Raw genomic sequence first — 112,268 nt, forward strand, 5'->3', positions numbered from 1 at the left:
GTACATATACTAAAGTTTTAACCACTAGACTAAGTTGTATTTAGTGTTATTATCATAAAGTATTATTAATAAATAAATTTTTTTCTTACCATAGCCCGGGCCTAATAACTAGTTTCAGTCTAATCCAAATCATTCTCAATTGGATCTCAACTTTCAAATGCAACTTAACTCACAAAATTTTTTCATGGATAATATTGGTTCCCTTAATCAAATCAACCAACGATATCTCCGACAAAATTTAAGTTTCTCAAATCCAAGTTCGTTCATCCAATTTCCTCCAAATTCAATTGAGAATTTCTAATATTCTCAAAGTGATACAATATTTTCTATGTCCCAACATTTTCAGTCGTTGGAAGGTGGAGAGTCACTTTCAAACTTCGACACTTCATTGCAATCTCGTGTTGCATCAGTAAAAGGTGATGATGACGAAGAAGACAACGGAGTTGATGATAAAGGTGGAGATCCACAAGCTGAAAAAACATCGAGCCATGTTTGGTCGCATGCTGAAGAACAAGTCCTCGTAAATTCATGGTTGCAGGTTAGTCAAGACAAATATGTTGGTTCGAACCACAAGGGAAACACATTTTGGAGTAAGGTTTTTTATACATATAACCAAGTTAGACGTTATAGAAACATATGTTGGGCAGAAAGGGTTCAAGGGATTAGGGAGTATGATTTATTCAATGAGAGAGAAATAGAGCTCCTTAGAAGTCGTTGGAAGAGGATAGATGCAAGTGTTTCAAAGTTTGTCGGAGCATATGCTCGTGCTGAGGTAAGAAGGACAAGTGGTCAATGTGATGATGATGTTATGAAAATCGCATATACCATATACGAGAGCGACTCAGAGAATCATATAGATTTTCGATACCAGCATTGTTGGGAAATTCTAAATGGGGGGGGGGGGGAGACCCATGGAAACCCATTGAGAGTATTGTCAATAATGTAAGAAGAAGGCGGCGACCCAAGAAGGTGGTGGCTCGATCTAAGAGGTCTCGAATTACGAAGATGGAAACTTCTCCACTTCACGTGACCCAAATACACCAACTAGTGATGCTATAAGTTGTTCCATCCAACCTCCTAGGAATGGGTCTATAAAAAATGAAGGTAAAGGAAAAGCTATGAACATGCCACTTAATGCGCTTTAACAATGGGTGGATTCGATATCTAGAATAAACTTATCGAGGACAAGTGAAACTAAAATTGAACTTGCTAGGCTAAAGTATTTTAGAGATGTTGAAAGCAAAAGGGTGCAATGAGAGAGAAGATATTAGTGAAACAAAGAAAGATCAATCTGGAATTATTTAAAGTCCTTTCATCAAAGGTGTACTTAACAGAAGAAGAAGAAGAATTGAAAAATAGTCTCATTAAGCTTTTATATCGAGAATAAGTACTTTGGTAATTATATTTGTACTTAAGTTATTTTAATTAGACGCTATGTGTTTGTGTAAGTTCTTATTAAACGCATTATTACCAGTCAATATTTATGTGTTGAAAAGAATTAAGTGATTATTCATTACTGTTTTTTTTTAATTTCTTAATAAATTCTAAATCTATAGGAAGTGACTACTCACTTGCATGGAGTGAAATATATTGTTTTGTTTAACGCGACATGACGTGCTACTCAATTTTGGTGCTCATATGTAATAGAGATATTCAAAAGTTGCAAGGAAACAAAAAATTGAAGGAATGACTACTCATTGTAATTTTCAGATGCATCACTATTCAAATTTAATGACGAAATCTAAAGAAGTGACTATTCAATATATCTGGAGCATCTTTGTTTTGATGGATTTAAAATATAAAAAAGATAGTTATATTTGATGACAATATTAATAGACATCGAGTCTATAAATTTAGTATGGATCCTAGATTTACTTCCACTCATCCTTATTCTCATCCTTTCACACAAAAACGCCAATACATACATACACAAAAAAAAATTATAATCCAGTTACAATAGCTATATTTCAACTTTCGACTCCTCCACTTTTGATGATGAATGTTGTCAATTCTAATCAAGCAAATTATAGATGATGTATGAAGGGTGTAGACAAGCAAATCGTCTGATGAATCAAATGATGGATGGCTTCATAATGGCCAATCAAACTGAAGTCTATGCTAAGATTGATCAAGTTCGTAGGGCTCAAATGACTCTAGTTTCAAGAGATCATGAAAGTGGACAAAACTGCTTATGGAGCGACTACTTTTCAAATAATGATATGTTCCCCCCCCCCCCAAATTAATTTCTGCTAGAGATTTCGCATGCAAAAACATACCTTCCTTCGTATAGTGGAAGTCTTAACTACTCGTAATGAATTTTTTTTCAAACAAAGGCCAAAAGCCACAATAAGTAGACTTGGTGCTTTTGTATTACAGAATTGCACAACGAATATGCAGATGTTATCTTTTTGAAGGTTGTGCACCTCTTGGTTAACCATGTATACGATATGAAATACTACCTTAGCGACGGTACACTAGTGGAAAAAAACATAATCTGATTCAGTTTAGATAAGTCCTGTTGTGGACTCATTATTTCTATGAGAACTATAAAAAATTAGTTTTTAGAGATCCTTAAAAAGACTAACGGTGATGTTGCTCTAGTTTTTGCCATAACTAAACGAAAATTATATCGTCTATTAATAGACCATATACCATCTTGAATTAATGAAAATCTCGTGACTTTCATACATAAATTAAAAAGAATGACAATTATTATAATGGTTAAATCTAGGACACGCGACATTGTTTATTTAAATGTGTAAATAAGCAATGCAAAATCTCTATGCAGGATTCAAAATATAGCTGATATACTTCTATAAATTAAGCCTATATAAATATAAAAAAGTGGATGTATAATATAAATATAATATTCGTAGATACTGAATCTACTTGTATGAAACTAAGTTGTCAATAAATCAAAGATCAGATGAATTAGGGATCCCACTTTATAATAGACAAGAAACGAACCTTCACCGTAAAGGTAGAAGGAGATCTCCAATCAATTAGACCAACCTCGATTCTTTTAATCAAGATTAGCATATGCAAACGCATCACTCCACAATTATGGGTTAAGGGGGATGAACAATGAAAGTAGGAGGCTAGGAGGTAGCAAGAGTTGAGACGCCACCTTTGGTTGGCCCTTGCTGAGTCCCTTAAGCTTGCCAATAACAAACCACACTCCACATTCCACAACGCACACACAATTCGCCTAATTGGTCCATTGGACACCATATTTAGTCACTCAAGTTGCGCAAAATTTCATTTTTATAAGTTTTCAGAGCAAGATCTGCACTATACCGCCAACCTAAAACTGTCCCTTGCAACTGCCCAAAGGCTCACTCACTTCCCTTGTTAAAGTCTCTCTCTTTCGTTTCTGGGTTCGATCATCTCTTTCTCTCTCTCTCTCTCCTCTTTTCTGAGTTCTATCATGGCTCATTCTGCCATCGCCAAGGTCAGTCACACAAAACCCTTTTAATTATGTTCTTGTATTTCATCAATTTTTGATAATTTATACAGAAATGCATGAAAATAATTAGTGGGTTCTCTAAAAATTGACCTTTCTGTTAATGGGTTGTTCTCATAAATCAGTATTTTTTGATGGGTATCTTTGAATTTGACAAAAAATATCATCTTTTTCAATCTTTAAGATCATTTTTTTTGGGGGGGGGGGGAGTCAGTCCCCAGAAAAGTCAAAAGATCTTTTGTTTTGTTTTTAGCTTTCCCTTTCAAATTTGTGACTCCTGCACTTTAATGACTGCATAATGCTGGAAATTTGTTCGCTTAAATAAAATTTGGTTATGGGTGTCTTTATAGAACTAAAACCCTCATTAGTAGCTTGATTATGATATGATTAACTTCTGTTGATCTCTGTTGTATAATTTGTTTTTGTTTTGTTTTTGTTTTGTTTTTAGGTTTCTGTTGCTATCCCAGTTACAAATGATTCATCTGTGAAAGGATCTGTGTTTAAGGTACTTAATCAGCTTATGCTATTTTAAATAGTAGATTGATCCTTGATTCAAAGCTTTGCTTATAGAGGGTTTTTGATGTATTTATCATTAATCTTTACGACTTTTCGTAAGTGTGTTTAAATATCTGGTACATAGAGTGTTACTGAACTCTGAACATATCTTTTATGTTGTATGCTACAAATTTATGATGCATGTTATTTGTTGCTCTTTGAAATTCTGACATTGTTTGAAGATGCTTGAATGCATGTACGGTGTATGGCTATTGAACTCTATAACTGAGGCCTATAGCTTGCATGATCTTGGAACTTTTAGTAGTTTGTTGTCATAGCCTATGAAGCACGGAAACTCTTGTGACACGAGGTTTCCCCGTCCTCAAAACGTTTATGTTCCTAGCATTTTAAGTATTTATTTGCTCATGAAGCCTAGAAATGAATAGAACTTGAGGTTTCCCTGTTTTAGAAAATTTTCCTCCGAAACCCAGTTGTTTCCATGCTACATCGGCTATAGATGTCCACCAGTCTTCTTCCCTAATGTTTGTTATGCTAATTCAATTCTTGATTTTAGACTTGGATCGAATGAGCGTTTTTATCTTTTATGGTCATTGTCATTTGGTCTTTTAAGTTTTATCCTCCTGTGAGTATGTGATGTAAATCTTGCATAAGATTGCTGATAATAATGATAAAGGAAAAGGCCGTCATTTATGTACATGGAGGCTGAACTGTGGTTTGGTATGAGTTGTGAATGGATGTGGGGATAGAGTCTAATAGAGAGTTGAGTTGTTGATCTGGTATCCTAATGATGTAGCATCTTTGATATGGTATGCTAATGATGGAGCACCTACCTCACGTATCACTCGATATGTGCAATTTCTTTTCCATCAGTATGTGCAGCAATTTGGATATAAATTCTTTTTCTAACAGCTTGTTTGGTTAATTTAATAGCTTGTTTCAATTGCTTTTCAAAGTAGTACCCCTCTTTCGTTGTCCAGCTATATATTTAGCAAGTATATTAGAGTGTCCATATGGTTTTGCAATTCTTGTAAAATAACGTCCAGACTATGCTTTGGACCTTATATCTTTATCATGTTGGTTTCTTCAGTTAATCTATTTCACTTATGACCAGAAAACGACATTACATGTTCTTAAGATATGGCTGCTTGAATTGTTAAGCTTTTGCTTTTGCATCTCACAAGCTCACAAATCACAACCTGTAAATATTGCCTCTTCTGCAGACATACAGTGTAAGCTTTGGCAATAAATCATGGGATCCTGTCTATACATTGAACTTGAAAGCAAAGAACTTAAGACTGAGAAAACATTCTGTATCATGCATGTCCGTGCAAGAAGCTATCACACCTAAAGTTGCGGTTTCACCTTTAGAGCTCGAAGATACGAAAGAGCCTCCTCTGCATCTATTCAAGAACAAGGAGCCTTACACAGGAACCATTGTTTCTGTTGAGAGACTTGTAGGTCCTAAGGCTCCAGGGGAAACATGCCATATTGTGATTGATCATGGAGGCAATGTACCCTACTGGGAAGGGCAGAGTTATGGTATTATTCCTCCGGTAGGTTTTCCAGATCTTGTTGCTTTGACTTTGCACTTGTTTGGTGAATTATTAGACTTTTGACTAGAAGCATCAATATCTAGAGTAAGTTCTCTATAGTCTATGTTTTGATTCTTTAGACATGCAATGATGGAACAATTATGTCTTTCCGTCATCCGTCTCATAAGCTTCTGCTTTGGTTTAAAGGTTTGTTCACTCCGTCGTGCAACACACTCTTGCTTGTCTGATGGCAAGGGTACATGCCTGATGCGAAATTGGGCTTGTGTGCACGACTTCACGTAGTGTGTGCAAGCAGGAAAGGCGCTCTTGCCTACTAATGACAAGAGTGTCAGTTTGGCAATGATCAGAACTTGGGTTCTCTGAGTGAAAGCTTGGTTGGCACAAGTGAGGCTGAGTCGAGAAAGCGGGTTTGAGAAGCACAATTTGAGAGAGAGGGGGGGGGGGGGGGGAGCTTTGAGACAAAAGACGACAATTTGGTCAAACAACACTTTTATACAAAGCGACGGGTGTGAAGTCTTGATTTGATTAACCATTACCTTGATAGTCGTCTTTCCCTTGGTAACACGAAAACAACATAAACATGATAATGACTCTAAGGTCACACCCAAGGGTCTACACACTCATAATTCTCAACAAGCATTCCTTAAAGGCCTAGCAAACATAGAAGTAATTCTAACAAAGAATAAAAAGAAAATATCGTACAAGTAAAGATAGGGTAGACTATTGAATCACTAGGAGTTGTTTTTTAAAAATTAAATAAACTCTCTAGTCTCTGGTCATTTACAACATTTCCAATCAATATTACCTTTATGGGCTGAAGCTTTGATCTGATTGAAGTCGCTATTGATTGAACAGGGTGAGAACCCCAAGAAACCAGGGAATCCTCACAATGTACGTCTCTATTCCATTGCTTCGACGAGGTATGGAGACAATTTTGATGGAAAGACTGGTACTTTATGTGTTCGTCGAGCTCTCTATTATGATCCTGAGACAGGAAAAGAGGACCCTGAGAAGATGGGTGTGTGCAGCAATTTTCTCTGCAATGCCAAGCCTGGAGACAAGGTCCAGATAACTGGTATGTTTTATCTAATACTATAGAAGGTTATGACTTAGCCTGTTGATCAAGTGGTCATACTTTTTAGTGTCTGAAAAAATTGTTTGCCTCTTTCGGAGGAAAACTTAGAATATGTGCTCAGATTTTTGAACATGCTACTTCCAATTTGTGTGGACTTCCAAATTCTAATGTCGGAGACCCTTTTTTTGTAGCATAGAGTAGAACATTTCTTTAGTAAATTTGATCTAGAGAAGGAAAACATGTAAGAGTAAGAAATCTTATCTGAACACTCAAGCTTAGAAGACTGAAATTCATAGCATCTCCGCTTATTCATGTGCTCCATTAATTTCACAATTTGTTGCATGCTCTTGCTCTTTATTGCGTATTAGGATCAAAATTAGGAGAATGGGCTAATATAAGCATATACTTGGTAAGTCGGTGTTATCATGACAATGCCAAAACGGAACATGCTTCTCATGAAATTATCTCGGCTTCACTTTCTTGCCCAAGCTGAATTCTTGATTAGATGACGTGACACTTTTCTATGAAAGTGTTCTCGCCTTTCCAGATTATAGTTCCACTTGAGAATAGTTGTGGCATGAATAACAACTTTGAGGTTCTCCTGGCATTTATTGTTTTTCTTTGGTTCAACCCTCTGTCATCTGTTAGACTTGGATTTGTCATTTCAGTTTCAGGTCTAGAATCATGTTCTTTCCCTTTCCTTTGTTCAAGTTTCTAAGTCAGGTCATAAAATCGTGTGTAAATAATTATAAAATTTTTGAGGTCCTCTCTTGGCTTGGGGTAAATTTTGGCCACACCTTTTATTTAGCTTACAGAAGCTGGTAAGTGGTGACCTTTGAAATGATAATTCTCAACTTACTGATATCCTTACTGCTGGAGAAGTGGGGTTGTTTATAGTTCATCAACTAGAGTTCTTGTTTCTGCTATTGACAACATCCATGCTGTATTGCAGGTCCTTCAGGCAAGGTTATGCTTTTACCTGAGGATCCAAACGCCACCCACATTATGATTGCTACAGGAACTGGTGTGGCTCCTTACAGAGGCTACCTTCGCCGCATGTTCATGGAGGATGTCCCCACCTACAAATTCAAAGGCCTCGCTTGGCTTTTCCTCGGGGTAGCCAATACCGATAGTCTTCTATATGATGATGAATTCACCAAATATCTAAAAGAGTACCCTGATAACTTCCGGTATGACACGGCTCTTAGCCGAGAACAGCAGAACAAGAAGGGTGGAAAGATGTATGTTCAGGATAAGATTGAAGAATACAGCGATGAAATCTTCAAGATGCTCGACAATGGAGCTCATATTTACTTCTGTGGGCTCAAAGGGATGATGCCTGGAATCCAGGATACCCTAAAGAGAGTCGCGGAAGAGAGGGGAGAGAAGTGGGATGAAAAACTTTCTCAGCTGAAGAAGAACAAGCAATGGCATGTAGAGGTATATTGATATATCATGTGTACCATTTTATTTTTTTTGGATGCTTCAATGTAGAAAGAAGATTGGTTCAGTTGTAGTAGCTTTTGGTCTTATTTGGCATTTAGCTTGAATGGCTTAGTTTTAAAGAAGTGGGGACTTTAATCCCCTTTTATGAATCTTAATAAAATTCTTGATTTGGTTACCAATTTTCCCTTGTTATTGCTTGCTAATAATTGAATGTGAGCTGACGAAATTGGCAAATTTATGATGAGTGTGTTAAAAAGGTTTTGACTTTGTTATGTTTTGCATCTTACTTCCTTTGATTGTATTAAGAACACCAAAACAAATTGATTCGAACCCTTTACACCCTTACCCTTTTTTTTTTGTTTCCCCAATTTTTTTAGATGTTCTTAAATATTTGCCATATCTAGTGGTTAAGATTGAGGTGCTGTGAACGATAGGTCACAAGTTCGATTCCCCCTTTCTTTCTTTGCACTGTCTTCGTGACTCATATGGATCAGAATTGTTACCCCTTTATAATGCATAAACCCACTCATATCAAACATCGATTGATGACTATCAGTTAAACAATAACATCCAAACAACAAACAAAAACCAATTATAAAGGAACACACCAAGTGAAAATCCAATGTTAAAAGCACAACACTAATACTTTAAAGGGATGTATGCTTGATAAACCCAAGGCTATCTATACGACTATATCGCCACGTGTCACCTCACATTATACATTAATGTGGCCTCAAATCGATGACCTCTTTATTTGTAATGTCACGATCTTACATTAAACTATATTTTGTGTTTGTGACAAAATGTCAACCCCAAACTATATCCCTTTTTATCACACTTATAAACAGTACATCATACCTAGAAAGTTATCCTCATTTAACATGCGACCATATCGTAAGATTAATTTTTTACCAACAATAATTTATTACAATGATGACATTTAAACTTATTCCAAATTCGTAGCTGTATATCCAGTTTGCTCATCATTATCATTTATCAATTATATCATTCCTTGCATTTTTGATAATTGGCAGAACGACAAATATATTTTTATCTTAAGAAAGACAAATATTCCAAAATTACAAAGACTCACACTAGAACGACAGGTTTATTCAAATATTCAATGAATGAAATTGTGGATAGTAATAGGCTAATAGCCTGATAGGAAGGTAGGTAGTTACTGTTGATTTCAGTCAATCCCGAAATATTAATAAAAAGACATGAAAATGGCTACAAAAGATATATACAACTATACAAAGTAAAAGCAGCCGGTAACTGTTGTGTTAACTTGAGTAGTACAATATATATAGTGTTTACAATATAGACTTATGACTAGTAAAAGACCATTCTACTCTTTACATATAATGTTACTCTAATAGTTGTGACTTGTAAGTTAGAGATAGAAATCTCAAGATTCATAAGTACTAAATACTTCCGTTGTTTTTTTAAGTGCAATATTTTGATGCTATTCACGTATTTCACTTTGACCATATTTTTTTCATTAATATATAAGAATAAAATTATTCATATAAATTGCTGTCAAATTCGTTTCAATTAATAATTTCATAATATCAACTTTTATAACTTTTACGGATACATAATTTAATATATCAATTGTCAAAGTTGTGTGTTGACAAATGTAAAAGTCAAACTATTATACCTACTTAAAAATGAAGGTTAGTATATAATTACTTCTATAAAAGTTAAAAATGTTGTAATTATAAAATTATAAAGGACGTACTTCCTCCGTTCCGTTTTAAATGAAACGTTTGCTTTTTCACGCAACCCAACGCACTTCTTTAGTCATTAATATCTTTAGTTCTGTACACGTAAAAAATATAAAAAAGTTATAATTTGATAGTATGCATCGAGACGAATCTAACAAGATCCCACTTGACTATGTTTTTCTTTATATAATAGCGATAAATTGGAGTTAAAATTGATCAATGAATAGTGTCATTTCATCCAATGTTTCATTTAAAACAGAACGGAGGAAGTATATAGTTTTCTTTTGGCCCCAATTATCATCAAATAATAAATAAATTGATAATTTCACGCTTTCCTCATTGATTTGTCATGTGTTATTGACCAATTGATTCTTCCCCATCTGATCTGGCCATGTTCCCCGTTGTTCCACACGTAGCTAATCATCGGCGAAAAAAAAGGTTAAAACTTGCAAATAAGTGTAGAAACAAATAAGAGGATTCAAACTTATGACCTATCGTTCACATTACTTTAATCTTAACCATTAAATCAAAACATCGTTTATAATTAATTTTGCCAATATAGTATTACTTGGTCCATGAAGCTTTTCATGAACTAGATCCAATTGTTTTGCTCCATCTCAGAACATATTTCCACGCCAATATTGTAATTAACTTCCATCTCTATTCTCGACCCCTTTGTTAACAAAATTTAATTAAATGGTCTCTTATATGATCATGTTAGGTTGTTATGTCTCTAAATTATGCTAGGTTGAATAATATATTGATGAATAACAATTAATATAATCCTTAAGTTTCTTCTTTAATTTATATGCATGGGCTAAAAAAAAAAAATGTTCATAAGACATGACTCCTTTCGTCCCATAATATAGTGTTTGTTTCTTTTTCACACAGTGTTTAAGACGAACCTTTGACCATCTATATCTTTGATTCCCTATTATAGTTATATAAAAATTGATATTATGGAACTATTGAGACGAATCTAACAAGATATCACATGCGTATATTTTCTTGTATATATTAATGAGAATATTTAGTCAAAAATTTTAAAGTTTGATCCACCTAAAACGAAGCAAGTACTATAGTATGAGACGAATGAAGTATTATTCTAACATATATTCACTTAGGCCAAATAAGTATATGAGATGTAGATCTTATATTATCTGAAAGTCTACTCCCAAGTCTTATAAAAATTTTAATATATCAAATCCAATTATATACTATTATGATGAGAATAATGAATTATAAAAGTATATACTTACTAAAACAAATCCAAGATCCAACCCCTCATCTTTTTGTTAGTTTGTTTTCTAATACGTGAGTACAAGTGGATCACCTGTAAAAATTACTCATTTCGGAGAATATAGTAAATGGAGTAATAAATCCATGTGGGTCTTATATAAAATATACACTTTTTACATATGTCAATGCAAAACTTTGAGGACATATATCTTTAACTAGTTTTTATATGCACGCGATGCGTGCGAAAATACGTAGAAAATTAATTTTTTTTAGGGTATGTAGAAAACTAAATTAATGGTTTATTATATCGAATAAATTAGGGATATTTGAATTGTTGATGGCTTGTTTTGTAATGTCTATTTTTATTTTTTAAATTAATTAGGTAGTTTTCTTTTTTTAAATTTTTTTATTTTTAATTAAAGTAAGTAGTTAGAATAGAGATGTAATGAGGGTAAAATGGGGTTTCTAATATTTTGGTGTCCTACTCCTCTTCCCATATAGAATAGAGATGTTTGTATTTGTAAAAATTATAAAAAATACATATTAATAAAATACATGTTATGATCCATAAACCGCCTGTAAAACTATAGCTGCCTAGGCTTGTAACTGTCAAAGTTTTGATCTATAATGAAAGGGTAACAATTATTAAAAAAAAAAAAATACATGTTATGATGAATCTAACAAAATCTAAATGACTATATTTTCATCCGCGTATAAATCACTTGGTCAAATGAAATTTGTAAATAGTGTAAAATATCAAAGTATAACAATTAAAATGAAACGGTGGGAATCTAAGATTTTTATTTAAAAGTATACGAGCGTAACAACTACTATGAAAGGACATATGAAAAGCCAATAAAATCCAAACTTTAACTTGTATTTCCTAGCAGCATTTAGCTAGCAAAACATCTTTCACCTCTTCAAGCTATTAAGGCAGCTTATACTATACACTATACATTTCTATTATTGCTAGCACATTTGCTTCTGTTTTTTTAGAGAAAGAGAAGCAAATATCAATGGCTGCAGATAATGAGAAGGTGGTATATCCAATAAAAACAGTGGTGTTGTTGGTTATGGAGAATCGATCCTTTGATCACATGTTGGGATGGATGAAGCCACTCAACCCGGAAATCGACGGTGTAACGGGTCAGGAGTCTAACCCTCTCAACACTACGGATCCTAACTCGGCTCGTATCAATTTCGGGGATGGATCCGTTTTTGTGGATCCGAACCCGGGTCATTCCTTCCAAGATATCTATGAACAGGTATGTGTATTATTGTTCTCTAACTTTCTTTGTTTTCTAACTTTAATTTGACCATTGGTCTAAATAAGCTCAGCCCTTATAAGTTAGGGGTAAAAAGGGGATCCCGACTCATAAAAAAGCTTCCAATACTGAAAATTGAAGATTTATACCTAAAAGCAAATATATACACAAACGTCCCAAATATGGGGTTGATGAGAGTCAAACTCCCGACCATGAGGTTGGGAGGTGGGAGCTCCAACTAGTGGGATTCTTAGATTTCTAAATTTCCTTGAGTTCTTGGATCTTCTATTTATTGAGAAGAGAAAACAAATTTCAAAAGAAAAATTATATATTATGATATTAATTTTCAATAATAACTAGATGGTGTAGTAATTAATTAGTAAATTAAAAGGATCATGTCCTTGTGGATGCTGTTTAATTATATTGCATGGGTGGTAGATGCACGTAAGTTACCTAGCTAGTTTACTTAATGAAAGGACATATAGCATCTTGGGTGTGTTTTAAAATTAGGATTATTCACCTTATTGTTCTTCAATTATTTTGCTATCATATAAATGTATAATTTCTAACATTATTCCAGCCAAACAATGCATTTATTATGCAATACCGCATTACATCATGGAAATAGTAGTAGTATATCGGAATATATAATAGAAAAGTGTATCCATCAATAAAATAGGTAACAAAAACATGTATGTTGTTGGTTAAAGTCTCCTAACTTTGACCACATCATCCATAAAAAGTTAAACCCATAATTTGGTTTTTTCTCTCAAAAGTAAAAGACTGAAATAATTATTGTTCACTGATTGGATTTCTCAACAACTACATTGACCAAGCTAGAGCATCCAATTTTATTACTTACTTCGTTTTATAATACTCGCTATATTTATTATTGTGGGAACTGGAAAATTTCACATTACTTACTCTATTTTTTTTTTGGGCAATAAACTCTTTCTATGTCTCTCCTCTCATATGGGTTCCTTTTCTTTTTACTCTCTACCTCTCTCTTCTCCAAAAATTACCTAGAAGTCCGTGAATTGAAAAGTGTAACGAGTAATATAAGACAGAGGAAGTATTTTTTTCGAGAGGAAAAGTTAGGCGATATTTTTTTTTTGATAATTTAGTTCATTTCAATAAAACTCAAAATAGAGTTAAAGGCATACAATGAAGTGTCAAGATTACAACATCTTGAAAGACAAATACATGAAAATGCCAATCAAAACGCTCCAAACACAACAAAGACCCCACAACAATATCACCACTACAACAAACAAGAAACAACACCCCAACCACATTGAAGAACCGAGAAACACACAAGCCTACTGACTGAAAAACAACAAAACTAAGACAACATCAAAGAACTCATGAACTCCATAAGACGATTTTGAATCAACGACACCAACTTAACCATTGGTATAACTCACACTACACCACCTCTTTGATATTTGAATCCCATTTTTCTTCTCCATGCTTCGATTGAAACCAAGATGATTAAGCAATGGACATTGGTTTTTCTTTGCTAGCCTCCGAACAAAAGACTTCGGCACAACGTTGCTCATAATTGAATTCGGTGATAAAATTGAAACCAAGGCGATGTATTACGAATTAAGTTTCGTCAAAGTTGAGATATTTCGGGTAATTGGATTCATACAAACTGCATTTAATTATATTTTGCTTATAACAATTTCCTTTGTTTATCACTTTTTCTTTTGAAAAAACAAGAAAAAAAATTTGATGATAATTTACGAAATACAAAATAAATCAAAGTAAAAGAGATATAATAGACTATTTCCTCAAAACCCTATTGCCTCCATAGTCCATGCCAGTTCCCATATTAACGGTCAAAAAAATATTTTTGACAGCACAAAGGTCTAAATTTGAATTTGCACATATGCTAATTTACCAAGCATTGATTCTTCAGGATTTTAAAACATATTATCTCGGTATTGTGGAACTCTTTTTGATTAATAGAGTAACATTTTGGGTGACCGACCAATTTTATTATAAAATGATTTCAAACTTAAGAAAATATTATTGAAATCCTTTATAATATAAGTTGTAATTATTGAAAATCCGAGTTGACTATATCACACAAAAATTGACTATACTAAACAGTAAACTAATATCATACCAAAAGATGATTATGGGGTTGTTTGACAATCGACCGTTGGCTTGTTGCCTTTTGGCGGTTTAGTTGGCTTATTTGACTGACGGGAAGCGTTGGCGGTATGTATTGGCTTTTTAAGTTGGCGGTTTAAGCCAACTGTTTGCAAAAGGATTTGACAAAATTAATTGTGGTTGTTGGCTGTTTATTAGAGAGTTTGTGAGCCGATAAGTCAAAAACCAATCCAAAAAGCCGCTCCAGGTAGCTTTTTTTTTTTTTTGTTGGCTTAAAAGCCAGCTTTTCAGCCAACCAAAAAACCAATAACTAAACACTTTTTTTGGCTGTTTGACCAAATTGAAAAGTCAAAAGCCAAAAGCCAATAAAAAAGCCATTTACCAAACATGGCCTATATCATTCAAAAACTGACTATATTAATTACAAATTGATTATATCATACGATACCTGGTGCATAACCATTTTTTTCATTTTTTCTGAAACACCAATGAGCAGTTATATGGAGAACCATGGAGCCCAGAATCAGCTGAAAAGACAAGGCCCCCAACAATGCAAGGATTTGCTCAGAATGCAAATCGGATACAAAGTGGTATGGATGCAACCGTGATGAATGGGTTCAAACCAGATTTGGTACCAGTTTACAAGGAGTTGGTCACCCAATTTGCAGTTTGTGATAGATGGTTTGCTTCAATGCCTGCATCTACACAACCAAATAGGTTGTACGTGCACTCAGCAACATCTCATGGCTTGATAGGCAATGATAGCAAGAAGCTTAATGCTGGGATGCCTCAAAAAACCATATTTGATTCCTTGGATGAGGCTAATCATAGTTTTGGTATCTACTATCAATCTGCACCATCCACCCTGTACTACAAGTAATGATCACCTTACCCTTTATTGTTGATATACTTAATTGCTAGTTTGGTTGGTATCGTTAACGTATATTGGGAGGTGGTACTCAAGACATGACGTGAACTAAATTCGTGTAGGGTGTTGGTTATGTTGTCGTTAGGCATGACCCACACCTTACAACCAAAGGGACCTTGGTTAAATCAACCTTCAACACCCTATTAGATTTAGGCACTTTTTTATTTTGGACGCAGTTTCAGTTCAGTGTAGTTCAGTTCAGTTTAGCTTGTTCCAATTCAGTACAGTACAACTACTTTCCCCTAGCAGTTTTACTTTAGTTTAGCAGTTTTACTTTAGTTTAGTGTAGTTTGTTTATTGCAAATATTTCTTTGTTCATTAGGTTGAGTGGTTGTTCATCAGATATTTACTCTTATGTTCATCTTTTTTTTCTTGTTGTTCATTGCTGATTTAGATGTTCATTGAGTCTCATGTGTTGTTCTTTTGCTTAGTTTGTTCATTGAAGATGTTGTTTTGTTCATTGTGTTAAATGGTACGCACCATTTAGATGGTAAACTCGTGCCTACTATTTAATTTGCGGGTCAAAAACTAATATGGGAGTGTAATTTAACCTGCAGGAACCTTAGGAAATTGAAACATGCAACAAAATTTCACCCATTTGATCTCACCTTCAAGAACCACTGCAAAAATGGAAAACTACCCAATTATGTGGTGATTGAACCAAGATATTTTGACTTGCTAGTCTTACCTGGGAATGATGATCATCCATCCCATGATGTATCAACAGGTCAAAAGTTTATCAAAGAAGTTTATGAAGCATTAAGATCAAGCCCTCAATGGAATGAGATGTTGTTTATGATTGTATATGATGAGCATGGTGGCTTCTATGATCATGTTCCTACCCCTACTCAAGGGGTGCCTAACCCAGATGATCTTATTGGTCCTGGTCCTTATAATTTCAAGTTCGATCGCCTTGGTGTTAGGGTTCCTGCCATGTTCATCTCTCCTTGGATTGAACCCGGAACAGGTACTTTAATACTACTATGTACCCCTTGCAACTACATGATAATAACATTGTGGAAATTAAATCTTACACTCTGGAGCATGATGCTCTCGTAGTACACCAAAAGTACTTAAAACGGCCCCAAAAAAGTTGAAATTAAATCTCTAATCTTTTCCTTCTTTTTCCACCACCACCACCACCCACCTCACTTCACCACCATCCACCTCCTGCCACCACCACCTGGAAGGAGTCAAAATTTTTTTAGGACGATGGGCGAATGTCTGGTCTGGACGTTCGTCCCATGGCCCGAACATCCAAGCCAGACGTTCGGGCCATGGAGCGAACGTATAGGCCAGACATTCGCCTACCGTCCTAAAAAAATTTTGCCTGCTTCCAGGTGGGTGGTATAGGAGGTGGCGGGTGGCAATGGGGAGGTAGGTGATGGCGGGTGGTTGCCGGGAGTGGCAAGTGGTGTGGGTGGTGTGGAAAAGAGGAAGGGTTAATGGTCTATAAAATGAATTTGGGGCGATTTTAAGTAATATTGGGGCGACGTTTAGCAAACCTCATAGTTCAAAGTAAAACAAATATACATTTTAGAATAAATGAACATATTATCTCATCATATATATTCATAAGAAAATATACAATTCATAATTGTAAAAACATACAATAGAAGAACAGAGTGTAGTATGATAAAGAACCAAGCGAGTAGCAACAAACGTACATATGACCAAGAGCATGTTGCACATTGTGCTCCCGAGTGTATGATCTAGGTGTTGAGTTAGTTGTTGTGGCATATAACATTAGTTGGTAAAGCTTTTGAAAGAGTGTAATTGTTGCTAATAAAACAATATTGCAATGAATGGAAAATGCAGTGCTACATACTCCTTCAGGACCACAACCAACATCTCAATACGAGCATTCTTCAATCCCGGCAACTGTCAAGAAGTTATTCAATTTGAAGGATTTTCTTACCAAAAGAGATGCATGGGCTGGCACATTTGAAGTTGTCTGCAACAGAACTTCTCCTAGAACTGACTGTCCAGGTGCTTCATTTTTGCAAATTACTCATTAACTATTATATAAACAGCATACATAGTATCTAAAATCTGTCATATGTAATTTGCCAGTAATTAGGGATGGAGAGTCTTTCTTACCATTGCATGATATAATTTAAACACAGTTACTTATAAACGACTCTCAATCAAATGTGGCCTATTATTTAAAACGCAGACAATGTCTGTCATATGCAAATTCTTATATCATACGATCTAGCACATACCATCTATTAGCTACACAAAATACATTATAGCTTAAGCAAAAATAATAGAGTTATTTTCCACATCTTTCTCAATATGTGTTCTTCTGTAACTAATTCTTGAATATTACTACTTTTAGGGTGCGTTCTCTTCACCTTAATAAATTAAGTTTCAGGTCCAATAAGTTCAGATAAGTTTCAATCATGTCCAATCAGAGCAATAAGTTCCAAGCAAGTCTAAACAGGTCTAATAAGTTACAATCAGGTGCAATAAGTTCCAATTAGGTACAATAAGTTCCAATCTGGTCTAATAAGGTCCAATAAGTTCCAATTGCTAAAAGTTAATATGGTCTAATAAGCTTCAATCAGGTCCAATAAGGTCTAATAAGTTTCAATGAGGTCAATAAGTTTCAATCAGGTCCAATAAGTTCCAATAAAGTTCAATCAGGTCCAATCAGTTCTAATAAGTTCAGTGCAGGTCCAATAAGTTTAGTTCAGATAAGTTCAGGTCAAATAAGGTGAAAAGAACGCATCCTCAATTGGACTGAGCAAATGCTTATCTTAGACGATTTTGACCAGATCCTGACTGTTTGTTCTATGAACTATAAATCATTCAAGTATTGGTAGATATATAGCCATGTAAATCAACAAGTTCTTAAGCATGTTTCATCATCATGTAGTTACACTGCCAGAGCCAACAAGACTGAGATCCTTCGACGCAAAGGAAGACAAGAAGCTATCAGATTTCCAAGAAGAATTGGTTCAATTGGCAGCAAGCTTAAAAGGTGACAATAACATCATAGACAAACCTTTGGATGAAATGACTGTTGCTCATGCTGCAGAATACAGCAATGAAGCCTTCAAGATTTTCATGGACGAATGCGCGAAAGCCAAGCAAAATGGTGCTGCTGAAGACTCTATAGTAGTTGTTCCAAGCACTGAACAGGACATTATCAACAAGGACAATCCCAAACCCAAATCTTTCATTGATAAGCTGTTTTCTTGCTCTGGTTGGTGACACTATATATAGTGATTGACATGCATTTTTATTATCACCCATTTATGTTATTTATTTGTGTAACAGATGTTATAATTTGATGTCTATTGCATTTGCATAATCGAACACATCATGTTTGTATATAGTGGTTGAATTGGTTTCTAGAAAATGTGTCTACCCATTAATCACTCTGGTTTGTGGTAAGTACTTATCATGGAAAAATTAGCTTAAATCTCTTGGTTATACTTTCACAAAATCTATAAAGTTGATGTGAATCAATGGGACCAAATTTTGTGCATGTCACTATTGTTGTGAGTTGTGACCCTATATACACCCTACAAAAAAAGTTTCTCGATTGTGTACGTATACAATTTGTTTCATTTTGTTAAGGTTGCGATGAATTGCTTGATTTGGTATATGGGAAGTCACAACAGGGTAATGTAAGTGAAATTTGATCTTAGATCATGAGTAATACCTTTAATTTTTGCTAAACAAACTAGTCGATAACCACTAGTATCGTGCATATGTGATTAGAAGTGTTCAATGCAACAATTGCAATTTCAGCAAACATAAAATATGGAGTAATATGAAAAGCAATTCATTTTTCTTCATTTTCCAAAACGCCCCTTAATCCGATCCATTAAACAGATTTTTTTGCGGTAGCATATAGCCACACAATATGAGAAATTCTTAGATGGCTAATATCTAGTTTTCTAGAGTAGTAATTAGCTACCAACAAGAGTTGGCTCGAGAGGTAAGCAGCTTGATGTCGATTAAGGGAGGTCTCGGGTTCGAGCCTTACTGTATGCAGAGACTCTTGCTGGGAGACTCACCTACCAAAGTTAGGTGTGCAATCGGGGTCAGACTCGGATGTAGGTGGAGCAAAGCTCCGGCAAACCGGGTGGACAACAAAAAAATAAGTAATTAGCTAAGTGAATTACTAAAATTGCCCACACGCTCATTTTCTCATAAAAGTAGGGAGTATTAGAAAGTCGAGCCATCTAGTCAAGATTTTCATCAACTTAGGTGTACGGTGAATATGGTACACTTAAAACTTTTTTTTTTTGGCTCATTATTCATTTCAAATCATCCAAAAAAAACAAAATATACTAAAAAAGAAAAGTTCCAAATGAACAAATATTAGTTTAGGATGTACCCATGCACATACAGGGCCGTTCCTGATAATTTTTGGGCCTTAGGCGGACCTAAAAATAAAGGCCCTTATATGAGTCGATCCTAATATTTTATAGGTCATATAATTAAAACCTTCGTACCCAAAACTATAATCTATATTTTGTTAATGATACCAATAAAAAATAAGCACATAATATTATTAAATATTGCACAAAAATAGCACAAATTTCACTAAATATTCAAAAAGTCTATCAATTTTTATTTAACTGGTCATAGTTAATTTCTTTTTTTGGGCCTGTGCACATAGTACACTCAAGTTGAGGGTATGCAATAAATGAACTCTAATCTAGCCTTTCGATCTGATATAATATGGTTATCAGTCTCAAATCAAAGGATTGCATATCTTAGAAATTCTCTAGCAAGAAAGTATACGTGGTACTCGTGGACGTGTTTTCTTGTCTTTGAACGTGAATGATAGCATCATCTCCCTTTCTTTTTAGTTTTTTCCACATCTAATTTTCTAGTTGAAGAATGGGAGAAAGCTTGGTTTATTGAGCAGCTGCACACGCATGGGATATGCCTTTCATATGATTAGCATAATGGCATATTCATGAGCAATAACGTGTAAATTTTTCTTTTTGTATATATAACCTGGCATATATAACATATAAGACAAAAGCAATAGAAAAATTGTTAAAATCCACCAAGTAAGATCTTATCTAATTTAATTGCGTCCCGCGCCCGCAGCCGATGCTCCCCATTCTCACGGACTTCCTGTCCGCCCGCAGGATCGATCCTGCGCCCGCGGGATTTCGGGCTGCTCCTCATCAACGAATTCCTCCGCCCGCGGGATCGAGCCTGCGCCCGCGGGTTTCCGAGCTTGGCTTGAATACAAGGCATCTTTTACAGATGGGTACATATTCAAGTGTTCGATTTGGCTATTTAATGAAGAAAATTCGTGATTTTTTGCCAAAATATATGCTAGAGTGTCCATATACCCATATCATCAGATTATTTGGGTCAAATCTATGAAACTTCTAATGTAACTTTTCATTCATAATTAGCTCTTACTAGATTGATTTTAGTGCATAATTAAATTAGAATAATAAAGTTTGATACTTTTACAAATATGTAACTAAGAGAACTTTTATTTCTTGATGGAGTATAAGTATATATCTGTATCATAAAATGTAAACTTTGTGTATCAAGTTTCCTTACCAACTATTGTGGAACTTCTTTATAACCGTGAGATCATAAAATGGCTCTGTTTGGCAATACTAGCTGAAAATAAACTGAAACTAATAAGTTAACTGAAACTGATAAGATAAAGCTGTTAAATATGACTTGAAATCTTGTGAATGGCATAAGGCTAACTTTGAATGCACATATCTCTCAATCTATAAATGATTTTGATGTGATTCAAATTGGAGGTGATAGCTTGTTCAAAGAGCTTTCCAACGATGGGTCATATGCCCAATTTCGATGAGAAACGAGAAAGTTATGACTGTTTTACGGAAAACTGACGAAGCTGTTTCGTCCCGGGCCCGATCAGGCGGATTTCGCCCGACCCAATCGGGCGGTGCGCGGTTTAGTTCGCTGAACGCGTTTTTTTCGATATTTTTCCGTTTTAAGTTATCTTTTAGGGTTTGTACGGGTTCCTTATGATTATAAAAGGGCTCTTAGTGTTCATTATTAACAACACAACTTATGAAACACTTTTAACCTCTAGATTTAGAATTCCTTGTATTATTCTCTCTGATTTTCTCCATTATAGTGAAGAAGCTCTAATCCCCCACCTGTGGATGTAGGTCAAATTTGACTGAACCACGTAAATCCTTGTGTTATTTGTTTGTTCATCTTTATAATTTTCTCACCTTCATTATTTCATTGATTTTCGGTTCCGCATTAATCAAACTACAACACCAATTTCCTAACAAAAGCTGAAATTGATAAGGTGCTAGAACTTATAAGGTAACTGATTAGTTTAACTGTTTGGCAAAATTAGTTGATTAAGTTGATAAATTATTTTAGCAAAATAAATTGTTGTCAAAATTTTGGAAAGATTTTCCAAAATTTCAGTCACCTGATTTTGAAAAGGTAATTTTTTTAACTTATCATTTAAGTCATTTTAGCCACCTAAAATTTTATTTTAGGTGCTTTCCAAACACTACTAATCATCTTAGCACCTAAAATATGTTAGCACCTTAAATATGTTAATAATGCTGGTGTCATTTTTATTTATGATTACTTCTCGTTTCCATTGTCAATTGCTTGCTGTATCGATATATTTCACATCGATCTGTATGCCATACAAAAGAATCAAAATTGGATTAATATTTTATCTCAAGGGAGATACAAAACTCAGAATAAAGTTTCAAGTACAACTCTTGACATAGGTTTAACTCCCAAAAATTACAACATTAGTTTTGGAAGCAATACCAAGAAAAGAAAATTTGACGTAACCTATGACTATGAGGAAGGACTGAATTGTCTTTTAGCACTTCCTTGCTAAACTAGTGTTTTTTTTTATCTTTACACAAAACACCTTAAGGGATAGTCCTAATTTTTTTTGCTTAGCTTGAATTGACGTATCAGAGTGAGACGTCAAAATGACATCTCACAAAATTTTTGATACCAAAACTAATTAAATTATTGGTAGTTTGGTACCAAAATAGAGTTATTGTAATACCAATATCAAAGTAACTCTCACTTGGTATCAAAGTGTAAGTTTGATACGAAATGACTCTATTTTGATATCACTTTAACTTACTTTAGGTATCAAAATTTTTATAAGATGTCATATGAGTTACCACTACTTTCTTTTTTTGTTGGCCTAGCTAGGTGATTCCATCACCTATGTAATTAATGATAAGAACTATATATCTTCTGTTTTCTAATTTTGTATCATGTTCACGGTAAAAGTCTTCAATTCACTCTCTCTCCAACAGAGAGTTTTTCCATCCAATTATTAGGTTATCTTTATTCATTGATAGTGTATATATCTACCCACATATATTAGGTTTATATCTCTTTGTGAGAGTATATGGTTTTGTTTTTAATATTAATTTACCCGAAATGTGATTCGTTGCTAAAGATTTTATGCGATATTGCGGCATATATCAGTTCTACTTCTAAAATCAATTGCATCATATATAGTTTAGAGTAAGGCAAGGATAACTTTATTTGGTCTAAAACAGTATTCTCGAATAACAACAAAAAAAATTGATTGATCATATCCAAATAAAAATATGTTTACCAACCAAGAACTAGCATATACTAAAGGAAAGGTATATCAAAGTTATATCATAACTAAATTCTTTTATTTTCCATTTCCAAAATTTTAAATATATATAATTCAAAGTAATTCAATTTTTATTAATATGTAATTAAATATGTTATTGATTTATGAGTTTTAAATATTGTACTAGTTTTTAGGTCCGAATTATGTCTCGGGTAATTTTAATTTTCGTCTATTAATAATTTAATTTTAAAATAATTACACCGTATATCACTTGGTGTACGGCAGTATATGTATCTTAATACTTATTAATAGGTCACATGGTCGATTTGAGATATCATTATATTTTTTCCGAAAAATATGATGATCAATTACCTGTTGGTTCATAGAACACGCGATAAAATTCTAGTGCAAGAAGAAAGGTTCCACATGGCACGTAAAAGCACAACTGAAATAAATTATATACGCAATTAAGGAATTCGTGCTATGATTAACAATTTCATTGACCTTATGAGAGTTACCCTCTGACCTTTAAACTTCATCTTCTGATTCGTATTCTTGAACACAACAAAAAGATTTGATTAGCATCCAGAATAATTTGTAGAACTACCCCATTAGTTACGAAGTAGAATATTCTCACATTCATGGTGAATTTCGAAAGGGGAGATGGAGCAAGGGGATAACTGCAAAAAAGAAATCAAATAAGAAAAATAAACTTGACGGAAATATGAATTACAACACATATCTAGAATTTTGTGGAAATATGAATCACTAAAAGATGTTAAATGATATGGTGAATCTTTGAAAATCCTTACCTAAGGTTACGGGTTCAAGCTCAAACTTTAGCATATATATTTTTTTGGAAAAATTGTTAGAAACTACTCCCTCTGTTTTTTTTTATCATTCCTACTTTGACTTTGCACGTTTGCCAATGCACGTTTTAAAACTTAAATATCTTTCATTATATATTAGTAAAAATTATAACGATTGAATTTTAATAAAGTACTAATTGAGACGAATCAAACAAGACTCCACATGACTATGTTTTTTCTTATAAATTGAGAACATTTGAGAAGATTTTCTCTATACATGAATAGTGTCAAGATTCTAAGTGAGAAAGATAAAAAAAAACAGAGGGAGTACCTATTAAAGACACTTTGTTTAAAAAAAAAAAAAACTACCTTATATTATGTTTATTTTACAAAACTACCTTATAAGTGGAAAAACTTTAAAAAGCACTACCAAATTCAGAATTTACTAACCATGGTTAACTATTTCCTCCAATTATCATTCTAATATAAGATTACTAAACTACCCCAACCCTTCTTTGCTAATTTCCCTCACAGGAGCGTTTAACTATTGAATACTCCGATCCCTTAAACGTTTGTGTAATTTCTTCTCCCAACCTTTTGCTTCACCAATTAATTCTTCATTATGAGTAACAAAAGCAGATAGAAATTAGGCTTTGGGTCATGAATTGATGTCGTTGATGATGATGAAGAATATGGTTTGATGATGGTGCAAAGCTTGCCCTACTAGACACTTTTACTGCTGGTTTGTTTTTGGGATTGACTTTTGGGGGGAGAGAAGGTGTGCTTGTGCTTGCCACATGTATATTTGAGAGATAGACCATCAAGTGATCAAGAAAGTGATGATATCGTAATTGTAACGTACTGAATTTAGGGGGTATTTTCATAATCTTATATTAGAAGGATAATTGGAGGGAGTAGTTAACCATAGTTAGAAAATTATGAATTTGGTAGTGCTTTTTAAAGTTTTTCCACTTATAAGGTAGTTTTGTAAAATAAACATGATATAAGGTAGTTTTTTTAAAAAAAGTGTTTTTAATAGGTAGTTTCTAACAATTTTTCCTATTTTTTTTTAAATAATGATCACCTGACTTATTGTTGATTAAAATTTAAAAGACACGATGACAAAATTTTAATGGCAGAAGGAGGATGCTACGTGGCGCATAGACACTATTATGCACACTTTTTGATATATCTCTATAGATAGATGTGTAACAAGTAAATGGACAATCTCTAGAAGATGATGAATGTGGTGTGTAGAATGTAGATTACAGGTAAAGTTAATGTAGCATAACACACTACTCCATTTTGATAAGTGTCTTTTGGCACGCAAGCTAATCAGTTCTACAAAAATGCAATGATTCAAATACACCAAAATAATCACGTCAAGTCCCATAAAGAATCAAATTTATGCACGTATGACGTACCTTCATCACCAAGCTAAGCTAGTTACTCCACTTTATAAACTCATCCCTACTTTTGCCAACAACATCAAGAATTAAGTGACCAAGAAAAGGGAGTGATTTTCATAGTAACATTTTTAAGGCATGGCTAGTGATGAAAGTAACACTAAGAGTAGCCCATATCCAATTAAAACAGTGGTGGTGTTGGTGCAAGAGAACAGGTCATTTGACCACATACTCGGGTGGATGAAGCCGCTCAACCCGAAAATCGATGGTGTCACGGGTCAGGAATCGAACCCCTTGGATACGTCGAACACAAACTCACCAAGGATCAATTTCGGGGATGGATCCGTGTACGTCGACCCTGACCCTGGTCACTCCATCCAAGCCATCTACGAGCAGGTATGTAGGACTTTTTTTTGTTAATCTCATGGACTCCGTGGAGATATTTAAATCTGCGGAAATTAGGCTAGAAACCTCCAATACGAGCAAATCTATCTCTATTATATAATTGAGTAGTTTGATATGCACTAGGAATATACTATTACTATTGTACGTCTTTTTATAACTTGAAACACGCATTTCGTGCATTTGTTTATAGTAGATTTTAAACAAACTCCAACACAAAAATTTGCAATAGCTAAAGAGAAATATATGTTGAGCAGGTATTTGGTGAACAATGGACTCAAGAATCAGCCCAAAAGAAGAAGGCTCCAACAATGCAAGGATTTGTCCAGAATGCAAACCGGATTCAAAGTGGGATGGATGAGACGGTGATGAATGGGTTCAAACCGGATCTTGTACCCGTTTTCAAGGAGTTAATGACCCAATTTGCAGTTTGTGATAGATGGTTTGCTTCAGTACCTGCATCCACACAACCAAATAGGTTGTATGTGCACTCAGCAACATCTCATGGTTTAACAAGTAATGATACTAAGAAACTCATTGGTGGGTTGCCTCAAAAAACCATATTTGAATCATTGGATGAGGCTGGTTTCTCTTTTGGTATCTATTATCAGTATCCTCCTTCCACTCTCTTCTACAGGTATTTGAATCATTGCCCTGTTCTCCCCAACTTATTCTCAGTTCAGTTCAATTCAGTTCAGCTCTGGATAATACTTTTACTCTCACATATCACTATTCATTTCAGTTCAGTTCAGTTCAGCTCAGTTTAATTCAGTTCAGCTGTTTTATGCTGAAGAGAACATACCCTTAAATTATTCGTGCTTATTTGATCTTTGTTTGAACTTGCCTTAACTTATTTGAACTTATGTAACGTTATTCAAGTAGAACGCTACTAAAAACTCATACTTCATCAAATCAGTGAAGTTTTGACATGATGTGCTTATTTGATCTTTATTTGAACTTGCCTTAACTTATTTGAACTTATGAAACGTTAGTTAAGTAGAACACTACTAAAAACTCATTACTTCATAAAATCAGTGAAGTTTTGACATGCTTTTGCTTACTACTTTGTCTTGCTATTCTAGTGAAGTTTTGGGTCCAAATGAGATGAATATTATTATGAAGATAAGGTACAATTAATTAGTAATAGACCTTTTTCTTTCTAATTTTGGCAGGAACCTTAGGAGGCTGAAATACATAACAAAATTCCACCAATTTGACCTAAGTTTCAAGAAGCATTGCAAGGAAGGGAAGCTACCAAATTATGTGGTGATTGAACAAAGATATTTTGACTTGCTAACATTGCCAGGAAATGATGATCATCCATCTCATGATGTATCAATTGGTCAAAAATTCATTAAAGAAGTTTATGAAGCATTAAGATCAAGTGCTCAATGGAATGAAATGTTGTTTATAATCACATATGATGAGCATGGTGGTTTCTTTGATCATGTTCCCACACCCGTGGAAGGGGTTCCTAGCCCTGATGACATTACTGGTTCTGAACCATACAACTTTAAATTTGATCGACTTGGTGTTAGAGTTCCAACTTTCATGATTTCTCCATGGATTGAACCTGGAACAGGTACTTTTACTTTAAAGATTCGCAAATTCTTGTATGAGACAGTTGATCTAGTCCGACCACTATTAGTTAAATAACGCAAAAATAACATATTAAGTTAATCTCTATTATATAAGGCAATACATGGGGGACACCAAAAAGTAGAAAAGGGAAAAAAAATAGAGAATAACTAACTGTTTCATTTGAATGGAAAAAGGAGGGGAAAGTAGGATATTTAAAGTTTTAAACTGAACATCAGTCTTTTGAGAAAATAAAATGTAAAGATAGTTTTTCTACCCAATTAATTTTATTTTCTATTTCATTTGTTATCACACGTTATCGCACGCATTGCGTGCATGTAAGACTAGTATTGTAAAGTCGGGCAATTTGACAGAATACCAACTATTGAAGATCTAAATTATATTTCGAATTTGAGCTTTGCTAATTTTATGGAAATTATTGACTGTGATAAGTTGGGGAATGCAGTGTTACATGAACCTACGGGGCCATATTCTACATCACAATATGAACATTCTTCAATTCCAGCAACTGTCAAGAAGATATTCAACCTCAAAGACTTTTTAACTAAGCGTGATGCATGGGCGGGAACTTTTGAAGGTGTGGCTAATAGGAAGAGTCCAAGAACTGACTGTCCAGGTAAAAATTGACCCTCCACTCATATCAAATTCTACTTAATTTTAGAAGTGATCAAGTAAGTTCATGTCTTTGATTAAATTACACTCACAAATTCAGATAAGTTCAAATAAATCGAGAAAATATCATGCAAAGAGAATTGCGCCTAAATATAACGCCGTTGTGGATTCCATCTCAGTAAAGATGCTTGTAGCCTTAGTTGAGTTTATCTTATAAACTTTTTCCTAACTTATGCATACATATGCAGTTACTTTGCCAGAGCCAGTTAAACTGAGGGAAGATCTACCGCTGGAAAACAGGCTATTGTCTGATTTCCAGGCAGAGTTGGTGCAAATGGCAGCTTGCTTAAATGGCGACCACAAGAAGAAAACTTACCCAGATACACTAGTAGAGAAGATGACAGTTAAAGAAGCTGCTGAATATGTGCACGAAGCCTGGAAGATTTTCTTGCATGAGTGTGAAGAAGCCCGGAAGCGAGGAGAAGACGACTCTGCAATTGTTGTTGTGGATGGCAAACATTCAAAGAATACTAGCAGATCATTAGCAACCAAGTTTTTTTCTTGCATAGCTTGTAACAACTCATGAACTCTTCTGGTCTCAGCCAGGACTTTCAGTCTTGAGCTTATTATCGAAAATAGGCCGTAAAGACATAACATTATATTAATTTTAGAAAAAGAATTATAGATAATAATCATATTCACATTCATTCCTACAAAATAGAGCATTCTATAATAAGCAGGTTAGAACAATGGACTCCATATTTTTGGGTCCTCGCTTTAAGACGAGGAGCCAGTATATACAATAGTTTATAGGTCACTTCGCATAGCCTCTTAGGTAGGCATGATCTCATTGTTCATCCTTCTGCATCCTAGACGAATTCGGAGTAGATCACTGGATTCATAGAATTGATCTCTCTGTTATGTAAAGTATTATATGTATATATATTTCAGTTTTCTGTTCCCATGAATGATAGGTTGGAAATGTCGAAATTTGTAAATGTATTGGGAGTTGTACAGTAGAACAATCGTCTAACTATTCTTCACATCATAAGCATTTTACACAAGCAAGATCAATGATACAAACATATTTAGGCTCTTTGTTCTTGTGAAAACCACCCTTATGGTACGAAAAACAAAAGCAACTGTTGTGTCGCGAGCAACTGCAGTAAGGTTTGCACAATTTTACTGCAGCAAGTGAGAGTGGAGTATATGACTATACGAGAGAAATTTTTCTTCGGTTCGTAGATAGAAAGAGTTCAAAAGAAAGAAGGAACAAAGGACAATCATCAAAATGATATGATAATCAAAAAAAATATTACTATTATTACATGATTATGAAAAATCCCAAATCAAGGATTAATGACAGCTGAAAGCTTGTAAGTTCTACAGAGATTCCTGGATCAAGTACGAAACAGCTGTATTTATAAGTTACAACCCTACTCATCTCCAGAAAAGTATAACACAATTAAGAGTAAATCTTGTTGATTGACAAATTAAGATGACTAAGTGCCAACATACAGACTATGACAAGAAAGTATCCCACCGACACTGAAAGGGTGGGAACAAAGGATCTAACTATAGAATTAAAAACTGGACTTTTGAAACAAAATCAACAAATCAATAACTCAATTTCCACTTCCAAGTAACCTATGATCTGATCCGTATATTAAATCACAAAAAGAAATTTAAAATTTTGAAGAATCAAATGGTAGTATCATAGCTCACTTACTCAAGGTTGTTGCTGAGCATCCATGTAACCAGCATCAACAAGTACCTTTTCCCTCTTAGCCAACTCGACGTCTTCATCAACCATCATTTTCACCAGTTGTTGAAACCCGACCTTAGGCTTCCAACCGAGCACTTTCTTTGCTTTGCTCGCATCACCTTGTAGATTGTCGACCTCAGATGGCCTAAAATACCTCTTGTCAATCACCACATGATCCCGCCAGTTCAATCCCACGTACCCAAAAGCAGCTTCCAAGAACTCCTCAACACTGTGAGACTCCTCGGTGGCTACCACATAGTCATCAGGCTTCTCTTGTTGAAGCATCAACCACATTGCCTCTACATAGTCCCCCGCAAATCCCCAATCCCTCGATGCTGACAAATTACCAAGGAAAAGCTTGCTCTGAAGCCCGATCTTGATCCGGCCAACCGCACGAGTGATCTTACGCGTCACAAAGTTCTCTCCCCTGCGTGGTGATTCGTGGTTGAACAAAATACCATTGCAAGCATATATGCCTATCAAAAGAAACCAGTTCAGATACTTACACAACATTATTCTAACAGCATTTCTACAGCAATCACTTAATCGTCTACTCGAGTACTAACAATTTGGCAGAGTGAGTGATATAGGCCATTCAACCTTATGATTTAAACCCACAACATGATCTAACAATCGAAATACTACGAAATTTCTTAATTATTTTTGGTGATCAATACACTCAGCAAAACTCTAACTTGATTTTCTTCCCCAAATGAAATCATATAAACACTCCCATCAATCCAACAAAGGATCCAACTGAAACAAGTCCGAGATCTTAATTAAACAACATAAGAAAATACTTAAAAATAATAAGCAATTACTACCTCTGTTTCTAAAAGATTGTTACACTCCCACTCTTCACACATATATGTAGCATTAATAAGTATCTAGTAATGCACTATTTGTTAAAAATTACAAAAATAAACGAATCTAACAAGATCTCACATAACTATATTATTCCGTACTTATAAATCACAAACAATGATCAAACACCGAAATTTGTAATAAAGGGGAGTAGTACATTAAAACAAACAATGCAATTGATTTATCATTCTCTTCAACAATTCCAACCTAATCCGATCTCACGTGACTATATTATTCCTTACATATAAATCACAAACAATGATCAAACACCAAAATATGTAATAAAGGGGAGTAGTACATTAAAACAAACAATGCAATTGATCTATCATTCTCTTCAACAATTCCAACCTAATCCGATCTCACATGACTATATTATTCCTTATATATAAATCACAAACAATGATCAAACTGAAATTTGTAATTAACAAACAATGCAATTGATCCTCATTCATTTCACCATTTCCACTTATCATTTTATAAATCCCATGTTCATCAATCAATCAAACAAACAAATAAAAAAACAAAAATTATACCATAGGCCTCGCGATAATTGACAGTGTACCAATGAGCAGCAACCTTAGCAACAGCATAAGGCGACCTAGGATGAAACGGCGTCGTTTCAAGCTGAGGAGGTGGAGTAGATCCAAACATTTCCGACGATCCAGCTTGATAATACTTAATATGATTCCTACCAGTTTCAGCAATATGAGATCTAACAGCCTCAAGTAAACGAAGTGCACCAGTAGCAACAACATCAGCAGTATAATCAGGAATTTCAAAAGAAACAGCAACATGAGATTGTGCAGCCAAATTATATACTTCGTCAGGAGATATTGTATCGATCCAACGACGAAGAGAAGATGCGTCGGTCAGATCAGCGTAGTGAAGTTTCATTTTGGCTTTTAAAGCGTTGTGTGGGTCGATGTAGATGTGGTTGATGCGTTGTGTGTTGAAGTTTGAAGATCGACGGATTAAGCCGTGAACTTGGTAGTTTTTTTGGAGGAGGAATTCGGTTAAGTATGATCCGTCTTGACCTGTTATGCCGGTGATTAGGGCTACTTTTGTTGGAGGTGATGGTGAACCGTTTTGTTCATCTGAGGACGCCATTGTTGAGTTTAGGGAGGAAGGAGGAGAGAGAAAATGGGGGTGTTGTGTGTGTATGGATTTGGGAGGGAAATGGTGGGGGGTTATGTAGATGATTGTTGCGGACTATTGCTGGGTAGATCCACCGTCGGAACAAGCAAAGAAGTTACTTCATGTAGATTGGATTCATAGCACAAATAGCACAAGTTTATAACTAGTCTTTTGCTGGATCCATGCTTGCTGTTAAACTGGTTTTCGATGCCCGCGATGGGTTCGTCGATTGTTTGGGTTTATTCTTAATAAATTTCATCAAAATGGAAGTGTGATTTAAAATTAGAGTTTGTCTTGTAAGAGACCGCCTACTTTTATATTAAAATTAGGTAATGGTAAATCGTAAACTCAATATTAAAAAGAGAATTAGCCTAATAGTGACTATTCGTGACTAGTTTAATCCATTTAGTGATTAGGTTTACTTTTATATTAAAATTAGACGGTATCTTTTAATAATTTGTGTTATAATTATTGTTATACAAACTACTATAATCTATAAAGTTTTTAGAAATTGAGATAAACATTTAGATGTAAAGTTTTGTTGTCAAAATAAATTTGTAATTTTTTTTATTGAGTAACCATTTTTCTCATTATGTTAACTTTATTAGAATTTTTAACCCATATTTAAATTAGGAAAGGATATAATTGTATATAATCTAAACATCCAATAAGTATATATATTTAGGTAATGATAAAAAAAAAACATTTCATTGGGGACATCATGCTCCCCCTTGGCTTATATAATAGAGATGAGAAAGGTTAATGATTACCTTCTCTGTTTCAAAATGAATGATACATTTTAACATTTGTAGTATTCACACCGTCTAAAAAAAATGATATGATAGGAGTTGGTGCGCCCAAAAAAAAGTGTTAGAAGACTAACATAATAATGGTGGAACCATGCCAAAAATAAAAGTGTTCAAACTAGTTTGCAACAAACATAAAAGGAAAGTATTAAGACTATTTTGAAACAAGTGGAGTATAAAAATAGATAATATGATAAAAAATTTACTTGAGTACGCCCTCCATCTAGTTTTACTTGCTACATTTTTCTTAAATGAGTGTCTCTGGTTCTCTTTTTACTTGCTCCATTTTCTTCATTGGCTACTATGAACCACCAAAAAGCAAAAATGTTCCCCTTTATTTCTATAATCTTCCTACCTTTTTAATCCCAAATATTTCTCATTTTCTCATAAAGTGATGATCTCCACCACACCTTTTCCCCCTCTTGAATATTCGTGCACACAATAATGTAGCAAGAAGACGAAGGGAGTATAATGTAATAGATAATCTATAGTCAAGGATGTCGTGGATGTTCTCATCCATGGTAATTAAGCCCATTTTCCTCTCTGATTTTCAGCTTTTAGTTTACATACTAGTTATTAGGCCCGGGCTATGCCCCGATTAAGAAAAAATTTCATTTATTAATATAATATTATATGATAATAACACTAAATACAACTTAGCCTAGTGGTTAAAACTTTAGTATATGTACTTGAGGTCTCGGGATCAAACCCTATACTATGCAATTTCTTAATTTTTTTTATTGTACATGGATTACATGAACTAAAACTCCCTAGGGAGAGCGCCACGTGGCACAGTTTCTTGTTTTCGCACGCTTTTTAATATATTTGTATAGATTATTTTGTTGAATAAGTTATTCTTTATTTGTGAGAGTTTCTCGAGCCCTACTATAGAGATTTTTGTCTTATCTATCTGTTGTGGAGGTATCCTTCTCCCCTATGAGAGTTGTGAGTCTTGTTTATTTATTCATGGGTATGGAAATGTTCTCATTTGTTGAAGTTCAAAACTATCAACATGAAGGTATTGGAAGTTCGAATTCGGTCAACATTGTTAATCAATAATGTTTTGTCTCCAAATTATGTCAAAATGATAGACGAATTAATGGCTGCAAGATTCAGCAAATACAAGGGGTCTAATACGCTACTTTGGTCGATTTGGTTCATTATGGTTTCATTATCGAAAACGAATTTGATTTAATCTTGTTCAATTGTATCTCAATTTTTTAATACTTATTATAGATGTCATCTGACCTTTAATTAATGAAATTTCTCTTTAAAAAATCTCATAGGATTATGTTCAAGTTCAACCCACCTCAATTTTTGCTTAATTTTACTTAACATATTACAAATTTTCCTCACATACGAACATTTATGCCACCGTCTTACTGAGTAGCTGGTATGTTTAAGTTTTTTTTTTTTTTTTGTGACGACATGTTTAAGTTGTTTTAATTGATATATATGTTTAGGTTTGTTAGTCTATTTCTTAAACCTTTTTTTTTAATATGTAAGAAAAGCCCTCTAAGTTGCCCTTGTAGAGAGCTCCTGCCTAGAGGCCCATTACAACTAGATACACCTAATCTTACCAATCTGGCAATCTCCTTTGAATTTCAAGTCAACGCTTGAAGTAGGAACTGAACCCTAAACTTCAATAGGAAGAAGAAAGAACTAAACATTTGAGTTAACCCGACTCAACCCCCAATTACTAGTCTATTTCTTAAATGGCGTTCCACTAATTAATCATTTTCATGTTTTGACATTGATTGTATTCTGCCATTGTCTTTGTAAGATGATATTGTGGAGTAAGTGTTAACAAGTGCTCGGACACATTTTTCTGAAAGAGATATCAAATGGTTCTGTATACATTATGGAAGTATGGAGTCATGTTCCTGTTACAACTAGTTTTCAAAGCACTCTTAAATAACGAAGGAAATATCCTTGTGACATACTGTAGCATGTTACCTGAGGTGGTGAAAATAAATTACTACTAGTACCGATAACGAAAATGATGTAATAAGGTAAAGTAATCTTGATAAAATCTATAAAGTAGTGTATTATGCTCACAACGGTGTACAAACGTAGACAAATAACCAGTCAATTGAGTTGGATTCCCACCAAAGAATCATTTGTAAATGTAAAAATAAAGAACTACTCTAGATAGTTGCATCTAATACTATGATTTGATCAAGAAACTACTCTGTAAAGGAAATTTATAAGTAAAAAGTTTTTGCGTGTTTTCGAACCAATATTGGATCATTAGTAAAAGGATTACTAATTAATTCATTGATGACTCTTATTATTGGAACCTCTGTTACGGTAGGAGACAATAATAAAATATTTTCAAGTTCATAGAAGCTTGAAATTAGATTTATACAATTTGGGACATTACACGAATCGAATAATAGTTTCCTTCCTTACCACGAGTCTGAATAGACACCTCATCGTGAAAGGTCAAAATAACATCTCATAGGGACATTTTTGACATTTCGTGCAAAAAGACAAAAAACTGACCTGAATTTTGGTACCAACTTATACCGAAGTTTCGTAAAATTGGTACCAATACCAAAATAACTCTTACTTTGATACTCAAGTGTAAGTGAACTTTTGTATTAACTTTGAGTTTTAGTACCAATTATACTAGCAACAGAGGGAGGAGTGGTGGTGCTAGGGTGGAAGAAGGGTAAGAGCACCTCCAATGGCAAAAAAAACCCTCCCCATATGGACTCTCTCTCCTCAAATGGGGCTCCCCATGAGTGGGGTTGGTTCCCCATTTAATGAGGATGCTCAAGTTTTAGGGGAGGTGCCCAAATGAAGAAAAGGTGGTGGGGTATATAATAAATAGATAAAATATTGGTGGAGTATGGGAAAGTAGGAGAGAGAAAAGGTGGTGGGGTATAGGAAATAAGAGAGAGAAGATAAATGGGGAGGTAGATGAGTGGAGGTATGTGTTTCAAATTTGAGTAAGGTAAAATGGGGAGGTAGTGGAAAATGAGGTGGACAAATAAGGTGAGGAGAGAGAAAAAATGGGGTGCCCCATGAATGGAGGTGCTCTAAGAGGAGGAAGCAAGAGAATTGACATTGTCTTAGGCTATGTTCAGTTCACCTGAAATTTTCTGATCTGAACTTATCTGATCTGATCTGATCTGATCTGAACTTATTTTTTCTGATCTGATCTGATCTGAACTTATTTTTTTCTGTCTTCGATCTGATCTGATCTGATCTGATCTGATCTGATCTGATCTGATCTGATCTGATCTGAACTGATCTGAACTTATTTTTTCAACAAGATCTTATCTTTTATAAAATATATTATTACTATATATTTATTACTTTGTAAATCATTATTATGCATACATTATAAATCTTCTTTATAGTGTTACTATTTATATCATTTTATTTCTATTACAACTTTTATACAACTTTTATTATTAATAATAATTATTATTATTATCATTATTATTAGAGACAACAATCATAATTATTATTATTACTAAAAATAATTATATAACTCAAGTCATTATTTATAAGAGACCTTATACAATGTTTCACACTTTCCCTTAAAAAAAAGTTTCACACTTGAGAAGTCGGCAAACTGAACTCTTTTTTTTTCCATATAAAATAGAACAAGATATACAAACAACTATGATTGAGCAAAAAATAAATAAATATCGTGCAACTTCAAATAGCTAGAGAGATTTGGAATTCGGTAAGAAGAGGTATACCGAATCTAAATTTTAATTTGTATGTCACACTTAGCTTATTTTGAAATGTAATCCGAAATTAGTAGTTTCGTTGTCATGAATTTGAGATATCATATTTTATATATTTCTTATTTTTGCGTCAATCTTATGTTCTTAACATGTGGCTTTTAATTTTCTATTATTTAATAACAACAAAATAACTTAATATAATAATAGCAATGACATTTATAATGGTAACAACAACATTAATAATAATTACCAATATTAATAATTAAGTACAACAACAACAACAATAATAATTCTTTTGAACAAATGTACTAGTAAATAATAATACCCCTTTGTATTTTTTTATCTTTGTCACTTAGAATCTTGACACTATTCACAATTGAGATAATCTTTTAGATTTTTCTTAATATATAAGAAAAAAAATATAGTCATGTGGGGTCTTGTTTGATTCGTCTCAATGAGTACTTTATTAATATTCAATTATTATAATTTTTATTAATATGTAGTGAAAGATATTTAATAATAATAAGTTTTTAAATATAAGCATGATATGATCTGAACTGAACTGATCTGATCTGATCTGATCTGTGTCTGATCTGATCTGATCTGATCTGATCTGAACTTATTTTTTCTGATCTGATCTGATCTGAACTTATTTTTTCTGATCTGATCTGATCTGATCTGATCTGATCTGATTAGATCTGAAATAAGCAAAAATAAGGTGAACTGAACATAGCCTTAACCAAACACCACTCTAAATCTAAGGGTTTTCTTTTCCTTTCCCCTTCTCCCCCTTTCTTGATTCCATTTCCTTTACCCCGTAGCAACCAAACACCCCTTAATCTGAGCTTTGATACCAGTAACACCAAAATAACTCTTATTTAATAACAAAATGTTAGCCTCTCGAGTTTTGATACTTTAATACTTTCTATTTTAAGTTTTAACCTCTCACAATGAGATGTCATTTTAACCTCTCACGTTGAGACGCCAACACTTCCTCCTTTACCACTGGCCCCACACCCTAACTTCTCTTCCATACATGACCCAAACTCCCAAAGTATAGTAGATTATTGACAAAAGAAAACCCCAAAGAACAAAAAAAAAAAAAAAAAAAAAGAGTGGGGAGCAAGTTTGATCAAATGATGAGTTGATCAGTGGCAGTCTGGCACTCTGTATATTTCGTTGTTTTGAGTTTTGAGTTTTTGACGTGATCACTACCATTGTCGTCAAACACCCCAAAACTTCCCACTATCAACTTCATTCCTTCATACACTCCAATCTCTAATCTTAATCCTTAAGATTCAATCTAATCATCTTCTCATTTGATCACCTTCAAGCTTCAACCATCAACAATGGCGGAATTTCTCGACCTAGAAACACAAGACGGAGTTCGTATGCCATGGAATGTAATCCCAGGTACAAAACAAGAATCAAGCAACTCCGTAATCCCAGTCTCTCTCCTCTACACTCCAATCAAATCTTTCCCTAATCTCCCAATTCTTCCTTACTCTCCTCTTCGTTGTCGTTCATGTCGTTCAATTTTAAACCCTTTTTCCGTCATCGATTTCGCCGGAAAAGTATGGATCTGCCCCTTTTGTTTCAATCGCAATCATTTCCCCCAACATTACGCTTCAATTTCCGACGATAATCTTCCCGCTGAACTTTTCCCGCAATACACAACAATTGAATATGAACCTCCCCCAGAATTGCACGCCCAAAATCATACTCCTCAAGTTTACTTATTTGTCGTTGATAATTGTTTGATTGAGGAGGAAATTGGGTACTTGAAATCAGGGTTGTCTTTAGCGTTGGAATTGGTGCCTGATGATGCCCTTGTTGGGTTGATTACATTTGGGAGTTTTGTGCAAGTTCATGAATTAGGGTTTTCAGGTGGGGGTAGTGGGATTCCTAAGTGTTATGTGTTTAAAGGGTCTAAGGAAGTTAGTAAAGATCAGGTGATGGAGCAACTTAATTTTTTTTCGAATAAGCCGAAACCGGTTTCTGGGGTTGTTGCTGGTGTTAGGGATGGTTTGTCTTCTGAGAGTATTTCTCGGTTCTTGTTGCCGGCTTCTGAGTGCGAATTTACGTTGAATTCGGTATGTCATTTGATCATGTTGGTTTGGAAGTTTGGAGTTTCTTTTGATTTAATAGGAGTAGTTTACTTTATCAATTTTAGTTAGCATTATGATTTTATGATATTGATGATATTGTTGTTGATTGTGATTCTACTTTGGAGTTGGTGGTTTGATCCATAATAATGTCTGTAGTGTAATTTAGCTTATGATTCTGCTGACTTGTATAACTTAATTGGTCTTAGAATTCTTTTGTGGCTTGTGCTGTTTTTGTTGTTGTCGAATATTGTGTTATGGTTTATTAGCAGGAGATATTGGTTGCTGATTGCTGCTTCTTACTTTGTTGCTATGAATTCTTTGATGATGGAAATGTGGTTGGGTGAGTGTAGTTGTTAGAGGAGCTTCAGAAGGATCCTTGGGGAGTGCCTACAGATCAAAGGGCAACTCGGTGTACAGGAACAGCACTCAGTATTGCAGCCCATGTATTAGGAGCTTGCATACCTGGATCAGGAGCTAGGATTATGGCTTTTGTCGGTGGTCCATCAACAGAAGGGCCCGGTGCTGTAAGTTTTCTGCTTTCAAGGCTCTCTTCCAACCTTGAGTTTTCAGTTGGCTTGTATCTCAGTTGCTTATTGTCAGGTCTCTTTAAAGAAATCTTACGAAGTTGATTATTACCATATTATATTATTATAATATTCTATACTTTGATAGTTTTGCTCACGAGACATGCATGGTCCATATAGCGACGTAATGAAATAATTGCCAAATAGCAGCTAAAAAATGATCTGTAAAGAAAGCCTCAGCATTTAGCTATTTCTAATATTTAAGAGAAGGTTCTAGCTCTACGACTTGATCTCAATAGGCCATAGGACTAGGCTTAGAAATTGCAGAACTGCATTATTTTGAGGAGTTCAATGGTGCATACAGTCTCGATCATCTTCCCGAGATAATGTGATTCAAACATTTGCAGTCATGTTTTTAAAACCGTAATTCCTTATGTTTGGAGATGAAATAGTTAGAATGATACGGCTCAACAAATTCTTCCTGTATGTTTCCTGATTATTGTACTGCGAACTACTTTTGATGAGTTCACTTGTGCGAGCTCAAATCATAAAATCTTCTGCAAATGCAACCCATTATGCGTCTGACATTCCTCATTTCTTGTGGGTGTCTGTGTTTCTTGTTGTCAATTCAAGGTCTTACATTTTAAAACTGGGTTCAGCCGTGTTCTGATTCTTATTTGCAGATTGTTTCGAAAAACCTATCTGAGCCAATCCGTTCTCACAAAGATCTGGATAAAGATTCTGCTCCTTATTATCATAAAGCTGTTAAATTCTTTGAAGGAATTTCGAAGCAGCTTGTCCACCAAGGACATGTTCTTGACCTTTTTGCATGTGCTCTCGATCAGGTATATCTAACTTTTTTGATATTTAGAGTAGACTGCATGCGTGAATTCTTTAGTGCCACAATGTCTCTCTCTTCTCGTATAATTGTGTAATATAACGTTCTAGAACCATATCATTTGAAGGGAAAACTATGTTTATAGGTCACATTGCTGTAAAATTGTACTTTCAGTACGCGTATTTGGTGATTAAATAAGAGTAAAGGAAGTACTCAACCATCAGGGAGTTACTTATATTACTGGCTTTAAGGAAGATGAAATAGAGTAACATTATATGGCCTGTTGATAAGTTGGGAAGTATGAAATCGTGTGCCTAACACCATCACATATTCTGTGTCATCCAGGATTCTGGGGGTATATGCTGTAGTATTGTCTGATTAACACGACTTATATACAGTTAAATAGGGTGAGTTGGGGTAGAGCGGCAGAAGATGATGTTGGATATGACAGATGCTTAAATGGTGGTAAATGATGGCAATAAGTCTTCATCAAACCAGCTAGCTGAATAAAGTTGAGAGGAACTAAAGAATCCTGATAATTGTTTTTTTTCTCTTAAGTTTCTCTTCCACTCTTGATCTATCTATTTTATCCTGTGTGTTGGTTTACCTCTCAACTAAGATCATTGATTGACTTCTTGACATTTTTATTGGGTGCCAATCTAGTTGATGATTGCCAACTTGTATCAATGTCTTCCTAATTTGACTTTATTATCACAGCAGTTAAGCCAGTTATATACTTATATTCAGTTGTGAATCTAGCAGTTGTCAATGACTCGATGCGGGATCCTCTTTTTCATGATTAACTTCAATAGTTTAATGTTACGTATTTGATGGTTCCATATTTTGTTAGATTTGTGGCCTGATATTGATGATCATTTTTCACATACCAGGTTGGAGTTGCTGAACTTAAAGTTGTTGTTGAGAAGACTGGTGGTCTTGTTGTTCTTGCTGAAAGTTTTGGCCATTCAGTTTTTAAGGATTCTCTTAAGCGTGTTTTCCAGGCTGGGGAATACGATCTTGGACCAGCATCAAAGTAAGGTTTAGCTTAAATATAGATTTTCCTGTTTTAGAACTTAATAGGTGAAATATTGTTGATCATTGTACTTTTCAACTAATTAACTGCTAAGTGTCAATAATTTGGTTGGAGAATTTGTTGGTGTATATTCTTGTTCACCATGCTACACTCTCAAAATCATCCGGACCTGTCAATCATACATCTGCTATCTGTTAATTGGGAGTATTAGTCTTGGTGGTAGTCTCCTTATCCTTTGGGACAGGAAAAAGACCCTTAAGAAGTTGGTCCCATAATCAATTCCAGTTGAAGTTTGTATGGAAAGGGTAGCAGATATGGAAGGAAACCAAGGATATGGTCGCAACTGGCCGATGCGGAAGCGGTTTGTAGTGGATGAATGGAATGACTTGCGGCTAACGTAGTGTAAATCTTTGAATAATTTGCCTTAATGGATTATAACCTCAAATTTGCATTTTTCTAGTATAAGTAATATGCTTTCAACATAATATGACCAAGACCTATCATATGGATATGATACCAAATAAAATCAATATTTGGTGAATGAATATTTACTTGAAACATGAATTCTCCGTTCTATTATTAAAATAAATAGACACAACTCATGCAATACCTAACTTAAAATATCAATGCCCCATACTTAGATGTACAAGATTTAGACATCTGGCACTAGTATTGTAGCTTTCATCTCTAGGATTTTACTGTAGACGATATTTGCAATTGGCCTAACCAAATTACCTCATGCAGTGGTATATTTGAGGTCAGCTGCTCAAAGGATATGAAGATTCAGGGAATACTTGGTCCTTGTGCATCACTTGAAAAGGTAAATTTGTGTCAAGAATTTGTTTATGCTCACATTTGTGTTTGTCGGATATTTGACGTTTATGCTCTATCCTTGGTGCAGAAAGGTCTCCTTTGTTCTGAAACTGTTATTGGCCAGGGCAACACAAGCGCATGGAAGTTGTGTGGCCTTGATAAAGCTACGACGTTATGCATATTTTTTGACATTGCAAAGAAAGAGAGTTCTGATGCCATCGGTCAAGCCACTAGCAATCAGTTTTTCCTGCAGTTTTTGACTTAGTATGAACAAAACGTGACATTTTCATGGTTGTTCCCTTTTTTTTATTGCGCCTGCTCGATGTTGGAGCTATTCTGACTTGTGTCAGAATTTTCTCAGCTATCAACATAGAAGTGGTCGTATGAGGCTTCGCATTACAACTCTCTCCAGGCGATGGATTGCTGGTCCAGGAAGCACACAGGTATTTTCTCCACTTCTGTGTCCTTTGTATAATGCCTCTGTTTATTGTGGGATCAGGAACCAAATGTTAGTTGATTGTCGTATTACTAGGCTGGTTTTATCTATATGCATAGCTCCGATTAGGGGTGTAAGTGGATTGGATTGAATTGGACTTTGCCGAATCCAAATTCAGTCCAAAGTATTTTGGACTTAAAAAATTGAGTACAAATCCGATCCAAAACTTTTTCCGAGTCCAGTCTGGTCCGAAAAAAAATTCTAGAGTTCGAATCCAGTCCGGTTCGATTATTATATATCAATTTTTTTCCTGATTTAGGTGTACAATGTTGTCTGATGATTGAATCATTGAAACTTGAAAAATTGGATTCATTACATCATTTCATAAAGTTACATGCATCCTTAAATTTTAATAAAATGCAACTTGCAAAATACAAAAGGCGCCAAAAGGGTTAAAGTAGTTTTTGCCTTTTCACTTTGGAGTTTTGGAGGGTAAGTGAAAAGTCTGAAGCTAGGTAAAAAATTTAGAGCAAATGTAAAAAGTCTAAATTTCAAGAAAAAAATCATACAAATATATATATATATATATATATATATATTATATTATATATATATATATATATATATATATAGAAGTGAGTTCATATGAGAATGCATACTTACACGAGAAATGAGAATGAATTTTACGCGCTTTAACTCTTATGAATAAGAGAAATAACTCTAACAAGTGATGTAACTCCAAAAAATAGAATATTAGAAGAAAAAAAATTCAAGTGAATTTTTTTAGGGGGATATAACTGTCTTAGTGTTGTAACTCTAATCCAATCGTGTGGTTGAGATTCATTCTCAATTCTCATATAAGGAGCATTCTCATGTGATATTGCTCCTATATATATATATATATACATCCTCTGTTTTTTTTAGATGTTACACTTTCGAAAAGTTTGGTTAATGAGGGATTAAGAGAAAGTAAGGGTGGGGAACACCAGTGAGCCACCACCACTGGTGGGCCACACCAGCGCGCCACCGTTGCGACTATCACAAGACCAAATCGACCACCGACGCCACCAAATCGACCACCGACACCACCAAATCGACCACCGACACCCTCTCCCTTCCCTTTCCCTTTCCCCTTCCCCTTCCCCTTCCCCTTCTCCTTCTCCTTTTCCTTCCAAACACGCAACCCCTGTCCCCTTATCCTTCCCTTCTAGTCGTGCGACTGGGTTTTCGGCGGGTGGGGTTTTCGACAGGTGGGTGGGGTTTTCAGTGGTGGGGTGGGGTTTTCAGTGGGTGGGTGGGGTTTTCGACGGGTGTAGTGGGGTTTCCGGCGGATGGGGTGGGGGTTTCGGCGGGTGTGGTGGTGTTTCGACAGGTTGGGTGGGGTGCGGTGCGGTGGTGGGGAAGGGGTTGGACTGCTAGGGTGGGTGGAAGAGGGATGTTGGTTAATTGTTAATTTAGGTTAAATTAAATAGGTTTAATTTTGATTAATTGTTATAAGAAAGGGTAAGTTGGTCATTTTACAGTGCAAAACTTACTAATTTATGAAAGAAAAAAAAGTGTAACATCTATTTTGAGCCATTCCGTTTTAGGAAAGTGTAACATCTAAAAAAACGGAGGAAGAATATATATTGGACTGGATTGGACTCGAAAATTTGAGTCCGAGTCCAATCCAATTATTTTTCAGTCCAGTCTAGTCCGATAAGTTTGGACTAGACTGGATTGGACTCTGACTTTTCGTAGTCCACTTATCAGCTTTCAGAAACATATATAAGAAACACAAACTCATTGAAATGCGTTTGGAAACGCTGAAATTTTTTAACAATTGTAAATTCTCGTCTTATCCCAAATTAGGGGCAACTGAGCCTTTTCTTCTCAAGTAGTTGTGATAGGCATTGATTGACTCGCAAGTGCTCATTTGCACCCCCTTTTTTAAATTTCCGTGCATGATTTTTGGCATAAAAGAGGATTAGAGCCCAAAATATAGGATATCAAAAGATAGGAAGGATATTGCATCCTGTTATACGCTGGGACGCAATATGATTGCAATAGTTTGAAACTTTCCATGATTCAAAACCTTTAGGGGGCGTTTGGTTGGGGGTTTTTAGGAAAGGGTAAGAGAATCAAATAGGTCGATTCCCTTACTTGTTGTTTGTTAACACATTTTAATCATTCCCTTTACGCTCCTCATTACCCCAAAGTCCTCTACTTCCATTACCCATCCCCCACTAAGGTTTCACTTACCCTTTCCCTTCTCTACTCCATGGTCACCTTGACCAATGGTTGACCACCACCACAACCACCACAACAACCACCCCAGACATTGTACCACCACCCATACCAACCACCGTCACCGCCACACCAAACCACTGGAAAAAAATCCACCACATGCACCCATAAACCCATCACCACTTCCTCCCAAACAGCACAACCACCCAAAAATCCACCAACACCACTTGAAAACCCATAAGCCTAAAAACTTGAAAAAAAAAAAATTCAAGAGTAAGAATGGGTGAATACTTCTTCTTATCAATAATTATGGCTTTAAGGGTCAAATTCGGCCATGAAAACTTCAGATCTGAAGTTTTTATGGTCGAATTTGACCTTTAAATCTCAAATTTCTCCTTCAATGGTGGTAGAAAAGAAAAGAAAGAAGAGGAGCGATGGTTACTTGGCGGTGGTGATGGGTGGTGGTAATTTCGCGGTGGTGGTGGACGGTGGTTATTAACAGCAGTGAGGTGGCAGAGGCGAGGGAAGGGGGTAACGTGAGGTGGAGGTGGTTCTTGGAGAGAGAGGGAAGGGGAACATGGTGGAGGAATGGTGAGAAGTTGAAGATGAGTTTTTTTATCCCAAACAACCTTTTTAATCAAAGGGTTTTCCTTTCCATTCTCCTTGTTTCTCTTTCTTATACCCTTACCTTTTCCCCTATCTAAACCAAACACCCCCTTAGAGTTTAGACTAGCCATTCACGGTCCATCGTGTCAAACCTTCTCCAGTCTGCGCAATTGTTAGCAGCTTTTAATGGCCATTGAAGGTGGAATGTGACCTTCAGCTATCTTCTTCCTTGATTGAAGAGTGTTAAATCTTTTCAGTTCCGTTTCTCTTTTCTTGGGATCGGGAGAGTGGGGTGTATGACCAGAAAAAAATGATGAAATTTGAGTTATGTGCTATTATACTCCTACTATTGTGATCCTTGTTCACTAGCAAAATAGAAAAGGAGTTATTAGTATTTAATCTTCTTGCCTGGCCTGTTTTTCCATATTTATCTCTTATTATTAATGTCACGGTATTTGCCGCCCGTATTACCACACACCGCCCGTACTTATACTATATTAATTTTCTTCTTTCTCCTCTACTTCTTCCTCTTTTCTAACCTACGATAACCACCACTGCCACCACTACTCCGAAGCCACCACTGCCACCACCACCACCCTCAGCCTCCCCCTCCCCCTCCCCCTCTGCGCAGTCACCTTCTTCTTCCTCTTCCTCCTTTCTTCTCCTTCATATTCTCCTGCCAGTTCCAATTCTTCAGTACCCAAATTCACTTTGGCATTAAAAACACAAATTCCATATAAAAAACCAACCCAGAGAATTAAATGAAAGAAACTCATAACATCTTCAGCACCTTTCGCGGTTAAACAAGAAGAAACCGGGATAATACCACGCTGTTTAGAGATCCAGTTGATATTGATTTCTTGAACCAGAAGAGTTTACCTTGCTTTGATATGAACCATTGATTACGCCATGTGTTGATGTACCCCCCCCCCCCCCCCCCCCCCCGAAAAAAAAATCAGATCTATATTAAAACCAGAAAATTCCGATCTTCTTCTTCCTCCTTTCTCTTCTTCTTCGACAGTTTTCACAGCTTTTTTTTTTTCACTGTTTGTGAAACCGAACCAAAATTTTGGTTCCACTATGTGGAGCCGAAATTTTTGTTCGGTCCATGCTAAAAAGAATCTTAATTTTTTTTTTTTGAGTTAAGATAAGTAAAAGAAAAAAATACAGGCAGTAATATTTATTTTTATCCATTAAATGAAAGCTTAAAAAAATCTGAAAAAATAATTTTATGATTTATCACTTACGAACTGTGGTTCCCTAAAGAATATTATTCAAGTAGGAAATTATGAAATATTATAGTTATATTATTAGTCTTTTCCCTCACCTTTCTTCAGTTTCCTGTTTCGGCTTGCATGCGATGTTGATCCATACATCGACATGATTTAAAGCCTCGAACAGAGGCCTAAGTGACTGGTGGTACTTCTAGCTTTAAATAGATTAAAGTTGTACCTAGATGATCTCCATACTTAAGAACCATCTGTCAAAGTTTTGCTTCAAGATTATAGTAGGAATCCAAAATATGGTTTTACTTTATATGTTAGTGGTGGTTTGGTGTTCCTTTTCTCATATAGCTGTCATATTGCCTCGTAGAACTATGTTCAGTGACAATATTCGTTGAGAAACTGATATGCAACAATATCAAGCTATTGGAATACCATGATTTTAAGTAAGAAAGTTGTTATTCACTTATTCTCCTGGATTTCCAGGAGAGCGACTGTCCAAACAAATTTTGATCCAGATTCCTAAGTCTTTTCCTTTATCTGTTTGTGGGTTTATCATTAACTTTTGTCATGTGGCAGTGGCTTGTTAGATGTCTTCAAAATGTAGTCAGTTTGTTACCTCTTGTAAAACTTCCTTTGTTTTTATGCTTTCTCACCATCAATATTGTATAGGAGTTGATTGCAGGATTTGATCAAGAAGCAGCAGCTGTCACCATGGCACGCTTAGTCTCATTCAAGATGGAGAATGAGGTGAGTACCAAGGGGGATACCACTTTGTATTCTGTTAGTTGTGGTAATCTATGCCACTTTGGATTCTGTTAGTTGTGGTCATCTATGCCAAATAACTTATGTGGATTTCCGGTTTTTCATAGTAGATGATTATGTATTGATGGAAAGATTGTAATTTGTTGGTAGTAGGAATAATGCCGGCAAGTGCTTCTTATGAGTCTCGGTGCTAAGCCCATTAATTTTGAAACCATTCGACATGGATATGGCATAGATATGGCATGTTTCTCTCTTGTTTTTCCTATATTCCCGCAATAATCCCGCTGCTACATCATTTTCTTGTATGTTGTCTTGATAAGTTCTGCTGCAACTTTCTCTTATCATGATGATTCTCTTGTTACTTCCTTCCAATACAAGTAGATATATAGCTGCTTTCTGTTGTACTGTTGGTCATCATCTTCCAGCTTTCTCTCTCGTTATTATGTAATTTTATATTTATGTTTACCTTTCTAAAGGTCGGCAGGTTTAGTACAAAGTGGTAGCAAAAGCATAGGCCCCAAGTCTTGTGGCACAACTACCTGCTTCTTTAACATGATACTTAAGCCCTGGACCTTTAGCTTAGAAAGTGTTTTTGCTGGAATATTGCATCCATGATACTTCTATCTGACGATCTTTCAGTTTAATTTTCTAGTTAATTACCCAGCTTGTCATAACCATCTTATCCTCTCTTTAATATTTTATGATAATTTCTCTATCCATCAATTGTTGGCTTGCAGGCTGAGTTTGACCCAATAAGATGGCTTGACAGATCACTGATACGTCTTTGTTCAAGATTCGGTGATTACCAAAAGGATAACCCATCTTCTTTCAGCCTATCTCCACGTTTTTCAATATTTCCTCAATTTATGTTTCATCTACGACGATCTCAGTTTGTACAGGTATTCATTTTTCCTTCTGTCGGTATTCTACGATTGTGACATCATGAAAGCAGCTAACTTGGTCTATTTTGCAATAGGTGTTCAACAACAGCCCTGACGAGACTGCATATTTTAGAATGATTCTTAACCGGGAGAACGTAGCCAACTCAGTAGTTATGATTCAGCCTTCATTGATTTCTTATTCCTTCCAATCATCTCCTGAACCCGCTCTTCTCGATGTTGCATCTGTTGCTGCGGACAGGATATTGTTACTGGATTCATACTTTACGATTGTCATTTTCCACGGTGCAACTGTTGCTCAGTGGCGCAAGGCTGGATACCAAGATATGCCTGAACACAAGGTCAGTATGCTGCTTGTTGGACGTGTGATGTACACAGATTCACTTTTGAGTGCTCAATTATCGCCAACTATTTGCTTGTTTTCTTTTCCCCCTTTTTTTTTTTTTTTTTTTTTGACTGGGCTTCTTCTTTCTTCTTATTGTTAGGCATTTGCCGAGTTGTTGCAAGCTCCTAAAGACGATGTCGATGCTTTGATCAAAGAGAGGTTTCCAGCTCCACGCTTGGTCATCTGTGATCAGTATGGCTCTCAGGTATATTCTTATATTGTGAAGTTGAAGAAGATATGAATGAACATAATACTACCTTTACTATTCTTATCCCCTATGTCTTGACCTTCAGTAAGCTTGTCTTAAATCATGTGCGCATGTTGTATGCTCCTTAGTCCATATATCTACTCAAGTATGGAATGAGATCCTTACCATTTCCTTTGCATTCCTAAATAGATCAATGGTTGGGAATGCATGAAGAGGGAAAGGGGGGGGGGGGGAATGGAATTTTTATCAGTCCAATAGCTTAGTCGTCATAACCTGAACATAGGATTTTAAGAGAAAGAATTGGAGAGGATCTTAATTCACCAAGTATAGCCATTGACTTTGTATTATGTTTGAGCTGAGTCTTTGAGCACTTTCTGTTAGTATATATGAAAGGCACTAATACTGCTTTTTTGAATTTGGGCTGAAATGGGGTGACTTTTTTGGCCGCTTCCTGGCCTCGAATCAACTCTAGGCTAGAGTTGATTTTTGAGTTTTGATCCTTGGCTTAACGCTGAATATTTCTTACAAAGGTTCTTTTTAAGGGTGCACTGGTCAAATCAATGCTGGGTTGCTGAGTGGTGTTATATGTATGACCTTTGGTTTATCAATTCAATATGCAATTTCAAAATATTATTCTTCTACCTGTTGCCTGGTTTTGTTCGAAATATTCTTCCCGATATGATTGTAGATTTTAGAACTAGCTTCTAGCCGCCTTCAGTATACAGTATTTCCTTTTCGATGTAAAAATTAAAATAAAGAGCAGAGAGCTCTTACATTAATATTTCAAAATTTTAACCTCCGTTTCTTTTTAACTGTACCATATATATTTTTTTGGGATGTTTTGAATTAGCTGTACCATTTGCCTTTTGAGAAGGTCTTCTTCCCACGTGACTTTTTCTAGTATTCTTCATCATTCCCTCGCACAACTATCCTTAAATATGTTTGCCATTTCCTTTGAGTACAACTAAAAAACCGAGGAAGTTATACATCATCATGTCATCTAATAAAATTATATAAAAAGTACTCCCTCCGTCCCATAATATATATAGTGCTTGCATTCCTCTTTGGGTGTCCCAAAATGTTGTGCCTATTTCTTTTTTTATCAATTTGTTTGGACTAAATTATCCTTCATTTCTACATAAAACTTTCCAAAATACTCCTACTTTCTTTTAAAATATGTGCCCCTATTTATTGTTTTACACCATTCCAAGGAATATTTATTGCTCTTTCATTTTATTTTAAAGGAAAAAGAAGAAAAAAACTAGTTCCAAGACAAAAATACCCAATAAACATTTACTTAAATATATATATTTTTGTGAAATCTTAAAACTCCTTCCATTTTCCTTAATTCTTGTGAAAAATGAGAAGTGAGCACTATATTATGGGACGGAGGGAGTATTATAGAAGCATGTTAGAAGTTTTGATGGATACCAGTGATTGGCTTGGCTTTGGAAGGTCTGGTGCCATGTAGCCTTTCTTCTATCTGTTAGAAACATACTTAGACTAGAGGTGTCAAAAACTGGGCCGACCCACGGGTGAACCCGCATGCGACCCAGACCCAACCTGTTCCGAGCCGAGAGTGGTCGGTTGGAAAGCCGACCCATTCCGACCCAGTGTTCACCCGTGCCCAGTTTAACCCGTGGAATTAGTAACCCAACCTGAGTTGGGCCGACCCAGTTGTACCCGTACCCAGTTGCACCCGTGAATAACGATCCAGACCCAACCTGTTTCCGACCCAAAATGACCCGCACCCAACTTCACCCGCCAATGACCCAGTTAAACCCACCCGTTATCACCCAACCCAGTTATCACCCAACCCAGTTACCACCCAACCCAGTTGTGACCCAACCCAGTTATCACCGACCCAGTTGTGACCCAACCCAGCTATCACCGACCCAGTTGTGACCCAACCCAGCTATCACCGACCCAGTTTCGACCCAACCTTGTTACCACCCGACCCAACTAAACCCGACCCAATGCCATTCCGACCCAAGTAAACCCGACCCAACACCATTTATTTGTTTTTGGGGTGCAGGATCGAAGACGTATAAGATTACCATTTATTTCAAGTTTCATCTTTCTTTTATTTTTTAAAAAAATCGATGGAACACATTTTTTCTGACAAGTACATTAATATTTGGAGTAGTTCTCGATTAGGCGGAGATGAAACACATAGTTTCTGTTGTTAGACATGCATTTAAGCCATGACTTCCATACACCATAGGGCATAAGCCATAAGGTATCTTAATTCTTAACCTCCAACTTTTTTTTAATTTATGTAAATAGTTGAATTGAATTAATCATTATGTACATTTTCAGCCCATTTATATTTGGTTCTGTTTAGAAATTAGGCAAATTACAATATTTTTAGAGTTTAAATGTAAATTATAACATGCTGTTTTAGAAATAAATAAAATCAGACTTACTTAATGTTTGAAGGGTGTTCGGTCCTTGTTACTTAATGTTTTAATGTCTAATAAAGAAATAGTGAAGACGTCTCTCTCTAACGATCAAACATTTGTTTTACTTAGTATTTAATAAATATTAGAAATAAAATAAATAAAATCAGACTTAAAGTATTAGACAAAAAAAAATATATATAAAATTAAAATTGAACAAAAACTGCCATTAATCATTCCAAGCTTCCAACAACATTACAAAATCAGCAACTAATACGCCCTAATATAAAAGGTGGCACTTTTCTCCATCTGTAGTCAAAATGAGCCAAACAAGAACAAACAGATTTATGACTTTACAAGGTAAAGGATTGAAGAAGGGACTGCTTGATACTAAATTACTTTATGTAAAAAAAAGAAATTTAAAATAGGAACATATTGAAACTTGCCAATGAATAAACAGAAACAAAAAAAAAACGAAGTGAGTACATTCCTAAGATGTATATACATCAAAATATCTAAATTCTTCCAAAAGAAAATCATAATCTCTCTGTTTTTATTAAATTGTTCAATCACTTTCACACTTCTCCATGCACAACTTTGACAATTAGAATCTTAATTTATCACTTAGTAATAGTTAACAAAAGTTATTATTATGAAATTATACATTTAACCACATTTTACATATAACATTTGTTTTTATATACTAATTAGAAAATTAAAAGCAATAGTGCAAAGGTCAAAATCAAACAATTGAATAGGAAAAAAAAAAAAATCAAAGCAATAACTTTTCTATCTGCCAATAACGATAGAATCAGACTATTTAATCCCCAACGAAGGGCTCAAAAACAATAGCAGCGTTAGATAAATTGATCAATAGGACGGAATGAGTAAACAAAAAAAAAAGACCTTGGTGTTGAATGGTATAAGGGTGATTAATAGTAGGATGACCCACAGAAGTCACAAACCTATATATTCTATACACTGTAGGCTGGTTAATGCTAGTATAACAACAATTAACAATATGACAAGTCAATTTAATATGAAGTAGAAGATACATGAACCCATACCCCAAAAAACAGTGGAATGCTCTTTGTATCCTATACCACCAAGAGGGTCTCTTACCTTAAAACTGCTTTATATGTTTAGCTACTTCGTTATAAATAACATTGATGTTCTTTTCCGCATTGGAAGGATCTTAGAGAGAATCAAAGCAAAACAACTCCCACTCCATAACAAGACATGGGGCTTTTTCACTTGATATACAATCGGATCTCCAAACCCTCGAAATGATGGAGAATGGTGGTAATGAGCGCTTGTTTGCCACCTCGTTACCAAAATCTTAGGGCTAACGACTCAAGTCAGCACTAAATCTTGGTATTCTTTTTATAGCTCCATACTCCTCCTATAGACCACAATTAGGTATGTCAAACTCGAACATAATTTCAATTCAGAATCTCAACATTTAGAGAAAAAAACAGACCTAGAAATCATTTCCTCTTCTTATTTAGGCCATCTTGTTCAGCTTTCTCTCTGATCTGCTGCAGTGCGAAGAAAACACCTTTGATCTCGCTAAACTTAAGCCGAATTTCTGCAAACCAAAAGAAACGGTAACAATACAATAAATCAACCAGCAAATTTGAAACAGAAAAATCTAAAGAATTACGATGAATAAGTGAGAGAAAGAGAGAGAAAATAAATTAAAAGACCTAGAAAGTTTGTTGTCGAAAATATCATGATCTACCGGAAACTTTCGCTTTCGCTAACTGGACCAGAGTGTCATCTTCTGGATTCTTCTTGCCGTTATTTTTCGTCGTCTTCTACTTCACCAAGCTCATCGAAATGTGAATAGATAATGTGATTCCTCATTTGAATCTTTGGTAGTTTTGGTTCGAAGAAGAATAATGGTTAGGGTTTTTGTGAGAGATGGTGTAGATCCGCAAATAGGAACGTGCACTAGAGACCATGTAGCTCTATGTGCACCTGTTTTGAAACGACAATTATTTCATTACTAAACGACACAATTTATTTCCTATGCAAATTCTGTAATTTAGTAATTTTTACTTTTCAAATAAAAAAAGAAAATCCCTCCCTAAACTCACGTAAAATTGGTTTAGATTTGGTAACAGTTACCTTATCTACTGCCGTGTTAGGATTTGGTAACAGTTACCAAATAATGAAAGTCAATCACAATTGAATAGTTTTCTTTTTACATTCTTTGAACATGATATCTATGTTAATATTTTTTTTTGTTTTTATATATGTTTTTTTTTGGGTAAATGATTAGACCTATTTTTTTCATTTGCATCGTATGTTCTTCTTATCTAGAAAATATGTTCTTTTAATTATATTTGTATCTTGTTCTAATACATGTTCTTTTTTCCATGACCCGTGTTCTTTTAAAGATGGAGAATGTATAAGTTTTTTATTTGGTTTGAAGGTATAAAAAAAGAACATCATATGAATTACAAAAGAACATGTGTAATGTGTATAATAGCTTGAGAAACAATAACTTATTAAAAATCATAAAAATCAATAACATAAAAACAACTGTGAAAAATACTATACGAATTATAAACAACATATACATATAATACTTGAGAAAAAAAATACATAAAATCACAAAAATGGAAATAAACGTGAAAATAGCATAAAAGGTGTAAAACAAAGAACACCATCTAATTATAAAATAAATATGTTTTTGTCTAAGGGTTTGTCCCCCAGCTTATTTTCAATTCAGTTCAACTCTTGACAATACTTTTACTCTCACATATCACTATTCATTTCAGTTCAATTCAATTCAATTTGGTTTAATTTTAGTTTAGTTCAATTGTTTTATGCCGAAGAGAACATACCCTAAGTTGCTTCGTTTCTTTTTGTCCAAGTTGCGTTTAACACAAAAATTAAAATAAATATGAAAAGAACATAAAGGTATTAAAATACATAATATCATCTTGATTAAAAAAGAACATATGCATATATGACTTGAGAAAAAAAAAATTATAATAAGAACCATAACAATGAATAAAAGCATAAAAGAACATGAAGATATAAAATAACAATCCGACTTGCGTGAACCGGTTCACACTAAAAATAGTGTGGATCAGACCCAGGCACGTGACCATAACACACTCTATATCACTTTAACATACACTATATCACTTTAACATACACTATATCATTGTAACATACACTATATCACTTTAACATACACTATATCATTTTGACATACATTATATCATTATAACATACATATATCACTTTAACATACACTGTAACATACACTATATCATTTTAATATACACTACATCATTTTAACATACACTATATCATTTTAACATATACACTATATCATTTTAATATACACTATATCATTTTAACATACGCTATATCATTTTAACATACACTATCATAAACTCACGTGATATGGATCGGGTGCACACTAATTAGTGTGCACCGGGTTCATATTAGTTTTTTTAATAAAATAAAGAACATCATACTAATTATAAAAGAACGTGTGCATATAAGACTTAAGAAAAAAAATTATAAAAAAAGATAATAAGAACATGAAGATATAAAACAAAGTACATCAGTATAATTATAATAGGACATGTAGATTAAAAACTCGAGAAACAATCAAAATCCATCTTAAGCTTCCCTGAGAATATAGTATTATTCCTCAAAAAGTTCATTTTGTCTAATTTATTACTATTTTATCTCAACCTAATAATAACCATTTCAAAAATATCATCTTTTAAACATACTAGCTAATTAATTACTATCATCTCTATAGTGTACACGTGGTAGTATTTGGGTCCATACTCTATACCATCAAAATATCAAATCACTTATATCAAGTACATTACATATAATTCATTATATAACAAACAACACCACTAAGAACAAGAGGTGAAACTTATGAACTGGTATGTCTCTCTTCTTTTTTTCTTTCCTTCTTCTCCCTCTACTAATTCCTCTTTTTTTTTTTTTTTTCTTGTTTCCATTTTAAATCTTCACTAATATATTTTCAAATCAAAATTATTATGAAAATCCCTCCTTTCTTAAGTTTCATAATTGAAGTTCCAAAAAAAAATTTCAAAGTTAAACAAAAATGAGTTTTACTGATTTTTTGAGAAACATCATAGAATTCAATATCTCAATAAAAAAAAATTAAATGAAGTTTTTTGGGTTTTAATGAGATTTGAGGGAAATAAAGTGTTGTAATTACTTAAAACTTTATTAGATTTTTTTAGTTAAAAATTAAGCGATAATTCTGAATTTTGAAATTAATATCTTGAAATTAAAAAGACAAGTTCTATTCAATGTGATTTTGAAACAAAACTTGCGTTTCAAATCAAAAAACACGCGTTTTGGAACAAGTGCACGGTGCACATGATGGTCTCGAGACCACTATCCATGCTTTGGTGTAGATCTGAATTGCAAATAGAGAAATTGAGATTAGGGTTTAGAAAGTGGCGAAATGGGGGAGGAAATGAAAAAAGGGGTTAATATAGTATGGACTGTAGGCTTAGATTTTAGGGTTAATCACTTAATCTCAATCGTTGGATTTTAGAGTGAAGGGCTGAGATTTTAGAGTAAAAAGTCCTTAGAGTTATAAGGTTAGAGAGTAAAGAAATGAAGGGCTTAGATTTGATATTGGCTAATCAATGGTCTCAATTCATGATCCTTGATTTATCTTTTTGACCAATAAGCATTAAGAGTGACCAAGCACATGGATTTCAAAATATCAATGGTTTGGATTTTTATCATTCTCAAAATCAATGGTTAAGGTTAAATATTCTATTTTCTAATTTTAAATTTATAATTCTATACTTCTAGTATTGATTTGATAAGCAATTAGTTAATCTACTTAAATTCCTAAACTATTATTAATAATAAAAATTATAAACTTTAGAAGTTTAATTATTATTTTTAATTTCAACAAGTTTGATTCATGTAAATATGATTATGAATGACGTGAAATTTAAGGCAAAGTTGTAGTTTAGTAACTTTAAAATTAGTAGTGTTATTATAACTTAATAGAAATTATAAACTTTTCAAAAATTAAATTAGTATTATTGATTTTTAAGAAATTATTATTCTAAATTTATAAATTAGAAATATGTGAACATGTTACATGCGGTGATTAGGGATTAATTTAATGCTAACATGTAAGACGTGACACAATAACAATTACTACTGCTACTACTTGTATAGGTCTTACATTAATACTTAAGTTATTGGTTATAAACTTATATTAATATATGGTTATTTCTTCTATTAAGGTAGATTTCTTATAACCTTACTTATACAATTATTTTACTCAGCTATAATTTGATTGTATTCAGCTAAGTGAACTTGTATAAGTTATAACAAGCCTTAATCAGTACTAGACCGTAGCTTATAGTATACTACATATACGAATTTTCGCTTTTCATATCAGTATCTTACTGATAAGCAATAAGGTTTACTACGACATAGTAACAATAATTAACTACTTATTTCAATTCAATTAGATGATTTGGGTTTCGAAATGAATTTAACTTAAAGACAATTAACTTAAATGAAACATTGTTATATTGAACCAATCTACTAAGTTATACGATTAACTTAGAGACGATTAACTTAAAAAAACATAGTCACATTTACATGAAATTCGATCATGTTCATCCTCTACTAACATAGTGTTTGATTATGTATCATTTTCATATGATATATTGACATATTCGATTAAGTGATAAGTGATTAACGTTGATCATTGTTAATTGTTAGTTGTTACTTGTTACTTGTTAGATGTTAGTTGTTACTTGAGTACTTATGCAATCATCAATAAGAATAACTAAATAAGTGAATAACTAATAGTAACTGTACTGATTCAGACTTGAGAGTGAGTAAGTCACTAACTAACAAAATGTTTAAGTTTAATAGTCTATTAACCCTAACACTATAAGTCTATAATCAATAATCCTTATGGTTGTTAGTTGTTAGTTGTTAGTTGTTACTCACTTACTTGTTAGATGTTAGTTGTTACTTGTTACTTGAATACATATGCAATCATGAATGAGAATAACTAAATAAGTAAATAACTAATGAGTGATACTTAGTAACTTAGGCAATAGGCCAATTACCAATAGCCAATAATGGTGAATGGCCCAATAATATAAGATTATAAGTATAACTTATAAGTTATAAGTCTTACTTTAGTAACATTTCAAATTAGTAATATAAGTATCAAAGTATTAATGATTCAATGTATTATTAAAAAATTCACAATAATGACTCAATCACAATTCACAATATCAGTATAATTACAGATTACTATAATATACCACTATAAGTATAAAGTATAATGACTATAATCTATACCACAATATCACAATACTCAATACCACATCCACATGTTATAAGTTTATAACAATCTCGACCCAAATCAATACGCCACGGAGCCGCCGGTTCGATATTTAGTCGTTGCAAGTAATTCCGACCCAAGTTATTCCGATATCGATTTCTTTCGACCTAAGTAGCCCGAAAGCCGATTTATTCCGACCCAAGTAATTCCGAAAGCCGTATTATTCCAACCCAAGTTATTCCGATATCGGTTTTTTCCGACTCAAGTAACCCGAAAGCCGATTTCTTCCGACCCAAGTAATTTCGAAACCCGATTTCTTTCCACCCAAGTTATTCCGATTTCGATTTCTTCCGACCCACGTAACCCGAAAACCGATTTCTTCCGACCCAAGTAATTCCGAAAGCCGAATTATTCCGACCCAAGTTATTCCGATATCGATTTCTTCCGACCCAAGTAACCCGAAAGACGGTTTCTTCCGACCCAAGTAATTCCGAAACCCGATTTCTTCCGACCCAAGTCATTCCGAAAGCCGATTTCTTCCGACCCAAGTTATTCCGAAAGCCGATTTCTTCCGACCCAAGTCATTCCGAAAGCCGATTTGGACCGACTTCACCTTATTCCATTCCGACCCAAATTCACCCAACCCAGATACCGGCCGACCCAGTCTCACCCGACCCATTTCCGACCCAGTTCCGAGCTCCTCTCACCCAGTTTCACCCGACCCAAGTTCACCCGACCCACCCAGTTCCGACCCATGACACGGTGTCACCCAGATTATTCCGACCCAAATCATTCCGACCCAGCTTGGGTCAACCCAAACCCAGCCAGTGACCCAGATTGACACCTCTAACTTAGACTCTAAATAAAGTTTGACTATTCATATTTGATGGTTAATTTAAAATTTATCTGTATTTCTGACTTTGTAATGGCAATGAGATGGAATAGTATCTGAGCTTGTAGAGTCACCCTAGCAGTTTATGCCTTTATGGTGTTGCTTTATCTGTAATCACATATTTCCAGCTGACCTTTATTGCATGTTGTCTTGAGGCCGTTGACCAAGGTGGTTACAGCTACAGCCTAAAGCCATAAGAGTGTCTCTTTAGTATGCTATAAATGCATAATAGAACTAAGAAAATCGCACTTATGTATTGCACTATCACCCGTATAAGTAACAGGTGAATGGGATTGTTTGAGGTCCAAATTAGATTTTTTCTGAACTGCAGCTACAACCAATACTTTGGTTGGCTGATAATTATATATTCATGCATAGCATTCCGTTAAAGCTAATGTCGCTAATCTTTCTTTTAACTTGATGCTTTTTAGGCCCGTTTTCTTCTGGCAAAGTTGAATCCTTCAGCAACATACAACTCTGGTTCCGCTTTGCAACCGGGAGGAGATCTCATATTCACTGATGATGTCAGTTTTGAGGTTTTCTTAGATCACCTCCAGAGGCTTACTGTTCAATAGATTACGATAGGACTCACTCACAGTTTTGTACAAATCTTATTTGAGTTTGCTGTACAGTAATTTCTACATTTGATGTTCTAATAGTGTGAACTCCCCTATTATTTTGAGCTCTGCATATTATTTATTAGTTCTAATAATTGTAGTTGAGCCAATCAGATTCTTTTTTTCGAGGGAAATCACATATCTTTTCATTAATAGTAATTTCGTGATGCAGATTTTACAATTAGAGCCAGATTGGATTTTGCTGCAGTAATCCAAGGATGGCTTTGCTATGTAAAGTGTATCTTTTTGTTTCCAAATTAATCTTTGTGCGAGTGCAGGGGTCAGTCCATTACCTGAAAGAAAAGGAATTCTCGTTTTTTAGATAATGCTTGAGCTCGAAAAACAATTGATGATCGGATATGTCCTAGAAAACCAGAGTATCTTGTAATATTTGTTGGCATCCTTTGACAAGGGGTAACAATGACTTTCACTGGGTATCTATGACCTATGACCTATGACCAACATAATATTCTTACATTCTTATAAAATACATGTTTTAGTTTGTCCGTTCCGAATGTGTGCATCTGCCAATACATTTCTTTGACTCAAATATCTTCTAATTAGCAAAAATTATAATAATTAAATATTAACAAAGTACTCATTGAGATGAATCAAACAGGATGCTACATGATTATGGTTTTTCTTATATATAAAGAAGAATTTTGAAAATTCTTTCTAATTGCGAATAATGTTAAGATTCCAAGTGAACAAACTAACATATACGGGAGCACATGATAGTAACTACGTTAATTTTTTTTAGTGACTAGTTTAATTCATTTAGTTACTATATCTACTTTTATATTAAAATTAGACAGTCTCTTTTAATAATTTTTTACAACTTAAAACCCTCCTTATCACAAGAATAAGATACTTTTTGACGATTAATCCTTAATAATATTCAGAGTCCCTCTTATTTTCTGGGGCTGAGGAAGAATTGCAGTGCCACATCGCTTAAATGTCTGGGTTAGACCTTTGGTTTTTTTTTTTTGAGGGGAAATGTCTAGGTTAGACCTACATTACATATATTACTGGCTTAAGTGAGGCTACTGGCTTAAGTTCGATGGCAAATGCTTAAGAAAGATAAATTCTATACCAAAAACACATTTCACTTTTGCACCAAACAATATGCAAGCAGATGAATTTTGAAACTCGCGAAAGAATGATATAATTGATGGCAGCATCTCAGCTTCAATGAAGTGATAAAGAATTTGGGGTAACTGATTGAAACTACATTCAGAACGGTCAGGTGTATATCTCAAAACCCCCAAAAGTATCTATCTACCTGAAATATACAATAACAAAACTGATACGACACCATAAACTGTTACAAAAGTGAATTTCTTTGGTCATAAAGAGTGAAAAAATTGAAACATACATCCTTCATATCATTTGTAGATGAAGATCTGCGGCCTGTTGAGCCAACTCGACAACCATGGCCTCATCAAAGAATTTATTGATGCTCACGTCCTCACTCATACCCTGCAGATATAATCATCATCAACAAATCACACCTGGGGTCTTCTAGTTTGCTTAAAGCGAATTTCATAATGTTTTAAGGAAGAACATCAATGTCTTACGTAATACCTCAACAGTAAAGTTAATTAAGAAAAGAACCGTACCTTTCTACGCCTTGTTTTCACCATAAACTCCCGTGCCAGGTGCTGTATTGGGGCAGGTTCAAGAGGCCGTAGGACTATGCTCTTGTCCAGTGGATCTCCTGGGACGATAGCCCAATGATCAAATACAGAGAGGCAGAAGGCCTGCCCTTGAGTGTGATACCTTAAATCTGTCTCAAATCCAAACGACTCTATCACAGGTAAAAATGCCTAGAAAACAAGAGATGAGCCAAGTGTTAAACTTAAATAGTAGATGAAATTTACATGCATATGCAGATAAAAAGGGGAAGCATTCAGCTGTTCAGACACGCTAAGGATACGGGAAGCTTAAACCATGACAGCAGCATTAGCAAACAAAACTGCAAAAGCAATTGCATCAAGTATAACCAACCTTCACTATATACGCCGGGGTCCCTGGTTGTGGAACATCAGCAGTCACATGGCCACGTCTCCGAGATAAAACCGTGTAGATGGCGGAAACACAATCAATTGGTGTTTGTATCTGGAGAAGGCACATAATTGTACAATTATGGACGGAGAAGGCAATCACACTATAATACAATTAATACAAGAGCAGGAACAAATCGTCACCTCCACATAATAGACTGGCTCCATAAGACGAGGGGTAGCCATAAGGAAAGCTGAATAAGCCACACGTCGGGCAGTGGGGATGATTTGTCCAGTTCCCCGATGTAGTGGCTCAGGAGCAATCCTAGCATCAACTATCTTAAACTTCACGTTTCTGATTGGTTCATCACAGAGGGGACCTTCCCGAGCACCCCATTGAAAGCTTCACAGAAGAATGCAATAGTTCAAAAAGACAGAAGGTGGATAACCTGCCAGAAGGGCAGGAGGTTGAGGGAATTATGTAAGCAATTGACTTACCCTTGAACAATAGAATCTTTCACAGCATTCAGTAAGTTCTTGTCAACTTCACTGGGAAGTGTGTCATCTAACAGTATATTAGGTCCCTACAAGTGGTGTTTGCATAAGTGGATTACATATGGACTCCAAATAACAGAAGATAGCAAAAATATCTCTGGAGTATTAAAAAGATCAGGTAACATTCCAAAAAAAACTAACCTGCTTATCAGGACCAAAAGCCCATATAGAACGTGCAGCAAGCAAATCCCAATCATACTTTGTTTGGAAGAAATCTCCCAGTTTCTTTCGAGGCCAATCAATGCTCACAACACCATTCTCGATGTCCTCTGCAAGACCTCTCTCCAATGGCTCTGCAATCTTCAGATGCAGAAACCACGTTTACTAAGTCAGATCAGGATAAAGATGACTACAACTTCAAACTGCAAAAACATGAATGAAAGCCAAATTGATCGCATACCATAGTTATCTTATTCTTCTTGTTTGGAGTTTCAGCGAAACACTTCATTGATGAAGATTCTACCACCGTTTCACAAAATGAGACAACTGGATCTGCTACCTATCACCGATTTAAACCCATGACTTGATCAGTCAGCACAATAAGTACATAACATATCCCATAACATGTAAAGCAAATTAAACAAAAAAACAAGGTTGAATCAAGAAGTTGATCAGTCACCAGAGTGCGCAGAACAAGGTTCAACAGCATCAGCTAAGACTGGGACTAAGTTGGATTTTGATAAATCAAACTATACTTGTTACTTTATCATCAACTCCCTTCCACAGTTCCACCCCCACCCACACCCTCCAACACTCCCGAGGAAAGGAAAGAAAGAAACTGATATGACAGATAAGAAAGCAGGAAAACGTACCTTCACTTCTACTTCGGAATAAAGCTCTCTCAGGTCCTTCATGATAGAATCAAGGTATAATTCCCCAGTGCCCAAGATTGTGTGCTCCCCAGATTCTTCAACTTTGGTGATAGCAAGAGGATAGCTCTTGCTGATTTTTCTAAGCCCCTCAACCATTTTTGGTAATTCACTAGGATTAAGAGGCTCAGTAGCAGTTTTCACCACTGAAAGTGTATTGAACTGGAGAGGACGCAATATATAGACATCCTCATCAAAATCAGCATTACAAAGTGTAGCAGTCTTCATGATAGAGGCATCGACACCTTCAATGAGAACCCATGAACCTGGTGGAGCTTTGCTTATAGGTATCCTATAACGAGCTTGATAGACCCACAACTTCGTGACCTCTTTCACTGTCATATCTTCCTCGTCTTCAGGTGAGTATCCTTCTCCCAACACACGAACAGTTTGTCCCGTTTGGAGCACACCACTGTAAACTCTACCAAAAGCATCAAAAACACTGCAATCTGCTTTTGGATAGAGTTTGGTGATATTAACCATAACTGGCCCCGATGAATCACAAATTTCCATGGACTTGTAGATCTCCGAGTCTTTTGGACCAGTATATATGTGATCAACCTTCCTTGATGCAGCTTCTTTGCCACAAGGAACGTGATGAACTAGCATATCAGTGAAGCCTGTTGCTGTACCAAAAACTGAGCTGCAAGCAAGTCTTAACAGGGGCCGAACATTTAACCTGTAAGCTGCATTCGGAAGTGTAACCCCAAGTTCTGCCAGTGTGCCCTCGACACTCTTTCTGTGCTCACCAATGACTTGACTGTATATCTTATACAGAGGTTCTAAGATAAATTGAACAAAAGATCTTTCCCCACCAGACACAGGAGGTTTCCTCTTAAAAGTTCTGCTGTCTGGATGGTAATACATGTCCCCCCAAAGACGAGAAGCAAACTTATTTGCATCAAATGCTACCCCATGCAGTTTAACATAGAGTTTTGCAAATGATTGCAAAGTGAATGACCATCCAGCTGTTGCACTGGCAAAACAAACGTTACCAGCTGCCGGATCAATACTCTGAACATTGCCAGCAGTTGAAGAGGCAGCACTTACAAGGTTGTTGATGATTTCTAAGGTGTGGCGCAACTTATGATAAGCATCTTTAGGAGGCAGTTTTAGTTCTGTAATCAGTCTATCCACCTTCAAGAAAACAAGGACAAAGAATGAATTCATTGTAATATGGAGAAGTAAGGGATTAGAAAGTTCGGTCAAGAATTTATTAAATACCTTATTAATAACAACAACAATAGGAAGGCGTTCTTGAATTGCATGTCGAATGGCCCTTTCAGTGTTAACCTGAAGGATGGCAAAGCACAAACAAGTCCACATTGGTAAGCAAATGACTTAATGCGTTAAGATGGAGTTAGAATCCTTACAAATGAAAAAGTGCAAGATAAAACTCAAAAGAAACAGGCCATTCAGAATTCAAAATTTCATACACAGAATAATCCTGACATTTTCCCCAAATTCTAGTATCTATCCTGATATTGAACAAGAAAGTATTCTAATTTGCCAAAAGGTTTGTGAATTATGGAGATCGTCAGCTATTCTAGATGGTAATGGTAAGGAAAAGGAAGAGAGGACACTTACCATGACACCTTCAGCCGCATCAACAACCAGGACAGCCCCATCAGCAAGCCGAAGAGCAGCACTCATCTCATCCGAGAAATTTACGTGACCCGGTGAATCCATAATATTAATCAAATATGATTTGGAGTTACTGTCCTCAAGAACAAGTGACATTGGCACTGATTTGATAGAAATTCTCCTCTCCTGCTCATCAACTCTTGTATCCGTGTACCTAAGAAATTAAGCAGTATCCCATATGTCAAACTTTAAGCGGCTTGAAAAATGACATTGTACCCAAAAAAATGGCAACTTGTTCTAGAAAAAAGATAAATATACAACTACCTTGCACACACAAAATCTGGAAACAACTACCTTTTAGAAAAACCTTTGCAAACAACTACCTTTTAAGGCAATGTTGTCAAGCATGGAACTACTCTTAAGCTAGAGAGTGTATTAAATTTTGATCACCGTGATGACTCCATATCTGAGGATAGTATCCATTGCCATTTTACCCTTAATTGAAAAAATGATGATGAAGTGAGGGTCAAATTAGGTCATCAAAAATTTATAGAGGTATATTATAAAGCATTGACAATTGAGTATATGCGTCACGTGACACTCTTCCTTGAAGTATCACCCCCTCTCTATGACAGACCCATACAAAACTATTAGTGCCATCATTAACAACAGATTTTTGAAACCACAACCGTGATTTGAAAAGATGGAAATCCTGCCAAAGACACTCAAAGGACAATCTATGGTGCCGTCATATATATGGTATTTGTTTAAGCTATGAAAATCTTGGATGATTCCTTTCAAGCCCTTAAAGCCAAGAGAGAATAAAACAGCAGACTCATGTGAATACACACTCAAAGGACAATCTCAATATGTAGCAAAATGCTATACTGTAACCTACTGCTTTTTACAAACTATTGGATAGACTTTTTAAAATTTAAAAAACACAAGGAAGCCTTTTAATTTGGACAAATCTTATGTCCGAACCTGCCATTAAGTTGTTCATTGAATACTTCCGTCCTTCAATCTCCTCCCAATTAACCCATCATGGTAAGGTACTCCCTTTTCTTCATGGAAACCACTAGCACCCCTTTTGCCTATGTCTTCATATCATTAAACTCTTTTCAAACATAGTAATAGGGACTCGCCCAAACTGTACATTCAAAGAAACCCCAACTTGACTATAAGTGAGGAAATAAGCAGTGCTTTCCCTGGTGAAAATGAATGGCTATCACAGTGTTAGGTGAGAAAACCATGCTACAAATTTCTCGGAAGTTCATGGTGTAAAATTGCTCGATACTATAACAATAATATCATCTACCAAATAGAATTGTCAAAAGAGAGTACCATGTAGAATTCCCCAGGAGAAAGGAATCATCCTAGCTATCCCTCATTGCCACAGCCTTCAAACTACACGCAACTACCTAATATTATTAGCTTATATTCGGTGTTAAATTTCACAAATCAAGAATTCGATGCTCCCACAAAACTTCGCCTATGTTCTCATATTTACAATGTGGCAAATTCAATAATCATACATAAACAGCAGCAAATATTCAGCTTCAGTTAACCCTACACTAAATCAAATGTCTCACTAACTGGACAAGACGAATACACGAAACGCAATCAAAACAAGCAGTACAATTATAATTACAAAAAAGAAAAAGTACCTCATATGCCTCTCGTTCTTAGGATCAAAAGTAGAAATATGATGAGTCTGTTCAACAAGCATATCCATAAAAAGCGTCTTCCCATGATGAAGATTCCCAACAAGTGCAACATTCCTTACTAAATTAGGGTTAGACATAAGACCAAGCATAAACTGAGTAGAAACATAAGTAGACGAATCTTTAACACCAACTTCAAATTTTAGGGTTTTAACAGGCTTAATAATAGCTTGTTCAAGATGAAGTTCATCTTCATCTTCAACTAGGGTTTCAACATCTTCACCGTACACTTCATCAGCAGTAGGATAGTACTTCTTGTCTTCGGCGAGAACAACCTGGTTGTCGAACATTTCGATGTCGTCATCGTTGTTGTCGTTTAAGGTTGTCATCCAACCGTTGGTGGGACCGGCGGCGGCGGAAGGAGTGTTGTCGTCGTCGGAAGGACGTTTGTCGGCGTCATCGTCGGAAGGAATGTCGGTGTCTGAATTATTGTCTTGGTCGGAGTCGATCTCGGGACCTATGTAGTTGCCGAACTCGTCATATAAGCTATCATCCATGGCGGAAAGAGGAGAGAAAGATGAAATGGAGGAGAGAGAATTTTGGGAGTAAAGTGAAATGGGGTTATTTGGGGTTTTAGATGGACTCAACACTCAAGTTAAGCTGTTAAGGTTAAGGTGGTACAAATATTTGTTTTTGGTGGAGAGTTTTTTTTTTTTTTTTTTTGCCTTTTCTCTTCAATATTGTTTTATTTAATTATTTTATGGAAAAAAAAAAATCATTTGTCTCAATTTTACATTTTTTTCAATTCAAAAATTTTGCTGAAAATATTTAATAAGGGTGGAGATTGGAAGAAATAAGTTCATGTCATGACTAGCAAAATTTTGCTTTTAACTTCATTTGTTATATCACATTTTTTTAGATAGCTTCATTTCTTGAATTTTTTTTTTTTTCTAATTTAACAATGTTTCTGGTACCAAATTCAGGCCTTTTCAAAATTAAGAGTTGTTCGATAATAGAGTTTCCAATATGAATTGAACTACGTACTACCATGAAGAAAAATCATATCAAAGCTTCAATTTCGCTTAATGACTACGCACATGTCCATATAAGGTTTCATCCTAAGCTAATTAGTACTAGGCGGATTAACCCACCAATCTTGTATGTTAGTCATTCTTTCCCTATTTCTTTAACGTGGGACAACTGATCTTAAATCACATGTAGGTTATACTCTTAACATCCCTACTTATATGTGAATTACCTATAATCTTGCCATCTGAATATGTTATAACAACAATTATTTAATTATGCTAATTTTCGTGATCAATTACAAGTCCTATTTTCACGAAGATCCACATTGAACAATATCCCCAAATTCTTATAAAACTTAATTCACACAATTAAAATAACAATATTACCTTACTTGGTTGAAAGGGATGATTAGTTCCCCATAAAGTGAACAAAAATGTACAACAAACTCCCAATTCAGTTTTTTTAAGATTGTTTGACGAGAATTGAAATGAAATTTGAGGGAAATGATGTTTCAAGAAGGAAGAATAACTTATATGTAAAATTGTGAGAAGAGATATTCAAGAAAATGTGAAAAGGTCATAATTGGACCCAACGTAATGGCCTAATAGACGGAATCCGTTAGGGTGTGAATATCCCTAGTCTTAGGGTGAGTTTATCCCTCAAACACAAACCCAACCTTTAGACTATGTCACATAAGCTTTCCACTAATTTTTACCTATTTTTTATTCTTCATACTCACTCCAGACTCATTCCAGTTTTACACTTTATCCCTCAGACTCACTCCAGACTCTCTACCAAAAGTTGAATATATTATTTTATATAACATTTATTTTATGTTTGCAATGAAGGAAGACAAAAAAACAAAGAAAAATCAGTTGTGGGACCCAAAAGCAAGTCTGAGATTGAGTTTGGGAAACCAAAACTCAATCCCAGACTCACCTTTCCATTGCAACAGATTAGCGGCAGTCTGAAGCTAAACTCTCCAAAGTCTGCGCTTAGACTTGTTCCTCCAGACCTGCGCTATTCTTACTCTTAGGGGAAGTCTTGAGAGAGTCTTGAAACAAGATTCATGGGTCTTAGGGATAAACTAATGCAAGACTAGGGAGAGTCTTGAGTTGAGTTTTGTTTTCCAAGACTCAACTTAAGACTCACCCTTGCCAAATGTCAAATATTGATAGAATGAGTTTTTTTTTAAAATATCAAACCAATTATATATATGAAAAAATCAAATTATGTTTTGATGAATAAGTGAGTCTTGATTAGAGTCTGGGGATAAAGTATAAAAGTATAAAGAGTCTGAAGTGAGTCTGAGTTAGTGGAAAACTGATGTGGCAGAGTCTGAAGTGTAATGTTGAGTCTGAGGGATAAACTTACCCTTAACAAGTAACAAAACCAATAATTTTTGAACTTGGAAGGTAGTTAAATTAATTTCTTTTAGAAAAGATAGTTCTTTGAAAATGGAACATAAGAAAGGTAGTAAAAACCAAAAAGTCGCCATATTTACTTCTTTTGTGATTATTCATGTAATCTTGTTTTTTTAAAAAATGATCCAAATAACCAAAGTCACTAGGATTTGGTTTGGAAAGGTTTTTCAAAACATTGGTGTAAGATTGATTGCATCACCTTCAATAAAATAATCTAAGGTGTAAAAGTAAGTTGTAGTTAATTTGAGAATAAGTAGTCGATTTTTTATTAACCACTTATTAATTGTTTTTTCGGGTTTTTTTTTTTTTTTTGGAATTGAAGTAATAAAGACATACCAAATTCTATAGTCTAAGCATGCTGATGGGAGAAGTTGGATTTCGATTTTAGGGTGCATTTTTTCCTCTTAAAACACAAACTTCTGAGTTTGTAGGTCCTATTCTTTTGGATTGAGTGATAAGCATGCTGATGGTAGAAGCTGGATTTCGACTTTAGGGTGCATTTCCCCCCTTAAAACACGTACTTCAGAGTTTGTAGGTCCCTTTTTTTGGATTGAGTGATAAGCATGTTTATGGTAGAAACCGGATTCCGACTTCAGGGTGCATTTTTTCCCCTTAAAACACGAACTTTTGAGTTTGTAGTTCTCGTGACAATAAACTGAATTGAAACGAACTAAATTGAAAGAAAAAAATTAACTAAGGGCCTGTTCTCTTCGGCATAAAACAACTGAACTGAACTGAATTGAACTGAACTGAATTGAATTGAACTGAACTGAACTAAACTAAACTGAACTGAACTGAAATGAATAGTGACAATAAAAGTATTGTCAAGAGCTGAACTGAACTGAACTGAAAATAAGTTGGGGGGAGAACATACCCTAAATTGAACCAAAAATAAGCCGAAAAGAACACTAATAAATTCAATTACATCAAATAAGTTCCAGGTAGTCAAATACATCTATTTGTTTTTGCAAGTTTATATGTAATACTCCAATAGAGAAATTGGGAATTACTACTAGAAAGTAGAAACTTAATCGGATTTTCAACCCTTTTGCCTTCAGCTGAATTCATTATTTTCCGACGCCTGAGAAAGCTTACTAATTTGAGCAATTGAGGTTAGTTACATCCAAACCCAGATCAATCATTACATTAATTTTGTATTTTATTATGTCAATTGTTTTTGTAAATTCATCAATTCCATATTCAGTCGGAATTTCGCTCATCTTAATTTCAGTACTGGGCTCTGATTTGAATATTGCAATTTACTCTAATCAATTGATGCTCTTTGTTGAAGTAACAATCTAGTGGAAATCTTATATATATATCCTCTCATTATGCAATTATGATCGAAATTTACTTTCTTTTTGCCAATTTGCTGTGATATTTTAACTGGGTTCTCTTGTTGTTTGTTAAATTTCTTAGCAAATCGAAGATTTTTCCTGGTTTTTTTTTTATTGTTTGGTATTTGTAATTTGTTCATCTTGTAGCTAATTTGACCTCTATTAATCATACAGAGAAAGTATATAAATCATCAACTTCCTTTCTTTGGGCTGTTATTTTTTCAATTTTTCTTGGTGAATACACTGAAAATTTGAGTGCAAAATAAGTAGGAATCTGGGAAAGAGTTGCTGTGAATTTGACAACACTAAAAGAGAATGACTTGGAAGCCTCAAGGCCATGCTTACTTGCTCCTGTGGCTTATGCTTTCTTTGCACATCTTATATTTTACGACTGCGGCCTATGCCAAGTCCGGCCGTCCTATTAGTGTAAGCCCTCTCAATCTCTTTCATATCAATAGTGTATGCATCTCAACTGAAGTTTTTCTTTGATATTTCTATTCTACTCGATCGTTTGCTATTAGTTGTTCCACTTCCACACTTATCACATTCGCCAATGCATAGCTCTAAGTCTCTAACCATTGATATTTCAGTATGTCTATGTTATAATATTATAGAAAAATTGATATTCTAGAAATTTACTTCGAGACAAATCAAATAATGTATGCTATAGTAACATGTGTTTTTATATATCAGTAAAAAAGGACGTTCAAAGTGGGGCATGTGAATAGTTATAGAAGTTAAAGTGGAACAACTAATAACAAACAGAGGGAGTTTCTTCTATGAGGTTATAGGAGTGAATGTTGGTTCACTGATTGCAATTTGCAAGGAGAAATTCATACGTTTATTTGTTAGCATTGCTTGTTTCTCATCAGCCCTTCCTAAATTACAGGATTCTGAAATAAGAATGAAAAAAGATGAGTGTTATGCTGATATCGAGAGGTATGCTTACTTGGATATCCATTTCTTTTGTTGTAATTTAACATATCACAGTGTGGGAATTAGTTTTTGTTTTCCTGTTTGATTCAATTACTCTTTCTTATTGATGGTAAAATGAACCGCCTCCTGAAACCGGTCATAGTGGTCTCTGGGGTTTTGATTGCAAATCTTCGATGATTGCTAAGGAGAATTGTGCTTTACGATGTCTGTCACCACGGTGTTACGAAATTGTTTATGAGAGTGATCCGGTAAGGGTAATTTTGTTATTACTGCTAGCAATAAATCACTCGGTGATCTGGTTTTGAATTTTCAAGTTGTCGTGTATTAATTTTGCAGCTGGAAGAAGGAGAGAAGGATCTAATCAGAAATCAAGAATACAAGTACTGTATGTATAGGTAAGTGACCCACCAAAAACTACAAGTAATCTTTTGATACTGAAAGTTAACGATGCTTTTAATTGTTACAAACACAATTCCTATGCCTCTTGTGACTTTGGATGATTGCCTGTCAAGACTTACATGTGATGAAAGGATTTGAGTTATTTTAGGATGTTAACAAATATAAAGTTGTCAAATCAATTATCTATGGTTCCTCACTGATATTGTGAGGCTCAGCTTGCAAACCCCAGTTGCATGTATTTATTTTGATCATATATTTGGTACTTTACCTATTGTACTCTGCATGTGTGCTGTATACCATCTAGACTCACAACTTGCGAAATTTAGTGTGCACACTTTTCTCTAGAGATTTTAGTCGCTACCATCTCATGCTAGTCATATGATTTGTATTTTATTGCTGGTTTCTTTAACCTCAAGGCTTTTACTGTACTGTAGCTCCCTTGAGGATTGGAGATCGAAGTCTGATGCTTTTTAGCGCATCACTCTTTATGCTAATGGATGAAGTATACCTTAAGCTGGTTCTGATCATGCAAATTACTTTTGCTATAGTCGTGTTAAGTTCGAACATCTGAGTCTGATACTTTTACTAACTAAGACCTACCTGTTAGTTGTTCTATGTAGCGATAAGATGTTGTTGAGATATCTCAGAATGTGCACTCTTATAAAACCGAGAATAAAATTATTACTGAAACTTGAATATTCAACTATTTTTGGTGTTGAGAAATGCTAAGTTGGGAATTTTTCAAGACTAACTGAGGAGCCTTTTTCTATTTCCCTTATGGGATATGCTATGCTCAGTCTTTTATATTTCAAAAGACAAAAAAGCTTTTGGAATAGGAAGTAAAGAAGGTAAAAGTGAGATAAGAGTGCAATTACACTCTCAAGTGAGGGTGCAAACAGCCAAAAATGCATATACAGAGACATTTAGTGTAGGAAAGCTCATAAAATGCCAACTGCTACACAAACATTCATATATCTGCAGTATCTTCCAGCAAAACTGTCAAAAATGCGACCGCATGCAACATAGTACTTAGTTCTTGGTTGGAAAATGATTATTTACATTCATGATACAGGAAGAAACGATGGTTATAGTCAGAGCTGGTTCATGGTGCGCAAGTCTTTTGATTTGCCGGATTTGCTTTTATGCTTATTTCCTTGTGTTGAAAAAAGTGGCATTTAGATTGAGCATGCTAAAATAGTGTTCTATCAGTTGACACTTGATGACTTGAACTGCACATGATTGTTGCTATGATGCTGAATTAATGTAGTTGCTGTGATATATTTACTTTCCTATTGCTTGCTCATTCTATGTCATAAGGTATAATTTCTATTTGTAAGTGGGCCAATGCTGTTTGTAATTGTCAATATTGCTGTTAAAAAGTTAACAATTCAACTACTACATGCATCACCTCAATCACATAATTGGGGGTAAAAAGTATTGCTTAGCCATCAGCAGATTTGAGCATGATAATTCCACAGCAGCTGTACATGTGATCTTTGCTTGAGCTCCACATTTTTGCATCTCATATTAGGAGTCTTGTTATCCAGCTTTGTACTAAGGCACTGATGTCGCAGACTCATTTAAATACTACCTACGTCTTTTTTTACTTGACTGCCTTTGCTTTTCAATTGTCAATATGAGTGAATATATGATGAAAAAGAGACATGTTAGATTTATCTCAGTGTACATTTTCATAATATCATCTTTGTAGTAATCTTTAGTAATAAGTAATTAAACTATTAAAGTTTATAATGGTCAAATATGTGTCATGGAGACCATGAAATAATGAAATATATCAAAGTACACAAAAGCAGAGGGAGTATAGCAATGCTCCTTATTACCTTATGTGTATGTTTATGTGTCTGTGTTTCAGTAAAATTATAAAATTGGGTGCTCCTGAAACATGAACGTCCTGTGCAGGTTATCAGCTGGAGAGAGCGTTGACGGCATTAAGGGATCTTTTTGAGTAATACTCATGCACCAATGAACTAATATGGCACGTCTATGCTTCCGAACTCCAGTTGAACTTTACAAAGGAACTTCTCATACTCCAAAAGTTATTTCTCTGGAGCAGTTCTTTTCATCAGTTGATGTGTTGGGAGTGTCAGAAATGTTGTTGAGTTCTTATTTGATCAAGCATAGGAAGCACTGGAACAGACACCTTATGAAACGAGATTTGTGGTTTGATCTTGGCTTGTAAGCTTCTTGCTGTTGAAAGTAAATATGCTTTATAATGTATCTAATTATCAGGAAGCTGCTGTTTTTCTTAAAATTTCAGAAACTTTTTGGGGTAAGATAATCAGGAAATCAATAACAAGAAGGGATCACCTAATTTTAGATGTTTATAACCACAATATATAACTCTTTTCGTAGCAGTGTGGTTTGATCATGGGCTTGCCAAGTTGCATGTACCTGAAAGAGGTGGGCTGGTCCAAACCCAAGCTTACCAGTTAAAACTTATAAAGTAGATTACTCTTTTCCCCCACTTATCTAGTAGTTAGGCTCCGTTTTTTTGGACTAAGAGAATCTGAACTGAATTGAGAGAAATTGGACTGCACAGAAAAATTGAATGAAACGGAACTGAACTGAAATAAGTCCAAAAGAATATGGCGTTACTACCACCTTCAGAGGAGTAATGCAATTATTATTTATTCTTAACAACTTGGCTCGCTTGCGCTGAACTTTGGATGTATTAAAATGCACTTAGTGGACAATTGGTTAGTATCCGAATGATTGAGCTATCAGCCTGCGTAGTGCTCACTGAAGTAACAGAACTCCAAATGACCCAAAACTTTCATACTTTCTATTCTCAGATAATTAAAACACTTAATTTAACGATCTTTAACGCATAATTTGGTCATAAATAAATTGGATTACACATTATTATTCCCTTTGTTTCTAAATGTTTTTTCTATCTTTCTTATTATGGTGTTTTAGAACATTATTCCTAGAGAAATATTACTTTATTTGGACAATAAGGAGTAAGACAAAACTATCACAAAGTTAGAGAGAAGTACCAAAAAGTAAGAGAGAGATTCCAAAAGTGAGATAGAAGTTCCCAAAAAGTAAGAGAAATTGCGAAAAATAATGGGTTTTTCTTGAAATATTCTTGCATTCCTTATAATAACTTTTAGAAATGAAGAGAGTATTAAGAGAAAACGATATTTTAAAACAAACATAATAAGATTTCACATGGTGATGTTTTCTTTCAACACATTAACAAAGACGAAAAAAAAAACTTCAAAATACAAGTATTGCACTAATTCGAAGTAGCTTATAGTGTACCAAAAGTGACGACAGTGATTCGACACTATCCAAATTCCAAAACATCTATTTCACCCCTATAATTTAAGAATCAATATTAGTTGATAAGATCAAAGTACACTAATACATGATTGTAACTTTGAACCAATAAATTACCAATTTGATATCTAAACTTCAAAAAAATATTGTGTATTGTTGGACTGGATTCAATATTATGTTCATCTGACTATCTATAATGGGTAAACTACCCAATAGAGTACCACATAACATATTATTTTTTGTTTGTTTTTTTCCCCTTTACTGTCATTTTTTCAAAATACAAACTTTGTTATCATCTTAAATAATGCAATTTTCATATACAAATCTGAAAATGGAGAGAGAGAGAGAGAGACAGAGCGTGGGCGCATATATGCTAAGAAACTGTCAACTGGACCAATGTATATATGTAGCATCTAACACAACTAATCAAATGCTAATTAGTAGCATAATTATGTCAACAAGGCAACAATAAACTTGGTTAGAATTTCCTAATTAACTTTGAAATGGGTAGACTACACTTAACTATTGTTCTTGATTACAAATTAGCTAGCTAAAAACTAGTAAAAAGTGCATTAGTGAAACCAGACAATTTTCATAGAGAGGCAGATAATTAGTAATTTCCATACACCCATTATTGCCAACTTTCATACTTCATAGCTTCGCTTGCACTGCAACAGAAGTAGCAGCATATTGTCTCTCCACAACTTCAATCAGCTTATTTGCAATTGCACTTGCATACACTGATGACCCTTCACATATCTACCACCAAAACAAACAACCAAGAAATAAGATTAACTTACATGATAAAATTTCATTACCATGGTCTATGGGTACTTATATTTTCTTTTTTGGTGTAAATGAGCGACCAAGTGCACATATATAGACAAGATTTGATCCCAAGTCTTGTATACCACCTCTAGAAGATATTTCATGGGTACTTATATTTTTTTTGGGTCTAAATGAGCGACTAAGCACAATGATATAGGCTTGGTGGGTACTTATATTTCGTTACCATGGTCTATGGGTACTCATATTTTCTTTTTTGGTGAAAATGAGCGACCAAGTGCACAAATATAGACAAGATTTGATCTCAAGTCTTGTGTACCACCCCTAGAGGATATATCGTGGGCACTTATACTCTTTTTGGATCTAAATGAGCGTCTAAACGCAATGATATAGACATGATTCAATCCCAATTCCAAGTCTCGCGTACCACCCTTAGAGAAAACCATGGGTACCGTACTTATATTAGAATTACAAATTTACACCTAATTACAATCACCCTTACCACCATTTAATTATTTATGACCACTAATCAAAGGGGTTGTAAGTTGGTGTGTACGATTACTCATTACCAGAAGAAAATAGTAATGTAAATAGAAAGTTGATTACCTTAGAATTGAAAAGATAACTGTAATAATCCCCAACATGTCCTCCTGCAACATGGCGTAAGTCCAAGTGAAGATCATCAAGATTTCTAGAAACAGTCAATAAACAGTTGATCTTCTTGCGCTGCACAAGCTTAATGGTAACATCATCATCCACAATCCGAACATCAACTTCTGTGTCCTTACACTTCCTCTGGATCCATGAACTTCGTAGTTGGATGGCGGTTGAACCCTTAAACTCCTCATCTGGGTCAGGTTTCACCACAGCTGCCGCCCCGTCGACGCCATTACTAAGGTTGTCCACACCACCATTGGTGCTAGTACCACCAGTGGTGTCTTGATGATTATCAGGCTTATGTCTTTTTATTCTTTCCTTTGACATCCTCTTCTCCTCAAGTAGGAGTTTTAGTTCTCCTACTGTTGTTCTTAGCTCTTTTATGTAGCTTATTGCATCATGAACTATTGATGCTCTATCCCCCTTCATCATTTTTAACAAACATTATCATTCTATGTGCATATTGATCACCCAAACCAGGATATTGACATAAATAATCTCGACTTTTTATCAATCTTCTAAAAAATTTCTTTTATAGTTAATTGAAAGCGACCTCAAAATAATTTGAAGTGCTTTCAACACGACTCAACAAACACGCACAAGAAAAATAACACTTTAAGGCCTGTTCTCAAAACTTGAGATTAATCCTATATATGAACAATAAAAAATTAGGATTATTTTGAGAAGACGGAAGAAGTTTTACACTATTCATATCAAAATCTTATAAATTAAAGTAAGATAGTGGGAAAGATAATGCAAATTATACCTTGGTTTGGTTGGGAACTAGGCCTCTAAGAGTCTGATACTTGTCATTGAAGTTTTGCCTTCTTTGTCTCTCAGTAACAAAATTTTTAGGGCATTTACCTCCTTTACCATCCCCTTTACCAAACTCAAAAACCCCATTACCATGAATATGATGATCTCCATCTTGGTATATCCCAGCAATCCCATTGATAGTATTACCTTCAACATCATCCATCCCACCAAACAAAGAAGAAGTATTCCCATTCCCATTCCCATTCCCATTCCCTAGATTCCCATTCCCTCTTCCACTACTATACCCATGTGCATTTGTATGTGGTAATACAGTCTGATGAAACATAAGGTCCCTCAATAGAGGGGAAGGTTGAGGGGGTAAGTTTAAATGGAACAAAGGGTCATATGACAATGCGGCCGCCGCGGCGGCCGCAGTTGGATCATAAGATATGGTAGAAGAGCCAGACCCTGATGGATTATCCACCATCATATTAGGGTTATTAAGCTCCCCTACAAAGCTTAAAGCTGGTGGTGGTGGCGGCGGCGATTGCGGCTTTCCAAAGGAAAGAGATTGAGTAGGGGGAAGTAAAGAGCTTGAGGAGGAGGTAAAAGAACATCTAGGTAAATGAAGAAGTGTCAGAAGATCAGTTGTAGGTTGCATGTTTTCATCAAAATGAGTAAAACCCATTTCATGATTATTATTATTATTATTGTTATGGTGGTTAACATTATTTGTGGGACCCCATGTATTAAGATCATGATCAGTTGTAGAATTGCAGTTGGGTAACAAATGGGTACTAAAATTGTTACCCATATTAGGGTTTTGGAATTCCATAGAGGAATCAGATTCCTGAATATGTATATGATTGTTGTTGTTGTTGTGGTTGTTGTTAATCATATTCATAGTGTTTGTTTCATGAGAAGAAAAGCCATGATCTTGAATTGCAGAAGAATTTCCATTAATAGTAAGATTAGCAGTTGCAGCAGCTACTTCAGGGATGTTGTTGGGGTCAAAGCAAGAAGCTGCCTCTGTATCATCATACATTTTATCTCTCCTCTTTTTGATACCTTTTTTTGTGGGCCTATGTCTCTGCACAAGATCAGTTCTTTGTTTTTAGTAAATACTATCAAGTATCAAACAACATAAATTCAATGAATAAAAACAAGAAAATTATTGTTGTTCTAACATCAAATTTATTGCATAAAAGGTAATACTGTTTCTTTCACCAAAAGAGAATATCATGATTTTTTTTTGGGGGATTTGGGAAGTTTGGGAAAGAATGTAGAAAATTTAAGTATAAACAAGATGTTTTTGAGCACATATTGAGATAAAATTGTAGTGGAGCATAATTACCTTATATGGGATGTTTAAAATGATCAAATTTTATGAATGTATGAATGAATGAGAAATGGAGGATTGCAATTTAGGAAGAGAGAGAAAGAATGGAGGTTTTGTCTTGGTGTTAGGAAGATGGAATATAAAGGGGAAGGTAGGGTAGGTTTATTTATACTTGGTAAAATGGGGGTATTGAGTTTTTTTTTTTTGTTATTTTTGGGTGTGTGGTTAGTTGGAATTTTATTGGAAATAAACTTTTTATAAGTTTTTGAATGGTTAGTGATAAAATTGTACATATTTTGACTCCTTCATCAATGGTAATTAAAATTATATATTTTTTTGAAATAAACTGAAATGATTGGAGTTTTCCTATCTGAAATGAGTTTCCTTTTTTTCAGGTTAAATTTTGAGATGAACCAATTTCATACACAAATGTTATCTAATGATAAATCTGTTATTTTTTTATGTCGTCTGTGCAAGTAACCAACTCCTCCGTGTCTGTTTAAATATCCTTAATATGCTACTTTCTTGATATCTAACTTAGTAACCGGTAGATGTTTTTATTTCACCCGTATCAATAAAGAAGATTATTGTTATCAAATCTTAACATTAATTATAATTTTTTTAGATTTGACACATTATTTATATGTAAGTAATATCTTTTATTTTTTCAAAAGTAAGGGTTAACTAAATCATGTAAAGCACAATAATAGCTAAGCTAGTGAGGAAATTCACGAGATCAAACAATAAACAAAGTTGTTGTTAGGTGTGATCAATGAGAGAACCGGATATATCACTCCAAGGAACGGAATCTACGCTTTCCTATTAGTTTAATTTCGCCCCACTAGGATCACCGGGTTACCACGAAATAACTAATGAGATACAATGGAGTTGTAATTCACTTATATGATCAATCAAAGTGAATTCTAAAGGACTTTGTGTTTTGGATTGTGATTTACACTCTATGAAAATTAGCTAGAAATTCAAAGAGCAAGCAAGTGTTTAGAGGAGAGAACACTTAACACCTTTTTCTATCTCTTTCACAAGTGAACTACAATGGCCTATTTATAGCCATCAACCTAGGATGCCATTAGTCACAAAGGAGTGATGAAACACCATTGAAGAACTCATTAAAATCTTAATTCATTAGCATGTTAATGAGTATTAAACCTCATGTAACATACTACACTTAACCATCAAGATTAATGCTAAATCAATGACTAGTAACATCCCTCATAATCAACTAAGAGCATCCAAGAACACAAGGTATCCAATGTTGTTTCATTGCCTTGTACACTTAAGTCCATTTATGTATAAATGTTCCAACAATCCTCCTCCCATTTATAATATAAATGGCTAACGACTTGCACAAAATTATTCACAAAACAACATACTTGTGCATAAATAGAAATGTCATAAAGATTGAATTCCTACTTTGTATATGTATACTTTACGATAACTCCAATTGTTATGATAGACTAAGCTTTGAATCAAACAATCACTACGAATTATCAAAGATACAACACACACAAGTACTAACAAAAATTCCTTTAACCCTCTACACCTTTGACGCCATGGTGTCCATATCCATTCATGAGTTTTCCAAGTTAAGCCCCTAACTTGGTGAAGCGGCCAAACTTCTTACTCATATAGGTAGACTTTATGTAATAATCACTCTTGCAATATGAGCATCCTCCAAAAGTCTATTAAGAAATAAATTTTCAACCTCCTTCATTGCAATATTGAGCACTAACCTCGGGATGATTTGCTAATTTAGTGCTCCAAATTACTAAGTAAAGTTGGATCCTCATTGAATTCAAGATTTAGCGTCGTACTAAACGTTGAATCGAGTTTTCTTTGCTAGTAATTTAAGTTGGGCTTTCCACCCCTTTACAATTTTTTATACTATTTTAACTTGACAACACTTTGGCCAAAGACTTTTCCAAGTTAAAATGAACCGTATAAAAATTCAAGATTGCGACTCCATGTTATATAAAATCAAGCATATAATAGTGTCGCATTTCCATATGCTATGATTTACAATATAAACATGATAGTGTACCCCTTTAATAAAATAGAAGTATATCACAATAACTAGTGATATGATACATGGACTAGCCACACAATCACTTCACATATCAAATGAATATCACTCCATCTATTTAATTTACATGACAATTATTATAGTACTTGAAAATGCTCCACAAACTAATTCTTGGATTTCCAAGGAATTACACATCCAAGAAGAAACACCTCCTTTATGAAGAATAAACCTCCTCCACAAAGAAACAACATTTTCATAAAGAATAAACCTCCATGAAAATATCATCTTCTAGTAAAAAATACCAATTCCTAAATCCATGACTTAATTTGTATCAAAATATATAATCCTTCTTATACCAAAAGCCATATATTTTCATTTTCAATCAAGACATGTCACTTAAATAAATTGAGTCAAAGATAATAAATTAAATAATTATCTTTCTTTATACTTATCCCAAGTATAAAGGCTTAATTTATATGCATAAAAATACATTTCATAAATCAATATCCAAGTATAAGATTTCTCCTCCCATATATATACAAATTTTACCATATGACCATATGTTACCAAATTTGATATATAAACACTTATACTTTTGATTTATCATGAGACCATATCTCAAAAATTATTGTGAAAGTAAACATCACAATAAACATACTATCTTTACCAAGAAAAGTACTCCTAATAATCTTTGATTATTATCATTCTTGATTAAAACCATATATCATAGAACATTGTTAATAAATGCACATAGTTCTATTAAACCATAAAACCACATCAATAATTAAATTGATCATCATACATATGACATCAATACGTAGGACAAAAACAATTATAAATAGACATGCATTTTACCTTTAACAAATACTAACCATAGTTCGTAGAAGAAACCATATCCAACTCTTGGAAATTCAAGACCCATATCCTTGAGAGGTGAAAACATATCCAAAAGAAAATTAAACTAATAGATTGTTAGGTGTGATCAATGAGAGAACCGGATATATCACTCCAAGGAACGGAATCTACGCTTTCCTATTAGTTTAATTTCGCCCCACTAGGATCACCGGGTTACCACGAAATAACTAATGAGATACAATGGAGTTGTAATTCACTTATATGATCAATCAAAGTGAATTCTAAAGGACTTTGTGTTTTGGATTGTGATTTACACTCTATGAAAATTAGCTAGAAATTCAAAGAGCAAGCAAGTGTTTAGAGGAGAGAACACTTAACACCTTTTTCTATCTCTTTCACAAGTGAACTACAATGGCCTATTTATAGCCATCAACCTAGGATGCCATTAGTCACAAAGGAGTGATGAAACACCATTGAAGAACTCATTAAAATCTTAATTCATTAGCATGTTAATGAGTATTAAACCTCATGTAACATACTACACTTAACCATCAAGATTAATGCTAAATCAATGACTAGTAACATCCCTCATAATCAACTAAGAGCATCCAAGAACACAAGGTATCCAATGTTGTTTCATTGCCTTGTACACTTAAGTCCATTTATGTATAAATGTTCCAACAGTTGTAAAATAAAAGGGATGCCATTTTCAGAGATTATCAAACAATATTTTCTATTGCTCGATCATAAGTTGAATTACGTTGTATATTAATGTCTATCTTTAGTAAGCGGATTATCTTCTTATAAGTTTATATTTCACTAACTAAATTTTTGGTTATTGGGCACAACAGTAAGCCGGCAAGAGATTCCTTCTCTCTCTCCTCCTATGCCGATGGGACCCACATATGATCTTCCTGATTTTGGTACCCTCTCTTCTCCATTGTTGCAGAGCTGACAGTAGACACTTCATTTTTTTTTTTTTTTTAAGCTTATCTCACTCTTGTGCATATTCACTTTTATGCCCCTGTTGAACTACCACTAGCAAACCAAAACTGAAGCTGGAACAAGGGTAAATGAGGAAAACTAGGTGAAGTTGTGTATAAAGTTGCAGTGATCAATTTTAAGGACTTTTTGTCATTAGTAGTAAGAGTTTTGTGTATAAAGTTTTATCATTTTAAGGACCCTAAATTAGTCATTAACTCATTATAACCAAGTAATACTGGGTCTACTCTCCTCTCTACTTTCAAAAACCCTAACCTCCATTTTTTATTTTTAAAGGGGCTTCCATCGGTTTTACCGTTGGAAAACCCCCACCTTTGCTTTTTTTATTTGTTTTTTAGGTTTCCAATAACGATTTCTCCTTCGAAAGACAGGGTTTTCGATCTCCTTCGTAAGAAAAGGTTTTTCGATCTCCTTCGAAAGACAAGGTTTTTCGACCTCTTTCGAAAGATAGGGTTTTTCTCCTCTTTTAGAGGGGGAATTTCTACAGGTTACAATCCGGGATACTAAATCTAATGGATTGCCGTGAAATTATTTTGTTGGTGAAGAATTATGCGGGATCATAAAGGTTATCAATTTTTCGAATACGGTCAGATGAATCCGACGGAAATCATCCTCACGACTACAAGGGATCGTTAGATTGTCTCTCCAACAAGGCTGTATTTTCCAGCGATATAAGCGGGAGATGTTCCACATTGCAAGATTTGTTTGACGATCGTAATTTTTATGAAGGAAATTTTGTTTGATTCAACTTATGTATTTGTTTGATTCGATTGCTTATGTAGATGTCGTATGACTTTTTATTAATGAATTAATTTTACTATTCAAAAAAAAAAAAAGTAATACTGGGTCTAATATATTAAAAGACGTGTGTGTACCTAAGTCATGTTAATTAACAAAAGTAAAATTAGCTTGCAACAAGATTTGAAACCGTGACCTATTGCTATTATACATAACACAATTACCATCTCAACCAACTTTTAATCATGCTTTTAGTATCCACATTATTGCATTTGTACCTTTAAATATTGAGTTTCCTTAATATATTTTAGTAGGGATGGAAAAAAATGCATACCAAGTTCGAAAACAGAATACCCATCCAAAACAACACGTAGACCTAAATACTAATTAACTCATTATAACCAAGTAATACTGAATCTAATGGTGAGGTTTGTATTCCACTAGAGATACATTATGGTGGAATTTCCTTACCATCCTCTTACTTCCGGAAGGTTTTGCCTGTGTAGTTGAATTTGTCATATTAACTTGTACGAAGTTCTTAGGACAGTTTACCTTACCAATTAAAAAAAGTCATTATCTCATCATACAAATATATGTGACACTAAAAAACTCAAGAAGGTGAATAAGTCATAAACACATGGCCGGTCGTTATAGCTTTATTACCTGGACTTTTGCCAAAAGTTAAATCGTAAAATATTAAAGATTCACCTTTGAAAATAAAACTAACTAAAATCCAACGTTTTGGTTGCTTAAACACTATTAGATCAGTTGACTGTTCGCAATAAAAATAGAATTGCTACTAGTATCAAAATCTAAGGTATCTTCCATCATTCAAAAACCGCTACAAAAGCTACCTCTACCATAAAAGCAACTTTTTGTAATTTTTACACAATTTCAAGTTCTCAATTACTAAAACCTTCCTTAAACCACTTCTTTACCAAACGTCACTCATTATCTAGTAGAGTATTGACTTAGTCATACCTCTTACGGTTCGTTTGGTAGTCGTTAATAAATGATGGTAATGGGAGCAAATTTTAATTATAATGTTGCAACTAGGGCTGGTAATGATGCGAGTCAAGCTCGAGTTTGACTAAACTTGACTTGAACTCGAAAACTCATACTCAAACTCGACTCGACCTGAAAACTCGCGAGTTTCAAATTGTCAAGCTCGAACTCGAACTCGAAACCTAAACTCGAACTCGTCTCAAGCTCGAACTCGAACTCGTTTCAAGCTTTTTGGTCATTTGATAAGTTTCTATTTTTCATAGAAGAAATTCTTTACTTTGCTTTTTGGTCATTCTATACACTTTTTTTTTCATTTTTAAAAAAAAAGAAAAGTACAAGTATTTTTATAGAAAAAATATAAAGTTAAAATTTCTTAAAAAATTAAAAGTATATATATATAAAATTTTATCGAGTATCTCACGAGTTTCTCGAGTCGAGTATTGAGTGGCTCGACTCGACTCGTTAACCTGTCGAGTCAAGTCCGAGCTCGAGTTTGACCGAGCTTTGACCGAGCCGAGTTCGAGTAGCTCACGAGCTGTCTCAACTCATTGCCAGCCCTAGTTGCAACGCAAGCACCCTTATAATCTCCATGGGGAAGCAGTTTCAGCCCCAAGTTTGTGTTTTTCTTTCCAAGGGGAAGCAATCTCACCCTAAGTTTGTGTTTTTTCTCCAAGGGGAAACAAGTTTCATTAGCACTCATTAGCACTCATTACCACCTGCAAGGTGGTATTGGATGGGAACGAAAATTAAAGAAAAAAAAAAGACACTTTAGGATAAATTAGCATTACCATGAGAATGAATAATAATTTTCTTTACAAATTTACATACAGATTCATTTTCATTACCACTATTTATAACCAACTACCAAACGTGTCGTTAAAGCTACTTGAAATACTACTTATCGTCAAACACGCGCATACTTAGTAGCATGATTTTAATTCCTTACATATTAAAGGGAATTTTCATCAGGTGCCCATAAAATTTTGCAATCATCAAGTATCCTTGCAAACATTAAAATTAACAAGATATGCTATTAAGGTATATGACCTCCATTTTAAATTAATTGACACATGTTTCTTCTTCAGTGTACCAATTTATTTGTCACATGTATACACTTTTTGACAATTTTTTCTTTACGCTTCACTTCTTTCTCGTTACTTTTCCACTTTTTTAATAGATCGTGCCAAAATGGTTTTGATAATTAATTTGGATGCAGAAGCATTAAAATTTTATTTTGAGACAAATCACAACAGAATGCAACTTCATCTCTGATGATAAAAGCTAATATAACTAAGGGTCTGTTCTCTTCGACATAAAACAGCTGAATTGAACTGAACTGAACTGAATTGAACAGAATTGAACTGAACTGAATTGAACTGAATTGAACAGAATTGAACTGAACTGAATTGAACTGAATAGTGATATGTGAGAGTAAAAGTATTGTCAAGAGCTGAACTGAACTGAAAATAAGCTGGGAAAAACAGGCCCTAACCCTACTTCATGAGGTCGTTCTAATATCTTGCAAAAAGTATATATACAAGAGTTCTATAAACCTACATACACACCTTCCCAACTAGCATCTCTGTAGCGGTTCTCTTTTCTTTGCAAATAGGGAGACCCTATAATATAAGGAATGTACTAAGCTTAGAGTGATAGTAATACTAAAAAGGAAACATTATTCTAAATTAGAGCCTTCATAAAAATATACTTAAGAAGTTTTGATGTTAATAGGATAATAATTAATATAATTTTTGATATATCTCAACAGTACCTTTTATATTTCAAAATTTTCGAAACCAAGGTACCTAAATAAATTTTGCTAAACACTAGGTGAAATTTCCTTTTTTTTAAAAGAAAATAAGCATACTTAAAGTTGCAATCATTAGCAAGAAGATAACATAATACGTCCAAAGGGTTCTCTCCTTTCCCCATTCTCTCTCTAAATTACCCCCAAAATCTAGAAACCCTAAACTTTCCACGCCGTCCCGAGCCGGCTTTGCTGGTGGCTGGTTGAGTGCACGCCGATCACCGAATTGTCGGCGACCTGCTCCCATCTTTACCGCTTATTTTTTTTTACTAGTTTTTAGGTTGTTTTAGTTTATTGTCTCCTTCCCCTTCGCCGTTTTTCCCTTCCCATTTACCTATTTCCCGCCCCCGTCGTCCATTTAGTCGGCCCCTGTTGCGTTCGCCGTACCTCCCTTTCCCTTCCCCTGTTACGTTTGTCGGACCTCTTTTTCCCCTCCCCTGTTATGTTAGTTGGTCTCCCCCTTCCTTCCCCATTATCGCGGTGCCTCAGGCTAGTGTATCTCGTCGAGTCGCTGATTTTGTTATCCCTGTTTGGCGTCTTAGGGCATTTCCCCTTCTCCATCCTCTGTTCGTGCGTCTCCCACTCCCCATCCCCCATTCGTGCATCTCCCTTTTCCCTTGGTTTTCAGGCTTCCCTTTCCTCTCCCCTGGTTTTCGGACTTCCCCTCCCCCTGATTGTTGGTATCCCCTCCCTAGTTATATTAGATATAAGCGTGCTGGTTTTTTTCCTAGTATGCGTGGTAAATCTCCAAATAGTTGAAGTTGTTTCTCTCGAGTTGTAGAAGCTGTTATTTGTAGTTGGTTGTGGAAATCACAAAGTGTCTGTCAGTTGGACAAGGATGGTACTACCTTAGACCTTAGAAAAATGCAAGCAAGTTGAGAGTGTAGATCCAATAGTTAGGGATCCCTCCGTTGGTCATTCTAAAGATTGTGAGCATGGACGAGGCGATGAAAAGATTTCATGGTTCGTGTGTTTTTCGGTTTCTCGAATCGGAGAAGTGTTCAAGAGCTCAAAATATTTAGCTCTCTTCTTAGCTTGGCATTGATCTTAATGATCTTTACCTTGAAAAAATCAAATCTGAAGGCGGCACCCCAGTTGCATCTGGTGGTTTTTAGGATGCCAACTCAAATGCATTTCTCCTACCAAAAGGAGAAACCTGCAATACTCTCTCAAGAGAGTAATGAGTCACCTAGTAACATGACTCTTCAAAAAATAATGAGCCAATAATTCCAAGCGACAGAAGGATGTTGGGATTGCTCATCTGGTGAGATACGAAGCTCGTCGTTGGTTGATAATTGTCCGGATCATGAACGAGATTCACTTCTTCCACTTCCATCGGTTTTGCCTCAATCATCACAATCATTGAATAACACGACCTCTATAAAATACGATATTTTATCGGTTTTACTTGTTTTCGTTTTATATGGTTTGTAAGAGCTAATAAAACTCCTTTAGTTTTGTTTGCTTTGTTTTATTTGGTTGTAATAACATCAGGTTGTACTTCCTTTTTTTTTTTTAATTAATGCACGTTTTCTTGTTGTAAAAAAAAATCTTTAGCAAGATTATACATATTTCCAGTTCTTGTAAGTGGAATTAGGGGTGAGCAGAAATTCTGTGTACCCAAATCCAGACCCGGGCCCGGTATGGACCCGGTCCAACTGGGTCCGGGTCCAAAAAATGGACCCGGTTACTTCCGGTTCCAATTCTGGGTAGAATTTTGTTGGACCTGGTACCTGGTGGGTACCCGGTTTTGTCCAATTCCGGCTCTAGGTACCCGATTGGAGCGAGTCTGGGTTCGGGTACCCGATTGGAGCGAGTCTGGGTTCGGGTACCCGATACTTAGAATTGGTTTTTTTCATATACTCATGTAGAATTGGTAATAGGATAATAGTTGTTAAGTAAAAAGTAAGTTAGTATTTAGTAGGCCTTTTAGCCCATTTAATTTTTTTTAAAATTTTATAGCTCAATTTGCCCATCTTAGTATGTTGTTAAACTTACAACTGGGTACCCAATTTTGGACCTGGTACCCACCGGTTCCGAGTCTAGGTCCGCAAATTTAAGACCCGGTTGGACCAGTTCCAATTCCAATTTCAGATTTTTAATACCCACTGGGTCCGATTCTGGACCCGGGTCTATGAAATTATACCGGGTACCTAGTTGTGTTCACCCCTAAGTGGAATAATGTCGGGAGTACATACATAAGATATAACACAAGGGGATAGAACGAAAGCCGCATAAAATGATGCATGTAGATAAAACAGGCTTAATCAACTATAATTTCGTAATTTTGGATGCCATTTATCTTAATTCGTAAGTCTTGTGGGTGGTATTTAGGACTTAAAATCGAATTTCGTCTATATCACTACGCTTAGTCGCTCTCTAACACCCAATTAAATTATAACTGACTTAACTTAAAATAATACTTCCTCTGTCCCATAATATAGTGCTTGCATTCCATTTTGAATGTTTCAGAATATTATTTTTGTTTCTATTTTTTAATTCCACAATTTGATGAGCCAAATACACTCGATGAGTCACTCTCCTTTAATTTATTCAATAAGTCTAACTTAGCGTCATCCCTTATGTAATAGAGATAACAAACAATATAATTACAAGCCTATAACCCATAATAGCAAAATCGAACATTCGCTATTACCTATTGACCCAAAAGTCATCTAATTGCATGTCCTAAACTCAGGAAGTATAAAATCTCTTCATGATTTCATTTTGCGCTTAAATTATTCATACAACAACTCGAGGTATCTCTGAAATCCAAAAACTGTTCTTTTTATTGAAAGATAGAAAAAGATGAAGAGCAATTGCCAAATACAAATGGTCTCACTTGAGGAAGAATAGAAAATTATTCTAACTCTAAATTTGTTTGTCTTTAATAATTACTGCAAATTATTGTATGCAAATGTCAAATCAGATGTTAGTTAAATAAAATGCAATAGTAATCACATAAGTAATTAAAAGGACTCAATGTTCTATGGTATTCTATTAAGGGTTACGTACAAGTTATGATTCACTTGTATCACCTAAGATAAGATAGATAACTATCTTAAATTATATTTATATAAGTATCATCTTTTAACCAACTAACATAATTGAAGGATTATCAAAGTTTTACATGAGCCCTCACCCCTTAGCTTTTGTTTTCAGCAGTTTATTTCACATTATGTAAACTCAAACTCTGAAATACTATGTTACTTTGTTCACCAAAAAAAACAGAAACAAACTTATGATCATGTCTAGGGTTGCTTACCAGTCGAGTCGAGTCCAAACTGTGGTCTGCTCGACTTGTGTTCATTTAAGTTTATCCGAGCTTGAGCCGAACTTGAAGCTTAACGAGCCGAACTTTGACCAAATTTAAACAAGCCGAGTTCGAACTGTTCACGAACAAGCTTAATTCTTTATCACCCCTAGTTTCTACATGTTTTCTTTATTTTTTTTAACATTTGAGATTTATAGGTTTTTTTATTAGACGAAACTATTAACTTATTATTTTGTGATATCTAGGTTCATATATTTAGGTATATATATATATATATATATATATATATATATATATAAATATACTATTTTTCTAAATAAATGTATATATAATCGAGCTTGTTCACGAGCTTTCGGACCGAGCTTTACCTAAATCATCAGCTCGGGTCGTTAAAGTCTTGAGTCGTGTTCGAATACCAGTCGAGCCACCACGAGCCGAGCTTTGGCCGAGTGATCCTGAACTGTTCGCGAATAGGCCAGGCTCATTATCACCTAATCATGATAAATAATCTATACAAATATATTAAAAGGCGTTCCTATCAAAGGAACGGTGCCACATGACACTCTTCTGAAACTTCTAATACACATGTTTATAATCTCCTTTAAAAAATGTTAACAATATGTAGGTACTAGGAATCGAACATAATGCTTAATGTGAAATGAAATGAAATGAAACGTGAGAGTTTGACCACTAATCCACCATAATTTCAATGCTTAATGTTTCGAAGTAAAATATAATAAAGTCTTATAATTATATGTAATTATATAATAATACTTCATCCGTTCTGCTTTAAATGAAAAGTTGGGTGAAGTGACACTATTCATTATGGATAAAAAAAAATGACACTATTCATTGATCAATATTGACTCCAATTTATCGCCAATATATAAAGAAAAACATAGTCAAGTGAGATCTTGTTAGATCTTTCTCGATACTTACTATCAAATTATAACTTTTTTTATATTTTTTACGTCTGCACAACTAAAAATATTAATGATTAAAGAAGCGCGTTGGGTTGCGTGAAAAAAACAAATGTTTCATTTAAAACAGGACGGAGGAAATACGTAATTATGAAGACACATACAAACTTTTTTGATCTCTAACACTTTTATTAAGTAATACTAACATTCCCTTACCCTAATTGCATTGAAATTGTTATTTTTATCCCCAATTCCTTAATAAGTTTTTTTTAAAGACAATTTATCATGCCATAACGTCTATTTTCCAATTTGTATTAGACAAAATATTACGAAAAAATAATAAAATAAAGTATGAAATTTATGAATAATAATATATTTGATAATTAACCGAACAGAGACATCACCCGAGCTAAATTACTACTAGTTCTTTATTACAACCCGTTTAATTTTCCATTGGACACCAAATTGTAGCAAGAAAGTAGCATAACCAATGCGAAAGCGGCTAATTCACGCAATATTAGGGGATTTATCTGCCATAACTTAAGTTAGTTTAGGTTGTCTGAGTAAAACAGAATTGAACATAGTAAAGTAAAATAAAAATAAAAAAGTGGGCCCACTAATTAGCAAGAAATCCACGCAAAATGGCAGCCTGAACTAACTCTCCCTTTTTATTAACCGTTTTAAGGGTTCTTCAAAGAATGAGATAATTATTCTTTTTCTCTCTCTTCAAGTAATAAGTAGGTGAAAGCGAAAGTCTAGTACTTAAAGAAATTTAAACCCACCAAGTTGGTTAGTTTGGGATTTCATTATACAAATTATATCATCAACATTGCATGATTCTCTTTTTGTTGCCTGAATTGGTGGCATATCTTTTCTTTTTCTTTGGACTTTGGAGGCCTTTAGGCACCTTAATATTACTTCTTCTCCTTCCTTTAGGGTCTGTTCTCTTCGGCATAAAACAACTGAATTGAACTGAACTGAAATGAGCTAAAATGAATAGTGATATGTGAGAGTAAAAGTATTGTCCAGAGCTGAGTTGAGTTGAACTGAATAAGACTGAACTGAATTGAACTGAAAATAAGTTGGGAGAACAGACCCTTATTATTGATTTTATTTGACTTTTTAAGGTCAAAATTTTTAAAAAATTTGTATAAAACAAATATTATATGCAACCTCATTGATTTTTTTTTTTTTTTATGTTTTGCACTTTATAATTAGTTAAATAATTTTTAAGATATGGTTATAGATTTTTATAAGTCAAAAGATGATATTTACAAATCATTAAAGTCAAATATATGATCTTGTGATAGTCTTTATAATACGGTATTTGTTCTACTAGTAGCCTTTAACAGACGATGATATATTTGAGACATTTTATACTGATTTTCAAGGCATCATACTCTTTCGGATAATGTAATTGTATTACAAGGAGCACAACATGGCAATAGATTAGATTGAGAAGATTTTCTAAATTGATATCCAATATATGAAAATAGTACATATATTGGTGTCTTATTTTTTTTTGTAAGTTTGGAGAAATTGATTAGTGTTTTAATTTCCCGATAAATATAGCGTGTTTAGGAAAATTATTTTCACAAATTTACCAAATATACAACTAAGTTTGTAGTGTTAATTTTACTTCGTCCGTCTTAACAATTTAAATATGTATACTAAAATGTCACATATATTCATGTAGGGTAACATGTAACACAATTCATGAGTGTTTAAATGCTTAATATTTTGAAAGCCTTCCACAGAGAGAATCAACTCACTATAGTTCCAATTGGAATTATAACAAAATTTATGATATTCATGTTATAACATTGTAAATTATAAATTTTAATAACAGAACATAATTGTACATCAACTGGAATTGTACATAGAGTTCTCGGGCATTCAATATATATTGCACATCTAATGTTGAAGACAAAAATAATAACCCTTCCAAAATTTTGAAGTGGTATTATCTTCTTAAAATAAGTTCATAATTAGAAATATCCTTCCGTTTCATTTTAATCTACATACTTACACTTTTCACACATGATATATCTTTAGTTTTGTATCTGTAAAAATTATAAAAAGTACATATTAATAATATACATGTTGTGATGAATTTAACAAGATCCCACATCACTATTTTTATCCGCATATAAATCACAAATGATGGTCAAAGTGAAATTTATGAATAGTATAAAAAATCACAGTATAACAATTAAAATAAAATAGAAGGGAGTATACACCAATAAAACCTATACTATGAAATATTGTTTGGGCACGATTTAAAATGCACTTAGGCTTATTTACATGACATACTTTAGGGTTTATAGCTATAAGATGTCAAATATAATTATCGTGTAATCTAATGTTTCACTCATTACCCCTTTTAGTGCTTTCATCCCATATCTACTCAGTTCCTGGTTGGTATACAAGCCTACAAGGAACTCTGAGATTTGTCTTTCGAGCAAGCTTGACTGCTATGCACAGTGAGAATATAAGAAACCTTAGCTTAGCAGGAAAACCTGAAACTTTTTGCAGAGCTCAAACTAGTTGTACATGCATTATGTCACCAGATGATGAATCAAATCGAATCCAAAGTGGACACATGACAATGAAAGAATCCGAATTCCACAAAGAATAGGTTCCTGTTGAATGGAAGTAGTTAAAAAGATTAGCATATGATATGACAATTCAATCTGTGTCATGATCTAACTTTGGTTTGTAGAACTATAGAGAATTGAGACTGCAGCATCCCAACTGATGCACCCAAATGCAATTCAATGTACATGCATTTAGGACACTGTACTGCAATATCTGCATGCACATAAAGGAGCTTGATAGTTGATAGTCTCAAAGGAGGATTAGCTACACCCTCACCAGCCACGTTACTGGGAATTGTACGGCATTAAGAGCTTGAAGGATGGTGAACTAGACACTAGAGGTTACACAGGGTTTCTCCATATCCGTGTTTCTTTATACGGCAGCCTCCCAAGCTCAGTGGAAGATATCCACATACAAGTTCAGGAGAATAGAGGACCGACGAGACCCGTCTACGAAGGATTGTTAAAAGTGAAGGCAGCTGAGAGAAGCTTCCAACGCTCTCCATTGCTGACAACAAGACCTTGGCCTCTGTTTGATTGGACGGAAAACGTGTAATGAAATATGATTTTCCTTGAATAACAGATTCCAAGGCAAAATACAATTGCAAATTGATGTTCCTTTGTTTGGTTCTTCACAAGAAAAGTAAGAGAGAAGATAATATGAAAAAAAATGGAGGGGATAGGATGGATGGGATAAGAGAAAGAGAAAAGTAAGCAATGGGAACGTAAATTTGACATTCTTTCATTTAGGGTCTGTTTGGTTTGATGGAAACATTTTCTATGGAAAATAAGTTTCCAGTGGAAAACGCAAATGGATTTAGTTTTCCTTTCTTTGGTTTGATGAAGAACTACTAGGCTAAGAAGGGGAGGGAAAATGAAGATGTTGGGGATGAGAGGACTGGAGGAAAATGGTTTTCCTTCAAATTTTTGGAGGAACATGTTTACAAAGGGATTGAAAACAACGGAAAATGAGAAAAATCATTTCCTTCAAAACATACGGAGCCTTGAAGGAAAATGTTTTCCATCGTCTGGAAGACTATTTTCCACCCTTGGAAAAGCATTTTCCATCCTTCACAAATCAAACAAAGGAAAATAGGGAAATCTCTTTTTCGAAAAAAGTTATTTTTTCCCTCCCAAGAAAACACCTTCTTAGTGTCTGATGAACTTCCAGATCTCCTGCAGTAAATCAACCCCAGGGTCCTCAAAGCCATCTTGCTCTAAGTCTTACCCATGATCCCTCAACCTAAGCAAGTCAAGCCACTGGTCCATACTTTGCCTATTGCGGAATCTAATGCCTACTATTTCCACGTCAAAGAGTTTAAAAAGTACATATTATAGGGGTTTCTTATATAGCATTTTGCTCTTCAACATCCAGCATATGTTCCTTTTTTTTTCCATTGTTTCCTCTTACCTTTAAAGAATAATTTTTTTAGATTTTCTAATTTTTATATTATTAATTTTGCAAAAAGAAGATTCAAAGGTGGTTAAAATGCCAAACAGAACTTTATTTTGAGAGTTTTTCCTGTCTTCATTGTCAGCGCAACCTTTCATGGGATTGATAGATGCAGAGTGATCCTTTGCATATTGATTCACAATCTTAGTTTGAGGTTGCATAGCTGTATTCCATGATTTCGGTTTAGGTTCCTTTGATTACCAGAAATATAATAAAAGAATATAACAATTAAGTAACACCTAATTCCACTACTCCCTACTCCAGCACAGATGGGAGAAGAATACAGGTGCACACACACAAAAGACACAGAAGCGCGCACACACACACACAGTGAGAGAGAGAGAGAGAGAGAGAGAGAGAGGAACCTGAAATCATGCCACAGTATGCAAGAGAGGAATCTCAAGTCTTAACAACTTGGTGAACTGTACATAAAAACAAGAAACTGAATAAGTAAACCAATCAGTTATAACTATTTTTAAGTTTTAACATTAATAACCTTTGGTAATCAACTACTCCCTCCGTCCTCTATTAGTTTACCCCTTTTGACTTTTGACACTATTCACATACATGACTTTGACTATCTTTTGAAATTTGTATTTAAGAAAAAATATAGTCATGTGAGATCTTGTTGGATTCGTCTCAATGTATATTATCCAAATATCAACTTTTTGTAATTTTTGCTTATCGAAAATTAGAGATATTAAGGTTCAAATTAGTATCTCGGCAAATGTGCCCCAAAGAAAGGGGTAAACTAATAGAGGACGGAGGGAGTATGTTATATTGGAAGCTTCAAATTATCACAAAATGAAGCAAACCATTATCAGAGGTCCTCTAGTAAGAGAGGTCCTAAGGAAAGTGAGAAGGGAGTAATGCAACAATTTCTTAAGCATAGGTATGTTGGGTAAATGAGCAAATGCATGTGAACACAAGCTAAGAAGTCATGTGGATCTCATCGGCTGCCAGCAGCCAAGGGGAAAGATTGTAGGAACAATAGGGTCAAGCAGCAAAATCAAGATAAAGAGGGGGGAAAACCTGCATAATCTTCAGCTCCAATTCTTCCCATTCTAAGGAAGCATCACTACCATCAACTATTCCAGTTCCAGCATAGACAAAAGCACCAAGACCCTGTAGAAAGAATCACCAATTGTTGGTCCTTTGTTGATCTTAATTAAACTCAGAAATATTATTTTGCAACAGTTTCAAGCCAACAGTAGAGCTCAAACCAAATGAGTCAACAAGGAAATCAATTCAACTAATGGAAAGACGCCCCCAAGTTCTAGTCTCAGAAATTCATACTTATCAATCAGAAGAGCTTATAAGACAAAGTATCACAGTATACCTTCTCTACTAAAGCAGACCTAATCCCTACAGCAAATTCAGCTTCTTCACCTCCAAACCAACCGATAGGGCCAGCATACATTCCTCGATCAAACTTTTCTGCCAATAGAATGAAGAAACACATAAGGAGATAGTCAGTATCATGAGAACAATTGCAAACGAAACAGTACATCAATAGGTGACCTCCCAGGAAGATTAGGATGTAATGAATTTGTTAGCAAAAAAGAAGGAAAAAATAGAAGTCCAAATTATTTCTAATAAACCAACATGCCGCTTGCTGTTTCTCTGATATGATGTACAGAAAAGCAGAAATTCCACTTTAAGTAAATAAAACTTCAAAAATACAAATAAAATAAATAATAGGTATTAAGTACAACAAAAGTGTCCAAGCTTACGAAAATACCAGTTTCTGCAATCAGGCAACGGGAATCTTCAGTGGGAAATCCACATACAGCTGGACTTGGATGAAGAGAAGATAAAATCTCAAACTGAAAATCAGTAAGAAAGCAATTAACATAATCAGTATACTTAATTATTCATTATATGCATGCATACACTTACGCTCACACACAAGTAAGGAACATTGTATCAAAACAAGGCCGCATCGTATCGTATCGTATCGCCCGTGTCGTAAAGGTTTTCACATCTACTGAACCGATATTACCCACATTGTCAAGGTGTTAAAAAAACTGTGCTTAGGCGAATTTTAGGGATATCTTATTGTTTAAGTTGATATTTGGCGGTACAACAACCGCATCATCCCCGTTCCCGTATCACCGTGAACGTTACTACGATCGTGACCGAAACTGCATTTTCGAACTATGGTAAGAACTGTACTTAATTACTTACAAATAAGTAAGAAATGTACTTAACTACTTACAAAACTTTCCTCGGTAAAATATAATTATATGTTGTAGCTGACAAACATAATTGCAACCCATCAATTCTTGTTTCATTTAAAGCTGCTTTGGACATTGGCACTGTCGCCTTATGCCCAAATTTCATCAAATAGATTAAGGGCACCCAACATGGGACAAGCTAAAACAGAAACAAGGACAATAATGTTGGGATGAAGAAAGTTATTTGTGGGGACTTATTTCCCAAAGACCCACAAGCTCAAAGCCCAGCACAAAATCTAAAAGAACAGGCAGACAAAAGCCGCTAAAAAATGCATTCACTTGTTGCGTACTGCTTGTTAGCTAAAATAAAATCAGAAAGTGTTCTCTCAGTCCGCTGAATTCTAAGATAATCAAGTTGCAACAGATGAGACATCATTTACCAGCCTAGCTCTCGCTTCTGAGTTGTGAGATTACTCATTTACTCTAATCTGCAGATTGCTGATAATATTTGCAGAATGGGTTTCAAGAGTAATATTAGAAAGAAGCGACCTCCCTGACTTCCTGTTGGTGAACAAGCCTTCTTTGGCGGTGAATTCAAACTTAACTGCATGATATTGCTGCCTGCTGACTAAATCAGGCAAAAGGTATGACGTAGTAAAGCATATTTCAGCACCAGAACATCACAAGAACCAATGGATAAATGTTCCAGCAAATCGGCAATTCCTCCCACAGATGAAACAAAATGACACCATCATCATTACATAAAAAACTCCACTATTCGCTACAAAAATAAACATAAACTCCACTTTTTCAGAATTTCCTGAGATTAGATTGGGATGAAAACCTTGAATTTCTACAAAAGCATTTAATCTCCAGGATATGACTACAGAACCCTCACTTTAACTTGCTGTGCATATAATTTCAACAAGGAGACACATATATAGTAAACCTCCAATTGATTAACAATTTCCATTTAGCTTGAAATTGCAGCAGAATGCAGCCATCCTCAAATTCAGTCACAAAAAACTGAAGCAAATTTCTTTCCAATCCTCTCAAGTCTTAAAGGCCTGAAAGAAAGTATGTTCCAGGACCAAGACTCATCAACCAGACTAGCAACGTTGCATTTTACTTTCTTTTCAAGCATTGATCTAGCAGAATTTCTTGTAGCCAGATTTAATGCATGCACCACATTTTCTCCAAAGAGAGTTAAAAGTCTACTTCCAGCCAAGCATCTGAATTTATAAAAGCAGCAAAAGCTGCCAAGCACGGCTAGCTTGAATATTGTGCATGTACATGACTGTCAAGAACGACAGGATTTCTTCCAAAAGCCAGAACCCTTTAAATAAATCGCTTCAACAACTACATTCATCACTGAGATCTTGCTTCTAAGTTGCTTCCTCTGCATCTCTAAAGCTGTTTTACCATTTTAAAAGCAAAAGCTATACGCTCTATGTCTGCAATTAGATTCCTCTATTTCCTTTTGGAAAAAAATATTTTCTTTTTTCCTTTTCGGGCGGGGGGGGGGGGGGGATTACACTTCAAGTCCGAGCAACCCAAAGTTTTAATCCTCATACTCTCTATGAAATCTTCATTAAATGGTCCCAATTTTATATAGAGCTGCTGAATTAACTTTTAAGAGAGGAATAACAGTATAATATAATGAACAGGATAAACATAATTCAGAACATCGAACTACACCCTTTACCACTAATTGTTTGCTCTGTTTGCTTTTTCACAGTTTCCAAGACACATATTCCACCATTTATATCATAAATTATTTACAAGTAAAAATTATTAGGTTATATTTTGAAAATATAAGTTAATGTTAATAACAAGATCCAGCATGATAACGTTATCTTCCTATATATTAATGGGATCTCAGTATTTCACAATCAAAATTTACTTTGACCCCAAAAAAGGAAATAGAGCAAACATTTGGGGACACAGGGGCAGTTCAGTGACAACAAGAGTATACCGATAAGGTTTGATGGGAATCGTACGATGGGAATCATTCAGATTGTAAAAAGGACAATTATTCCAAACTACTGACAGCTCGTATATATACCTCGTCATCTTCATTTCTCAATCTCCCTTTTAATTTCGCATATAGATGTTGAACTCTTGGAAGCTTCCGAATTTCTTTTTGGGGATCCACTAGCACTGAGTCACACACATCCTGTAAAGAAAATTAAATGGAATGCGCGCATAAAATATCATTAATTCAGATTTGAACCAACTAGTATGGAGACACTTGAAAGCATCTAAATTATAGACCAATACATACATTTTTACTGCAACATAGGGGATTTTCTTTATAAACACATGCTTATCCATTAATAAAAGAGATTACTCACCTCAAGTTTCTTCCTTATACACTCCCTTACAATTGTAAACTCTAAATCGTCTTTAGGGCTGGCAAACAACATGACAAAAACAAAATTTGTTGGCCCAATCAAGATGGGAGCAAGAATTTATAGCAGATCTGACTCATCTGAGAAAAGTGATAAACACACTTATTGTTATAGGATTATTGCGGGTTTCAGTAGAATACCTGGAAAGAAGATCCAATCCAGTCGCATGATCTAAAGCAATTGATCCACATGTAGCTCGGGTTCCAGCCAATGCTTCACTCGAGATGCTAAGCTTCTTTCTGTGAAACAGCTGCTCTGGCTACACATAAATTTGCCATGATTACTAACAGCACAAACGAACAAATCACAAACATCTTTTTGAGATGATGGCTGAAGCTTAACCATCAACAATATTCAGTCCCACTCATGAAATTGTAACAACATTATTGTGAAAGAACGATGCAGGACATCCCTCTTTATGGTTGATTTCGGTTGAACAAGAATAACAATACAAACAAGAATAACTGATTTTAGTTCATGTAAATCAAAGTAGGAATGTGAGAGACTTCACAGAGAATAAGAGAATTATGAAGCTAATGCTCATGAAATTGCAAGGATGCTTCATAGAGAATTTATAGACATAGAACTTTGCTGTTGAGAGCTTAGCTACGTACTACTTGTTGCCTGATCTTATCTATACGAAAATCTGTCTTTTAGTAAGTTATCAGACCTCTATGAGTGCCATAAAAAGTGAACAATAGCAACTTTATCCCAGAACAATTTCCAGAGGCCACAAGAAAACGTAAATGAGCATGGCAATTGATGTCTTTGAGGATCAAACAGCACCAACTCAGCAGCCTAAGCTATTTGCAGAGGGAATAACAGGCAAGGATGCTTTCTCAAGAAAACAAAACAAGACATGAATTAGGTTGAGTAATAATTAAGTGAAGTAGATTTTCAGAAAAGGAGCGAAGCTCATCCTCAAAGAAAGAAGACAGATAGCCCAACCTTAGAAAGAAAAGGAGGTAAATCATATAGGGCTAAGGCCATAGTGAAAGCCATAGAGTTCATCTGAAGAATGGGCACTCAGCCTAATAGTAGGTTGTTCGGTTGTTCCAAAGAGATTAAAATAGGAATTTTTGTCAAGAGCTCCGTAAATCTGCTGAGACATCTTTCCATTATTGTGAAAGAACAGTAAAGCAAAAGCACTATATCAGTCATCAAATTCAGAATGTTACGCTATCCCTCTGTTGTCTATGTGAAGTATTCATTGGGTTGCTCATCTTGTTATTAAGGAATTAAAACAAGTCAGCTTACTAGAATATAAAGATGTATATGATCTTTCTTCGTGGAATCTTATTATAGAAGAAAGTTGTGCTTGTTAAAAGCTCAAAATCGACTAACTACCACCAACGCCTAAATATAGATCGGAAAAGAGGATACATACAGTGTTTCCAATGAATGCTGGTGCATTGGGTGGTTGAAGCAAGAACTGGTAAGCATTATCACCCTCCCCCTACAACAAATAGTTCAAGTAACTAGGTTATAAAACTCAAACCATTAGATCCACTACTATAGCACCTTTATATGAAAAGTAGATTACCTGTAAACAAGCTAACCATGCTAGTGGGTCAATATCAGAAGCAGTATATATTCGGCTACTACGTGCAAGTACAGCCTAGTACCATGAAATTACAAGGTAAAACCGTTAAAGTCATTAAGACATAGAGAATAAACACTACCATGTAAAAGGGCTTGAGTTGTTAGCAATGGACATCAAACTACAATATGATAGAGTTCCCCAAATTTGAGACCTTTGTGAGAGCTGAGCTACTTCTAATCATCTTTAATGCTTTATTGACAGCAATGACCCAATTGTTCTTGTTGGGAACGTGCAATATTTCAACCCCAATTGATGTTTTCCGGACTTCTTTATCCGACTTGGAGATAACAAAATTGACCTGTCACATCAAATGAAACTTGCTCTAAAGAAGCTCAGAGTTTGAAACAAAACATGCCTTACTCAAAAGGTTTACCTGGTCCAAGGTTGCTTGAAGGGAATCAATAGCTGATTCCCAAGGACACAAAAGGCTATTATCCCATGCAACATTAACAGCCAGCAAGGACCTTCCTTCAAACTCATCGAACTCAACCTGTCATTTCATATCTAACAATGGGTTGCTAATATATTAAAATAATACCTGATAACAATGCTTCCACTAACACGCACCAAGTAAATTTTACTATGACATCCAGAGAGAGATAGAGAGAGTCTACCTGAGGCACCATGAAGTAGAAGGAGCCAAACGGCTCCCATTCTCTTGAAATATCAACTTTTGCATCAAAACGAATGGCCCCATATGCACGAATTAGAGGACAATTTTTTGACAAGAACCTTCAAATCACCCATGTTTTCCAGTATACAATTAGCAATCATGAATAAAGTTCCACTCAAAGTTAATAAACAGACTGGTACTACATATATGAATACAGGGTGCAACGCAATTATGGCATTTCATTTTACACAGTTGATTATATCACATGGTCTGTGTTACTTGCGATTAAGCATGCATTTCGGAGGTCAAAATAATATTTAGTCAAGAAATTAGTTACCAATCACAATTTCAAACTAATAATCAGCAAAAATCCAGCATAATTCTTATCAAGCAAATATAAACATCATTATTCGATTAGATAATCACTAATCAACTACTGATACGCATCATAAAAAATAAACTCCACCATTTAATAGGAACTCTTAAAATTCATTGAGTTTCGTCAAATAATGTCAGTTTCGACTACAAATTCAATGCTACATATATCAATATATCATAATACTAAACTTAAAAAACTAATATGTAAACAGAATTTTCAGAAAATAACAACAAAAATATAACAACTAGAATAAATTTGAAAGAAATCGAAAATTAGGGTTAGCGATTATTGTCTTACCTCTTAATAGATCTCCAATCGTCGAAGGCAAAAGGGTGAATATGGCGGAAATAGACAGCAGCACCGACACCTGCGACGCTGATGAGATCATGAACGTTGGAGTTGCCATTGAGAAAGAAATGAGAGCCGTTGATTTGACGTCTACCGGAGAAGAAAACGCGGGGGAGTTGGTGGTGGTGAGGTTGTGCATTAAGCCAATCTATGGCTTCTATAGGTTGCTCAATTGGTACCTTCCAAAATTAATCACCCTCATTCAAATAACATTGCTTTTATATGAGCAACGTGTGATAACTTAGTGGTATTGGGCTTGCTGGCATCACATTCGATATTAAAGATTATATGATCGAGTCTCGTCCCTTACAAAGAAGAATCCCCAATTCTCTCTCGTTGCAAATTAAAGGACTTCCTCTTACCTTAAAAAGATATTGCTTTTATATGAGAATGGGTCCAATGTGAGTGTCCGCCAAAGTTACCAACCGACTACGGGTGTAAATGAGATAAGACAACTCGCGAGTTAATTGAGATCGATTCGGTCAAAGTTTGACTCGAGTGAGCTCGAATTGAACTCGAGCTCAACTCGAGATATTGGCGAGTCGAGTTGAGCAACTCGATATTCGATTCGAAAACTCGTGAGCAGCTTGAATATCCAATTATCAATCGCAGAAAGTACCTAAATTCAACATTTTTCTACCTTACAATTGCTTTTAGCATGAGTCACTTGCAAGCTACAAGAAATCTACTCGATGAAAACTCAATTCGGTAAAAACTCAACTCGAGTGAGCTTGAGCTCGACTCGAAATGCTAACGAGTCGAGTTGAATTAGCTTAAACTCGGAGTCGACTCACATCATATGGTTAAGAAGTGAAATTGGAATGGTTTGTGAAAATGATATGAAGAAGAGATAAATGAAGAGAGAGAAGGATGAACCATTTTTTTTGGGTTCATATATTAAGAGTGCTCTTAGTTTTTAATAGTTGCAATATTTTAACTTTTGCACTATTCGTAAACTTACTTTGACTGCGAAATTGTGACTGATTTATAATACAAACTTTAGCATATACTCCCTCCGTTTCATTTTAATCTACACAATTACACTTTTCGCGCATGTCAATGCAAAACTTTGAGGACATATATCATCAGTTTTGTATTTGTAAAAATTATTAAAAGTACATATTAATAAAATGCATGTTATGATGAATCTAACAAGATCCCACATGATTATATTTTCATCCGCGTATAAATCACAAATGATGGTCAAAGTGAAATTTGTGAATAGTGTAAAATATTAAAGTGTAACAATTAAAATAAAACGGAGGGAGTATAAGATAAGAGTACCTTTAATTTTTTAATAGTCGCAATATTTTGACTTTTTATAATTTTCTCATATAGATAAATAGATATCTTAATAATCGAATTTGTGTATTGGCGAATGTAAAAATAAAAATGTTGGAACTATTAAAAATGTAAAGATTATTTTGGGACAGATGAAAAACAATAGAATAAGGAGTATTTAAGGATAGAGCATAGAGGAAGTACAATTCAGTTTAGCAATAGCAACTTCAATGATCTATTTACTTTATATATTTGCTTATTGTAGCTCAAGGTTATTTGGAATAAAAATTTCACATCAATCCAATATTCTGAAACACAAATTATTGGATGTAAACATAATTTATAATGTAACAATAGACAAACCACCGCTAAAAAAAATAATCAAATGGCATCAAATTATAAATGTCAAAATAACACAAGATTCATATACGTATAGTCCATGTCATTTTTGTTGAAATGTATATCATTAAGCATATTACACAATAAATTATGCTATAACATGTTATATCCAAAACGCATTCATTTTCATATCAGGTTCGTGTCGTTGTTTTATGTTAAATAAGCTTTTGCCTACTTGATCCAACAATCAGGTCTATATACAACACAAATAAGATCGGCTACGTATGTGTTTCTTTCATTCTAATTTCTGCACCACAAGGAGGAGATTCTTAAGGATAAGGAAAAAGATATTACACAGTAGTCAGTACTACTCGACATGTCACAACCCCATACCTCTACATGTTTGAAAATGTGCCCAATCTACATCTTAACTTCATGATTGATAACACTAGCAACTATGTATACTAATGTATAGCTCATATGATCCGAATTTGGCAATAAAATTGTTCTGTTATCCATCCAATAATTAGGAAAGCTTAAAATGCAGCAAAAGTACGTACTTCTTTTGAACAAATGCCAAAAAAATTAGCATCCTATTTTCTTAGTTCTGTTCTAACATAGATAATTTGACAGCATAAATTTACCTGGATGCGGATGAGACCAGAGGGAAGATTGGAATACTTGAGGTTCGACCTTAACTCGGAGATGACCGAGTTAAGGTGGTTCAAGGCGAGTAGAGGTGATGATGAAATCGGAAGAAGAGATCGTGTTTCGACGATCCCAAGTGGAATTTTGGGGTCACTTTGGCAACCATTCATAGACATTGATGATGAGCTTACTCTTTGTTGCTGATGAAACAATGCATGTACAACAACACATGATGGTTTGGTTAATGAAACTAATGATGGTGGTGAATGTGATGGTTCAAAGTCTAGAAATCGTGTAATGCATTTTCCTGCTAAAAAAGCAGTCATTTGTTTGTCTAAGATGAGAACGATAACTTAGAATTTTGCTAGCAAAAACTGATTGCTGGTTTAATTCATTTGGGGGGACTCTGTTTCTGCACGCTTATGGTATTTGGAAGTTTTGGACAATTTGACATGCATATGTAGATTATGTACTATATAGGGACCTTTGGTCATAACTCATAATAGCATCAATAATGACTTTTTACATGTTCTAAAAGAGTTAAGATTTAGTCTTTTTTGGCGGATTCAAAAAATATATTTAGTGAAGTCAAAATAAAATTATTATCTTTTAATGGTTTCAAACAATTAATTTTACAAGAAAATTTCTAAAACTCTCAAATTATATAAGAAAAAATGCCAAATTTTTACAGATTTAAGTGGGGTCAACTGATTCCACTAAAGCCAACATAAATTAGCCCCTAGACCCCTACTTACATAGCTTTATCATTGAGACAAATTGGTCCAGGACTTTGTTTGTCTTGGCTGCCAGACTAATCATAACCTCAGATGGCATGCTTCCATAAATGATAAAATGCGGAATGATTCTTTAATGATCATACCAAATTTATGACCACTGAAGTCAACAAAGTCAAATGGGCTATGCACCACATGTTTTGCCAACTCAGCAAGCCATTTTCTTTTTCATTTCTTTTACTAAAATCATAAATATTAATGATAAATACCTAAAATAATTTTGTTAATTCCAAAAACTTAATAAGAAAATCCTAAAAAATTAATATTTCATTTATTAGAATTAATTATTTTGACCAAAAAAAAAAATTTACCCATCTTTTTCTCTCTCTCCTATTTTTCCCCCTGAACTTTGATGAACTACTTCCTTCCTTATGTTCTATCTCCACCTATCTCATCTCCTTCCTCGATCATTTTCGATTAATTAACCGCTCTTTTGTTACTCTACTTTTCATGCATAAGCGAATCTTTTTCACACGCAAACACCAAGGGTGGAAGTGTGCTTTTAGGAAAAGTTCGATTTCAGTCTTCTTTACATATCTAGAGTTATGGTTTTGGGGAAAGTTCGATTTCAGTTTTCTTCATTATTTGTTTGATTGAGGTCTATACTCCATTTCGCTTAACAAAACTTCATGTTTTTCAATCTCGATTTCAGGATTTTTTCAATGTTTTATTATATTCAACAGGGCCTGGCTGTTGGCTTTTTCAATTTTGGTGGTTCTTGAGTGATGACCTGATAAGTGTGTTTCTAATGCACTTTATGACCTCCTTTTGGCTTGTTTTTGTTCCCCTTTTTCCCCTTTCTTCCCTCTTTCTCCCCACTTTTCCCTTCTATTTCATTCACTTGATCATACTTGATCATAGTGACATTTTTGCTATTTTTAGTCATTTTTGACCGAATTTCTAGTACATTTGCTTTCACCTTGTTTTGCTATGTTCTTGATATAGGTGAAACTACTAAGATAGCTACGATTTGTAATGTTGGAAAAGGTAGCAATGAAAATAAAGCACACATTGAGAAATGGTGTGCTTGCACCATTCCCCATGTCCGCTCGCACAAAGGAGCACATTGCACAATAAAATCTTGAGCAGAGAACTTCAAATGGACATAACTTTCAAACCAAAAATCGGATGAAGGTAATTTCAGTTGGAGGTGAAAGCTCGTTTCGATATCTTTCCAACAACTGGTCATAAGCTTGATTTGGATATAAAACGAAGAAGTTATACTCGTTTTAAGTTGAACTGTCCGACTAGATCAGAAAGAAAGGTGCGCCCGCACCTAGTTTTGGTGCGCCCGCACCTATTTTGGTGCGCCCGCACCTTATTTTGGTGCGCCCGCACCGTACGACGACTGATTTTGGTTTTGAGGCAGAAGGGTGAGGTGCGCCCGCACCTCATCTTGGTGCGCCCGCACCTCCTTGTGGTGCGCCCGCACCCTTCGTTTCCGAAAAAGAAAAATCCGAGCCTTCATTAAACGATAGTTTACTTTTATTTTGACTTACGCTTTCATTCTAGTTTTCAGAGAATATTTTAGGGTTTGGTATTAGAGAGAAAACACTTTAGTTTCCATTGAGAATTGAGATTAGTGATCATAGTTTGTGATTTCCCATACATTCAAGGTACTTTTTATTCAATTCAATTCAAAGTTTTAGTTTTTATTTCATTCTTTCCGTCTTTGTTCTTGCTTTTGATTATTCTAGATCTTATTCTCTTAGTCCATAATTCGATTTACATTAGTTTAATTATTACTTAATCATGTTTAGCCTTAGATTAGTCATAGATTCATTGTTTAATTGCTTTAACTCCATGATTAGTGAGTATTTCATAATCTAGGGTTAGGGTGAAAGTATGAATTAGGTTTTTAATATGATGTTGATGTGATTGTGATGTATGGAGAAGCTTATGCATTGATCTTGGTGTTTTGAGACCTTAGGATAGATATTGATCACATTTATACTTTGGTATTTTGATTTCAAATGTTCTTAAATCGATTTTGAACTCTTTTATCATCCCCAAGAATCAACTTAATTTCTAACCAAGATATTGGATGGAAATTAAGGGGATCCTTCATTAGGGTTTTCCAAACTTATTGAATCTCTTAATCAATTAACTAAAGACCATTCGAGAGAGGATTTAGTTGATTGATTAAGTGATTACTCTTGAGGACCATTCGAGAGAGGACTCGAGTATTTTAGAGGAGAACTAAACCTTGCATAATCGTCTTTTTGCTTCACAATCGCATTAACAATCATCATCGTTCTTATTCATACTAGTAACCTTAACTCTAGTGTCTTTTATTTGATATTTAAACTCGTGATATTTGCTTGTTCTAGTTGTTACTTAGTCTTAATTGTTACCAAACATCTTTCAAACCCCAAATACCTTTCAATTAGGTAGTCTGGACTTGATAGACTTTAATCAATCCCATTTTCCCTGTGGATCGACCCTTGACTTGCCCTTACTATTCTCTTAGTAATTGCTTGTTAGGACTTATAAATATTGTTTGGAAAGCGGTTCTTAGTGCCTTAACGACACACTAAAAACCTCTTATCATGACCCAACTATGGGGCTTTCGATGATGACCCAACTATGCCTTTTGGTGATGACCCAACTATGGGGCTTTCGATGATGACCCAACTATGCCTTTTGGCAATGACCCAACTATGGGGATTTGGGTGATTACCTAACTATAGGAATTTGGGTGATAACCCAAGTACCCAACTACATGGATTTTGTGGATGACTCAACTATGGGGATTTGGGTGATTACCCAGCTATTATGTTACAATAACAAAGAAAACTTCAACTATCATGTTGATCTAGCTAGCCAACTTATTCTAGTATATTGTGGTTTGTTATCTGAATTCAAATGAACAATGACTGTATAATCATGTTTTAGGAAGAGATTGAATTTATGACAAACATTATATAAATGGATACAATTTCAGAATATTGAAGATGAGGACAACTAATAATATTTTTAATTGATTGAAGAAGAAAATACAATTGTAGGCTCTAATACAATGGAGACTTCCACCATTGTTGTGAACACAGATCTTAATGATAGAGGGAGAAAGCAAGAAGATTTTGAGAGAAATATTGGAGCAATAGGTTATTCAGATTATGCTCAAGAATTTATATTCTAGCCATACACTTGAACTAGTTTCTTTCAACTTATAAACACTAGTAGTTTATATATTGTACAATCTTATGCTGAAGCAAACATATGATACATGAAGTGAATTGCTATCAATCTATCATTGTAGTACATTACTCATACTTCCTCCGTTTCTAAATAAGTGCAACATTTGCATAGTGTTTACTATTCACAGTTTAAACTTTAATTAGCTTTGGTGATTTACATTTGAGGAAAAACATAATCATGTGGGATCTTGTTAGATTCGTCTGAATGTGAATTTTTTTAATATCAACTTTTTATAATTTTTACTTATTGATAATTGAAGTTATTAATGGTTAAAATAATGTATTGGCAAACGTGAAAACAAGATATGTTGCACTTATTTAGAAACGGAGGAAGTATATATTTAGTGTATGTATAAAATTCTTTCTTTGCTAATATGAAATGTTACAGTTGCTTTCTAGTTACATTATATATTATACTAGCCTTACCTGCACGCAATGCGTGCGATAACGTGTGATAATATATGAAGTAGAAAATAAATTTAATTGGATAGAAAAACTGTCTTTACAATTTTGTTTTCTCAAAAAACTGATGTACAGTTTAAATATCTAACTTTCCCCCCTTTTTTCATTCAAATTAATTAGTTAGTTATCCCCTATTTTTTTTTCTTTTATTCCTTTTTCAATTTTTTGATATTCCCCATGTATTGCCTTATATAATAGAGATATAGAGAGAGTGGTGAAAATATTCAATGTAATCTGACATGGATTATCCAAAGTTATTCATCTTCTTTAACCAACATGTGTTTTTTCATGTAAGTTTCTATTACGAATCATTCTCACCAAGGAATTTGGGTATAAATGAACCTATAATGAAGAGAATCACATGTTTTTCTGGTGGAAGTGCAACAGTTTGGACATCTATATGGGATATTTTACATTTAATAACCTCAATCTAATTAGGATAGTGATCTGGTTATATATGCTAGACACAACGCATGTCATATTCCTAGGAACTCACTGAAATGGGGTGAAAAGCTTAGCTTAGTGGGTTCGGTTGTCAGTGGGATCACATCTTCATCAGATACATCTAGAGAAAATGTGAAGGTCATCCTTGCCACTTCATGGTTTTGATATCCATTTCTTAAATTGTTTAATAGTCTGTAATAATTGGTGGTAATAGTAATGTATTCGCAAAGAGGATTTTTACGCCAATGCCAATTTCTATGGCATCCTCAAATAGTGTTTTGTTTCACAAATATGATATTAGTCACCAATACCACCTCTAAAATGACGCGGGATAGTGGATGTCAATACAAATATTGTGAAGGGAAAAAATTTAGAATACATAATTTCTTTTGAAAAATGACAATAGACATTAGGATAAGATTTTCTTCATGAATCTATTATCTACTTAGGACTTCATTGTGATTATCACATACAGTATATTATTGTCTACCAAATAGGCCATTTTGATTTCGATACATACACTAAGGCTCCGTTTGGTAGGGCGTAAAATATTTTCAGTGTAAAATGATTTTCATGGAAAACAATTTACAATGGAAAACACAATTCCAAAATTAGTTTTCCGTTGTTTGGTTGGATGTAAGAAAAATGATGAAATGAAAGGAAAATTAAAGGGAAAGTAAGGAGGTAGTGAGAGGAGTGTACAAGAGAGATAAGGAAAATAGTTTTCCCTTCATTTTGAAAGGAAAATGGTTTTCCATCATTGGGAGAGTAATTTTACCCCAAGGGAAAATGGTTTTACACTCTTTTGCCAACCAAACGATGTAAAACTAAAAATAGAGGAAAATAGTTTTCCGGAAAAATGTTTTACGCCCTATCAAATGGAGCCTAAAGCTGTAAATAACGGTAAGAGGGTGGTAGGAGTAATAGGAAAGGGACACTTGAATTGAGTGATTTTGTTGTTATTAAATAATAGAAAATTAAAAGCCACGTGTTAAGAACATAAGATTGACGCAAAAATAAGAAATATATAAAATATGATATCTCAAATTCATGACAACGAAACTACTAAGTTCGGATTACATTTCAAAATAAGCTAAGTGTGAGATACAAATTATAAATTTAGATTCGGTATACATCTTCCTACCGAATTCCAAATCTCTCTAGCTATTTGAAGTTGCACGATATTTATTTATTTTTTGCTCAAGTCATAGTTGTTTGTATATCTTGTTCTATTTTATATGGAAAAAAAAAGAGTTCAGTTTGCCAACTTCTCAAGTGTGAAACTTTTTTTTAAGGGAAAGTGTAAAACATTGTATAAGTGCTCTTATAAAATAATGACTTGAGTTATATAATTATTTTTAGTAATAATAATAATTATGATTATAATTATTATTGTTGTTCTTATAATAATGATAATAATAATTATTATTATTAATAATAAAAGTTGTATAAAAGTTGTAATAGAAATAAAATGATAATAATAGTAACACTATAAAGAAGATCTTATAATGTATTGCATAATAATGATTTACAAAGTAATAATATAATAGTAATAATATATTTTATAAAAGATAAGATCTTGTTGAAAAAATAAGTTCAGATCAGATCAGATCAGATCAGATCAGATCAGATCAGAAAAAATAAGTTCAGATCAGATCAGATCAGAAAAAATAAGTTCAGATCAGATCAGATCAGATAAGATAAGTTCAGATCAGAAAATTTCAGGTGAACTGAACATAGCCTTATGCACTTGTTTCAGACCAGGGTAATCTACGCCTTCGCGACATAGCTGGGGAAAAAGTTGGTGTTGTTGTTCCTAATGCTTGCATCAATAAATTCCTTAAAGATTTGGCAAGAGATACATTGATTGGGATTCTTTTATGGGAATTATATGAGCAACTAAAATCTGGCTTTTGAGAGCCAAGAACCAAACAAAAAATGCCTATTGTAACTTGTAAGGAAAAACTGTATATTATGTATCTTCAATATAAACAGGTTTAGATATTATCATCACCCATAATTGAATGTCAAATTGGCTAACTAATTTGTTCTGAAGGGAGTAAACAGAAGGGAATCAAATTTCATAGTACTATCGAACATTTGAATGTTAAACTTTATATTTAAGATATCTTTTTCCGTCAAAAGAAACATAATCAACTTGTTTTTTCATCTCTCGTATAATAGTACAAAAAAAAGGATTTTCACCCGATCTCAACCCTAATGCCTAACCCTAATTACCCAACCACCACCACCACCTCCCCCACGAGCACCCCATGAAATTTATAACTCCACGGGGCTAGTTAAAGAGCCGTTATATATCTATAGTGATCAATACTTTGGTGTCAACTTGAATTTCGTAAAATACCCCTTATATTTTTATTCTTCCAAGATAACTAACGAGGGAAAAAAGTCATAAAACTTTTTTCAAAAAAAGCTCTAATGTGACAACTAGATTTTCTTTTCCCTAAAAAAACTACTACATTTTTTTTAGTGAAGGTAACTTCTAGATTTTTAAAAACAAAAAATGTACAAAATCACCGCTATGTTTCGCACGCATCGCGTGCAAAAATTACTAGTTACTAGTTTTTATATGCACGCGATGCGTGCGAAGATACGTAGAAAATTAATTTCTTTTAGGAGATGAAGAAAATTAAATTAATTATTAATTATTTCTAATAAATTAGGAATATTTGAATTGTTGATGGTTTTCTTTTTGTAATATTTTTTTATTTTTTAAATTAATTAGGTAGTTTTATTTTTTATTTTTTCATTAAAGTAAGTAGTTAGAATAGGGATGTTATGAGGGTAAAATGGGATTTCTAATATTTTGGTGTCCTACCCCACTTCCCATATAGAATAGAGATATTTTAAAATTACTCCTTCCATCCTTTATTAGATTTCCCATTTCTCCAATACACGATTGCTATAAAAGTTTCATTCTCCTAATGTACACAATAAGAAAAATCAAACAAGACTTCACATGGCTATGTTTTTTTCGTGTATATTGGAGTTTTTTTTTTTAGTATATTCTTTATCTATGAAGACCGTCCAAATTAGAAATAAAAAATTTAAATATTATTTGATTAGTGGTTAAAACTTTAATATATATAAACTAGCTTTTAAGCCGCAAATACTTTTAAGTACTTATGTTATTTATTTATATCTTACTTAAAAATAATAATATCAAATATAACTTAATTTAGTAATTAAATTTTAGTATATAACTAGAATTAGATCTTGTACAAAGATGTGAAGCAAAACCAATAGACCACTGGTCCCATAACTTTGAACAGAACAAAAATACACAGGCGTCAAATATTACCGTTGTAAACCGCCTCAACCTACATACTTAAGATCTCCTTCTCTATCCTCTCGCACAAAACTTTATTAATCTGTTAATCTGTAAAACTTTGTTCTGTAGGGAGTATATTCTCTATCCTCTCGCACAAAACTTTGTGCCTCTAATCTGTTAATTTCATCTTGATTACTCAATATTAATCCTTCAATTGATGTTTTTTTATTGATTGTTATATTTATTTTCTCGCATGATTTGTGATCGGAAATTCGGTAAGTTGTTCATTTATCAATTTTGAGTAAATTTTGATTTTCATGGTTCGAAATTTTGCGGATTTCTTCTTCGATTTGTTGATGATCAAGTTTTTTTTTTTTTTTTTTTTTTTTTTTTGTTCTTTCTGTTTGAAGCGCATAAATCTTCGTGACATTGGAGAAGTTCGAGTTCCGTTGACGGATTTGATTCAATCTGGTATGGCTGAGGTTGTCAGATTCGTTAGTTATGATTTCCGTAATTACGAAGGTAAACATAATGGGATTCTTGATTTTTCTATTAAGTAATTGCTAATAATAATAATAATGCTATAGTTAGTACAAATCATGATAACATAACCGGATACCATCATCATCATCAAACTCATGAACATGATGCGAATTCAGATGTTCATGTGATAGGATACCATCATCATCATAATTCATAATCAGGAGTTGCAATTAAATGAGAGTAATACACAAGGTGGTACATATACAGAGACTCATATGATGGGATACCAATACCATCATCATCATCATCATTTTAATCATCATCTGAATGAATCTGCAGCTACAAATTCTAATTCAGATTTAATTCAGTACCCAAAGATTGATTTGGAGGAATATAATTCAACGCCATTATTAGTTTATCCTCCACCACCACCACATCATCATCATCACCATCATCATCATTTTCATTAACAGCAACAACTTCTGCCCATTATTATACACCTGCTCCTGCTTGTATATCCACCGCCTTCACAACAAACGTGGGCTGGCTATCATTATTGGTATATTTATGGGGTGTCTAAAAGTGGACAAATTCGGAGACATGATATAAGCCTGAATCACAATTGTTTCACATTGTTGGCAAATGAAAACTCTTTGTTTTTTTTTAAAAAAATCAAATAGAAAAAAAATCGAGAATTGGTTCTTGGTTGGAAAAGATAAAATTCCAAGCTTATATCATGTCTCTGAGGGGGAGAGTGGGGGGGGGGGGAGGGGAGGAGGGAGCAGGGAGAGAGCGGGAATGGGGATGGAGGGGCGGGGGTAGGGGAGCGGGGAGAGGGGAAAGGGGAGGGAGAGAGCGGAGCGAGGAGGGAGAAAGTGGGGAGGGGAGCGGGAGAGGGGGATGGAGAGAGGAGAGCGGGGAGGGGGGAGGGAGAGAGTGGGAGGGAGCGGGAGAGGTAGGGGAGGGGGAGCGGGGAGGGGGGAGAGGCGGAGGGAGGGCGAGGGGGAGCGGGAAGGGGGAGAGCTGGGGGAGAGAGGAGGGGAGAGCGAGGAGGGAGCGGAGAGATCGGAGGTAGGGAGAGAGATGGGGAAAGGGGAATGGGCGGACGGGAGGGAGGAGCGCAGGGAAGGAAGAGGAGG

General features: G+C 34.6%; 9 protein-coding genes across 14 annotated transcripts; 5 read left to right on the forward strand and 4 right to left on the reverse strand.

Moving 5' to 3' along the window:
* Positions 1-3,084: 3,084 nt before the first annotated feature.
* LOC104905186 (ferredoxin--NADP reductase, root isozyme, chloroplastic) lies at positions 3,085-8,232 on the forward strand. Its single transcript, XM_010693637.4, has 5 exons — positions 3,085-3,451; positions 3,912-3,968; positions 5,200-5,532; positions 6,388-6,607; positions 7,560-8,232. Exons 1-5 carry the CDS (start codon positions 3,428-3,430, stop codon positions 8,054-8,056), a joined length of 1,131 nt encoding a protein of 376 aa, XP_010691939.1. The 5' UTR covers positions 3,085-3,427; the 3' UTR covers positions 8,057-8,232.
* Positions 8,233-11,879: 3,647 nt separating this feature from the next.
* Positions 11,880-18,649, forward strand: LOC104905185 (non-specific phospholipase C4). Its single transcript, XM_010693636.4, has 5 exons — positions 11,880-12,284; positions 14,899-15,278; positions 15,888-16,297; positions 17,149-17,319; positions 18,212-18,649. Exons 1-5 carry the CDS (start codon positions 12,036-12,038, stop codon positions 18,547-18,549), a joined length of 1,548 nt encoding a protein of 515 aa, XP_010691938.1. The 5' UTR covers positions 11,880-12,035; the 3' UTR covers positions 18,550-18,649.
* A 6,473-nt stretch (positions 18,650-25,122) lies between these two features.
* LOC104905184 (non-specific phospholipase C4) lies at positions 25,123-28,693 on the forward strand. Its single transcript, XM_010693634.4, has 5 exons — positions 25,123-25,514; positions 25,778-26,157; positions 26,693-27,102; positions 27,565-27,735; positions 27,980-28,693. The coding sequence occupies exons 1-5, from the start codon at positions 25,257-25,259 to the stop codon at positions 28,315-28,317; spliced, it is 1,557 nt and encodes a 518-aa protein (XP_010691936.1). The 5' UTR covers positions 25,123-25,256; the 3' UTR covers positions 28,318-28,693.
* Positions 28,694-29,031: 338 nt separating this feature from the next.
* Positions 29,032-31,652, reverse strand: LOC104905183 (GDP-mannose 4,6 dehydratase 1). Its single transcript, XM_010693633.4, has 2 exons — positions 30,894-31,652; positions 29,032-29,972 (listed from the first exon to the last, which is right to left on the reverse strand). The coding sequence occupies exons 1-2, from the start codon at positions 31,465-31,467 to the stop codon at positions 29,461-29,463; spliced, it is 1,086 nt and encodes a 361-aa protein (XP_010691935.1). The 5' UTR covers positions 31,468-31,652; the 3' UTR covers positions 29,032-29,460.
* Positions 31,653-37,072: 5,420 nt separating this feature from the next.
* Positions 37,073-58,481, forward strand: LOC104905182 (protein transport protein SEC23 C). Its single transcript, XM_010693632.4, has 12 exons — positions 37,073-38,097; positions 38,463-38,636; positions 39,320-39,481; positions 40,365-40,507; positions 41,252-41,327; positions 41,409-41,584; positions 41,682-41,763; positions 46,484-46,561; positions 47,314-47,475; positions 47,553-47,816; positions 47,961-48,065; positions 58,137-58,481. The coding sequence occupies exons 1-12, from the start codon at positions 37,354-37,356 to the stop codon at positions 58,278-58,280; spliced, it is 2,310 nt and encodes a 769-aa protein (XP_010691934.1). The 5' UTR covers positions 37,073-37,353; the 3' UTR covers positions 58,281-58,481.
* Positions 58,157-65,821, reverse strand: LOC104905180 (110 kDa U5 small nuclear ribonucleoprotein component CLO). Of its 3 annotated transcripts, none has more exons than XM_057394893.1 (12): positions 65,001-65,821; positions 63,337-63,547; positions 62,974-63,042; positions 61,693-62,886; positions 61,281-61,379; positions 61,022-61,180; positions 60,824-60,909; positions 60,530-60,728; positions 60,330-60,440; positions 59,942-60,148; positions 59,698-59,801; positions 58,157-58,615 (listed from the first exon to the last, which is right to left on the reverse strand). In XM_057394893.1, the coding sequence occupies exons 1-11, from the start codon at positions 65,552-65,554 to the stop codon at positions 59,703-59,705; spliced, it is 2,988 nt and encodes a 995-aa protein (XP_057250876.1). In that variant the 5' UTR covers positions 65,555-65,821; the 3' UTR covers positions 58,157-58,615; positions 59,698-59,702. The 3 variants fall into 3 exon arrangements, with proteins under 3 accessions (XP_057250876.1, XP_010691933.1, XP_010691932.1); XM_010693631.4 differs by lacking the exon at positions 58,157-58,615 and adding an exon at positions 59,459-59,604; XM_010693630.4 differs by lacking the exon at positions 58,157-58,615 and having other exon boundaries at positions 59,459-59,801.
* Positions 65,822-68,391: 2,570 nt separating this feature from the next.
* On the forward strand, positions 68,392-72,394 carry LOC104905179 (hypothetical protein). 2 transcript variants are annotated; one of them, XM_010693629.4, is made up of 6 exons: positions 68,392-68,562; positions 69,055-69,213; positions 69,677-69,726; positions 69,866-69,971; positions 70,060-70,118; positions 72,043-72,394. In XM_010693629.4, exons 2-6 carry the CDS (start codon positions 69,103-69,105, stop codon positions 72,086-72,088), a joined length of 372 nt encoding a protein of 123 aa, XP_010691931.1. In that variant the 5' UTR covers positions 68,392-68,562; positions 69,055-69,102; the 3' UTR covers positions 72,089-72,394. The 2 variants fall into 2 exon arrangements, with proteins under 2 accessions (XP_010691931.1, XP_010691930.1); XM_010693628.4 differs by having other exon boundaries at positions 68,393-68,562; positions 69,058-69,213.
* A 1,402-nt stretch (positions 72,395-73,796) lies between these two features.
* LOC104905178 (transcription factor bHLH91) lies at positions 73,797-78,446 on the reverse strand. Its single transcript, XM_010693627.4, has 4 exons — positions 76,979-78,446; positions 75,635-76,714; positions 74,818-75,291; positions 73,797-74,184 (listed from the first exon to the last, which is right to left on the reverse strand). Exons 2-4 carry the CDS (start codon positions 76,667-76,669, stop codon positions 74,077-74,079), a joined length of 1,617 nt encoding a protein of 538 aa, XP_010691929.1. The 5' UTR covers positions 76,670-76,714; positions 76,979-78,446; the 3' UTR covers positions 73,797-74,076.
* Positions 78,447-90,388: 11,942 nt separating this feature from the next.
* Positions 90,389-102,905, reverse strand: LOC104905177 (isochorismate synthase, chloroplastic). Of its 3 annotated transcripts, none has more exons than XM_048639827.1 (15): positions 102,451-102,903; positions 100,136-100,365; positions 99,461-99,578; positions 99,220-99,336; positions 98,998-99,144; positions 98,787-98,861; positions 98,631-98,699; positions 97,384-97,502; positions 97,187-97,244; positions 96,898-97,008; positions 94,397-94,481; positions 93,995-94,092; positions 93,688-93,780; positions 93,021-93,077; positions 90,389-90,668 (listed from the first exon to the last, which is right to left on the reverse strand). In XM_048639827.1, the coding sequence occupies exons 1-14, from the start codon at positions 102,778-102,780 to the stop codon at positions 93,027-93,029; spliced, it is 1,701 nt and encodes a 566-aa protein (XP_048495784.1). In that variant the 5' UTR covers positions 102,781-102,903; the 3' UTR covers positions 90,389-90,668; positions 93,021-93,026. The 3 variants fall into 3 exon arrangements, 2 of the variants coding, with proteins under 2 accessions (XP_048495784.1, XP_010691928.1); XM_010693626.3 differs by lacking the exon at positions 90,389-90,668 and adding an exon at positions 90,773-91,247; XR_007271784.2 differs by lacking the exon at positions 90,389-90,668 and having other exon boundaries at positions 93,030-93,077; positions 94,389-94,481; positions 102,451-102,905.
* Between the last annotated feature and the right edge of the window lie 9,363 nt (positions 102,906-112,268).

Source organism: Beta vulgaris, chromosome 1 (genome assembly GCF_026745355.1).
Source record: "Beta vulgaris subsp. vulgaris cultivar EL10 chromosome 1, EL10.2, whole genome shotgun sequence".
Lineage (NCBI taxonomy): Eukaryota > Viridiplantae > Streptophyta > Magnoliopsida > Caryophyllales > Amaranthaceae > Beta > Beta vulgaris.

Bases quoted from the DNA above. Each gene is read 5' to 3' on its own strand.
- LOC104905184 (XM_010693634.4), top strand. From the start codon at position 25,257: ATGGCTAGTGATGAAAGTAACACTAAGAGTAGCCCATATCCAATTAAA. The intron at 25,515-25,777 runs GTATGTAGGACT...TATGTTGAGCAG, and splicing joins TCCAAGCCATCTACGAGCAG to GTATTTGGTGAACAATGGAC. The intron at 26,158-26,692 runs GTATTTGAATCA...TAATTTTGGCAG, and splicing joins CCTTCCACTCTCTTCTACAG to GAACCTTAGGAGGCTGAAAT.
- LOC104905185 (XM_010693636.4), top strand. From the start codon at position 12,036: ATGGCTGCAGATAATGAGAAGGTGGTATATCCAATAAAAACAGTGGTG. The intron at 12,285-14,898 runs GTATGTGTATTA...ACCAATGAGCAG, and splicing joins TCCAAGATATCTATGAACAG to TTATATGGAGAACCATGGAG. The intron at 17,320-18,211 runs GTGCTTCATTTT...ATCATCATGTAG, and splicing joins TCCTAGAACTGACTGTCCAG to TTACACTGCCAGAGCCAACA.
- LOC104905183 (XM_010693633.4), bottom strand. From the start codon at position 31,467: ATGGCGTCCTCAGATGAACAAAACGGTTCACCATCACCTCCAACAAAA. The intron at 29,973-30,893 runs GTATAATTTTTG...TTCTTTTGATAG, and splicing joins CAATTATCGCGAGGCCTATG to GCATATATGCTTGCAATGGT.
- LOC104905177 (XM_048639827.1), bottom strand. From the start codon at position 102,780: ATGACTGCTTTTTTAGCAGGAAAATGCATTACACGATTTCTAGACTTT. The intron at 97,009-97,186 runs GTGAGTAATCTC...TTTTCTTTACAG, and splicing joins GTATAAGGAAGAAACTTGAG to GATGTGTGTGACTCAGTGCT. The intron at 94,093-94,396 runs GTATTTTCGTAA...TTCTATTGGCAG, and splicing joins TTGCCTGATTGCAGAAACTG to AAAAGTTTGATCGAGGAATG.
- LOC104905178 (XM_010693627.4), bottom strand. From the start codon at position 76,669: ATGTATGATGATACAGAGGCAGCTTCTTGCTTTGACCCCAACAACATC. The intron at 75,292-75,634 runs GTATAATTTGCA...AAAATGATGAAG, and splicing joins TAGTTCCCAACCAAACCAAG to GGGGATAGAGCATCAATAGT. The intron at 74,185-74,817 runs GTAATCAACTTT...TTTTGGTGGTAG, and splicing joins GTTATCTTTTCAATTCTAAG to ATATGTGAAGGGTCATCAGT.
- LOC104905179 (XM_010693629.4), top strand. From the start codon at position 69,103: ATGACTTGGAAGCCTCAAGGCCATGCTTACTTGCTCCTGTGGCTTATG. The intron at 69,214-69,676 runs GTAAGCCCTCTC...CCTAAATTACAG, and splicing joins AGTCCGGCCGTCCTATTAGT to GATTCTGAAATAAGAATGAA. The intron at 69,972-70,059 runs GTAAGGGTAATT...TTAATTTTGCAG, and splicing joins TTGTTTATGAGAGTGATCCG to CTGGAAGAAGGAGAGAAGGA.
- LOC104905182 (XM_010693632.4), top strand. From the start codon at position 37,354: ATGGCGGAATTTCTCGACCTAGAAACACAAGACGGAGTTCGTATGCCA. The intron at 38,637-39,319 runs GTAAGTTTTCTG...TCTTATTTGCAG, and splicing joins CAACAGAAGGGCCCGGTGCT to ATTGTTTCGAAAAACCTATC. The intron at 47,476-47,552 runs GTATTCATTTTT...ATTTTGCAATAG, and splicing joins GACGATCTCAGTTTGTACAG to GTGTTCAACAACAGCCCTGA.
- LOC104905186 (XM_010693637.4), top strand. From the start codon at position 3,428: ATGGCTCATTCTGCCATCGCCAAG. The intron at 3,452-3,911 runs GTCAGTCACACA...TTTTGTTTTTAG, and splicing joins CTCATTCTGCCATCGCCAAG to GTTTCTGTTGCTATCCCAGT. The intron at 3,969-5,199 runs GTACTTAATCAG...CCTCTTCTGCAG, and splicing joins TGAAAGGATCTGTGTTTAAG to ACATACAGTGTAAGCTTTGG.
- LOC104905180 (XM_057394893.1), bottom strand. From the start codon at position 65,554: ATGGATGATAGCTTATATGACGAGTTCGGCAACTACATAGGTCCCGAG. The intron at 61,380-61,692 runs GTACGTTTTCCT...AATCGGTGATAG, and splicing joins ATTCCGAAGTAGAAGTGAAG to GTAGCAGATCCAGTTGTCTC. The intron at 61,181-61,280 runs GTATGCGATCAA...CTGCATCTGAAG, and splicing joins AGAAGAATAAGATAACTATG to ATTGCAGAGCCATTGGAGAG.